The following is a 140949-nucleotide window of genomic DNA, read 5'->3' as shown; positions in this document are numbered from 1 at the left end:
TTATCAGTATATAAATTTTATAAACTGTCAGTAAATCAGTTAATACCACTTCATTAGTAAGTAAATATTAATTCTTAAAATAAGTATGCAAAAAATTAATATTTTAAAAAAAAATTACTTATTAATAAGATAATATCATCTTACTCACTAACAATATATAGAATCAATATACTCACAATATATCAAATATAAATCTAAATCAAATAAGTTAAGCTAAAGTCCAATATGTATTTATATATATAACTAATTTCATTCTTTCATTCATTTTGTTTGATAAAGGCTTTATAGAAATATGTTCATATTCTTCAAATTAAACTTGAAGTTGAGTTCCAATTTAGATATACTGATGTTTCTAATTCCAAGTGATGATGTTTAGATATAAATGAGAATTCAAAATTTAGATCAAATAATTCAAAGTTTAGTACTTATAACTCTTTTTATTATTTTAAGTTTAGTCTCCTTTGTACCAAAAATTATAAATAAATGACCTAATTTTTTCATATTAGGACTGCTTAATTCGTTAGAGCTATATTTATTTAAAAAAAAATTGAAGTAATTTTATCCTTTTCTCTCTCACAAGGACTAATTTGTTCAAAATATAATTAAACAAAAAAAAAAGCTGTTGGATAACATTTACATTTGCCAAAAGACATTTAAAGAAAAAAAAAAAACTAAAGTACATAGTGCGGGCTAAAACTTTGGGGTAGACCCTCGTAAAGTACAAACACATTTTTTTTATTAATAATTTTATTGAATCCTTTGTAATAAAAAAAAATTTACGAGCTTTATCTAAATAATTTTATTTTCTTTGCAAAGACCTAAATAATTTTATCTACCTTAAAAATAAATTAAAAACCCAATATTTAAAATATTATGTAAGGAAAAAAAGTTTTGTAATTTCCATTAACAACAAGCAAACTCTCCACTTCTCCACACGTCTCTCACTCTCTTTCTCTTTTTCTCTCTTTTTCCTATATATAAACCTCACCAATCCCTCTCAAAACCCTCTAAGCTATCTGTCTCTCATTTCCCTTTTCTTTTTCCCACTCCACCAACTTTTCTTTTTCTCCTCATAAAAAGAAGACTGCAGTAAGAGAAGAGGAAGAGAAAAAATGGTGAAGTTCTCAAAGGAGCTTGAAGCTCAACTAATACCAGAATGGAAAGACGCCTTTGTTAACTACTGGCAACTCAAGAAACATGTAAAGAAGATCAAGCTATCTAGAAATACTAGACAAGTACCACCTCCTGACCTTAACCCTGATTTTGGTCGCTCCATTTGCGACCCCATTCGTTTCATCGCCATGAAAGTACTCTCAACCAAGTTATTCCTCAACTCCAATAACAATACTGAGATCATTCAGGTAAAAACTATAACTGAAAACATCAATCCCAATTCCTTTTTTTAAAAAATTTTTTTGTATGTTTTTGTGTGTTTGGAAAAATGGGTTCCAGCCATTTTTGCATTTCTTGAATGATTTTGACATAAAGTTCTGAAATTCTTAGTTAAAAAATGGGATTGTTTTAGTTTGTGGTAGCTTTTTTTTTTTTTTTATTGAAAGTGTTGAAAGGATAATGGAGTCATTTTCAGGCAAAAAGTTTGCTTTCAGGCTTTCCAATGGCAATACTACTGTTTTTGGGGTTGGGGTTAAGCTAGATTATCTAAACTGATTCTCCGATTTTCTCTCAGCTGTTTTTCTTGAACATCGTTCCTCGTCCTTTCTGGTCTTGCTTTTGCCCGCTGACCAGACTATTATTTCCATTCCTTCACAAATTTTCAGGAGAGGTTTGTTGTGTTTTACTCCTATTGATATGAAAACGATTTCTTTGGTTTTCATTTCTCACCGTTCGATCAATGGGTCCCGTATCAAATTAAGCCCCCTTATGATCAAAAGTTGATAAACAAAAGCAAAGTTATGGTACCGGGGATGAAGCTAGGGTGAAATGGCCGGGCCCTGCCCCCCCCCCCCCCCTCCCCTCTCCTTCTCTCGCTTTGCTTTTAAAGATGATGAAAAAGGGATGAATATAAAAAATTATTAATTTAATTGTTAAAATTTATAAAAAGAGATTAATTTATATTAATGTAAAATTAAAAATTTTAATATTTTTAATTATTGATTTTAATAAATCTAAAAATTAAAGATTCAAGTGAAAAATAATAAGTTAAACTCATCTCTTAAATTTATTAAAATTAATAAACAATAAAATATAATTTTTTTAATGTAAATTAATTCTTTTCTAAAGTTTATAATTTTTTTTTTACTTTGAAAGTTAACCATTAAATAAACAAGATTTTCATCATTACAAAAAAATCTTAACCAAACAAAACCTTAAAGTTTCATTAATCATTAATTTGTCCCTCCTTAAATTAACGGTTTGCCCATCTCTTACTTGTACAGTAAATTTAACAATGGTTAATTTCTGAATTCGAATTCAAACTTTATGATATAGTGTAACTTTTTTTTTTATTCACTCAATCACGAGATTATTCCTCTTTTACTTTCGTATTTATATATACTTAATTTAACTAAAACATTCTAGTTAGCTTCTTTAATTATGCATATTTCTTCCTATCATAGCTTATTTTTATGTCAAACCAATCAAAACTAGTTGACAATTATCATTCTTTTAGTCAAAACATATTGATAAAATATAATTGAAAGCCCTTTTGCACCATATATATCTAGCTCTTTGTGTACATGATTTAATTAACTTTAAAGGTAACTTATATTAGACTATGGTTGATTGAATTGCTACATTTTTTGTCGTTTTTAGCAAACCTTTGCCACCTTTTTCATTTCTTGCAAAATATTCCTTTTTTCTTTATTGGAAACTCTTGCTTTCTACATTCTTGGATATTTTTAGTGTCATGTTGGATGTAATCAGGAATTTAGTGGGGGTTTTTTTTTTTTTGGGAGTTTCTCATTTTGTCACGAAATCAAATAAGAAACCGTTGCAAGTGCTAATATCACGAAACTATCGTGAATAAGGGGAAGAAAAACGGCAGCTTGTACCCAAAAAAATCAGTGAAAAAGAAAGCAAAGATAAGGGGAAGTTGTTGAATAAATATCAGTTTTTGATCTTACTTTTTATATATGTTATAGGTAAGAAGTAAAAGCATGGAGGATGGTAGTGATGATGAACAAGTACTCTATCAAACAGAGCTTGTTCAATTGTTTTCTGAAGAAGATGAGGTATATCTAATTAATGATCTACATACATATCCTAAAACATTAAAAAGAATTGGAATGAAATGAAACCAATTTTTTTTCTAATGATTTGTGTTTGGTTTATTTTTCAAGGTGAGGGTATTTTTTGCAAGCCTGGATGTAGAGTTGAACAAGGTGAACCAATTTTACAAGATTAAAGAGAGTGAGTTCCTTGAGAGAGGAGAGATTCTGAACAAGCAACTTCAAATCCTGCTAGACCTCAAGCAGATCCTCAGCGACCGGCGTCGGAAGCCAACTGCAGCAGGGACTCTTTCACGTTCATGGTCATCTTCTCGCCGCAACTCCGATTTCTCAGGTGTGAATTTGTAGTTTGCTTTTCTATATCTCCAAATATGAAATTGCACAAGGGTAACGCTTTAGGATAACAAGCCCTTTTCAATTGTGTCAGCTCAAGGGCAAGATAGTAATTTTGATTAGCTTATTAACACATTGGTCTGACGTGGCATGATGTGATTTCTTATTACTGAAATTCAGAGATTTGAGTTCTTTTAGGAATTTGTTGGTTCTTTCAAAATGGCAAGTCTCTTGTCTATATTACCTAGCTGGAATTCATTTTATATATGCTACGCTTGATCTTATACATAAAAAAAGTGGGGGGCCAACGAATTTTCCCAAGATGATCATCATCAGAATTCTTACCTTTATTTTTTCTTACAACAATAACCAAGATAAATTTTAAACTATAGTACGTAGTATCATTGTTTTGTCCCAATTGGGTACTTGAATTTACAATTTTGACTGTGGTCTATGTCTCTGAAGATGATGAATGGAAACTTTCAGGGTGGAAGTAGGTAACCTAACATGTCTAAACTGTGAGATATGAACAAACTGAAGCCATAAATATTTGCTTTCTGTTTCATTTATGAATGATGATGGTCATGGTCAACAAAAAATCTTTTCCTGAACTCAGTATAAATGGGAATGCCAAGAAAATTTTTTTCTCAAATAGTCTGCTTATATATATATATGTTGCGTGTCTTAGTTTTTGTCCATCTTACTTGAACTTCTTGTCTTCTTCAACATAGTCACATCAAAATATTTGAAAATAAACAACAACTATTACAACTTTTATTTGATCATGTTGCCCAGTTTCCTCTTCGAAGATTCGATCTTTTTGAAGAGCATTCTAAAAATAAAATTCTGATTATACTAGGTTAATGTAGAGAATATGTCTTTAAGATAGTTTGATATCGAAGGAATTAGACCTGAACAAAGTTTAAGAACATCCCTGATCATATTATATAAAAAAAAAAAAAGAAACAGTGATAAATAGTAATTAATCTGCAATTTTGGTTGATATAATCTTAATGTTTTACTAATTATATATAGAAATAAATGCAGAGAGCCCCGCAGAATTGAATGACAATTCCACAGAAATCTCACAAACAGATGAGGTGATCGCAGCATTAGAAAAGAATGGTGTCAATTTCATTAATTCAGCTGCAAGCAGGGGCAAGACAAAGAAAGGGAAGCCTAAGATGGCCATGAGGATCGATATCCCAGCTACCACAGCGACTCGAACCATCACAGCTGTTACATCCATGCTCTGGGAAGATCTAGTCAACAACCCCATGAAAGAAGGTCCTGGGGATTTCATCAACAGGAAGAAGATCCAATGTGCTGAAAAGATGATCAGGAGTGCATTTGTGGAACTCTTTAGGGGCCTTGGTCTGCTAAAAACTTACAGGTTAATTCATTTTTTTCACTATATATCTTGAGAATTGATGATTTAAGTAAAATGATTATGGGATTTTCCAGCTGTCATAACTGAAAAAGAAATTAAAGCTTGAGACTGGAGCTGCATGGAAATAAACATTACACACATAAGGCTTCTTTTGTTTTACAAGTACAGATTGTTCACGAGAGTGATGGCTATAATTTGGCTGTAACTGAAATTTAGTCCAAATTTTCTTTCATGGACCACAACTTGTCGACTGTCAAAAGGTCATGCATGCAAGGCGTCTAAGAAAAAACTCAACCGAGATTTCAAACCAAAGTCTAAAACTTTCTGGACCCTGACAAGGCCAGCTAAGACAGTCCAATTTATTGGTCCTTATGTTGGGATAAAAATTTCAATATTCCCCAAAAGGGAAAAAAAAATACAACAAAAGCCCTTTTGTCACTTGATTCACCAATTGGTTCTTCATCAATCATTATGTGATAAAACATGGGCATGATTATTTTGAGATTCTTTTATTGAGAGATTGCTGATAAATGTAATACCTTGCTCAAAATGTTATTACCCACAAGGGTTATTCCAATTCTCAAGGGAGGAGTCCCTTCCTTGTCATCTGGGTTCAATACTTTGTGAAAAACACTTGAAAAGTAAAATTCTGAATACATCATGTCGATGTGGAAATGTGTCCTTAAGATTGCCAAAAAGAATGATATTAGGCTCAGATAAAGCTTGAGAATACTTAGAACAAAAAAAAAACTTGCTATGAGATTAGCTCTTAGTGAATTTGGTTTTCGGCCTTTTTTTAGTTGCTAGAAAGGTATCTTTTTTCTGTGTTGATCAGATTTTAATATGTATGAACCACTTTTGGCAGCTCACTAAATATGGTGGCTTTTACAAAGATACTGAAGAAGTTTGACAAGGTAATCTATCAGCCTCATTACAAATGACAGAAATCCACATATAGAAATGGGGAAAAGGAAATGAATTCCAAAAGCAATTCATTCTTTTGATCAGCAAACATAGGTTCTTTTATATATCACGAACTTTTTTAAGAACACATGCTGCCACATTTAGTAAATAGGACTAGTTTTCTCTAAGTCACCTTTAAAAATGGTGCATTTCTGGTGTCAACAGGTGTCAAACCAACAGGCATCAGCAAGTTACTTGAAAGCAGTGAAGAGATCACATTTCATTAGCTCTGATAAGGTAAGTTACTATTTCATCTTCTATGTTTGGTAGAATTTTTTTGGATGAATAAAAAATAAACACTTGTCTTATTTTAATAGTGTGCTTAACATGAAAATGTGTAAGGTCCGCTACCTAATATCTTGAATATAAAAAAGTTTGAACTTTGGATCATGTAATCACACTCATTTTTTAGTATTGTAGATTGTTAAAATTTGAACCATGATCATTAAAATTAAAAATCTAGCATTTACCGGCAAGCCGCACAACTTTGGCAATTTACTACCATTTCTTTGTACCTTTTTGTGATTAATTATTAGAGAATGAAGGATGTATGGTTTCTAATTGTTATTTATAATTAATTTTATTTGGTTTGGTAATCAATTAGGTTGTTAGGCTAATGGATGAAGTGGAGTCCATGTTCACAAAGCACTTTGCCAACAATGACAGGAAAAAGGCAATGAAGTTCTTGAGACCACAGCAGCAGAAAGATTCTCACATGGTCACCTTCTTTGTTGGTATAACTCTTTTTTTTTCCTCCAAGAAATCAAAACAATCGGTTTACCTCTGCATTTTCCATTTTAAAAACAATACATATGCTTGGTTGATTGTTGTTGAGTGCTCTAATGCACTGAAACATTTGATTTATATATACTGTTGACTGAGAATAAAAAACAGAACTAAAAAGTACTCTATGGTAGCAAAATGTCTAATTACTTTCATTTGGCCCAATGACTGATAAATTGTAAACGGAAATTCTATGAAGAGAATCATTGCGTTTCCTCCTTAATGACAATAACATAATCACTTTATTATGTAAAATTCAACATTCATGATGTGATTGATCACTTGGCCAAGAAAACCATTACTTTAATCCTGTAAAATGAAAATAAATCGTCTTCTGTAATATGATGATCAATTATGTATATGGGTCTGGGGCCAAAAGGCAAAATGAGGCTGACAATTTTAGAAATTTTATTGTCACTATTCACTGAATTTCCTCTTTTTTCTTTTTTTTTTGCAGGATTGTTTACAGGTTGTTTTGTATCACTGTTTAGTGTATATTTAATATTGGCACACTTGTCTGGTATATTTTCACCTAGCACAGAAACAGCTTATCTGGAAACTGTCTACCCTGTTTTCAGGTGCTCATATTACATTTGCCTCTCTCCAATTTTTACCATTTTAACATTGCATGTAACTTCAGTTATCACATATATAATATAGTCAGTTAGTGACCAGGAAAGCATGTAGCTAAAATATGAATGTGTCAAATGCACTAGGTATTCTGCAACAGAACAGAACATCCAAGAGAACCCTCAGTGCAGCCAAGCCTGCTAACATGAATTTCAAGTTTGGTTGCAATTACTAATTGGAAACTTTCATTTTTTTTTTGTTGGCAGTGTATTTGCGTTGATAAGCTTGCACTTGTTTTTGTATGGGTGCAACTTGTTCATGTGGAAGAGTACAAGAATAAACTACAACTTCATTTTTGAGTTTGCACCAAGCACAGCCCTTAAATATAGAGATGCATTCCTCATTTGTACCACTTTCATGACTTCTGTTGTTGGGGCTATGGTCATTCACCTCCTATTAAGGGCTGGAGGCTTTTCTCCTACTCGTGTTGACACTATTCCTGGAATTCTCCTCCTGGTTGGTTATACAACTCCATTATTTCTATACCGTTTCTATCCATCCTCATAAAAAAAATAAAAGAAAAAAATGAAGTATGACTTTGTACTGATTTTCAATCTCAATATCAGATTTTCATTGCATTGCTGGTATGCCCATTTGACATCTTCTATCGGTCAACTCGCTTTTGCTTCCTTCGTATAATACGGAACATAATATGCTCTCCATTTTATAAGGTAATTTTTTACTTGCATACTTATTGCCATCATTGTTTTTTTTTTTTTTTGAATTGGTTTTGTTTAAGGTTTCAAATGTTGTAACTGAAGATATTCTTGGTTTGGCTTATTTTACATATATGCAGGTTTTGATGGTAGACTTTTTCATGGCTGATCAACTTACTAGTCAGGTAAATTATTCAAACACAAGCAACGTATGCTAAGACAGAATAGATTTAGCACTCATTTCCGAATCATTGTAGTATTTAATCTTCCTTCTCTGGAGGCTAATTAAATTTCTAACAGTTCATAGTTTTTTCAGTTTCATTTTCTCCTCATATCAATTACAATATTTCGTCATCAATCATTATCTCTTATTTTTATTTCAGATTCCATTGCTAAGACACTTGGAATCAACAGCCTGCTACTTTCTTGCTGGAAGTTTCAAAACCCATGAATATGCTACATGCAAAAATGGAAAGCTGTACAGACAGTTTGCTTATGTCATCTCATTTTTGCCATATTATTGGCGAGCCACGCAGGTATTAAAACACATTACCAGTACTAAAACACTTCATGGAACCCTTCGCATTTGTTATTTTCTTTTTCTTTTTCTTTTTCTTTTTATATATTTGAGGTTATCAGCATTTGAACCCTGATCACTGAAACTAAGAGGTCAGTGCTCCACCAACAGATCACACAGCTATTGGCCGCATTTGTTATGTTCCCATGGAGTTGCACAATTACCAGTACTAAAACACATTAGATGGCATAAGTTTCTTGGTTTTTATTTATTCTGTTTTTGTTAAAGTTGAAAAGCTTGTCCAACTAACACTTTCTTTTTTTCAATTTAATTTCAAGTGTGCAAGAAGATGGTTTGATGAATATGACCTGGACCACTTGGTTAACATGGGGAAGTATGTTTCTGCCATGGTGGCAGCTGGTGCCAGGCTAACATATGCCACACAGAGTAACCACCTGTGGTTTTCTGTAGTCTTGGTGACTTCAGTCGTGGCTACAGTTTACCAATTATATTGGGATTTTGTCAAGGATTGGGGACTTCTTAATCCTAATTCCAGAAACCCTTGGCTTAGAGATGATCTAATTCTAAAGAACAAGAGCATTTACTACCTGTCCATTGTAAGTCATATTCCTTACCTCAGTCAATTTTGGTACCATTTTCTTGTTATATTCCATTTAAGTTCTTAATGACACAATTCTATAATTGTAGGCCTTGAATGTAGTTCTAAGAGTAGCTTGGATAGAGAGCATCCTGAGGTTTCATGTCAATCCAGTTCAGACAAATTTGCTAGACTTCTTCTTGGCTTCCCTAGAGGTCATCCGACGAGGGCATTGGAATTTTTATAGGTATTTTCTATCCCAATTTCCAAAACAAGCCATATGAATCTTGAATGAATTCTTCTAAGAAACTGTTACTGAGCAGGTTGGAGAATGAACATCTAAACAATGTTGGCAAGTTTCGGGCAGTAAAGACTGTTCCATTGCCATTCCGTGAGACAGATTCTGACGGCTGAAAAGATTGTTAAATTCAGGGAAGTCCCTGACCCAAGCTGACGTAGAGGGCAACTAATATCCTTCTTCAGTTTTGTTACCATCTATAAAAAAAGATGCCAACAGCCCCCGGCTTCTTCGTAGATTACCGGACTCTTATCTTAATTCCAGTTATCAGAGTTCAAATCCTAGTAACCTCAGTTATCAAAATAAAAGAAGACTCCAGGTTTCCACAGTTTGGTAGAACATTGTGGAAGATCTCCCCCATCATCATTCACAAATCCAATCCAAATTGTAGAGCTCCAAGTGCAAGAAAAGTACCAGCAAAAAAATGGCAATTCTAATTCGGATTTGCTGATATCTGAATCAATCTGACTTCTTAGCCAATCCCAAATGCATTTTTTTCTCTCCCTCTATTCTTTGTTGGGTAATGAAGAATGAAGTTTAATTTTTTTTTGAAGCTTGAAATGTATAGTAGACAGTCTGTATAATGACGGGAATGATTGATATATGAAGCAACTGCTCTAAATCCAACATCAAGCACAATAAATTTTCTAATTTATCCTATTTGTACAGCTTTTCCAAATTATTGTTAATGAGAATGTTGCACTATTCGCCAATGATTGAAACAAAAATATGCAACAATCTTTGATGTAAAAATCAGGGTATTGTACAGCAATTTCTCCCTTGCTGTCAGCTCTGCTCAGCTGACGCCAAATGGGCCGATTAGAGTTGGAACCCATATGCAAAATCGGGTAAAAATGACTACTTCTGAGTTCGGACTCGCTGAAATTTAACCTTTGTGAACCCGCTTTGTTCTTCTCTGTTCATTTTCCTGCAAAAGAAATTGTTCGGAATTTTTTTTATTTTTTCTGCCCCTTAAAAACTATATAATTAAAAACTATATAATTCAAGTAAATTCTATATATTTTTTCACAAGTGAATTACATGAATTGCATTGAATTGAAAAGGTAGAAACTTTCATATGTTCAAGAATTATATGTTACGATTATTTTCAGAGATTTAGAGGATCTTGTTTAATGGAATTGTTGGTTACAATTTAACTTTTGACTTTTGGGTTCATTTGCCTTCATGGCTTTAAGTTCTTTAGCCTTATTTTTTATGCTGAATGTATTTAAAGGTCTTCAGCATCCTGAAAGCTGGAATTACCACAGCAGAAAAATGCTGAATTTGCACTTTGCACCTAAACTATAGTGAAAGTTATCGCCTGATGCAACTTGGCATTGATGTTCTATGTTCTATGCATCTGAGCTATATATTTCCTCCATCTCTAAAATGCTTTTCCTTGCCTATTTCTGGATACTATAAAAATTGGTTATAAACTTTAGATAAATAAATTGTATAATTAATGTCAACCTTTTCTGTTGTTATGCTATATATCAGCAATTTTTTTACACACTTTTCCATCATTTCTGTTTCTTATTCTTCATTACAATGCGCACATACAAATATATAAAAAGGCATCAATTTTCAGGTTGTTGATGAGGGATTAATATAATTCAGAAGGCTGTTTTTGGTTTTAAAGACTCTGCTATTCTCTTTGAGAGACAATAAGCAGTAGACTGAACAGTGATCATGGGATTTACACCAATAGCACTTGGCAGAACACTTGCATCGCAAACAAACAAGCCTTCAGCTTCCCAGCTCTCACCATTCTCATCAACTGCACCTTCCTTTTCAGTGATCCCCATCCTACAGCTGCCCATCTGGTGAGCACTAGAGTGGAGGACCCAGTTTTCTCCAGGGAACATCGGGCCTCCTACTGAAGAAACTGAGTCTAAAAACTCTTCTAACTCCTCGTTGCTTATCCCTTTACATCTGATTCTCTGTCCATCACTACGATGAGTGCCCACCTCAACTGCCCCAGCTGCTACTAAAATCCTCAACGACTGTCTCAACCCGGCTAGAATGTTTTGTCTGTCCAATGCGTCAAACTTATAGGTTACCCGTCCCCCTGTGTGAACTTTTCCAGATCCCTGATCCCTTATTATTGTTATCATATGGGCAGTTCTGGAAAATTTTAGCATCCTTCTTTTCATGTCGAGACCAGACTCCCAAGGGCATAAAGCAGCATATTGTGCTGGCCCCACTGAAGGGGTTTCAATGATGGCTTGCACTTTGTTGTCTGTTGCTACCACCTTATGTACTGATGTGATTATTCCACCCTCATGGGCTTTCCCCTTGAACTCTGAATCGGAGTCAGGAAAGTGACCCCAGGCCATTAGGACTGGGTGGAGATGAAGATTTCGACCAATATTTCGATTATTCAACCCACTAGAATGCATTATAAGGGGTGTCAAAAGTGCCCCACATGCTGATATTGTTACTTTGGCTTCAATATGCAGTTTCTTTGTGATATTTTGGTTTGAAGTTTTTGCAATTACACCCAAGCACTTCATTTTCCTTGTACTGCCTATGTTGGTTTTTTCTAATATGAATCTCTCGGCCTTGCATTCTGTTAAAATCACTGCATCATTGTTAACAGCATCAACTAGCCATGTACGGTCAGTCCCTTTCTTGTCTCCTCTTCTGCAACCAAAACCACAAGATCCACAGTAATGGCTCTCTGAGGAATTCCGTGGCACTTTCTCAACTTCAAGACCAATATTTTCGCATCCTTTACGAAGTACTTGATTCTGAAACCCCTCCTCTTTACAATCTTCTGTGACACCAATTCTCTTGCAAACAGTGTCCATGGCTGAAAGATATTCAGGGCTCCCAAAAAGAGGGATTTGGCAGTCCTCAGCCCATTCTTTTAGTATGGATTTTGGTGTTTTGATGCATGCAGACCAGTTGACAGCTGAGCCACCACCGACTGTCGATCCTGCAAGAAGCAGCATCTGCGCATCAATACTTGGAAGGATTCCCCCTGATTCATATAGTTCAGCCATCGAGGGCCCTTCGAAGGGGGAATAATCTGTCGAACTAAAATAGCGACCCTTCTCTACAACAACGACCTTAAGGCCAGAACTGGCCAGCATTGCGGCTGCAACACCACCACCACATCCAGATCCGACTATTACTGCATCGCATTTGATTTTGTAGGCTTTTTTTTTGGTATCTTCTATAACTTGGAGCCCTTTCTGTGATAGGGATTGAGGGAGAGTTAAGTCTTTTTCATGCATTGTCTCAATCATTCCTTTTTTGAGAGGCCTCTCCTTCGTTACTTGAGACAGATTCTCGACATTGTCTACATTATACCCAATAGCTTCCCAAGCCGGGTTATCACCATTTTCACCCACCTGAGGATAAAATTGTTAATATGAGAAGTACATTTAGATTTCAGTTTTTTTAGTAGAAATTGACTTTTGTAAAATATTTTCTGAAAAATGTTGGTATTTTTTAAAAAAGTAAAAATTTTTTGATGTTTAGATGAGATAATGAAAAATATTTTTTTGTTGTTTGATTATTTTTTAAAAAATTTGTTTTTTTTAAATAATATTAATTATTATTAAAATATTACAAATTATGTATTATTAAAATATATTAAAATTATTTATTATTAAAATTATTAATATTTAGGAATAATTATATTTTAATAATAATATTTAATATTAAAATATTATATCAATATAAAAATTTTTTGTAAATACTCCTTTTGTCTTATCCACTTTTAAACTAAATATTATAATAATAAGATATATATATATATATATATTTTTTTTTTTTTTGGTTTTTGGCTTTAGATTTTTTTCGTTCTGGAAACGGAAAAAAAAAAAAAAAAAAAAAAAAACCTTTCTCTCGCCACCGACTACGGGTGTCGGACTCGAATCAAGCTTATTTAATTCTGATTCATTTATGTGCTTCGATTCCGGAAGAGAGAGAACGAGAAACAAGCAGCTGATGGGAGAGAGAGAGAGAGCGAGAGGGGGGAGCGAAAACTGGGAGTGGGGGAGTGGTGGTAAATGAGATTTTAAGTCCCAAAAAGTTAATAATGATGAGGATAATGATTTTCACGATTTTTCATTTACGTCCTCTATGTGTATTTTAATTTTGATTTAGCCTCTCCTTTTTCAGGTTTTCTGTTTGACTGGCCAAACAATTAGTCGTTATGTCACATATGCCCTTAACTAAATATTTTATTGTTTCTCACTACCATAAATGCCAGCTGAGACTGACATAACAAGAGATCTTATCAGAGTATTTAGCCCATTTACTTAATATATAGTTAGAGATATGAGCGATCGAATTTAAGTTAATATAAAAGTAAATTTAAGTTTAAATTTGACTCAAAATTTAAGATTTAAAATTTGAATTTGAATTAATACAATAATAAGTTTAAATTTAAACTTGATTCAAAATTTAAGATTTAAAATTCGATTGAAATTTGATCGAATTTTATTTTTTAATTTAAATTTGAATTGAAATAGAAATTAAACTACCAAGCTCCTGCGATTAAACTTGATTATTATATTCGATAAAAATGTAATTATTTGTATTCAAGTTTCAGCTCGAATTTGATATATATTAAAATATAAAAATTCAATTAAACTCGTAAATTACTTGAATTATATATAAGAATACTCGAACTCAACTCGATTGATAAGTTAAATTTTTTGAGTTCAAGCTCGACTCGATAATAATCGAGTCGAATTCGAATTTTATTCGAATCGAACCTAAGTAACATACAAGTACTAATATGTTATTTATACCCTTATGTATGATATCATTGTTTAAATGATAAGATTAAGTATAAAAAATAATAAGATTAGAATTTTTTGAAAATAATAAAACATTAAATTTCTTAAATTTCTTTTATTTAATAAAAATTGATTTTTTAAAAAATGATTTGTGAATTTTTTATGTTTATTTAACAAAAAATTGTTTAATCACAAAAAAAAGTTTGTTGATTAATGAAAATAAGGCCAAAAACTTAAAAATAATCTTATATTAAAAAAGATAATTTAAAAAAATATTATATCATATCATATATAATATTATATTACAATACATAAAAACTTAATAAGATTTGTTTATGTTAACATTTAGGTGGACAATCTACATTATTGACATGTAAGATAATTCTAAATATTTTAATCTAATTAATTATTCAAATTTTAAAAATTTAAAAATTTACATTTATTAAAGTCTTTCAAAATATATAAATTTTATCCTAATTTAAACTTGAAAATTAATATAAATAAAAATTTAAAATTATAAAAAGATCAAATAAAAAATTTCGTACATGACATGAGTTAAACTAATTTATCAATATATTAGACTAAATTTTAAATATGATTAATTAAATTTGAATTTAATTTGATACAATCTAAAATATTATAATTAAATTTTACGATATTTGATCCATAGAGGTTCTAACCTCGCTTACTTTTCTTTTGATGTTTCAAGTTTTTTTTATACTTAAAGCATTTACTGATCTCCCATCATGATTGCACAACGAATTGGCTTCCACATTTGGTCCGACCTTTATTGTGAAATTCAAAATCTCGTTATTAATCAGGTTTTGTACCTTACATTTGAACGCTATATAATTTTCTAGATAATGGCCCTGAACCCTATAATGGTAGTCATAGTAAGTTTCAAGATCATACCACTTTGGATATAAAGGTTTTAAAGGCTCTATGAGTAGTCAGGCCACCAATTGTTTTTGGAATAACTAAAGGAACAGTTTTGTGTAACTCATAGGAATTAGATCAAATCGTTGTTGCTCTCGATTATTTCAAAGTTTCCTTCGATTAAATCTATGGTGCTTGATTGGGGAAAAAGTCGCAATAAAGGTGCTCGGGGATGAAAATTGGTTTGGAATGTAGGTATCTAGGTTTGCACTGGTTGATAATGGTATAGGATTAGAAAAATGTTGAAAATGGTTGGATGGAAAGGTTGATATGTGGGATGTAATGGTACGGAATAGACGATTTTGGTTTTTATTTTTTAGTGGTGACAGCTTGCACTTTTATTTATTTCTTCTTAGGTGATCATCTTTTCTTTGATCTAGAGACATCATCCCCTTCAATCTTTCTATTCTTAATAGCAATTTTTATTATCTCACCCGTAATTACTATATCAGCAAAGTTTTTCATGGCATGATCAATGAGCCTATCATAGTACAAGGCTCGAAGGGAATTGATAAACATAATAGTTATTTTTTTCAATGAGAAGGGGCTAAACTTAGGCAGCAACATCTCACCATCTTTGGGCATAATCTTTAAAGTTTTCATTAGCCCTTTTTTTTTCCATGTTTTGCAAAGATAATCTATTTAAGGCCATATCTGGGACATGCTTGTATTGAGTAATAAATTTTTTGGTTAGATCTTTTAATGAATGAATATGACTCCTATCTAATTAAATATACCATATAGCAACTAATCTGGTAATACTATCCTAAAAAAATAGATAAGCAGCTTGTCATTATTTGTATGCTTGGTCATTTTTTGACAAAGTATATTGATATGTGCCATGAGGCATTTGGTTTCATCATATTTTTTAAATTCTAGTATCTTAAACTTTAGTGGAATTACCAGATCTAAAACCAAATTGAATTCACTCACATCAATTGTGTCAAAAATATTCACATCTATAACAGCTCACAGTCTTTCTTCCAATAGATCTAATTTTTGCTACGCCTTTATATTCTCATATTACTCGGACGTGTGGTGCTTCAGTTTTTCCTATTCTCTTGGATCATCTAACTCTGGGACCATAATAGGATCAACATGACTTGCCCCAATGTTTAGACCAATGTGTCCTTAACTCTATGATTGAACCATGAAAAAAGGTAAATTAAATTGAGCATGTGATTGCCTTTCAAGCTGTGTTATTTATGGATGCATTTGATGAAAAGTTTAAGCATAGAGTGGAGTAAGCCATGGTGGATATAATGGATTTTCTTTGCCATTGGTGTTTTCTTGGGCTTAAGGCTCTTTTTCAACAGTCACTTCTTTAACTACCCATTTTCCTTTGGTAATTTTTCTTATCATGTCCATCATTACAGCCATTTTTTTTCAACATTAAAAAAGGAATTTAGATAGATCTAGATAAGATCCGTGCCATCCAAGAGCCATCACCTCCACGTATGCAAAAAGAAGTAAGGGAATTTCTAAAGAGGTTGAATTATATCACTCATTTCATTTCCTAACTTATAGTCAAATGTGACCCCATATTCAAGATTTTTCGAAAGCACGAGTTAGGAGAATGGGATAAAAATTGTCAAATAGCTTTTGAAAAAGTTAAAAAATATTTATCAAACCTATTAATATTAATGTCATTTGTTCCTGTAAGACATTTTATTTATATTTAATGGTGTATGAAAAATCAATAGGATGCATTTTGGGGCTATATGATGAAACAAGAAGGAAAGAACAAGACATCTACTACCTAACAAAAAAGTTCACCAACTATGAGTCCAAGTATTCAACTTTCGAAAAGAAGTATTGTGCACTAACTTGGATAGCTCGTCGACTTAGACAGTACATGTTGTATCATACCACTTGGCTCATTGCGAAACTGGATCCAATCAAATATATTTTTAAAAAGCTTTTATTAACGAAAAGAATAGCGAGATGGCAAATGCTACTTTTTGAATATGATATTGTGTACGTATCCTAAAAGGTAATCAAAGGAAGTGCTATTACTGAATTTCTTAGAGAATACGGTTAGAAAGATTATGTGCTTATGACATTCGATTTTTTGAATAAAGACATAATGTCTGTATTGCACATAAATGAAGAAGAGCCTAATGAAGAAGTATTTTGATGGCACATCAAATGCTTTAAGGCATGTTATAGGAATAATTTTGGTATCTCCAAAAAGATATTACTACTTAATCACTGTAAAATCAAGTTTTTATTATACCAATAATGTGACAAAATATGAAGTATGTGTTATGGGTCTTCAAGCTGCTCTTGAAAAGAATATCCATACATTGAAAGTTTATAAAGACCTTACCTTGCTCATATACCAGTTGTGAAGAGAATGGGAAACCAAAGATTCAAAAATAGTTCTATACCAAAAGTACATATAAGAATTGATAAAAAAAATTTAAAAATATTTGGTTTCATCCTTTACCCCAAGAAGAAAATTAGATAGTTGATGCTTTAGTCACATTAACGATAATGTTCAAGCTAAATGAAAATGGTGAAATCTAACCCATCAAGTTATGCTTGTGAGAGAAATCAACTCACTGTTCAAATGTTGAATAAGAAGTTAATTGGAAACCATAGTATTCTGACATATTACAAAATGTCAAGTTCAGTAATACCTACAACACATATAAGAGAATGATAAGAAAACTTTGAGTAGATTGACGATGGGTTTCTTTCTTGAAGGGAAAATTTTATATAAAAGAAGTTGAGATCAAATACGACTGAGATGTGTGAATACTGTTGAAGCAAAAAAGTTACTGAAAGAAATCCACGAAAGTGTTTATGAAACTCATGTAAATGGCCACATGATGACTAAGTAGATCATGAGAATAGGATACTATTGATTTACGATGGAAAAAGATTGCATCGAATATTCTAAAAAATACCACAAATGTCAAATTTATACAAACAAGATGCAAGTTCCTCTAACATTCTTGCATATTATGTTGACATCTTGGCATTTCTCTATGTGAAAAATGGAAGTGATAAGGCCCATTACACCAAAAGCTTTAAATAGACATTGATTCATTTTGGTAGTAATTGACTACTTCACAAAGTGGATAAAAGCTACTTCATCCGTTAATGTGACAAGAATGGTGGTTTGTAAGTTCATCAAAAAAGAGATCATATATTGATATGGGCTTTCAGAAAGAATTATTTCGGATAATACTCTTAATTTAAATAAAATGATGAGTGAGATTTTTGTTCAATTCAAAACCAATACTATAAATTGATACCTTATCATCCGAAAATGAATGGAGCAGTTGAAACAGCCAATGAGAATATAAAGAGAATTATTGAAAAGATGACAGATATGTATAAAGATTATCATGAAAAGTTACTATTTACATTACATGCTTATTGAACTTCGATTCGCACATCTACAAGAGCTATACCATTTTTATTGGTTTACAAGATGGAAGCAGTGTTACCCATTGAAGTTGATATTCCTTCCTTACGTATTTTCATAGAAGTCAAGTTGGAAGAAGCTCAATGGGTTCGTGCTCATTATGAATAATTGAATATCAACGAAGAAAATAGACTAGCTGCATTTTGTCATAGCCAACTGTTTCAAAGAAAAATGATGCGAGCTCATGAAAAGAAAGTTCACCCTCAACAATTTCAAGAAGAAGAATTAGTTTTGAAGTAGATTCTTCCTAACCAACAAGATCTTCGAAAAAAATAGACTCCTAAATAGAAAGGTCCATATATGGTAAAAAAAAAATGTTTTCTGGTGGTACACTGATTTTGGCATGAATGAATGGGGATAATTTGTCAAATCCACCGATGCAGTAAAGAAGTACTATACTTTTAAAAAAAAAAAGGCAACACGAATAAAAAAAGTATTTGAATTGAAAACCCAAAAAGGGTGACTTAGACAAGAAAGCATTAAATGGAGTGGGGCAATTCTCCATATTTGCCAGAAGATTTCATTGGTTTTAGGCTAGCTTGATTTGCTGCACTTTCGAAAAGTTAAAAGGCATTAATCAAGAGTTTTCAAGAAAGAATCCATAATGAATTAGTTCATGATGATCTAAATATTTGATATGCAATTACCTGTTTTCCTTATTATAACTTTTTGACTGATACATGAAATACTTCTTTCTTTTATTAAAATAAAATACATCTTTGTTTATTTTTCCTTTAAAAAAAAAATGTGCAATGTATTATAATTGTTATGAAATTCAAAATATGATGAGTGAGTGAAAATGATCATAAAATACACATTATTTTGAAAAAAATTTAAAATAATAAGTAAAACAATAAGAAACAAAGGCCAATGAGAAAAGACACCTATGAGTCATAAAAATGATAAACATTAAATATAGGAAATGTGGAAATAAATCTTTCAACTGCTAGAATGCAAGGATTCAAAAAGAAAAGGGAAATAGACAATTAGAAATTTAAGGGATTAAAAGAAAATGACATAAAATAAAAAAAAAATGGGCATTTCATTTGCATCATGATCATCATTCATCGCATGACATTACAAAAGCATGAAAATGTCATTCATGCACACATGTGGCACAATAAATATACGAGTAAGACAATCCAAGACCAATGAAAAGAAAAGTTAAAATTAGAAAAGATGTAAACCCTTTGTTTAGAGAAATCATTCAAACTTCATGACCTCTATTTAGAGGATCTTTCAAATACCATTATCTTTCAGATTTTTAATTTAAAGTTTTATTACTTCTGGTCAGAAAAGCTTTCTTTAAAGTGTCATAACCTTAGATTAGAGAAGTTCTTTTCAAAGTTTCATAACCTCTTATCAGAGGAGCTTTTAATTTTAAAAACCTCTAGTTAAATGTCTCTTTCAAAATTAGGCATAATTTGTAAGACCAAAAGGCATAATTTATAACTCATCTTAGATTTTTAATTTAAAGTTTCATAGCCTTTGGTTAGATGAGCCTTTTAAATTCTAAAGTTTCATTGCCTCTAATCAAATGAGCTATTTAAAGTTTCATAACTTCTGGTCAAATGAGCCATTTAAAGTTTCATAACCTTTAGTCAAATGAGCCTTTTAATTTTACAGTTTTATAGTCTCTAGTCAGAGGAGTTTTTAAATTTTCAAAAGTGTCAAGCATATGCTAAAAAGAGCTTTTAAATTTTCAAAAGTTGTTAAGCCTTTATTTAGAGGTGCCTTTCAAATTTTCAAAAAAAAAAATTGCCTAGCCTCTGCTTGGAGAAATAAGAAAAGCTTTGTCTTTAATGTTTCGCTTTTTGTATTTGTTTGCTCGAACAAAATTGTTGACTTTTTATCTTTGCCTTATTTCTGATTCTCAAAAAAGGTAAAGAAGGATAACTATAGATATCTATTTTTTTCGATCTCCTTTCAATCTAAATGTAATTTTATTATTATTTTGTTTTTTTCTCTATATCTAGTCATATTTAGTCATTTTTTCTCTGAATTCAAATTGCACCAAAAGTCCTAGTGAATTAAATGCACCAGCATGCGTCATTCACCAGCGAGCAATCTAGGTCTAAAATCACTGTCAATCGCCAATAATCTTGACAAACGGCCTAACTTTGGGCATGCAGATTTCAACAAAAATCTTAGATCTTTTTAGGATTTGTATCTATCAAAAGCCCTACAAATTGAGCTTGAGCGCTAACAAAAAAAAAAAAAAAACCTATAGGGAAAACCTAAGAAAAGCAAATTGTTAGAAAAAAACATGGACAAGGGGAGAAAATTTTAAAAGGGAACGATGTTCTGCATGAAAAAAAAAAAAAAAGAAACACACACAAGCACAAAGCTGTAAAAAAAAAATCACAATCTTCTATGAATAAAAGAACCAATAGAAAACAAAAAAAAAGGCAAAATTGAAAATCTTGATCTGGGCATTTATAGATTTTTTTTTTTTTGGTAAAACTAGTTTGAGAAAGTTGTTGAAGGGATCAAAAGGATTATATTAGGAATTTTTGGGATTTTTTTGAATTTTTTTTAGTTAACCAAAATTTGGAAAAAATAAATTTTTCAATAGCTGTTTGAATTTTTCGACCATAAAACCTGAGAAACAAACCAAAATTTGGGTTATGTTTGCTAGTGTCGTTTCAAGTTTTCGATGACAACATGATAGTAACCGATCGAAAACTAAAAAATAATGGCAGCCAACGAGGGAGTTTAGGTTTTTAGAAAGAGAGACTTAAGGTAAAAACAGAGAGATTAAAAGGAAAAAATTGATTTTGGCCTTTTATAGGCATTTCAAAATGATAGCATTTTAGCGAATGACTCGTTTGACCTGTGCTCGAATCGCACCAGTATCCACGTGTGGACCCTCGCCTGACCCAACCTGGTGATGAGTTTTCCTTTTTCTTTTTCATTTTATTTTTTTGATTTTATTTTCATTTTTTGTTTTATTTATTTTATGATATTATTTTTTTTGAAGAAATAAATAAATAATGGTAAAAATATAAAATTAAAATAAAGGATAGGTTTATTAAAATAAAATTGAATAAAATCTTAAAAAGTATAATTATAAAAAAAAATTAATTGAGTTTTTTCTTTTTTTACAAGCAAAATATTTCCTGAATTTAGCTAAATTGGTAGGATAAGTTAAGAAATTATTTTTTTTACATAATAAAAAATAATAATAATTGATTATTTGAATAAATACTCTAAAAATGTAATTTTCTTTAATTAATGCAAGTAAAAAAAATATTTTTAGATTTTACTAGTAAGTGAGGATAATCTAAAAATTATTTTTTACTAAAAAAATATTTATTTAAATATTAATAAAAAATAAAAATAAAAATATTTTTTTAAATAAATCCCTTAATTATTACAAATATAAATTTTTTTATTTCACCAAAAAATTGAGATAATTCAAAAATTATTTTTACTAAATAAAGATTTATTTAAATAATAAAAGAAAAATAATAAAAAAAACAAGACAAATAATCATAATAAAAATTAATTAAATATTTAATTAAATCTCCTAATTATCATCAATTAAAAATAGTTTTATTTAGGATCTGGTTAGAAAGTTAAGATGATTTTAAAATTCATTTAAAATTTTTAAGATTTTGTCAAAAAGTCGTGATAATTTTAAAATCAATTTTAATAAATAAATAAAATCTCCTATGATGAAATTTCGAAAATTTTGTGAACAGTCAATTTTTTTGAAATAGTTTCTAAATAAAGATTTTCTATAAATTACAACAAAGTGTTGAAGAATTTATAAAATAAGAAGATAATAATAATATTAACTTCACAACAACAAAAAATTTTTCAAAAATAAATTTTAGGAAATTAAATGTAAATATAAAAAAGATCATATCGTCAAAATTAAAAAATAATACATGTTTAATTAATACCATTCTTCGAACGAGCGATGTGAGAGTACTAATACCTTCCTCACTCATAATTATACTCACAAACTCTACCCTGATTTTACAGACCTAAAAGTCTTTTAATAAATCTTAATTAATTTTAAGATTTTTATTAAATGATGATATTTTTAGGTGGTTAATCACATCTTACAAAAAAAATTGATGACAACTCTGTATATTTTCATCAAATCTAGAGATCGAGTCCTTCGAACGAAAAATCATTATGACAATACTTAAAATAAAACTATTTATTATTTTTTATATTAATATTTTCAAATATTTAAAATAATATTATTATTCTTAAAATATTTTTTTATTAATATTAAAATAATAATATTTATTATTAAAATATTTCTATTTTATATTGAAAGTATCTATTATTAATTCATAACAAAAAAAATTTATTTATATTTATTATTAAATTTGTCATATAAATACCATAATGAATAAACATAAAACTATACATTTTAAACTAATAAATAACAAGAAAGTATTAAAATATCCATATTAAGAAAATAATATTATTATATTATTTAACATTAATTATTAAAATAATAAAACATTATTATATATGTTATTATTTATTATTAACATAATAATATAATATTATTTATTATTGAAATATTAAAAACATTTATGTTTAATAATATATAAAATTAAAATATCAAAAGACTTTTAATGCTAATATCTTAATTTTTTAATTAAAATTAAATAAAACATTTTTATTAATATAATAATATTTCAAGTCGAATCAAATTAATTTTGAATTTAAAATATTATATTCAAAGTCTTAATTGATTATAATTATAACAATATTTAATATTAAAATATTAAAAGACTTTTAATATTAATATTTTAATTTTTTAAATAAAATTAAATAAAAATATTATTTATTAATATAATAATATTTGGGTTAGGTTAAATTAAGTTTGAACTTAAAAAATAATGTACAAGGTTCGACTTAAATAAAATTATACCCAAATACATTGATAAATAATTAGAGCACTTATCAATTTTAAAAATAATATGATAATACGATTCGAAAATTATATGAAAAAAATATAAAAGTAACACAATTTTTCTTATACAAAAAAGATATAAAAATGACACAATTGAAAATTGATAAAAATTAAATATAAATTTGATAAATATATATATGTTTTATGTTTGACATATCAATATGAATTATGATAAAATAATTTTTACATTTTATAATTGTTTAACATAACACAGATACAACATAAATACATAAATTACTAAATTTAGCTGTAACTTTCTTTTTCTACCAAAACAATCTTAGTCCAAATAACAATAACCATTAAGTGTTAATTTAAAATCCCTTTCAAACTTTTTTTTTTCTTTAAAGTAATATGTTTGACTAGATTATATTGAAATCAAGAAGGTTTTTTTTTTTTTTTTTGTTACAACCCAGGCTTGGTTTAGCAGTTTAACTTCTTAAAAGAGAGCTAAAATTAAATAATTGAATTTCTTCTCTTCTTTAGACTTTGTCCAATGTATAAAAAAAACAAATGTTTTTTTTTTTTTTTCATAATTGTAACAGTCTGATGGAGATACAAAAGCTTATTTGTTCCATACATTTTTAAAACAAATCAAAGGAATGTACTATTAATTGCCTTTTCCCTATAATATAAGGAATTATAATTAAGGCTTCGTTAATTAGTTTATCTTACCATACAACAATTTCCAAATTGTCATTCAAGGATTATTAATTACTCGTATATTTGCTTGGAATTGCACTTGTATTTCTCTGACAAATGGGTTTGAAAATTGAAATTAAGTACATTGATGTTTCAACCATCAATTTTTTTTTTCTGTAATTTTATAATTTCTCATTTTATTTTATATTTTGATAATTGTTGACACAAAACCTTCACGACCACCAACAAAATAATTTTCTTTTTATACTTGAAACATCATGATTTGAATTAATCTTATTAAAATTAAAAGTAAAATTAATATTTTATTAACAAATCACATCTGGAATGAATATAATAAAAAATTATATAATATGTTATTAAAATTAATCTTATTAAAATTAATAAGATTTCTGGAATGAATCTTATTAATCTTATTAAACTAATGTAATGAGATACTATGTTTCTGGAATGAATATAATTTTATTAAAAAATTAATCTTATTAAAAAAATCTGGAATGAATATAATAAGATTAATAAAATTAATCTTATTAAAATTAAAAGTAAAATTAATATAAACTAAATATTAGTTTATTACTTTCTATGGGCATTATATAATATGTTACATTAATTGTAAGATATAACATAAAAGATTTCTCCTAAAAATTTATCCAATATATATCATGAAATGGAAGATATGGTCTAAAATAATTACAAAGTTTTAATTTCAATTAGACACAAGGATAAAATTGAGAGTAAATAAAAATTTCGATAAATTTTATATAATTTTTAATTATAATTGACTAATTATATTTCAATAATAGTAGGTAAAAAGGTTATAATTTATGACTAAAATATTAACTAAATCAGATGAAAGATTTCTGAAATTGACAAGGATTGAGGTAATTATAGAATTAAAGAGGTTACATTCATAGTATGACGAATTAATTACATTCACGTACTGTTTCTCAGTTATGGTTTTAAATTTTTGAAGTTCTAAGTTAAATTTTTATTTTACGTGGATTTGATTCAATTTTAGGTTAAAATTATCTTGTAATGTTAAGATTATATTATTTATAATTATTATATTATAGTTGATTAATTATAATTTAAAATGGTATAGGATCTAGTAATGAATTTTTACATATCTTTTTATTATGATTGGACAAATGTAGTATTAAAGTAAAAAGAATTGTAACCGAAATGTTTTCAGTAATGTTTTGATTTGTTGATTAATTTATTTATTTGATTATTTAGTGATTTTGTTATATATAAATTTAATATTTGATTATAATTAAAATTTATATTTATAACTAAAAAAAAAGGTTTTTCCCTTATGGAGTGCTTATGTATAGATATTTATTTAATATAATTCAAAGATAAAAAAATTATTTGATATATTAATACTGAAATTTTTTAATTTTACAAACGGGTTAACATTGTGATATATGTTTTTTTTAAATTAAAATTTTTTAAATATATTCTAAAAGATTTATATCATTATTAACCTGGCTCGTAGAATTAAAAAACTATATTATCCATATATTTAATAATTTTGCAAAATATTACTATTTACATTTAATCCATTATTTTCATCAAATTAAAATACTTTATATTTAATTAAATATTATTTAATTACAATTTTTTTAAAAAATTGTATTTAATGCACTACAAGTTACCAAATAAAAAAATTTAATTACTCCATCTATCCTTTTTTTTTTTTGTCTATATTTTCGTTTTGGGATATCTCAAAATTATATCCTTTTTTTTAACATAAAAAACTCTTAATTTTTATATATTTAAATTATTTTTATGACTTTTTACTTTTTAATATTAAAAATTATGAAACTTTAATTTTGTAAAAAAATTTAAATTTTAATATTAATATATTAAAATCATTTTTTTTATTTTGTAAAATTTAATAAATGCAAATATTTTATGAGAGAGGAAGCACATTTTTCTTTTCTTGATAAGAATCATTAGACAATTCAAAAATAATAATAATAATAATAAAAGAAGTGAAGGAGGAGACATTGATTACCCGGGAGAAGAAAACGTAAAGGCAAGCGACTTTCAAGTAGATGAATGCAATCCTGATGGGAGTAAATAGCCGATGCTTAAACCAGCTTTGCAAAACTTTTTCTCTGCTTTCCAATGTCAAGCAAGAGAAGCAGTTGACGTACGGCCATTTATCACCCAAACAAAGTGATCCACAAAGTAAAAGGGTTCCCACCCTTGTGGACAGTAAAAGTAGTACAACTCTTACCAACATCGCACACTCAATGAACGATCTTTTGAGCAGCAACTCCGCAGCCTGAAATATGTCTGACATCAGAACGCATTCCAGCTTTTTATAAATATAGTTGCAACAAAACTAATGGAATTGCTTCATCTGCCCCTTTGAGTCTGATGGTGTTACCATAATTATAATAATTATACAGATTAGAGGCTAAATATGTGAGATTATGATACTGTTAGGATACTAATAACTTGATTTTCTCAAATTATTAAGTTCTAATTTAATATTGTTGTTAAGATTGGAAAAAATTTTGAATTGAAAAAGATACATTTAAAATTTATGATTATGTAAAAAAGTACTGCAAATAATTAAAATATCTAAAAAATATATTTATAAAATAATAAAATATTAAAAATATACAAATAATATAAAATTTTTCTCTCTAAACTTATTCATTGTCGAGCTATCCATTTAAACCGAAGATCCATTTAAATTTGAGAGAATTTAAACAAAAAATTAAAGTTCGTTAAACAAGTTTAAACATAATTTTTAATTTTATTAAAATTTCAAACCAAATTTTGAACAAATTATTAAAGCACAAGCTCGGAAGGACTTGAACTCACATATATATATATATGAATTATATAAAAATTAATTTATATATATTTAAATTTAATAAAATATATATAATTTTTTATTTTAATTTTTATGTATATAATTTTTATTTTTAACTTTATATATATGAATTAAATATAATCTTATTAAATTTAATTTAATTATTTTTAATTTTTTATTATATAAATTAAATTTAATAGGTGTGTTTAAGGCTTATATTTTTAATTTGAATCAAATTTAAAAAAATTTTGAGACTTTAAATTTATAATCAGATCAAATCTAAATAAATATATAAATTATTAATATCAAATATGAGTCTTATCAAAATTCAACTTGATTCGATCATGAATATTTTTATTTCTCTCCCAAACATATTTTTTTTCATCCAAAACCATCTCTGGAAAATTTTTGAATTGGATATGAAAACTAAAATATCAGATGAAAGACTATATGTTTAACATTAAAATTGGATAAAAAACACTGTTGAATACAAAAATTACTTTCAACCACGATGTTAAACCAGACGTAAGAACATTTTAGTGTATACTTTACTCCGTTTTATAAATACTTTAATAATTCAGAGTAAAAACTTCTTTTATGAAAAAAAAAATTAAAAAATAAGAATGTTTGAATGCTGTGGTTGAGTCCAAATTATTGAATATCCCAACACTAATCATCTGCTGAGAAGACCCGACTCACAAGCAGAACAAGAACAATTAGACACATGTTTATCCAGGTGTTTACACGTGTATAAACATGCCTGTGCATGTGGCAACACTGAAAAACGAGGAAAAAAATGTTTTTGAAACTCTTTTTTACCTCGTCTGGAATTGGGGATTCAGAGGCTGAAGCTTCCAGGAAGGCTTGAACGGCCTTGCTTGGCTGGTTTTCCTTTCCTTCAAAATCAGAATTTGGTGACAAAGAAGGGAACACAGCTTCAGCTACGCTAGCCAGTGTCTTTATCTCAGCTGAAGAAAACCCATGACTGTATTTATGCTTTCCTCCCTCTCTTATTTCTCCATTTAACAAAGGTTGCTGCTGGCACTTTCCTCCCATTTCTCCTCTCTCTCTCTGAAACACTATGATTTTCTTCAGTTTCTGGAACCCTTTATATAGGCGAAAGTGGAAACAAGGTGGGTTATCTCTGGGCGTTCGATACCAGGAGAGAGTTTAATTAACTGCACCGTAATATGAAAATTACAGTTCTATAAAAAAAATAAAAAAAATAATGCAAAAAAAAAGGCCCATTTTTCTTGTCGCAAATCATTAAAACTTAGCCTACGTGCCCCATTCAAAAACCACAATAGGAGCAAAATAATTTTTAATATTTTAATATTATATCAATATTATTAAAAAAAATAAGTTTTTCAAAACAAAATTAAATAATAAAATACATAAAAGTTTGCTAACGAATGACACCATAACCACCAAATTACTTGTCATTTTAATGTTACCCTTTTCCCTTGTGGAACATTTTTGTAGCCAGCAAAGCTGCAACGCAAGGAGCTTTACTGATCAGAGGAATCTACATATATGCATATCCGATTCTTGAGATGCATGGATTCATAATGAATGAATCAATGAATCCAAAATTGATTTTATGATATTTTAAAAGGTAATATTTAATAAATTTATAATTATTTTTCTTATTTTAAGCTACAATAACAATTCAACATTTTATTGATAAATTACACTATTGTTAATTTGTTGCCGAAATATATGCCAATTATGCTTACTCAGAAAATGTGGATCCACATTGTTAGATAGTTGTGCAATTAATTCTAATTCATTGTAATGACCCCAATTTATTGTACTTGCTTGTTAGTTGTTACCTACTTCAATGGGTTTGGATAGAATTTTACCCATTTTTTCTGCAATTCTCCGGGGGATAGCCAGGGGTCCACTCGTTTTGGTCAGCAATGAGCCTTTCTTGGTCAGTTTCAACTTTAGATTTTTCAGGAAGATCAGTAATCCCATTGTTAAAGAACCAATAATGGATAGAACTCAACTTTGATTTAGCAGTTATTATCTATCTTTAATGACAATCTTACATAAATATATAAAAGCCAAAACCTCTAATAATAAAGAAATAATTTTATGTAGATAGTTTACATTTTCAACATGTGGATAATTTACAAAATTAATATGTGTTCTATAATAAATGTGTTTTAATAATTAAAAAAACTAAATTAAATAAATTTATTTTTATTTGTCTTAAATCATTATCAATTAAATTTATAAAAAAAAAAAGTAATAAAAGTTTAATTACCATCATTAATATATAGAATATTTTTGTTAAGATATTTTTCAATTATAAATATTCAACTTTGAATTATATTTTTATAAAAAATATTCATTTTCCAATATTCAATTCTACTTTTTGAGATAGGAATAGATTTTCATTGTTAATTCACCATTTTTTGCATTGACATTTCAACTAATGAATGTAATTTTGATATTTAATAAGGTAATCTATCAGCCTAAATAAATATGTAAATCATTTAATATTAAGAATTCAAATAAAAATAAAAGTTTAATTATTTTTAAGCATATTTTTTGTTATATACTATATAGATGTCATTTTTTAGGAATTATACTACAATAAATTAATTACCATATAAAAAATCTTAATTTGAAGGCATAATTTACTTCTAATTAAAGTTTTTAAAATATAAAATTAAAACTTTTCAAAATAAAAGCTAAAAACATGCTAATAATTAAATAACCTGTTATAATTGATTTGCTCAAATTACTCTAAATGTTATGAGAGTTTCCCTATTATAAATAAAAAATCATCTTATACTAATAAGATTGCTCAAAAGTTCATCAAAACGCTTCAATGCATTTGATTATTTAAAAGTTTACCAAAACCTTCCAAATGCATTTGTGTAGTTGTGATTAGGTAAATCTCTACTCAAAAAATTTCATTGAATCTTTTATACAACAACCAAAAATTTTTATTTTTAGTTATTTTTAATTTGATTTAGTTTTTCTGTTAACAATAAAAATGTATTGCTTTTACATTAAGTAATGTTTCTTTTTTCTTTACCTTTTTCAATCAATAAATGCTTTTACTTTATCATATTTGATATTACTTCTCTTTTGTTTATTTTTTATACACATTCAATTAAACTCCATTTCTTATTTATTCATTCTTAATGATCTTAAGTCATTTTATGTTTCTATTAGCTTGAATTTCATACTGACATGAATCTCTCTTTGATTTCAAGATATTGTATCTAAAATTTTTATAATACAATAAAATAAAAATCTCACATTTCATGAAACAGGGAAGAAAACATATTTTTTTTTTTTTTACTTTCGCTTTAGATTTTACCTTTCATTTGTAGTTTCTTCAAACCTCTTGTTTATTTACGTTTAATCTATATGATTTTATTCTATTTTATTTTATTTTTTTGTTTAATTTGCTTTGCATGAATCAACAGCATAACATTTTTTGACACAATAGCATAAATTTTAAATTAAGATGTTAATTGCTTTCACTTATGCTATGAAAGAATGCCTTTTGTCAATGATTTTATCATGATCAACTATTTGGTCATGGTTAATTCAATTGCTATTGAATAACAAAATTAAATAAGAAATATGTGTGTGTGCTTAATGTGCATTTTCTAATACATGCATTATTGTTTAATGATTTAAAAATTTTAAAACTAATAACTTATACAATTTGGCTATTTAATATATAACATGATACAAAACCAATAATTAAATATATTTTATTATTAATGGAAATTGTTAAAAGACAAAGGTAACTCTTTATTTTTAATTTTATGATATATAACACGATAAATTATACAAGTTTTAAGGTAAGTGATATACTTATTTTCACCAAATAATTCAAAAACATTGATACAATATAATTTTATATTCAACATTTTGTCATGCACTTTCATTTTTTTTTTTTTACAATATTTGTATTCTAATTTTTATATTTCAATTTATGCAATTGCACATACTAAAAATATATTGCCAAATAAGTGTCAAAACAATTTCTTTTTCTTATCTAGTTAATTTCTATTAAATTTGTTAAAATTTCATATTAGAATTTCTAAAAAAAGTCAATAAAAAATTTTATCTAAAAATATTTTGCAAAACTTTTCTAATTTTGAATAAAACAATGAAATCTTACAATAAATAATTGATTTTCGTTTCCAATGATTTTTTTTCTTGTAACCGTATCTTGACTTAAAACGTGTCAATGATTTTCTTAATTAAGTCAATCAAATACTAGTTTTGATTCAAAGTTCACTAATCAAATAAATATGGTATTTATTTTAATACATAACAATTGTTTTACTTTAATTTTTTTGAAAATTTATGTGTTGTATTTTTAGAGATAAAAAGTAAGATAATTCAATTATATATATTAAATTATAAATTTACGATAAAGATGAAATAAGTATAAATATTAAATTACTAATTTATAGATACCAATAAGTTAAATTCTTCTAAGTATACCTATATATATATATATATATATATATATATAGGAGAGGAATCAAGTTACATAAAAAAAAGTTTTATATCTTTTTACATTTTTTTCTGATAATTGATTTTTCAATAGGTTCAAGAGATAAGAGATATAAATAAAAAAAGGTTTAATTTTATGCTTTTATTCTATTGAAATCAATACTTAAAAAAAGTATAAAACAAAAAAATTTTATATTGATGTAAATTGATCCATTTTCATATATATACATATACATATATATATGTATATATATATATATATACACATACCACCCATATTATAAAATGAGATTTCTAACATTATATATTATTATGAAAAAACAATTTCTTATCAAAATTATAAATATATTATTTTTTAAAATAAAATTTTTATTTTTAATAAATAATCCTTTTACTTTTTAAATAGTAATATATGTATAAAAATATAATTGATTTATTTGTCGGTGCATAACACGAACATATAAGTAATTAAGCTTAATAATTAAGATTATGAGTTCATATCTCCTTTTGAATCTTCCAATACATATGTTAGGGGCATTTGATGGTTAAAAAGATATAGTGTGGTCATTTTCCCTTTTAGAAGCCTTTAGCAAACAACTAGAGGTATTTATGTCATTTGTACCAACCTGATATGTTAGGTCGGTTTGACGTGCTTAGTGTCACATCAGCTCAACATTGTTGTTATTATCCCATGACAGTCCCTTACAGCATACCTATAAATATGAAGGTCCAAACATCATTAAGGTAGGTTGATTCTACTCATTTTCTTTCTTTCCTACATTCTTTTCGACCTTAATCTTTTTGACTTGCACGTCAGAGTGTAAACGCAGAGAACACACCCCATATTTATCTTTAATTGCCCATCTCTTCTACATTTCTAAGAAAACCTCGAGGTTAAACCTCAGCACCAACATTTAGCACACTAGGTAGGCACTCTTTTCTTTCATTAGCCAAGCACAAAATAATACCGCTAAGGAAGATAACCTTAGAGGAAGGGAAGATAGCCATCCCAACTGGAATAGAAACCCATCATAGTTAGCATTCTGTCTTACTAGCCCAACCATAGGCGAGCCTGACTATGGAACAATTCTAAGCTTTTATCGAATAGATACAAGCTTTCATGTAGATGTTACAAATCATAATCCTACCCCAAGTTTCAAGAGTGCCTGACTTAATCACTCATAGTCGAGGAGCCACTATTAGACAACCAAGCTATGAAGAGGTGAAAGCTTCTTTGGCCTCCAAAGAAAAAGAGCATACAACCCTAGACCACCATTACCTAAGCCATAATTCAATGTAAGCTAGACCCAAAAATCCAAACAAACAAATCCCAAACGTTAATCGAACAGAGATTTAGAAACTCGGATGTAGGTTACAAAAAAAATGCTAAAAACGAAAACAGTAGCTTTTGAGAATAAACTCAAGTTCTTGGAGACCTCATCCTTCACCAAAGAAATAGATAAAGCCATGCCTCCCAAAGGATTTAATATACCAATCTTGAAAACCTATAATGGTACTTCTGACCCCTTCGATCATTTGAAACTTTATAAAACTAACATGATGATGTAAGGGGCAAACTAGGCTCTAATGTGCAAAGGTCTAGCTACTACACTAAAGGGTGTAGCTCAATCTTAGTACAACAACTTAGAACTGAGATCAATCATGACATTCAAAAAGCTCAAACACTTTTTTTTATCTAAGTTTGTGACTAGTCGAAGAGTGAAAAAGATGACTCTAAGTTTGATATCAATCCACCAATGATGGAATGAAGCTTTGAAGAGTTATGCCATACGTTTTAACGTGAAAGCTCTGCAGGTTAAAGTCCTGTAATAGATGACCACTATCACTACCCTGACAAGTAGACTCAACGACAAAGAATACCCCCTAAAGCTGACATTATCTCTAGAACCACCTAAAACTCTTACCAACATTTTTTTTATAACAGAGAAGTACATAAATGTTGAAGCTACAATGAAAACTAATTGAGGTGATAAAGGCTCATCCTACTTCCTCGATCATAAGAAAGACAAGAATTTCTACAATCTTCTCCCAAGAGGGAAATGAGATAAGGCTAGAAATTCCAGTGAAAAAAAAAGCTATACTACACTAAATACTTTCCGAGAAAGGATTCTACTACAAATTGAAAGAAATCCTAACATATGGTATGATTATGATTTTATGGATTTATGTGTGTTTTGTGTTAGGTTTAACGGAGACATTAAGTTTTAATAAAAGAATATTGTAACACCCCCTAATCCCATATTAAAAGAATGTTATACTATAATATGATATATATATATAAAAAAAAATCTAAATACAAAAATGTGAGACACTTTTTCTTAAACAAAATCATGAAACTTTCGAGTCAAAGCAAATAATATCTTACAAGTTGAGTACAGATCTTCACAAATAGTATTAAAACGATTACCAATCAAACGAGAATTAAGTGTTGCATGGTGGGAGCCACCTCTAGAATCCTAACTTCTAGTATAATCCTGATTCTGTGGTTTTATATGTATGGTTCTGTGCTTTTATGTGTGCATGGGGGGAGTTTCTGACTATATCGAGATTTTTTAAAAATCTATTATAATATATAAATTGAGACTTAAACCCAAAACTTGTGAAACACTTTTTGTGAGATAAAACCATAAGACCTTATGGTTAAAGACAATAATGCCTAACAGGTTGGGTATAGGTTTCCACATTAATGCGTAATTTTTTAGGTTTTGTGAATACTTTTTCTAAATTTTAAGAAATTTTTATTTTATTAAAATTTTCATTTTTAAATTTTAGATTTTTATTAATTTTTATTAAAATTTTAAGATTTTTTTAATTTTTTAATTTTTTTAATTTTATAATTTTTATTATTTCTAAAAGTATTTCATTTTTTAATTTTGTATAATTTTTTCAAATATTTTAGATTTTTTTAAAATTTTTTTGAATTTTGTTAAAATTTTTTGAATTTTTCTATTAATGATAACATGGTAATTAACAATATGGCATTGACTAGCTTTTTTTACACGTGTCAGCATCTTATTGATTATTCATGCTATGTGAGCAATTTCACTAACAACATTAATCTAAAATACCAAAATGGATGATAGAATGAAAGTTCGAGTATTAAACTGATAATTTTATTTCTTTATATATTAAATTAACAAAAAATGTATAGTATAAGAGTTATTTTTATACTTAACCATATGAAGGCTATTGGTTTAGGAGAATCTACAAATTTTCTCCTAGAATCTTACTGGTGGGTATTTGATTCCAACGTTGGCTCAAGGTAATCTAATTCTGGGAGAAAGTGATAAATTTTCAACTGTACCTAAAGCTTTGAAATAAAAAATCCACCTATCTCTATGGTATTTTAAGATTGCGAGGGAAAAAGTTATGTTATTTTCTAATTTGAACTAAATAAAAAATGTATGAAATTGCCGTTATCATTTTGAAAAGCATGTCTGAAAGTGACTGCAAGTCAATTGTAGGTTTTTATTGCTAAAATTTTTTTTATATATTATAATTAATGGTGTTTGGCATGAAAAATGCCTTAAATAAATTATTATTCAAATAAATATTAGGTTGAATAAACACCTTAAATGATCTTTTAAAAAAAATAAATAAGATTATTTAAGATATTTTTTGTCAAAAACACCTTAAATAATTGACCAAGATTAAATAATTCCTTTAAAAAATATATAACAAGATTATTTAAGATGTTTTTTAATCAAAAATACCTTAAATAATCTCCTTAAAAAATAAAATAAGATTATTTAAGATATTTTTATTGAAAAATGCCTTAAAAAATTTTCTTCAAAATTTTAAATGAATGAAAAAAAAAAACTTTTTTAAGGAGTTTTTGTTGGAAAACACCTGAAAAAGGTTTTCCAACCAAAAACCAAATGAATGCAAAAAAAAAAAAAAAAATTTAAGTTGTTTTGTTGAAAAACGCCTTAAAAAAAATTACCTTCCAAATTTTAAATATTTCACACTAAAAAAATAAGGAAGAACAAGGTAGTTGTGATTAGGATCAAATTAAATTTTAAAATTGATATATACATAAAGAAGATTATAATAATTATTCAAAAATTAAAATACATAAATTTTTCCTAATTAAACAAATAAATTTAAATATGAAATGCACTGAAAAAAAAAAAAAAAAAAACTCAAGTATCACTCTTTTCAAGAGATTATACTTTCTCTTAAAATTTAAGATTTTATGAACCAAATAACTCTTATATGATATCAACAAGGTTATCTTCGTTTCATTTCTTTTAGGGGATTTTAATGCATATTTGTTGCTATATAAAAATAAAATAATAAATGGTTGTTTTCATGAGCCCCCAATCATGTATTCGTAGCTGTACATGAATACATGGCTTGGATTTCAATAACACCAAGCCTTCGTTTGGATTGCACTGAAGCGTGCAATCGTAATGAAAAGATGTGTCCGTTTCAACTTTTGTGGCCAAATGATATTTCAGTGCAATGAAAAATTGTCGGTCACCAACAACCTAATTTTGAGTTGGTAACTGGCTTGAGAAATTTATGTTCTTTTAAAATTTATTATTATATCAAAAATATCTTTATAAATTTTTATTTTTTATTTAAAGTGTAAAATAAATTTGTTAATTTAACATAATAAATAAATTTTATTATTTAATATATTAATAAATAATTTAAATAAAATTTATTATTTGTTAATAAATTTTATATAATAAATAAAATTTTTAAATATTAAATAATTTAAATATTTTATTATATACAACTTTCAATCTAATATTTTTAATGGTTATTTTTTTTAATATAATTTATCTCACCACCGTCATAATTTTTGCATCCAATCATATATTTTATCGTTGATTTTAAAATATTTTGATAAACGATGAAATTAACTCCAATAAAATTAAAAAAAATGTTATAGATGAGATTGATTATTATAACGGTGAGATTGATTATTATAGCGATAAGTTTAAAATCAATTATAAGATATGTGTTTATATATAAAAATAACGATGACGGTGAGATAAAATATAATAAAATAAAAAATTATTATTAAAGATATTATATTAAAATTATATTAATAAATTTTATAATATATTTGATATTTATAAATTTAAAAAATAATTAAAATTAATAAAATTATTTTTTATCAAATCATAAATTTGTTAAAAATTAATTATAGTATGTGTAAAGATATATTTGTTTATTATTATAATTTTAAGAGTAAAAAAAATGGAGATAATATTCGAAAAGAGAGCTACAGTGCGCAAAAAAAAATTCACCGGAAAGAGAACTATCCGGTGAAAAAAATAAAGCTCCGATGCGATTGAAAATCACCTCAGAGCACTGCTCTGATGTGCCAAACATAATTTCAATGCAATTAAAGATTGCAACGGCACCCCACTGAAGGTACAACTCAATCCAAATGGCCCCTAAATCGTCTTTTAGTAACTTTTTTATTTTTTAAGCTAGCACATGAAAATGCTTTCTTCTGTACCAGGAAAGGAAATAAATTCGAGTCGTTGAGAAATATTATGATATTTGATAATGTTCCATATGAACAGACAATAAATGTGAATTAATCCAAAAAATTGCAAAACAAAATATTATTAAAAAGCGCATACATTCGGTGTGATAAGGACAACTTTAAATTAAAACATTAAAAAAATTCTTAAAGTATTTAATTTTATTTAAATAAATCCTTATATTTTTATTATATCGAAATAACTTCTTATCCTTTCAATTATATGCATATAATTTTTTATTCCAAATAAAACATTAATTATATTAAAAACTTATTTAATAACAAATTAAAAATTAAGAATTTATTTAAATTAAATTAAAAACTAAAGGTTTATTTGGATATAAATAAAAATTATGAAAATTTTTTATTATAATAAAAATATATGAATTTATTTAAATAAAATAATAAAATTTATGAATTTTTTATTATTTTAGCTACAACTTTAATTAGCCAATAATTTAGTAGATGGTTAAGCCAACCAAAAATTTCCATCCACTGCTTTTTAATTATGGTTGATAACGGGTCCAAGTCGGAGCGAGTTTTTACTCGTCCAAAATTTGACCTAATTTTATAATTATAAAATTTGTATTTGTATTTAATCTAAAATTTTTTTTATTTTTTATATCCGAACTCAATATTATATAAATCGTATTCGATTCAAAATTAATAAAATATTATTTTTTAAATATAAAATATTATTTTTTAAATATAAATATATAATTAAAAATTAAAAAATAATTTTTTATATAATATCGGATCGGATCGGATCAAATTTGCCTAAAACTCGAATCCGACCTAACCCTCGATTTTCTCTTAATAATACTCAACCCGATCCGACCCGAAACTTGATTTAAAGAAAATGACCTTATAGAATCGGATCGGATTGAAACCCGTCGGTTTCGAATTGAGCTGCCGACCCTATCTCTAATTGGTAGAAAAAGAAAGGAAAATAGACAAAAGAAAATTTCTTGTGAAAAATTTAATCAGATGAACCTTTATTGATTATTGACTTTCCACTTAATTATATATATATATATATATAAAAGAGATCAACTTATATTAAAGTAAATTTTTTTAATTTTATATTTTTTAATTATTAATTTTAATAAATTTAAAGAATAAAATTACATTTTTAATTTATCTTTATCATTTTTTTATTTATTCAAATAAAAAATTTAAAAATATATAAAAAATATATAAAACTTTTTTGTGTAACTTCTTCCCTTTCCTTATATAAAATGCATTATTATCCATAGTCTTCAAAAGCATTTGAATTTCATTTATTTTAGCAAACTGTCATTACAATCATACAGAAATATGTCACCTCAATGTACATCAATATGGATAAAATTAGGTCAGTGGCAAAAATGGTGCATTTATTTGAATTTTTTAACCTAAAATTTAAGCCACGCTGGCATCCATATAATTTTGAGATAATATGCGTAGTTAATTTATTTTTTTTTTTAATGTGCTTAACAAAATGAATGGATTTTGAAACATTTTTAAAAGGTCATTGACAGGGACGAAGTCAAGTTTTTTATTTTGAGGAACCAATATAAGAGTAAAATGAATTGATAAAATATCTAATAAAAAGAATTACTATTAAATAAAATAATAATGTAATTAAATAAAAAGTATAAATTTCTTTTAATGATTAAAAGAAATTTGTTGGATATTTAAAGAATAATTAAAATCTAGCTAATAATTTTTTGAAAAAATAAAGAATAAAACTAATACATAAAAAGTTGAGATTTAAAAATTAAAATTTTTTAAAAATAAAAAAATTATAATATATAATTAAATTTGTCATTTTATGTACACAACATAGGTAGTTGATTTTTTTTTAATTATATTTTTTTGTCAATATAAAAACTTTTTTTGACATAATAATTAATGTCAACATGCTAATTTAATTAATTAAAATTTTTTCATTTTAAAAAACTAAAAAATTCAATAAAATAATAATGATTACATTAAAAAGGGTAAATTTTTTATTAAAAAAATAAAATTATTTATTGCATTTACAAGTAAATTTTTCTTTTTGGGACTAGTTTACTTATTACTCCTTCTATCCTTTTTTATTTTATTCATCTTTTCTTTTTTGGATGTCACAAAATTATACTTTTTTTAACAGCTAAAATTCCTATTTTTTATATTTTAAAATTATTTTTTGTGATTTTTTTTATTTTTTAACGTTAAAAATCATGAAACTTTAATTTTATTAAAAAAATTTTAATTTTAATATTAAATATATTAAAGTCAACCTTTTTTCTTACACTCCATGAAAATCAATACAATTCAAACATTTTGAGATGAAAGGAGTACAATATATGGATTATTCTTAAATCTTGCTACAATACCTCCAAACTCTCATACAATTATGCAAGTATCGTGACAACACTTCTCCATTAAAAGATTGCATAAAAAATGGAGAAAGAGTGAATATGGTATAATATATATAGGTCATATTTGATACATAAAATTATTAATAAGATAAAATAATAATTATTTTATATCATATTTGATTTATATTTTAAAAAATGATAGAAATTGTAAAGATGATTTTTTTTTTTGTATAAAATCATTCAATCCTCTTGAAATTAAAAAGATTATTTTTAATCAATGAAATTAAATTTATATATTCAATTATATCTTTAAAAATTACATTAATAATTTAAATTGTATAAATTTTGAGTAAGAATAATTTTGATAAATAAATAAATTATATTATCTTAATCTTTATATTTATCAAATATAAAATAAGATGATATTATTTAATATAATCTTATTTATAATACTATTTTATCTTATTATATCTTATATATCAAACATGAAATGTAATTTATAATGAGTAATATCAAACTTAATTAAAGAATATAATATCACATAAAATATATATATATATATATATGTGGGAATGGGATGGGATTGTGTCATTGTGATAGTAAGAGAATATTTATTTGAGAAAGGGACCCGAACTTTTTTTTTTAAATAAAAATGAGTTTTTCTAATTATTGAACATCTTTAAAATATTTTTAAGATTAATTGTTAAATTAATTAATATTAATAATTTTACATTAAATGCAATAATCAAAAATTTTATTTATAATATTTAATGCATCATCATGATATTATTCTAAAAAATAATCTTAACAAATACGTCTTAAAAATACCTGTTACTAAACTTTATAAAATATATATATATAAAGTACTCGTATTTAATGAAAGAATATTTTAATGTTTTCAACTTTGTTAGAAATGGTTCATTGTCATCATAAAGGAAATGTGATCAGTCATTTTAAGTTCATTAATAATATTAACAACCAATTGGTCAATTAGAGCTCCTTGCTCATTAAAACTGTGGTCCGTGGTACAGTAACATTAATTATCCAAATGAATTAATAACAATGATAATAACAAAAGAATAAACAAACAAATTACCCCTACCTATAGTGTACGATTATTGGGTAATCGAATTTATTTACATTGTGTTTAATGAATTTATAAAAATTTACAATGGATGGACCATTTACATTTAGGGATTGTAAGGTCGGGGAAAATTTTTATTTACTTATGAACTCAATTTGATTTTTATATTTATAAAATTTAAATTCGATTTGATTTAAAATTTTAAATTTAAATTTAAGTTCACTGCAAAATTATTAAAAAATAATTTTTCATAAATTTATTAAAATTGATGTAAATAAATATATTTAAATTAATTAAAAAAATACTTTAAGTGCAACTCAAAAACTCTTTGTTGTTAAATAAAATGGAAATTGCTATAAATTTAATTTAAATAATCAAATTTAACTTCAAATTGACTGAAAATTAATGACACAATATGAATTTAAATAATAACAGAAACAAATGCAAAATTAAATGAAGTTTAATTTTTATTTGAATCTTATTTTTTAAATAAATGACTACGCTCAATTACTCAATCAAATAATTAAAAATTCAATGATAAAAACATATATATCTTGTTTAAAGAGTTTGATTTCGATTTCGATTTTTTTTTTTCCCTGATCAAAGAAAACCATCTCAAATTTACCCATCCAAGCCTGATCCAAGTTGTGGGAACAGGCAGAACTGGACACTACAACTGCATCAACTTTCTCATTTATGAAGCATTGATACCTGCCTCCCATTAGTGAACGCTGCAAACATTTCAGACATCAGAGACAGCTGTTCTGCCATTATAGCAATATCTACAGTTACAGGACACGTCTGGTTTAGAACTTGCTGGATTGGCAGAAGTTGTTGTTTGTATAATATAATGTAGAATCAATTTTAGTCAGTAGTAGCATTTTATGAAGTGGTGGTTGCATGTCTTAGTCCAATCAAAGGGGTGGCTTGGATGCAACCGTGTTCTTGGTAAAAGTTAGAAAAATAACCGAGTTGAGTCTAAATTAATGTAGTGAAAAATTTAATTTTAAATTTGATTTAAAATTTATTATACGAAATTTTATTTAAATTTAATTAAATTTTAATTTTTTAAAGTTTGAATTCAATATGAGATAAAAATTAAATTATTTAAAATCACTTGATTAAATTTATTTATCAAATTAAAAATGAATTTAATTATCATATTTGACTTTAAACTTAATTATTTATATTCAAATTTAAATTTGAATTTGAATTCATTTATATTCAAACTCAAATTTGTATATTTATAAAGATAAAATAATTTTTAATAAAATAATAAATACATATATTAAAATATAAAAATTTCATTAAATTAAATATTAAAAAATTTAAATTTAATTTATTAAATAAATCAAATTGATAAAACTCAAATTTAAACCTAAATTTAATTCAACAATAATTTAATCAAATTCAAATTTACAAAACCCCCTGTTGATTGTCGTCGAGAACCTTGTTCACTGCATTGTGGACACCAAATGAGTATCCACCGTGGTGTGGTCCATGACAATCAATTATTGAACCTTTTTTTTTTTAATAATTGATTGTCATTTTAGTTTTTTTTTTTTTTTTTTGCCCTTCAATTTTTATTATTATATTAAAAACACTTTTATTTTGATTTATTATTATTATATAATAAATTAACAAATAAATTTTATAATATAATAAATTAATAAATAAATAAATTTTTATTTAATTTTTATTTAGTTATTAATAAACCTATTATTTGATATAACAATAATTTAATTATTTATGAATTTTATAAATATTAAATAATTTAAATTTTTTGTTACATATAATTTTAATTCTAACTCTTAATAATTATTTTTTCTTCTCACTATCATTCATCTCACTACTATTTTTGTATATACAAATCACAATAAATCTTAAATTTTATTTCCACCCTTATTCTTAATTTTACTAAACTCTAAATCTCATCTCAAATCAAGATAGATACAACATCATCCTATGTTTTTTTTTTTTAATTTACATATATATATATATATATATATACATGTAATCAAAATTCTTCCAACATGAACGACGGTGCCAATTAATTAGTTCTATTTCAAGTTGAGCTTGGCTAATAAATATATAAAGGACAAGATCTTACTCTTTTAAAACACGTTAAATTTAGCAAAAATGAAAGAAAAAAACAAAAGGATACATACACTTCGCTAAGAAATACAATAAAACACAACATAAATACAAATGCACAATTGAATACAGCGTAAAACCTGGCAATTCAGATGTATGTACGATTGGAATAAAGAAAATCATGATTGCCATGATACATACAAAGATGCTCTGTTTTAGCGAGTAAAACAGTGTATATATGATTGGCTAATGGTTTGAAAAAGATTGAGAAAATCATGATTGCCAGGATACATACACTTTGCTGAGGAGGAAAATATATGAGCACATTGATCAAAGTTCTTCACTCTTCGAAATACACTAGAACATAAAAAGTCAGCGTGATGCTGCACTCACGAGGTTTTCTAACCAAACACGTTCGCAACCAATAAATAACACATACGCATTTATGTGTTCTACATAGCATGGTACGAGAAGCAAAACATAAACGCCTAGAATTTAGGCATGCCGATGGTTTCTTGACAAATTATAGTGACGTCATTCAACATCTATCTTACCTATGACAAGTGCCTCCATAGTGCAGGGCGATCTCTGGATATCAAGAGAACACGAGACGCCAAGTAGTCAAAAGAAGGGGAATACAAGTCATTTGGCCCAACGATCTCTCTGACATTTTGAGCATTGCCATAATCATATATGAAAGGCTGCAGCCCGTCGTCCTTCAAGGCATCGAATACGAAAAGCCCCAGCCCACAAACACCCATGACAAGGTTTGAATTTCCCCAAACCTGTGTTATGGCTGAATAATGGGAGTGAGCATTGGATTCAGGCAAAGAATAAGTACTGAACAGCCTTTGTTTGCGCATTGAGAACTGTTGAACTTGAGAACAAGGCTGCTTTTTCCCTGATGATCTCACGTTTGTGCACCCAAGAAAGATCGAATCCCCTCGGGAGAAAACTGACTGCACATTAACACCAACTTTTGCTATTTTTGCACCTATACCTGATGGGTGGCGAAAATCCAAGATATTAATAGAATCTGGAGTGCAGAATACACCATCGTTACCTTCAGCTTCTGAGGAACTTACTCTGCAATTCAGATGTTGGCAACATTAGGAACCATACAAGACTCTGTGCTTTCTTTTATTCTTGCATGATATGATAAACAGGAAATTTAAATAAGCAAGAACTATAAGCAAATAAATTTATGCGAGAGAAAACAATAGTAAAATGGTGAATCACAACTTAAAGTCACCAACATTGATAAAAGCATATATAAATCCACAAGAAACTAGAAAACGGCCAATATAGGAATGATTTGAGATAATCGACAAAAACATGGGATAAAGTTCTAACCTTTGCCTAACCCCTCCACCTATCTCAGCATCAGTGTTATTTACATGAAAAGCCAAGATTTTTCGACCAGATGAAGAGACAGATAGTAATGTCTGAGGATATAGGGAGTTCACATCCCAGACAGAAATCATTTCTGCTTCTGCTACAGCTACCTTTCCTCTGTTTCTCCACTGCAGCGGACTTGAATAATCCATTGTTGACACAGGCTTCTGCAACTCCCACCTCATAATTTCCTCACCATCACGGATGTCATATACTTTGACAACCTTCTGAGAGCTGGCAGTTGAGATGATAAGAGGGCCCAATGGTTTATACCACCACTGCTGAGTTTCTGGTGATAAACTATTGCACAGAGCATTTCTTCCATACAAAGTGTTATTCTGTAAGGGACCAAGTACCGTTCTTGAAGCTGTTTCCCCACACTCAATGTGGAAAGCTCGCACATCTTTGGTATAGAAATCCCACGAGCAGAATCCTGATTCTAAAGAATTCCCGGCAGATGCAGCAACAACATATCTCCCTGAGCAACCATCGGCACTAGGAGCACGGATAATCCAACAATCCCTCCACATATTAGGTGAGACACCTGCTGGAGGCTTGTATACAGCCTTCTCCTGAAATAGCAATGGACCATCATTTTAAGAAGTTGGAAGGCCAGTCGTCTATAGGACTCATTTTTTCAACAACGTGCTCACATTATATAAAGATGAAAAAAAATGATTTAATCTATGAGATTACAAGAGAACTTTTTGGTCAAAAATATAGCCAAATCTATTCTTCAAGCCTTCAACAAACTCAATGATAACTTATCCAGTTCCAAGGTTAAATCCATTGAATTTTTTAGAAAACAGAACGAAGCGAGCGATAGAGACATTCAAATAATCAGAAGGAACACAAATCATCAAACAGAGATGAGAAAATACAAATATACTAGGATCACGATCATAAAACAACAAAGAGGGACATCAGACAATTTGCCAGTTGATTATAGAATACAAATAAAAATCTAACTTCAAACAGGAACAATAAAGAGTACCTCACAGTTAGCAATGTCATAAAAGGAACATGACCCATCATCATGAACAAGAAGAACTGCCTCTCCTTCTGACACAAACCATCCTCCAGTTGAAGTCTTGCAGCCAATTTCATGGAGCTGATAAATGCTAGCATCTTCAATCTCCTCACCAATAACAGCAGTTGGCCTATTCTCTTGCTCATAAAAGTCCTCAAGTTTTTCATCTGATTCAAGATTGAACTCCATAACACGCTTTGCATCAAATTCTTTCAAAGGCCGTTGTGCTCCTGAAGCACCATCACCATCCGTCTCCTGAGTATCAGAATTCTCCAAAGAAACCTGCTTATTCGTTGTGGTGACTTTAGTTTGCTCCTTATCAAGGGAAGCCAAGAACTCCAAAGCTATCGGATTATCCTCAATGGGACTCAATGGCTTCTTTTCCTCCGTTAATTCGCTACTGGAGTCTATGGCATTAGAGAGTTCCTGACTTTGAGAGCTTCCTGATGATTCCTTCAATGACGTTCTATTTCTAAGCAACCTGTGATGAGGAAACAATCTAGCCTCCAATTCCTCACTATTCAATTCTTTAACTGAAATTTTAACATTACCCTCGTGCTTACTCTGACTCCTCTCAACTCCTTTCGTGCTCACATCTTCATCTCCAGAACCAGAACCTTTTGAAGCGCTCATTTTACCATTGGAATCACTCACAACATGATTCATAGCCTTCTCAATGCCCGAAATCTTGTCCTGAATATCAGAAATTATCACCTTTGAGGCAAACGGATTATTCATGTCAAGCATCTCCTTAGTCCTCTTTATATCTGACGCAATTCTCTTCACTTTCCCTTCTAAAAAAGCTAGCTTTTCATGAAGCTTGCTGGGATATTTAACACCAACCCCACTCCCTCCACTCTCCTGTACACTCAAGTCCTTTGCTTTTGAAACCTCCAAACTCTTCCCATCACTCAAAGGCTTCTCTTTTAGACACTTTGTATTACATTTCTCATCAACCCTAACAAAGGCTCCAAGTTCTGAACCAAAATCTGAAATACTCTTTTCATTAAAAGCCCTAAAAACCCCATTTTGAATATCATCCCGATTTGGTTTTCCCAAATCAGAGATAAAGTTAACATCTTTTTTACCGTGCTCGTCCAAAACCCTAACCCTGTTTGATTTCCTCTCATTTTCCTTCACTTTCGTCACCAAATGTTCCCTAAACCCACTATTTTCTTTGCAACCTTTAACTCTCAAATCCCTAGAACCCTTCTTTTCCCTATCCATTGAATTCCTATCTTTCTTCAAATCAGCAAAAACCCGAATAAATTCAGATGGGCTCTGACTCCTACCTCTTGAAGCCGATGACGTGGACCACCGCATCCGGCTTTCATTGTCAGAGCCACCAAGCACCGCCGCCTTCTCGACGCGTGGAATGGATCGGATCAAGGGCTTCTGGGCCACCACGGAAGCCCGAGAAAGACTGCTAGGCCTTGGGTTTTCTTTGCGGGAAGATGATTTTTTGAGTGTCGGATTGGAGAGTGGAGTTAGGGTTTTTGCAGGTTTCTTGTTGCCGGTGGCTAATTCTCTTCGCCGGCGTACCGACGAGTCTGACATTTTTCTTTGGGGATCAAATATATTAACAATAAATTAATACGGAAACGGCGAAAATGGGATTTGAAGATAATCTTTCTCGTTTTAAACTTTAAAGATTGTGTGGGTTTTGGGCGGGAAATGAATGCAAATTTAGTAAAGTTTGAATTTTTGGGAAGGGTGGACTTTGGAGTTTGGAGGAGGCAGAGGCTCCGAACCCTTTCTACGAAGAGTATAATTGTCATTTTATCTCTTTTTTAACTTCTATTTACATCCAAATTTTTCTATACATCTATTTTTTATTATAAAAATACTTGTAAATAAAATTATTTAATTATTTTTATTAAAATTATTTTTTTATCCTTCAAAAAAATGCACTTGTTCTTAGTTTATAATGTTTTTGAAAATATATATTCCAAAAGTTAAAATTTTTTTAAAACTATATATTCAAAGCCTTTAAAATTTAATATATATTTTAAAAGTTTAAAAATTTTTAAAAAATGCATATCCTAAAAGATTTTCAGATATGTACTTTTGAAATCTTTTAGGATATGCATTTTTTAAAGGTTTTTAAACTTTTTAAAATCTACGGATATGTATTTTGAAGAAGTTTTTAAAATTTTTAAATATACATTTTCAAAAGATTTTTGAATTTTCAAGAAATACATATTTCAAAACTTTTCAAATATATATTTTTATAAACATGTTTAAATATATTTAAATATTTTAGGTGAAACAAGAAAATGAAGATATGAGTGTAATGATCAAAAATATGTATTTACATTTTGAATTTATAGTGTAAATAGAATGTGGGTGTAGAGAGAAAAAATGAGGTGAAAAAGAAGCTTTTTTTTTTTTTTTTTTCTTGTTACTTATAGTTTCAACTTTACTTTTCTTTTTTTTTTTTGGTAAAAGAAAACTTTGCCTTTTTTTTCCTAAGAGATTAAACTTTAAATTTATAAACAAAAAATATTAGTATCAAATATTAACATTATGAATTGGGCCAAAATAACTATTAACAAAATTTATGGTAAAAAAATTTTATGTAAATTTTGAAATAAAAAAACTATAATCTAATAACTTTAAAGTTACAATTTTTTTTCTTACATTATATGCCTATTGAAGGATCTATTTTGATTAATAGTGAAATTGAAGATAGAGGTGATAATTAGATTAGTTACTATAATAATATAATTAGTTACGATAATAATAAGACTAAAATTAGTAGATGAATATGTGTTTAAATAGTAAAATAATGATGGTGAGATAAATTGTATCGAAAAAATTAATTATTAAAAATATTAGGTAAAGTTTGTATTTAATGGATAGTGAGATTGGAGTTTTATATTAAGGTTAATGTCATAGATAATTCTTAAATTATAGTGAAATATTTAATATGATATCTAAAATTTAAAAATCTCTTATGTGATACTTGAATTATAAATATTTAACTAATGTGATACTTGAAAGATTATTTGTTTGTCACGTGTTAATATTTGAAGCTAGTCATATTGAGAGTAAATACCATATTAATTAATAAGTTCATATTCATGTTCCATATTACATATTTTTAAAATTCAAATACTACATTAAATATTTTATTATACTTTAAGGGTCATCATGATATTAACCCTTTATGTTATTATTATTTTGGAGAAAACTATTTATGAAACTTAGAAAAATATATTAAATGCCCCAAAAAAGAAAAATATTTTAAGAATCCATAATATAAATTTTACTTCAGAATCTTCAACCATGGCATTTTTTCAACCCTTTTCTTTTTTTATTTTTTTTGTTATTATATTTTGTTATTTATTTTTCTCAAATTTTTAAAAATTTGTAATTAATAAGATGGGATCAACTTTATACCACCTTTTCCCTTTCTATTTTTTTTCCTTTTTTTATCATTTTTCTTTTAAAAAAAATAATAAATATTTTTAAAGACTTTAATTTTAATTTTTAATTTTTTTAATTATTTAAAAATTTAAGTGTGAGACCTATTTTGTACCAAGCGTTTTTGCTTTTTTTTCTTTTTTACCATTTTTACCTTTTAAAAAAAATTAATAAATATTTCATAAGATTTTAATTTTTTTTTAGGATCCACTTGATAACAAAGGTACACCACATGTATTTTTTTTATTAGTTTTCTTTTTTATATATTTAATAAATATGTTTTAAGATTTTCAATTTTTTGTCTCACCCACTTCATACTAAGGGATGGCAAAGTTAACACAAACTGCTAGGTTCAGACCTAATCTTATACCGTTGAATTGTTTTTAAATGGGGTTTAGGTTGATTTTATTTTTGAAAAATACAAAGGTAGGTTAGAGTCTATTTTATGTGAAATCCACATTGACCCAATCGGATATAATTACCAAAATACCCTTAATATATATTATTTTAGGATTTTTTTATTTTTCTCTCATCTATTTCTTCCACCACTTGATCATCTTTGACCTTGCTCTCTCGATCTTAGATTTGTAAAAAAAAATTTGTCATTCCCAAACCCATCTTCAACCAATAGTTCTTACTTGAAAGAAGGCCATCAATGACAATAGCACTAGATATATTTTATTTATTTATCTGATTGTTTAAGATTCAAAAGATTAAATTAGTTGTATCAAAAGCTCAAGGCCTCACATGAAGCTTTTAATGGTTTTTTTCCTCTTTGCAGATCGTTTGCCAGGAATTTTGAAATAAAAAAAAATAGTCAATTATGTAACCATGGAATGTTAAAACTTTTTATTTTCCAATTTTATGAAATGAGCCATTGAGTTGTAGTTATTAATGAGGTAGTCATTGATAGCTAAATTTTTAGATCTATCATGATAAAACACTTGTTGGGTTTAATTGAATAAAAGACTTTTAGTCAAATTTTATATTTTGGGTCGACTAGGAATCCTTTCGGTTAAATAAATTCTTTTTGTATTTTTTTTCATATTTTTTTCATATTCTCTCTACAACAAAAGTATTGTTATTGTGGAAAAAAATGTAAATATCTATTACTATATCATTACTATAATAGTTCTACAATTCCTTGACAAAATTTTATTGAACTTTATCTTTTAGGAAGTCAATCTTTAGTGCAAAAGTATATGTTTTTTGTTTGAAACTTTGTTTTGGACTAATCCATGGTAATTAAGATGAATAGATAATGAAAGAGTTGAAAAGGGGATGAGAATGGGGGTAGAAAAAGTTGAAGTCGAGAAAATGTCTTTATGTTAAGTCAGAGTTAGAGGTGTAAATGATACATTAATACTCGTAAACTACTTGAGTTTGACTCAAATAAAACTTGAATTCGGTTTGATTATTATCGAGTCGAGCTCAAGCTCGAGTAGCTCGACTTATTGAATGAGTCAAGTTCAAGCATTTTAATATCTCACTCGAGTAACTCAAGAGCCTAATCAAGCTTTTTTATTTTAGTATATTTTTATTATTTTAATTAATACTTTACCATTTTACCCTTAACATAATAACCTAAAAAAACCTAATGAATTTTTCATTTGTTCCTTGTTTCTCTATTTCACTCTAAGTCCTGACTCACACTTTAGCAAACGGTGCCTACTTTCCTCTTTCTGTTAACCCCTAAAAATCCCAAGCTAACTTCCTCTTTCTGTCGGTCGACTCCAACAGTACATGAGTAGCATCATTAGGGATTATAGGTTTGTGAACCAAGCTTGGATCTATAAGTTTCTCCTTTAGTTTTTTTTTTTTATAAAGCCATAATTTATTTTTGTCTATTGCTAGCCACTTTATGAGATGCTTTTACATTGAAAAGTAAAGATATTTAACTTTTTTTCTAGCATAGCTCTAATTTGTGTTGTGTAGTTGGTTCCAACAAAAAGTGAAACTTTTATGTTTGATAATTATTTAAAATTAAAAAAATACCTTCAAACTTGTTGTAATAACTTAGTTTCCACTGATAGATTGCTTTATTTGTTGTAAGAAGTTGTTTAATAAAGAGAAAATAAACTTAGATTGGATTGTGTTTTAAAATATGTTTGTGATTCCATTATAAATAACATTTGCATTTAACAATGAACTTAGATCATATCATAGTACCATGTTGTTGAAGTATCAGAGTTAGATCAATAAGAATGGATTTCTTTCTCATTTTTTCTTTTCTATTTTCAATATGACGATATCCAAAACTATTTTATTTGAATAATAATATTTTTTTTTATTTTAGTACAATTTGTGTAAAAAAAATCCAGAAATTAGAGGTAAAAAGACATTTTCTTGCTTATCTTCTTCTTTTGTCTTTCAATTTTATTAAGTGATTCAAGTTTTAATCAATTCAATGCTTAATATTTTAAAATGTATATATATCGTTAGAATTTTGGATAAAATTTTATTTAAGATTAAATTTTCAAAACTTTAAAATTTGATATTTTCCCATTAGCTTCCAATTAAAAATATAATAATAAAGTTGCTTAACCTCATAGCATCTAGCATTAACATGAAGGCAATTAAAGATGTTCAAACATTCCACGAGTACACCAAACCATTGTTCGACATTTTAGTCTTTCTTCCTCCTGAGCAAAAGGTCATTGTCGTGGGCCACAACCTAGGAGGCATGAATTTAGGCTTGGCCATGAATGAGTTTCCAAACAAGATTTCAATTGGTGTTTTCTTAACTTTCATGCTAGATGCCATGCACCAACCATCATATGTTTTGGATAAAGTAGTAATAATTAAATTTGATATATCTATTAACTACTTTATTGCTTTCAAATTCTTTATAACTGAAAAATCTTTAGGGAAAAAAAGCCTAACTGGCCTTTAAACCATATTTGAATGAGTATACATAATTTAATTTCCTATAAATGATTGTCAGTGCAAATTTTGATCTACGAAACTATTGTTTTTAAAAATATAGTAATAGTCTATTTTGTTAAAGCTAGCTTAGTCTTTTACTAAGCAAAATCGAGACTTCACCTGTTTCTATTTTTCAATTTCTATTCTTTTTTGCTTGGTTATATAAATATTTTTTTTTAGTTTTCTAAGTATTTTTTATTTTTATTTTTATAATAATGCAGTAGTGCGGCAATAGTAATACTAATTAAAGTTTTATAATAATGTAGTAGTATAGCAATAGTAGTAATAATCTCTTTTGTTAAAGCTAAATTAACTAGAATCATGTTCCAACATTCTATTAAATAAGGATCTTTTTATGGTATTGCATGAAATTTTCATGTTTCTAGCATCATGTTAAAACATGTGGTATTGGTAAATGGATACTATAGCAAGCACATCACTCACATATTCTGTCCATGGCCTTTTTGCCTTTTGGTCTTCTATATATCTATTAATGTACATCACTCATATGTTTCTAGCAACTTGTTTGGATTCATGATTTTTAACTTGTTTTGATTTTTTTTTTTTGTGATAGATACTATAGCTTATGCATCATTCACATGGCATTATTGTTTGATCCTTAAATTAAATTATTATTTTGATTTATTTTTTTTGTGTAATATTGAACTAAACATGTCAACCACACTAGATATCTTGCTGCACTATTGCAACCAACAACAAATTAATTTGCTAGTTGGATTGTGTTAGATGATGATAATGATTCAATGAATGAATTTTTAGATGCCACTGATGGTAACATAAATAAAACATCAGTCACCGATACCGATGATAAAGAATGTGATGATGTTGACCTTGAAGAGTGTGATGAAGGTAATGAGAAAAAGAGGCAAAAGACATATACTATTTAGTTGGAGTTTAAAAAAATTAGTCTTCCTGATGATTTCAAAAATAATAATGTGTCCATTGCAGGAAGAAGCTAGCTATAAATGCAAGTAAAAGTATAACTCAATTTAAAAGGCACTTGATAATTTGTGTTAAGCAAAATAATTTTTAGAATCAACATCAAATGATTAACTTCCAACCAATAAACACATGTGGTGATGTACAGATACTATATGCTCTCACAGATGGTAAGTTTGACATGGCAAAGATGAGAGAGGCAACTATATATTGGATATTTATGCATGAACATCTTTTTTCAATTATGGAATAAGAATGTTTTAACATGATGTAAAAACGTGAAATGCCTGAATGGGAAAAGATATCACGTAATACTATGAAGAAGGATTGCATGCAAGTTTATCAAGCAAAAAAGAAAAAATTAAGGCATTGTTAAAGATTGTCAGCGAGATTAGTTTCACGATTGATTTGTGAAAGTTAAGTAATCAAAAAATTGAATACATGGTTCTTACAACACATTTTATAAATTCTAATTGAAGATTGTAAAAGCATGTTATCAGCTTTGTTTATATACCTTCTTGTCGTTGTGGTGTTAAAATTACAGATGATATTTTTAAGTGTTTAAAAGAATGGAAAATTGAAAACAAGATGTTTATACTCTCTGTGGACAATACTTTAAGCAATGATGTGGTGTTAGAATTCTTAAAAATATATATTTTAAGAAATATGAGGTTACTTTATGGAGAAAATTTGTTTCATGTTTGGTGTTATGCGTACATCTAAAATATCATGGTTCAAAATGGTCTTTCTAAAATTAAGAATGTGATTAGTGATATTCATGAAAGTGTCAATTTTATTAATTAAAATGAAGCAAGACTTAACTCTTTTTTTAACATAGTACATCAACTGCAGTTGCCTAATAGGAAACTCATTCTTGATTGCAAAGCACATTAAAAATCAACATTTGAGATGTTGTCAACTAAAATCAAATTCAAAGAAGTGCTTCCAAGACTCAAAAAATGAGAATCTCATTATGAATGTTGTCCAAGTCATGAAGATTGGGAAAAGATGGAAAAAGTTTGTAAGGTTTTAGAAGTTTTAAATTCAGTCACTAAAATCAACTTTGAAAGTGATTATCCAACTTTAAACCTATTTCTGAATAACGTTTATCATGTGAAAGTATTGTTGGATAAAAAGATGCATGATGAAAATGAGTTTGTTCAAGTAATGGTTCGCAAGATGAAGAGTAAATTTGATAAGTATTGGAGATAATGTAATTTATTAATGACTATAGCAACTATCTTGGATCCAAGGTGAAAAATGAGGGTGGTTGAGTTTTGTTTTCTTCAAATGTATCCTAATAGAGAAGTAATAGAAAATGTTGCTAAAATTTGATATGCTTTTTATGAGATTTATGAGAAATATGTTCATGAGTATCAATTTGGCAACGAACATAGTGCTGAAACTCAAGTGCATAATAGTGATATTAGTAGTATAAATATAGAAACTTTTTTTGATTGGTTTGAATTTGTAAATTATGTAAAATCAGTTAAAACTGCTCAATCACAACAATCTAATCTAGATATCTACCTAGTTGAACGTTGGTTTATCTATAAAAGAGATTTCATTAAGTTTGATGCTTTAGAATGGTATAAAGTGAGCAATTTAAATTATCGTATTTTATCTAAAATGGCTCATAATATACTTGCTATTCTTATCACTAAAATGGCTTAAAAGGCTACATTTAGTGTGAAATGTAGAGTTATTGATACATATCGTGCCTTTTTAGCTCTTAAAAAAATGCAAGCATTACTTTGTGGTGGAGATTGGTGTTGAAATTTTCATGGAGTGAAGAAGAAAAAGAATAAAGTGAGTTTTTTTTTTTATTATTTTGTTATTTCATGGCTATCATTGCTTTAATTTAATTTTTTAACTATTATTTTCCTTAACTTTGCCTATTTAGAAAGAGAAAAAACCAATTGAGATTGCACTCAAAATTCTTTAAAGTGAGGATATCTGATTTTTTCTATACAAGTATGAATATTATTACTAAATATCTTTAATTTATCACAACATTACTAAAAAAAAATAAGTTGTATCTAATATAGCTTAAGCTTTTTGTATTACAGTTTACGAACCATAGGTTAATTAATGACAAAAATTTATGTTATGGCAATTAATAAGACATTGTCAATATTTTTATGCTTTGATTATAAGGCAATTGACAAGATACAATCCATATTTATGCTAATGTCAAAAATTAAAAGTTATTGATTATTGTAATAATATCACAATCTTTTTTTTTATATGGGTGCTTCTATTATATATAAGTAGTTTTTAATTCTATAAAAGCTACTCTTACTATCATTCTTATTGTTAATTGTAATTTGTTTTTTTTTTAATTATTTTTTTGTGTAGGTTTGTTGGAAAAAAAGGGCCAAAATATCATTTGAAGACATAATAGTGTGAAGGCACCATAATAAGTATATATATATTGTTGTTGAATTATTGTAACTTGTGTGTGGATTTATTTGCTTTGCTATTTAATTTCTTTCAGTTAGGACTTTAATTTCTAAGCTTCATTATGTCTTTTATTTGTATGTTGTATTTGAATCATTTGATGAGACTTTTATTTGTTTGGATTTAGTTGTTGTGTAAATTATTATTATTAGTGTTGCTATTATTATTGTTATTATCTTGAAAATATAATATTTTATTAGGTTTGATAAAAAATAGTTATAAAAGATCTCAAACTCGAGCTCGAGAATAAGAATTAAACTTATTTTTATATATCAATCAAGCGAGTTCGAGTAACTCAATTTTTATCTTAAGTCAAGTTTAAGCTAAAAAAAACTCAATCGAGCTTGAATTGAGTTTTGAATCTCGAATTTGAAGTCGAGCTCAAGTTTAATACTGTATTGGCTCAAACTGGATTGATTACACCTTTAATCAAAGTCGAATTTTACAATTTAAAACTTCAATCGGAGATGAGTTGAAAATCAAACAAAGGTGTTAAAAGGATGAGTTGGATGCAAGGGAAGCAAAAATCCACCATAACTAGACCCGTTATCATCTCTAGCTATAACACATGTCAAGTTATTTGCTTTTTATTTTTCTCTTTTTTCCTTTTAATTTTTTTGTATGTAATCATCTTAATACCAAAAATATATCACATGTTTGCTTTTTTTCTTTTTTTTTTCTTTTTACATATTTAACAAATATTTGTTAAGAATTTAAAAATTTTTTGTTTGATCCACTTGATAGCAATCGTATGCCATGTGTCAAGTCATTTATTCTTTGTTTTGCTTTTTCTTTTTTATCTTTTTCTATTCATTTTTCCTTTTTCCCTTATTGATATTTAATAAGTTTTTCAAATATTTTTACATTTGTAAATGTTGGACCCATTTGATAATATAGATTAAAATTTTTTTTATTTGATAATTTTTAAAGAAAAATATTACGGAAGTGTCAATGTCACATCTAGATTTTTTTTTTTGGTCTTTTATTTTTTTTAGTTTTCTTAAAATCCATAATATAAATTTTACAAAAGAAGAACTCATCATTTAAATGTATGTATTATATTAATAAAATTATTATTTAGTATCTTATTTAATAAAATTATTTTCAAATTTTTTGTTAGTTTTCATTAATTATTTTTTTAATTTATATTTTTTAAGATAGAACCCACATTATACTAATATTTATCTTTTTGCTTTTTATTTTACTTTTCCTTTTCCTTTTTTTTGAAATTTTTCATAAATACTTTCTAAAGATTTTAAACTTTTTTTCTTTGAAACCCATTTGGTAACAAGCCCATGTCTTATGTTTGTGTTTTTTTTCTAAAAAAAAAACTTTTTTGTATTATTTTTTACTTTTATTATATATTTAATAAATATTTCAAAGATTTTAAATTATTTTTTGTGTGACCCATTAGATACCAAATGTATATCAAGTGTCAAATCATTTGTTTTATTTTTTTATTATTTTTCTATTTAGTTTCTTCTTTTTTTTCTTTTTTATTAATTAATAAATTTTTATATTTTAAATTTTTTAAAATTTAGTCCCATTTACTATTATTGATTAAAAATATATTTTTTCCTTTTAGTATTTGATAATTTTTAAAAAAATGACATTACATATGCGTCGTCGTCATATCAGAATTTGATTTTTGTTTTTCTTTCATTTTTTATTTTTTAATCTATTATTAATTTAATTTTATATTTATGTAAATGTATTATATCAATAAAATTATTATTTCATAAATCAATTTAATAAATTCAAGCTTCGTTCTCATTTGACTTCCTTTTTATTTTTTTCATCAATTTTTATCTATACTTTAAATCTTACTTATATACCGTAGCTATTAATTTTATTTTGATACCATACCGATGGGTATGTTCCAGTTATATCAAAACACTAAAACATTGTACATTTAAGATAATTTTTGTACCAGATTTGATATCAAATAATATCGGTTATTTTCGTTGATTTCGGTGAATTTTGGTGGATTAGCTTGTTTTGGTTGGTACATAAATGTGAAATATGTTTTGTAATTTTTAACTTATTTTTTGTTGTTTGACTATTTTTAACCTAATAAAAATAAAATTAATTGATAAAATAACTTTTGAAAGTTGAATTTCTCTATATTTTATTATAACTTTTTTTTTACTTTATTTTTTAAAACCAAAGCTCATAAATATTTCAATATTTTTAAAAAAAGTAATGGTGCATCTTTCTAAAGTTTAACAATCATGAAGTCAAGGTTAATTTTTCATCTCTTTGTTATTATCTTAATATTTATATAAAAATATTTATTTAAATATCATTTGATTAGATTAAATGTTTAAAAATATTATAAAAAATTATGATATTATTTCTTATACTTTTAAACTTATTTATTTAATTTTTAAAGATATTGCATATTTATTTTGTAGATTATTAATAGTATTATTATAATATACAAATTTATGTATATTTATAAATATATTTTTATTAAAATGAAAAATATGAAATAATATGCCGAAATAATTGGTACCAGTATATACCATATTTTTAAAGAAAATTGAAATATTGTCCATTATGATATTAACAACTTAGGTATGTATGGAGGTTCTATTGATGCCACATAGCACTCAAATGCATTTTTTTTTCTTTTTTCTTTCTTTTTAATTTTTTAAATTTTAATATTTAATCAATATTTTTATATTTTAAAATTATTATGTGTAAGACCAATTTGATATTATTAATTAAAAATATATATTTTATTTTTTTTATTCTTTTTTATTTGTAAGTCCTATATTTAATGAGTTTCGATTCATATACATTTAATGGGTGTGTTTTTTTTAATTTGGGATCGGTTCAAGGTTTTTTTTTTCGAAAATCAAGTTAAGGTCAGATGTGAGTTTTGAGTGTTTCGACTCACCTGAGCATATATAAATATATTTTATTATTTATTTTAATTATAAATGTATTATTTTAATAAAATTATTATTTAATACATTAATTCAATAAATTCACATGGTATTCCCATTTAGCTTCTTTTTCTTTTTTTGTTGCTTTTTTTTTTTTTAGTTTTTAACTTTTTTATTAGATAAATTTTGAAACAAAAAAGGCAATGGATGTAAGTATGATAAAACAACTCATATTCTATGGATTTCGATTCGATTAATTCAATATGTGTGAATTTTTAAAAAAATTGAGATATGATCGAAGTTTTTCCTTGTTAAAATTAGAGTCAGGTTGGAAGTGGGTTTAGGATGTTTCATCCTGCCCAAGTATAAATATAAAATTATATTTTTAAATATTTATTTATTTATTATTTATATATGTATTATATTAATAAAATTATTGTTAGTCTTTTAGGTGAGATTGTGATACAGGAGAGGGGGTGAATTAGATTTCTCCAAAATCTACTCAAATAATGATTTTAAAACAATTGAATGTGAGGTTAAAAACAATATGCTCCTTAATGAAAATATGATGCTATCAACAACGATTAGTGAGTCTAGAATCAAATATAAATAACAATAAATGTAAAGAGTATAGGAATAGAAAAATCAAATACAAATATTTATAAAAGTTTGATCATTCTCCTCAAGGCATCTATGTATTCTCTTTTGGTTATCCATACTAAGGCTTCAATCCACTATTCTTGAATTAAAATTACAACTCTATCTTCTTCCTAAGTTTTATTTAGCAACCTAACAATTTCTATTTTTTAGGCTAAGTAGCAACCTCTCAATCTCTCAAATTCAATAAGATATCTCACCTTTTAATTACAAAATCACTTAATAGAAATACAAACTTAAAACACTCTCAATGGCTAAATGTTTGCCTAATGATGTACAAAAAAATATGATGAATAAACAACACAATATAGCTTGGATAAAACAAATACAAAATATATGGATTTTAAGCTCTAAGAACTCTTGATTATTTGAGAGAATGAAAATATAGTTTGTTGGTTATTACTCTCTTGATTCATCCATTTTTTTAGTGTGTTGAAATGCTTTATTTATAGAGGAATTAAAGAACTAGCTATTGGAGAAGCTTGGGAAATAAAAACACAAGATTTTCTCCTTTAAAACTAGCTATTGGAGCTTGTTTAGGATGAATGGATTGATTGGTTTTGATAGAGGATCAATTGGGTACATTTGGGGAAGGTTCTTAAATTTCACTCAATTTTTTACTGTTATAGCTAAGAGGATCGATCAGAAACCTTAGGGGATCGATCGGGTCAAGCTAGGTTTTGGATTCTAGATGAACAGTGCCATTGGTTATCTCCTATTTTGAGCTCTACTCACCAATTTGATCATATCTTAAGTTATCCAACTCCAAATCAAAAACTATTTAAAGATTTAGAAACTAGACTTAAAGGGCTTTCTAACCATATAAAATTAATCACCTAATTCATTGTTTACAAATTATAGTGAATTTTCAAATCTACCTCTTAGGCAGTTTTTAGACAACTACATATTGCCTAGTAAAAATTTAAAATCTTTTCTTAGAAAATTTTGATTTTGTTTGATTTATTAGAAAGTAGACTTAAAGAGATTTTCAACCATATAAAATTTAAATATTAAAACTTTGTGAATTAATACAAAAAAATAAAACAAGTTTAATATTGAAAAACTTTGTTATTGCAAAACAACTATTTTAAGTTAATATATTTCTCAAAACCAATATTATCAAAATTGTATAAAGTCTAAGATGAATAAGTTCACTTTAAAAGAATAATTGGACTTTTATTTAAGCTTAAATAAATCATTTGTAAAGAAAGATTTGTTTGAGAAATATGAAAACAAAGAAATGTTTGTTTGCACTTTAAAAATTTAAGAACATATACTAAATAAATTTTTTTCAAAATCTTAATTAAGCTTATTTAGTTTAATATTTTGTCATTTCAAAATAAGAATCAATTCATGCTAACAATTGTTGGTAGATTGAAGTTTAACAATGTCTATTAACTCCATTTGCTCAAATGCCATGGGCACTTATATGTATTAAATGCATTATAAGGTTAGGGTATGCACCTTTCTAATAGCAATTACTTTTGAGAGAGTTGGTAGTGCTTGAGGTTCTAAATGTGGTATCAAAATCAAAGTTACGAGTTAAAGTCCCAATGGTGTTGTTAAAGGGGAGATTGTTGACAGATTAGAGGTTGGTTGCATTCATCAACTCCATTTGCTCAAATGTTATGGGCTCTTGCGTGTACTGAATATCCTATAAGACTAGGGTATGTGATTTCCTTACAACAATTATTTTTGAGAGAGTTTGTAATGCCTAAGATCCTAAAAGATAATACCAATTATCAGAATCAAACACTTATCACTACATTAAAAGTTATAGCTGATAATGAAAACGTAACTTTGTTTTTTTATTTTTTTTATAGCACAAAGCCTCGTACTAAATTACAGGTGGGTATAAAGGTTTTTACAAAACCTTTTTGAGATACCTCACCTATTAGGCCTTAACAGGTTAGGCCGTCACACATCAAAATTTTGTCCACCACGAAATACCTCACCCAAATGGAGTGGTATACTAAATCCCTAAGGGAGATCACTGGACCACATAATCCAACAATCTCCTCCCAATGGCACCTGGGAGACTTGAACTTACAACCTTGCTTTGATACCAGTTTTCAAGATCAAGCGTTTTTACCATTACACCAAAAGCTATAACTAATAGTGAAGGTGTAACTTTATTTGCTTATTCTTTTTGGTGGTATAAAGTTTCATACTACGTAACAGATGGGATATAAGGAGTTTCGCAAGGCCTTCTTGAGATACCTCACCCATTAGGCCTTGGTAAATTGGGCTGCCACGTACTGGAATCCTGTCCACCATAGAATACCTCAGTCAGATGGATCGGCATATCAAGTCCTTAAGAAAGACCACTGGACCCCATAATCCAACAATTATTATTTAATATATTAATTTAATAAAAATGCTATATTATACATAATTAAGGTCTAGTCAATCTATTATATAAATTTTACTCATCTTGATTTTTGTTTGACCTTGATTAAAAGTGTTGACCTCACACTTTGTGTTTCTTTTCTTTTCTTTTTCTTTTTTTTTTCAACTTTTCAACTTTTTTAGGTTTCATTTTTTTATTTTAATTTAGATAAATTTGTGAAAAAAACTAATAGAGTTATCCATATGACACCTTAATTTATTTTTTTTCTTTCATTTTTTTAAATAGATAAGTTTTGCAATTAGAAAATATGATGGATAGAGATGGCAAAACAATTTGTATCCAATAGGTTTCAAATTGACTCGATTTGATTGCATGACAATTTTTTTCTTTTTTAGGTTTTTTTTACATTTATCATTTTTTTTGTTTATTTTTTTACTAGATGAATTTTGTAAGAAATAATATCAATAAAGGTGTTCATGTAGCACCCCTATTTATTTATGTTCTTTTTTTTTGTTTTTTATTATATAAATTTTATAACAAAATGAACAGATTTATTAGGTTGATAAAACATCGATATCTGATAAGTTTTAATTTGTCTTAATTCATATGGGTATTTTTGTAAAACATTGGTATTTAAGTCAAATCGAGTTTTAATTTAGAAATTAAGAATGGGTCAAAAATAGATTTAGAGTAATCTACACCAAGCCATCTCGTAGTATATATAAAATATATATGTTTTATTGTTTATTTAATTTTTATAGTTATATATATGTATTATATTAATAAAGATATGATTTTATAACTTAACTTAGATGTCCACGTAACATTCCAATGATCTCTCTTTTTTCTTTTCTCTCTTTTTCTTTGATTATTTTTCTTTTTTCGCTTTATTGTTTTCTCTTTTTACCAATTTTTTAATTAATAAAGTTATTATGTAATATCTTAATTTTGGAATTAACATTTAAACTCAATTAAAACTTTCATGCAGTACTCCAATGAGCTTCATTTTTTTTTGTTTGATATCTTTTTTAATTAAATAATTTTGTGAAAAAAAGACAAATGAAAGTGTCCACATGGCACCCCATTTGACCTTTTTTCTTTCATTTTTTATTTTTTTAATTAAATAAATTTTGAAATAAAAGATGTCTATTGATAGAGATGTTAAAATAACTCATATTTGATGAATTTTGATTTATCCTAATTCGATAGGAGACAATTTTTTAAGTCAAAATCGAATTGAAATGAATTGAGTTTTTTTAGAGAAACAAAATCAAAGCAAAAACGTATTTATAATGCTATATTTTAATCCATTTCAAGGAATATAAATATATAATTTATTATATATTTATATTAATAAAGTTATTGTTTGATATCTTAATTTATGATATTATTATTTTAAACTTAATATGATGTTCATGTAACGCCCTTTATGAGGGGTTTTTTTTGTTTTTTGTTTTTGTTTTTTTTTATTTTGTCTTTTTTTTTCTTTTTTTTTTTTTCATGAAATTAAATAAAATTTTGTGAGAAAAATAGGTAATTGAGATACTCATGTGTCACTTTTATACGATTTTATTTTTTTGTTTTTTATCCTTTTTTTTCAATTTTTTAAATTAGATAAATTTTATACCGATTAATAGAGATAGAAAAACGAAAAATTTTGACAGGTACATGCTAGTCACAATTGTTTTTAGTTAATAAGCAACCAATGCAAAAGAATTTTCCCGTTTCAGTTGTTCCCATTCCATCCTGTTTCAAAACCATTCATCTTGAGAAAATAGACGTTGGAGTGTAACGGCTACTTTTATATTTTAAAATTTCAAAAAATTAAAACCCCTTGAAACCTCCATTTTCAATTTCTTTCCTTTTCAATAGCAAGAATACTCAAAAACCTCTTTCCTGTCTCGCTCTATACTTTTCCTTTCTTCTTCATCTTCTTCTTCAACCAAAGAAAACGCCAAAAAAAACAAAAAAAACAAAAAAATGGCTCCAACCCCATCTTCTTCTTCAAAACAAAGCCAAACCCAGATACGAACACCCCAATCCAAGCACCGCCTAAACTTCTCATCAACAAGAAACAACCCACCAGGGGAACAACCTCAGGGGGAACACCCCGTAGAAGTCATTGGCAGAATAAGAAACTACCCTGGTGACCAAAAAGATAAAAACCCCATCTCATTTCTCCAGATCAATCCTGATAACAAGTCTCTCCGTGTCCGGACTGATGTCGGGTACCGGGATTTTTCCCTGGATGGGATATCTTCATCTGAGGAAGAAGATCTTGATACTTTTTATAAAAAGTTCGTTGAGTCAAGAATCAAAGGGGTGAAAATGGGAGCTAAGTGTACTATTATGATGTATGGCCCAACTGGTTCAGGGAAGAGTCATACTATGTTTGGTTGTTCAAAGCAGCCTGGGATAGTTTATAGGTCACTGAAAGACATATTGGGAGATCATGGGGAGGAAGAGAGTGGAAGCGATGGGGAAAGATTGGGATTTGGAAGTTTTGTTCAAGTTACTGTTTTGGAGATTTATAATGAGGAAATTTATGATCTTTTGTCAAGCAATGGAGGAGGTGGCTTTGGAATTGGATGGCCTAAAGGCAGTGGGTCTAAGGTAAGTCTTATGTTAAAGTCTCTTGTTCTTTGATTTCTTGATGGCTGGAGTTTTGTGTTTAATTTATTGCGATTATTGGATATTTAATTCACATTTTGCAGGGCTCGTTTAAGACTGTAAGTTGATTTTTCTGTTTGATATTTGCATTATATTTAATGTTCTTTTTTGTTTGGTTTTTATGGTCCATTGAAAAGAGGGCATATGCTTTTTCGGTTTAAAATTTTCTCAAAAATGACATTCTGTGATTCTGCTAAAGCCAGCAGTAAGATGGTTAATGTTGTCAGGCTAGTTTTCTTGCTGAGAATGTTACATGACTATTCTTGGAGAGCTGCTTTTTCTTCTTCCTACCATCACCATTTTATTAAGTTTTGCTGTGTTCTGTATTTGCAGGTGAAACTAGAAGTAATGGGAAAGAAAGCTAAGAATGCTACTTTCATATCTGGAAGTGAAGCTGGAAAGATTTCAAAAGAGATTCAGAAAGTAGAGAAGAGAAGAATTGTCAAAAGCACTCTCTGCAATGACAGAAGTTCTCGAAGTCACTGCATGGTATAATTTTTCTACATCTTTAATTTTAAAATAATTTATCTTAAATCTTGTTGCCAATGGAAAAAAAATTAACATCTGTTTCAATCTGCACAGATAATTCTTGATGTTCCAACGGTTGGAGGAAGGCTGATGCTTGTGGACATGGCTGGTTCTGAAAATATCGATCAAGCAGGTCAAGCTGGATTTGAGGCAAAAATGCAGGTAATCCATCGGGATTCTCTTGCTTCTTTGAGTATATGTTGTTCATTTTGTACTTGATTATTCCCTAACATTCTAATATCCAGGATTTCTTAGGCATTTTGTCCACTAAACATTTCTAATTTACTGTGAATGTACTGAAAATTGCAGACAGCGAAGATAAACCAGGGAAACATAGCACTGAAGAGAGTTGTTGAATCCATAGCAAATGGAGATTCCCACGTGCCCTTCAGAGATAGTAAGTTGACGATGTTGCTCCAGGTGTGTTCCATTCCCCCATTGTTGTCATTCTTTGTGGTTCATAAAGTTCTTAAGTTTTGTCTCATGGGCAGCATGCACTCATTTTTTGTTTCCCCAGGACTCTTTTGAGGATGATCAGTCAAAGATTTTAATGATCCTTTGTGCAAGTCCAGATCCCAGGGAGATACACAAGACAATTTGCACCCTTGAATATGGAGCAAAAGCAAAATGTATTGTCCGTGGTCCTCATACACCAATCAAGGACAAAAATGAAGATTCTTCATCTGCAGTTATTTTAGGATCCAGGCTAGCAGCAATGGACCAGTTTATAAATAAACTACAGATGGAGAACAAGCTCAGAGAAAAAGAGCGAAATGAGGCACATAAAGAGCTCTTGAAGAAAGAAGAAGAAGTCGCTGCACTACGAGCACTTCTGGAAGGGAAGGGTTCTGGGGCAACTGAAGATGAAATCAACTCAAAGGTAAATGAGTGCACACAGATGTTAAAACTTGAATTGGAGAAGAAGTTAAACGAATGCAGGCGAATGGCTGAGGAATTTGTTGAAATGGAAAGGAGAAGAATGGAAGAAAGAATTCTGCAACAGCAAGAAGAAGTTGAGATGCTAAGAAGGAGGCTGCAGGAAATTGAGTTTGAGCTATGCCATTCAAGGAATGGAAATGATGAGGAGAATGAGGCAAAGGAGTTGGATGGAAGCAGCTTTGCTAAAAGGCTAATTGGGATTTATGGTGATGAGGTCCCAGGGATGGTAATGTCAATGGACCTCGACATGGGTGATCCTGAACCATTTATTCGTGATGTGAAACAGATGGATCAATCTGAAATCAATCTGAACCATCCGCAGACTGAAAATCATGATGGTTTTGCACCACAGTTTGGTACAAAAATAGGCCTGAGCACTGTATATGAGGAAGAAGAAATAGAAGAAGAGGAGGAACAAAAAGAGAATGTGGAAGATGAAGTAGAGAAGGAGATAATAGAGGAAAAAAGGGTGTGCTCAAGTGGGACAGATAGGTCTACTCTTGGAGAAGATTTTAATACAGTTGTCTTGGAATCGTCTCCCCTGAAATTTGAATTGACACCTAAACGGCTGGCTTCTGATACAGACTCTTCCAGACGATTAAGAATCCAAAACATCTTTACCCTCTGTGGGAACCAAAGAGAGCTTTCTCAACAAATCAGAACTCCAACACCTGTCACACCAATACCTGAAACCATTGATCCTCATTGGTCCCCAGTAATGATTGCTTCAGATGATTCTGTTGTGAAAAGTTTGAACAAGGAAAACTCACCAGTTCAAAATTGGGGACAAAGTCCTGCAGGTTTAATGGCTGCATCCTTAAAGGAGAACCAAAACCCCTCTAATGACTGCACTGATGGCCAGATTGAAGTCTATGTGAAATGGGAAGCATCCAAGGAAAATCCTGGAAAGTTTATCACAACATTAAAGGTTGTAAAGGATGCAACACTTTCTGATCTCCGGAAGTTGATTGAAATCTATCTTGCTGCAGATAAGCAAGCTTTCACTTTTCTAGTGCTTGGGGTATGCTATTTTTAATACTCAATTCTTAATACTGTCTTTGAATGCTATTTTTAATACTCAATTCTTAATACTGTCTTTGAACTTCAAATGTACTTATACACATACTTTGGCATGTGCAGGATCCAACTGGGGCACCCGTGCAGAAAGAGAATGAAGCCACTATCAAGGCTTGCAAACTGCCAATATGCAACAATGGTTATCTGGCTTGCTTACGGCCAGCAAAGGGTCTGCAGGTAACAAATCATCTCCCCTTGAGTCCACTGCCATTGACTCCCCTGGAAAACAAGCTTCCACTCAACAAAAGCACTCGCTTCTCTCACCAAGGTGATGATTTATCATCTAAGCTATCACCTCACCTCAGTTCCAGTCCCTTTCTCACTGTTCGAAGACCCTAGGATCGGTATTTGCTTGTTTTTGTTCAGTTGAAAAAGAAAATGTTGAATGAAGTGCAGCACGAGTATATATTCATATGTACTCTTCCTGGTACCTTTCATTATGTTGATATTTGAACCTTTTGTAACACTATGTATATCATGAAGTGTTTCGTCCGGTTATCCATTACCTTTCTCCCCTCAATTTCCATTGTCTTTTTCTTTTAGCTTCCTGAATATTCATCCATTGGAATTATTGAACTTGATCTCTCTCGCTCTCTTTTTATTTGTTTATTTAGTATTGGATCTAAGGCAATATCCAATTATATATTGTTTCCCATGGTTGCTGCTTAAACAATTCAACTGGATAGTTTTTTTTTTTTTTTTAATGTTTTTGGTTTTCCTCGTTTTAATTTAACAAAGTAATAATAGAAAAATATAGTAATAAAGATTTATGCTTTTGCTGAATTATTTAAATAAATATTAAAAACAAACATACAAGTCAAACAGAAATCAAGTTTTTTAAGAATTCTACTTTACAATGTCTCCTTTGTAAATAAATATGATAATTCGTGCATTCGTGTCATTTATTTTGTACTAACACATGTAAAATATGAACATTATTATATTATAATTCATGTCGATACACTAAATATTAAACAGTTTTTCTGATTTTTTCTAACCTCATATATGATTTTTTTTTAATTTAAACATGTCTTTTTCATGATTACTAATATAGCAATTAATCAATAACTATTGAGTCAAAAGCTAACATATTAATATCATAATTATTCGATCTAAAAATTTTAAACACCAAGAATGTACATAGGCTGACATTGAATATAGACTCCTAGAAACAATGGATCAACCATATAAAGATACACTTTTGAATTTTTTTCGAAATTACAATTGAACATTCATTTCCTTTCCTTTCTCTCGTATGTTTCTCCCTTGGGTCAAATATCTCAGCAAATCAATAGGATCCAAGTGACTTCCACATAATCTTACAGGAGAAATTCTGAAAACAGAATCTTCCCTTCCTTTCTGGGATTTCTTTCTAGGATTCTGTCTGTGTTAGTGTAAACCTTGAGTTCAACATGACAGTTTCCAAACCATGTTTGCAGTCAAATACATCTGAAGAAGAGGTATTTTTCTTTCAAATTGTTTGCAAACTACATGTTTCTGCTCAGTTTGGCATGATAATCAATTTTCTTAGAGGATTTCTTGGATGGTTTTGACAAGTTTAGTTAAACGGTGGCATTGGATAATATAACCATATTTCCTACCAACCACAAGAGCCGGAACTCCTAGAATTTACATACAAAGCACTCAATTCCATAAAAAAAAAATTGTCTAAATTGCAAAATGAATATCTTTTTGTCTTTGCTGACATTTCCTATAGCAGAAGGTGATCAAAACAACATCAATAAGGTAAAGAAATTTGAAACGGTTAGTCTCACCCAACATACACCAGAAATTGACTCTCCAAATGGTTTCCACTCCTTAGGATGTGCTTTCAATGCCCCTGGAAACACCAAGCAAAGATATATTAAAACTTCAAGTTAAGTTTATGCATACTGTCCTAGATTTGAAGAAAACATTTGAGAACATGGTGTATTTCCCTGTGGAAAAATGGGATTTCACACATTCAGGAATCCGATTGGAGAATTTTAGGATCTTGGCTTTCTATGACATTAAGGAAGATGCAATCCTGAAGATGGTGCCTCCTGAATATCAGATATTTGTGAAAGACATGCCATGGAAAAACCATTACTGTTTATGTGAACCAATTTGATACCATTGCTAATGTAAAAACCAAGATTTCACAAAAGATACATATCCCCTATACTTGTATGTCTCTTAATTATTGTGGGAAACCTCTTAAGGATTGTGAGACCCTTGCTTTTTACAATATTAAAAAAAAGGGTGTATTTCACTCCAATTTTACAATTATCCAATCACAATAAAAAATTTATATAAAGGTCTATCACTTATATTAATGAGTTTCATATAAAATTTTGATAAATTCCACATAATTATAATTTTTTATTGCTAAATTATACTATAATGATGGTGATATGCTCCCTCAAAGAGAATCTACTATCTTTACAAATGGACTTTAACTTTTTAGCAGCTTGGAGCTATTTATTAAGGAGATATGTTCTTTTTTATGTAATGTTTTTCCCTTTCTGATGGACTTACTAAGTTATTATCAAGTAAACCACAATGATTTGATACAAATAATTTGCCAACAAAGTTTAGCATTTATAGTTGTGTGGTATTCTTACATCTTTATATATATATATATATATATATATATATATATATTAAGAAAGTATTCAATTTATTTTTTTGAAAATTTTGGATTAAGAGATTAATACATATCATATTTTTTTAATTAGTTTTTTTTTAATTTTTTAATATATGAGTAGTTGTCAACCTATTGATTTCGTTTGTGAAAAAAAAAATTTCACTACTAATGTATTAGATAATTTTTCACATTTTTGTAAAATATTTAATAAAGTATATAAACTTTAAACTTTACCCTATGAAGCTTCCATTTATTTAATTTATTTATAGCCTAAGACATTATGTAAAAGAAAATAGAATTAGGAATTTCTTAACAAGTTGAAAATTGAATTTTGATAGGATCCATTATCTATACGTAAATTAATAACTAATTAAATATTTCTTTTTTTTTTTTAGAGAAATTAAATATTTCTTTTATATATTAGAGGACAATTTAAAAACATAACTAATACTTTTCCTTTTTATTTTTCTTTTTTTTTAAGGATTAATGTCATATTTAATTCTTTGTTAAATTTTTAAATACTATATCTTTAGTTTAAAATGTGTAATATGATATTATATTTCATCTATCAGTGTTTAAAAAAAAAATTTATTTATAACTTTAAAAGACATAATTAAAATGTGTTAAGTCTGGATATCACATTTATAAACAAAATCATAATATAAATATCATATTATATAAATTTTTTTTCATATCATATTATACATTTTTAAAGTAAAGATTTCACATAAAAATTTTAACAAAATATAAAGACCAAATTTGACATTTTTTAATATGGGTCCAAATTCAATAAACATTGGGCATTAGCTTGTTGCTATTGAACATGGAATTTTCTAAATAAAAAATTGATCCATTTCACCTTTTTTTTTTCTAAAAAAAAATCAAGATATTTCACAAATTATTTTTAGTTTTTATCTCTTTAAAATAAATAAATAAATAAATAAAAACTCCTTAACTCTTTTCCTTAGAGCACAAGGAGACTTCCTCTATTCTTTGACTTATTATACTGGCGGCACTTTACAGGCAGTCTCTCTCTCACGAATCATCTGTCTTTCTCTTTTTAATTTTACTTAATTCTGTTAATTTTTTGTTTCTTTTTCAATCTGAATCCATAGGCTGGGTTTTGATCGGTGAATCTCATGGAACCATCACGAGCTCAAAGACCCCGCTTTGACTCCACAGAAGAGGAGGTTTTTTTTATTCCTTCTTTGAAAAGAAACATGATCTTTTTTCTTTTTCTTTTTTTATTCTTGTAGACAAGAATTGAATGGAAAACCCCAATTTAAAATTTTCATTTCTGGGTATGTTTGGTTCAATTTGAGTTAATTTCTTGAATTAATCTTGTTCTGGAAACTTTTTTCTGGGTTTTTATTTGTTTGGAATAGTCTGGTGCTGGCTGTGTGTTGTGAATTTGCTGATATGGAAATACTTGTATACTAAAGTATTGATCTTTTGAGTATTGTAGATGAGATGATGCTATCTTTGAGTGTTTTGTATGAGACGATACCATGGTTTATGCTAAGGTCCCTTTGGCTGATTGGTATTGTGATTGATTGTATTTTTGTCATTCAGTCATTCGTATTGCAGAAAGATAATGACGAATATGAAACTGGGAAGGAGAGAATGAGAGAAAAAATAGTTTTGAAAACCTGGAAAGGAATAATTAAAGGGATGTTCAAGTGTTGCTACTTGCTTTCTTTTTGGTTCCCTAGAGTATACTTTTGATATTTCTAATGGAAAAATGGTGGTTCTGGTGTTTTTTTTTTTGCCGGGGAGGGGGAGAGGGGTGGCTATTTTGTTGTTCTCCTATGATATTTCCTTGAAAAACTTGTAGATTCTTACTATTTGGTTATATAATCTTGTCTATACACTGGATGCGTGGAAGATGAAACTATATTTGTTCTTGAATGCTGTTTCCATAGAGGTATATTATTAACTGCACCTTAAGTTCCAATCTCTCCAATGATTTCATTTTCGGAAAAGGTAGCAGAAAAAAGTTTCTGCTCTGTTCACAGAAAGATACTCAACGTTTTGAGTTTATCCAGCACTATATGCTTTAGTGTTGCTTATTCTGAGTTGTTTTTGTTTGCAGATACCTGTATACTTGAAGCTCAAGAAGACAGTGGCGTGGAAAGTTAAACCTACTGAAACTGTAAAAAATTTTAAAGCATTATTGTATGAGAAGGGAATCATTTCTGAGAATATTCAGGATCTTTTCTTCGCTGGTCTACTGCTCAAGGATGATCAAAGGCTGGTTGATTGTGGCATTCAGAGGAATTCCACACTCCATCTAGTTCTCCGGAATTTTGATGGATTGAAGTTACTCATCAAAATACCATCAGAACAGAGGACCATGGTGGTGGAAGCAAGGGCTCATGATACTGTCCTCAGTATCAAGTCATTGATCGAGGTGACAGAGGGGATTGAATCAAATCGGTTCTCACTTGTCTATGAAGGAAAACTACTTGAAGAGGATAGGACTCTGAGCTCTCTCAATGTGAAGAATGAGTCAACCATTTTTCTTGTTTTCTGCCAAAAGGAAGTGCTGTCAGTTCATGTGAAAGCACTAACTGGAGAAGTTGTGAAACTGAAAGTTAAGGTTACATTTACTGTGGCTGATGTCAAAGCCATAGCTGGGAGCATGTTGGGTGTCTCAATAGGCAGTTTGTTCTATTCAGGACAGCAGCTTGAGGATTCCAAAATCCTGGCTTGTTATGACATCAAAGAGGAATCTATGCTAGAGGTGTTGCATCCGCTATTTCAGATATTTGTGAAAACTTGGAGTGGGAGAACCTTAACTCTCGACGTGCAGCAGAGTACAACTGTCCAAGTCGTGAAGGACAAGATTTTTCAGAAGCTAAAGATTCCTGTTCAACTTCAGAGTATCATATTTGCTGGCAAACGACTTGAAGAAGGACGTGATCTGGCCAGTTATGGCATCCAGAAGCACTGCACTCTTTGTATGGTTTTTGCACCCTCATCAACCATCATGCATATGAAAGTGAGCAAAATTGGTAGCTATGTACCTCCCTTCACCACTGTTCGCAGTGTGAAGGAAATGATTCGACAGAAAAAAGGATTTCCAGTGAAGGAAGTACTATTTCGAGAGACGGCCTTGCATGATGACTTTGATTTGGAACATTATGGGATAGACAAGGATGACACATTGACTGTTGTCTTTTAAACGCTGTGAATGCAAATGTGACTCTAGGTATTCAGACTGGTGTTTGAATGTGAAACTTCTAGATTCGCTTGTTTCTGCTTTTATTTCTCTGAATGGTATTTGTTTTTGGTTTTTTGATCTAGAATAAAAACAGTTAGAAAGTTTTGCTTGAATGTTATAAATATGTATTTTTTTCTGTGCACAGTTAGTGCCTAAAAATTTGAATAGCTGAAATCAACATAAAATAACCTTTTAATTGAAGCAGAAACTGATCACTTCCTGAAATCTCAGTTGTCTTTGACATGTTTAAAAGGACTTTGAAGTTTTGCATTGTCTTATCGTATGACATCTTTCTACTGAAGATTAGAATCATGTTCCAAGCTGTAATATTTCAACATTACTTTTATAAGAACTCAAAACTGTGGACAATTGAGCAAGATGGAATGCCGGAATGGCCAGAATATCCTAAATGCTGTTTGCCATGAAGTGGTTTTGAATGAGACTGACATTAAACACCATGTCATCTGGATTAAGTGGTAGATGACGTGGTTTTCGTGTAGTTGAGAAGTGCTGCTTAGAAGTCTTAAAGTTATGCAGAAAGGATCCACAATGAGAATGGCGGCATAGGCTTTTCATTGGTATGTTTCAAAGTTCATTAGTCTGTTCCTGTGTTCTCTTGGCTTTTAAAAAGAGCATGAGACATGGTCTGCAAGAGCTTATATGAGGCCACGAAAACCATTCAGCTAAAGCTACAAGGAAAAAAAAAAGATGGAGAGAACAATAATAAGAAGCTCCATGGAAATTACAATTTGGTGCAATGGTAATACCTGAAACCTATAATTCACAAATTACTCTATTCCTCTTAAGCTTCCATCTCCTCAAGATTCAAGCTCCATGATATCAGGCAAAGAACTAGAACCTTTTGATCTTGATGTTGATGAAGATTCATCTGATCCGCCATGTGATCCCTTTGATTTCTTTCGCCGAGATTTTTTTGGGATATCAGCTAACTCTTGTGAAGATGATTCAATGCCACGACTTGTATTCTGGTGCCGCCTTCCATGGCAAGATGAATCTCTACCAGGGGATTCCATCGAAAGGTTTGATGGTCGATGACGCCTAGATTGCTTCTCGGCGCCTTTTGGAGAACCTATAGGTGAGCCATTGTCTATTGATGGTTTGCGCCTCCACTTCTTTTGCTTCTCATTGCCAAGAGGTGGCAATGAGTAATGATTTCCTGCACCAAAATGAAATTTATATCTATGCAGGGAAAGCAGCTTAACAGTATTTCATATACGGGATCTAACAATAAACCCCTCTACTTTGTTGCTGATGAAATCGAATTCCTCGACTAAGCTGAAAGGTATATATGGAAAGAACAAAATCTGCTATTTCCAGAGTTCAATTATTTGTCTTTAAATTGAATGATTATTCAGAGCATGATTACTGAAAACCAGAAAAGGAACAAACCTGCGGCTGAAGCCTTCACTGGTAGATTACTATTTAGAGGAGTTGATGAGAGCTCTGGAGCAGAACTTAACTCACTCATCTGCATGGATTTGAAAAACCAGGTAATTTTCATATTTTCTCAGTTAACATATGCTTGATCATTATGCTTTCGTTTCGAGCACGAATTTAGAAAGCTTAAGAATAAGGTTGTCTCAATTCTACACCAAAATCTCAAATTCAATTGTGCGAGTGAATGTCTCAAACGAGCCATTAACATGGTAATGGAAATAAAAAGGAAAACAAAAAAATTGACATCATACCCAGCTCGGCTTATTGGCTGAAGGACCATCCATACCAATATGAGCAACATGTTTTACATCTGTAGGAAGCCCTATTTGCATTTCTGGTTCTTTTTCGTCTGCAAAATTGTCAATATGTTCGTCCTCAACATTGTTTACGTGAGAATAATATTTGAAAATTTGCAGGTAAACCAAAGTCTCATTTTGATTATGGAGAATTTTGGGTACTTACCAAACATATGGGAGATGTATTTTAAACCTCTTATAAGACTGTTCATTTTTGCTGTCAATAATGGTGGATCCTTTGGCAATGTAAATATGAAATCTTCCTCCCCAGGGTTGAAGGTGTTTGTTTTATAAGAGGTGAAGTAAAAATAAAGCAAGAATATAAACCACAATCTGTTTTGATACATTTGCAATGAAAAACAAAGGTCATGTTAGAATTAGTATAAGAAAGTTATGATAGTTGGTCACAAAGGAAGTTACATACAAGAAAAACAGCATCACATAAATGAACTTTACTTTCTCTTCAGAAATCTTGAATTTCTATCGTGCAGAACAAAATTTAAAAAAGAAGAAGGAGAAGGGGAAGGGGAGGTTGAACTGCTTCAATTCTTGATTGTTGTTACTTTTGGAATCAAGAAAAGAGAGAGGGAAGGAAAATCTCTAAGTAAGTGAAAAGGAGAACTTTTGTTTTGTGGGGTAAATGAAGAAGCAGAAGCTGACCGAATTTTCAGATGGAAAATCCAGGTTAAGCTTAAATGTTCCTCCCAACGGGGCATTCCTATATTTGGGTTTTTAATTCTTTTTATAATGGTCTTTTAATGAATGCAAGGGAAAAGCTGTTAAAGGAAATCAATGGCACTACTTTCCCTTCCCTTGTCCTCCTTTTGTTTTTAAATATTTGGAACATTGCTCTTTTGTTTAATTTTATATATATCACATATTTAATCGATACGAGTTAATAAAAATTTTCTTTCATTTAAACAAATTCAATTTTTGCAAAAGCACTTCAAAATTAAAATCCTAATAAACAATCCTCTCATATATTCGTATAGTGTTCAATTAAATGACTAATCATATATCAGATATTTTATTTTATTCAAGAAAATTCTTTTAGGACCTTTTTCAAAAAAGAATTTAGCAAGTTCAAATTTTATAAAATGAATAAAAAGGCTTATATATAATAAGAAATGTTGTAAATATTCAAGCTAGTGTTAAGTAGTAAGCAAAACCCTTCAACAGATTCTTCGATAAACAAAAATAACAAAGTACTACTTCATTGAAACAGATTGAAACAAGGATAATTGCCAGTATGAGCTAAAAGTATTAATTATTTAAATAAAATGCAGGTTTAGAAGCAGAGAGCAAGGCCAAGAAGTTCCAAGTATGAGTAAACAAAGGCCATTTCTCCACTCCTAGTCCTCAGTATACTTCTTTACTCATCATGCTTTCATATCATCCAAACCAAAACCAGCCTGCATCAACAGAATATATTTGTTTAATCAAGATTCACCAGGCAAAATTGTATTTGCAATAAAAAATATAATGTTTAAGATGTGAAAAATAACCATGCAAAAGACATCTTAACGAAAATTGAAGAAACCTTATTTCTTAGAGCCAAATCCCATCATGAACTTTCATTCTCTCATAGCCCATTCATTATGTATAGACTTCTATCCTTTCAAGGTTGTCGTCAATGTTCTTGTATTCGATTTTTTGGGCTCTTTTATTCTTTTCTTTTTATTATTGACCTTGGACATAAGTAGTTTATACTCAATGAACAGAGCACAGATTAATGCTAACCACATTGAGTAAAAACTATAAGATATGATAATTTGTCATTATGTGCTACTAAACATGAAGTTTCTCCCTTCAACCTTTCCATTGTTTCGAGTGCCCTAATCCACACTATATGATATCATTCTCAAGATTGAAGTACCGTTAATCCAAAAAACAAACATGCACAGTATGGTGGCAAAGTAAATATTCATCTCTTAGGAAGCTTCTTACCAGAAACTTGTGATTCTCCTCAAGAAATGGAGGGAAAGCTGAACAAAATTTCTCCATGTCAGCATTAACATCTCCCGAGCCAGCTATCACTTCCATGAACTTCTTCCTATCTGGAGCCAGCTTCATAGCCACCTGTAATTCAACACTTCACTAAGTTAAACAATCTTGAGAAGTAGCATAAGCATACCACCAGTTTCATTCATACAAAGAAAATAGATGTAAATTGAGTCAACTAATTTATGATATAAAATTAGTTTCTTAGAATAAAAGAGAGAACTAAAATTTCTATATTTGGTGTTTAAATTAAAAATCCTCAGTTCCATTTTTTCTAGGAAGAGTGAAATTTTCACCACACAACTCCCTCGTTATCAGCATATGGAAAAATTAGAAATAAACGTTCTCAATCTTTGGGCTTCACATTCTGGCATAAGAAATATGCATCAAGGACAACAGATTAACTGATTAATGAATGTTGGTATAAATTAAGGAAATCTTTCACATATGTTATTGTTCAAAACATCAAAGCCTAACATCTCAAATTGATGGGTTATATTATCAGGAAAGAGATACAGCAACAAAAAAAATAAAAAACTTAATCAAGTGGGAATAAAAATATTTACTGTGAAACTTGAACTAGCAATCCAGCCATGAAATTTTTTCAGAGTCTTGCCATAGGAGTCCGTACAAGCTTCTGTCATTGTCCAATCTGGATGCGCAAGTAAGTTGCGGAACAATTCTACAAGGAAATCCATTGCTCTGAAAATCATCAAAATTATAAATTACAAATTGTGAAATAGCAGCAATGAATCATATGTGTGTGTGTGTGTGTGTGAGAGAGAGAGAGAGAGAGAGAGAGAGAGAGAGAGAGAGATTTTAGTAATTGCCTATTGGCAATATTATGTACCTTGTCAACCAAAGAAGACCATTGGTACAACTAGATGATCCTTTTGCTGTTTCACATTCAACCTCTTCTTTCACCATATTGTACAAATAATTGTATTTAGTGGAATCAGATTGGTATTTTTTTTCCAACCTCTGAAAACAGAAGCAGTAGAACACAGTAATTTAAGAGTTGAAAAGTAGCATTTTTTAAAAGAATAATATTGGATGTCGTTAAACAGATGTGCATGGTGTTAAAATGCCTTCAAACTTAAGAACAGAACATGGAAAATAGCTCATGATGAGTGATGACCATCTCAAAAGTTCATACACAGTTGTTGCAGGAAATTAACTTTAAGGCATGTACTAGGACAAGGAAAAAATAAGTAAACATCATCATTAGCATACTTGAAAAATTATTCAAGAAAAAACATCTTACCGATATGTTACCACCAATATCAGTCTTTACAAGGGTCATAGCAGTTCCAAACTTATCTGCAAAAGTAACAAGAAGGAGAGTTTAGTTTTTCGCTGTAAATCAAGTATCAACATTGTATCCATCAAGAAAGAAAAGCCAGTAATGCCCTGCATAATGGCAGGCCTTCAGGCATCCAAATAATGGCTGCCTTTCACTGTCCATCACACACGCACACAGATTGATCACATCTACTTTGAAATGCAATCTTACCAAAATATTTCCGGCAAATTATCAGGCATTTGTCCGTTACCACATGGTTGTCCAAATTCAATAACAAATTAACAATAAACAAGCTCTGAATTTTATCATCAAAGAGCATTTCGATATGTAATCGAGGATAGAACCATCATAATTTCAATCCCACAATCTTTTCAATAATCTTATAAATGAACTTGCAGAAAGATTTCCATGAAGATTCCACTTAAATAGATACTAAAATTGAACTAATCTAACAAGCTTACCATTAAAAAAAAGTAACCCAAATCAGAAAATCTTTACCATGACCAAAGGTATAATAAGAACAAACCTATAACTGGCATAATCAACTTGCAGACTTCCAGGAAAGGCTTGGTAAGCATTTCCCCTTCTGGAGATTTGATATGTTGCATTCCTTCCAATGATGGAGTAAACACTGTTCCTTCCATTGCAGACAAATCTTTTGCTTCTTTTTTTTCACTGCAACAATCAAATTAAAAACCCAAGATTTAAATCATCCCCCTAAATTCAACTCATTTAAGATCCAACAAAAATAAGACACTTTTATATCTCAAATCACTAAAGTTTAACCTTTTCATTCAAAAAATCAAAAACCCAATTTGACAATCATATAAATAATACAAGTGATCGTATAAAAAATTGTGAATTTTGATCAGATCCATTAAAAAATATATAAAAAAAAGGGAGAGATCAACACATGTATCTTTATTGCTCTTAAAACTGAAAAATAAGAGAGAAAATAGGAGAATTCTAAGGAATTAAAGAAGAAATAAAAGATTTAAAATGTGGGTTTAGATTCTGATTCGATTAAGAGAAAAAAAGAGGAACCTGAAGAATTTTTTTTTCTTTTGTCGAGAATGGATTCTGTTTAGATATTAAAGACAAGAAATGATTTTAAAAGCTGAATTGGTTCCATGTCTCACGTCGAGCGCTAGCTGTACATCTGCCGGTTTCAGCGTGTGCACGTGGCTTGATCTTATTGGATATGGTATACTCATTTGGTTGGGTCGGGTCCCATGGGCCCTATGGTAAGGTTCGACTGGACTATGGATAAGTATATGGGTCGGGTCATGGCTGCAAGTAAACTGCAGTCTATGGATGTTATGGGCCAGATTTAGATGGGCTATGGTTGGGCCTCAGTCGGATCTAAGTCCAACTAGTTTGACCAAGTTCAAACTCCCAAGTTCATCCATAAAATTAAAGATTTAAATATTATTATTTTATACACCGTTAGTGGAATTTTAAAATTTTGTAATGAAGTTAAATATTAATTTTTATTTATTATATTAATTTATTAAAATTTTTAAATATATTCTAACGGGATATGCTGCAACTTTTTAATGAGCTAGTAGAACTCTTGGAATAATTAGATTTTTTAAAAACATTAAACCTTTTTTATTATGAAAATTATAAAAAAAATATTTTTATTTAAATATTTTTTAGTATATCTTAGAAAATGAAATTTAATAAAAAATATTAAGAATTAAATAGAGGAGTCATTTATTATCGGCTTCTTGTTCTCATACAGTAAACAAATTCTGGACATTGATGCCCAAATGTTACCAGGCTAAATGGCCCAGCTTGCTTTTTTTTTTTTTTTTTTTTCTTGCAAGATTTTCAAAAGTTTTAATGCTTTTTATATACTTTTTTTATAGTACAATTTACAAAAATCAAAGAAGCTCCCCTTTGCTTTATTTTGTCTTGCAGCACCCATTTATTTATTTATTTGTTAACTGAAGTTACCAATATTTTAAATTTAGTTATTAAAACTAAAAATTCAATAATTTATTAATAAATCATACGATTGACATATGTTTAATGTAGTCACGGTAACGAAAGTGTAAAACATTGGCTAGCCATTGAGAAGGAAAATGAAGTTAAAATTATACTTTTTCAAGGTGAACAGAACAAAATTTTCAGGCAAGAAAAAAGGTTGTCTCACAAGACCTTGGCTGGGTATTTGATTGCATTCTTAACAAGTTTTTTGGTAGCAGCATCACCAAGATCAATGCCACATATATCAGACAACCTAATGAGGTATAACAGCACATCAGAAAGTTCTTCTCCGAGATGCTCTTTATCGGATTCTTCCCAATTTGGCAAGCCTTTGTCCACCTCTCCTCTCCACTGGAAAATTTCTGATAGCTCTCCTACTTCTCCAACCTGCACATCCATAATTAAAGAAAAGAAAAGGTAGAAGCTTAAGACATCTGCAATTTTGTTATCATTTTCAGTATATATTTCAACATGGAAAAGGCAATAGCATCTTCATTTCAACATGTGCCTTGAGTTGTTTCTAGGTAATGGACAAGATAAAAACAACTGTCACAATTGTTCTTGTATTCCAAGTTCAGGTAATGACCTAATGCATGACTCCCTAGATTGGGAAGAGAGGAGGTGCCTTTGTTGAGGATAAATGTTGAATTTATCAATAGTATTCAGTAGCTGAACTGGTATTTATAAAAGCATAGTGGTTAAGATGACTAGAGACAAGTATGCTGCTGATACATTTTGGGCTAGGGAAATGGAACAAATATAGCAGAAAGGAAGATTTTCAGAGTAAATAAAAAACGACTTTTGTTTGTAGTTATTATCATTTAACCATGGTCCCAGGGAATTCAAAGAGTCAATCATTAAAGCTTTAAGCACAGACAGACATGGGTAAACATACATGTATGAAACAGGGTTGACTTGACATTGTTTTTAGATGGAGTCTAGTACATGAAATCGGAGTGATAATGATGATGATTACCATGGCAAGAAGTAGATTCCTGGGACTGTGGTACTTTTCCCAGTCTCTAGCCCTGGCAAATTCCTCAAGCTTCTTAGAGAGATCCTTCAGACTAATGTCGACCACCCTCTCTTCTGCATTCTCTTTCTCTTCTCTCATGCTTGGCTTCACTTCTTTTTGCTTCACATGCTTGAGTAGAGGGAGCTTTATAGCATTTAATGGGTGGTTCCGAACAATGTTTTCTTTAAGTTCTTGTGCATGTCATTTGCAATTTAAATTGAAAGGGAAAGAGCTGGAAGTGAAGGAAAATGCCTCATTCATGGTTTATACGTGAGATTCCTTGCAGCCCCACTTTACAAAATGGCCAACTTCACACCACCTGAAATTAGCAAAGAATAATATTTCCTTTTAATTATCTTCTAGAATCCAAACCAAAGGCAGATTGAGATTTGGCGACCAAACTTAACTCAAGGGTTTAACATCTATATTCTGTAAATAACCCATCAGTCCAGTCATAAAACGCAGACCTGGGCACGGTGAGAGTGCTCCCACCAAGCATCCAAATCAAACCTTAGCCTGATTGTTTCAATAGGAAGTATATCTTCATTGCATGAGGCTATTAGATGTACATTCATTGATCCAACTACAGGAGTAAAGTTGCGTGAATGATAGAAATATTTGGAAAAAATGAGCCTTATCCAAAAAGAGTGGGAACTGGTAAAGGAAAATTGTGTTGTGGGACATAAGTAACTAGGACATGTTTTATACCCAGGCCTGAAGGCAAATTTTGTCTGCCACTAAATACCTTGCCATATAAACCAGGCCTCATTCGTGCATTGGCATTCTTGTCATAATGCACTTGGCAGCAGAATGATTATCCAATAGCACTTGCAGCATTTTAATGGTGGACATTGCTGATTATCCCTGGTTCTACCGATGTCAAATGAATGAAATGTTAGGATGATATAAAACATGTTTTGCAAGCAAAGAAAAATGCTTCTTTTCTTATAGATGCTTTCCCATTGCAACTGAAAAGGGCTGCTCCATCATCCATACATGCCCCTTCACCAATTTCCTGGATGCAATCAATTGCAAAGTTTTCAAAAGTTAGAGACTTGGTGGCTCTTTTCTATATGAGATAATGCAAAATATAGTTGGGATATATTTCCCAAGGACCCTGCTTGCACATAATCCTATAACATCCAAAGGTTCCTAAGAAAATGTTTGAAAATTCTCAAGGCTTTCCTTTTTCTCACATTCTCATATGGTCATTGTGTTTAAAACATTTAAAAGAAGATAAGATCCTATTCTGATGCAACCATGAAAATGTATTACACAAACCCTTAAGAAAATGACTTCAGGTCTACCATTAGAGAACATTTACTTTTACATTGGAAGCAACTAAGCGAGTCACAAGCATGTCAAAAAACAAAAGCTCCATAAGTTGAGAAACTGGAGTTTAGTTCAGTTAATTTATGCAACAATCCATAAAAAGTGTCATCTAACAAGTTTGGGATTTGAATTACATCACTTACAATTTCTTCTCTTATCCTCAGCTCGTAACCTTCTATATACCAAAAAAAATTTCTATAAGATGAAACCGACTTATGATTATGTGGTAAAATGCCTGAATTATTTACATCAAACTAATCAATTTGTGAATCTTATGCTGAATATGATTTAATCTTCTTCCTGTCATGTTAGTTTTGAGTTTTGACATCCCCTTTGGTGATCTTGGCATCTGAAGTTGAATCCATTTATTGCAACTTGTTAATGTTTACTTGTTTCGATCAATCAGAGATTCTGACAAATTAGATGGCCTGGAATTTTACATATTCTTTGATTACCTTGTCATAATAATCAAACCATTACGTGATGAAAAGCTGTCACTCCACAGCTTAGGTTTAAAACTTTCGGCAAGATTCAAAGTTCTTCAATTAGAGTATAAAAAATAGACAGGGTCAACTGTAAGTCCATTTCTTTTTATAAGATTGTATGTTTTTCAGTTTTTCCAATCCCATAATCTAATTCCATTGGTGGTTAAAGAAAACTAAACCATACAAAATTTAAGAAGGGATCTTCTATTATTTGCAGTTATTAAATAGTCTTATCTAACAAGTAAAGTCTCTGATTTAAATTCATTAGCTCAATTGATTAATATAATCACTATAATATTTAATAAATTTAGAGTTCAAATCTCAACATCTGAATGGTTGTATCCCTTTTTCATATCTTCTGCGACTTTCTTTGTATAAAAAAATTGGAATAAAATGGGGATGGCTAACTATCTTCTGTTAGTACGGGTTCATGGAAAGGATATTCCAGTTAATGATTTTCAAAACAATTGTGCTCGTGAATATTGCACATAACCCTGATCATTCATAAATTGATTTATATATTGTGAGTGGGGAAAATATACAAAGCAAAATGAAAATAAACAAATTAAAAGAAGAAAAATACTATGAACCTTACAGCTGGTTATATTCTTATTGATAGCAATAAACAAAACCTGATTTCAAACTGAAAGCATAATCTTAAATTACAAAATTCCCTTGTGTTTGCTTAGACTTGGTAGTAGATCCTTGTCATAAAAGAAAGTTTCACTGGGAAATAAAATTTTGTAAAGATTTTGGCCAATGCTAGCTGGAGGTCAGATTGGAAAGGATGTGATTAAGATTTTGGTTATATGTACTGTTACTAGAGTACTTGCTGTTGAGAAATACCACAGCTCTGATATCATTTGTTGGGGAACATCACAGCTCTGATATCACTTGTTGGGAAACATCACAGCTCTGATACCATTTGTTGAGTTAAAAGCCTCCAATCCAATCACACCAGCGGAAGCGAAATCAAACAATAAATCAAACACATAAGAGACAATAATTTAACGTGGTTCGGTCCAACTGACCTACATCCACGGATGAGAAAAAAGATCTACTAGTTGTAGAGAATTACAAACTTACATCAAATCATCAACCGCACTCAATAATCAATACTCATAAGACACTCTCAATCTCCTCTAGTCCTATGGAGTATTCTCAACCCAAACAAATATAAACTCAAACTCTTGTGCACCCTTTCAACACAACCAAACACATACCCATATGTTCCCATATATCATATCTACGTGGACCCTCTCAGTCTCTTCTAGTCCACTCACAAACAAACACACACACCCATAAGATGTAGAGGCCCAATACTCTTACGGGGTGTCTATCCCATAAAACTCTACAACTTTCTTACATATTTTTCTCATACCTAACTCTGTAGAAACTTCACCTATTTATAACAATACAAACTTGCCCATTAAGAATCCCTTTCCTCTTAGAATTCTTCTCCTGTAAGTCAAACTTGCCTATTAAGAATCCCTTTTCTTTTAAAATTCTTCTCTTACAAGTCAAATTTACCTATTAAGAATCATCTTTCTCTTGGAATTCTTCTTTTGCAAGTCTTCTTGTCCATCAAGCAATATCTGATAAATCTCAAACAAATCTCAAACGAATCTCTTATGAGATTTGAGTCAATATTTCCAACACTTGCCCCCATTAGAGCAGCCATTTGATTGTGCGCTGCTGAAGGAAAAGCTTAAAAGAATATTAGTCCAAATTACGTGAGAACAAAAGTTGGATAACTCATTAGAGAACCATGGCTAAGTGCCATTAAATCTTCAAAGTCCATTAAGACTTTCTCATATTGATAAATTGTTTTTATCTCTTAGGTTAGAAATCAGATCATATGTAGGTTTATCTTAATGTAAAGAAGTCGAATTGAATATATCTGGTTATTACTATTCAGCATTCCAATTCCCCCCGTTCGGCACCTTATGGCGACCTGGTTGTGGAAATTTTGGTCCGGTCGTGCCGCGGACCCTCGTTCGACTAGACCTGCGTGGCACAATTGGACCTACTCTGACTACATTGGAGGGCCAATGAGGAGCTCCATCGCACCATGAGCTAAAAAGCTCCAGCCTCCGGTCAATCCATACACGGTCATTCTTTTGGCCAAAGGCAATTCAAGGATTTTAAGTTAATTGTTAGTTAATAAACATATAATTATAACTAATAACAAAATTTTGAGTGAATACTTATGTTTAACTCATTCTTCATTATAATTTATAACCAAATTTTAGTTAATTATTAATTAATAAAAAATATTTGTGCATAAGTTTTTATTAATTATTTATCGTTTTTAATGACCATAATGTTTAAATTATTAAATTTAAAAATATTATTATGATTTAAATGAATTATGAATTTAATTTTGATCTAATAATTCAAAAAATATATAAAAATTATATTAATGTAAGTGAATCTCTATTCTTATTATTTTTATTAACATTTATAAATATTGATAAGAGTGTATTATTATTCCAATATTATAGATTGATTCAATCTAAATTAATTTCACTTATTTTATTTGTATTACATATAATATTGAAGTCATTATTATAAATAAAACCAAAATTAGAAATTCATAAATTTGTTAACTAACTTCTCAATGCAATTTTTGCTAAAATTAGTAGGAAGCTAAATGATCTAATCTCAATTGTGAACATAAAAAAATTATTACTTTTTAAGTTCAATAAAATTTAACTTTTTAAAAAATAAGAAATTTTGATTTTAAAATTATAACAATATAAAATATTTCTTTTATCACTGTAATACAGAGTCTTAACCTTTAAAATTATAAATAATAAAATATTTGACGAATAATTTATAAATATATTTGATTATATTCATTTAATAAATTATTATAAACAATATTTTAAAATTTTTTAAATAAATAAATAAATCACAAATATAATAAAATTGATTGATAGTCAATTCATTTACAAACTTATTTGTTTGTCCTTTTTATCACTGCTGATGTTCGTAGAATTATGCTCTTCTTTTGCTTACTGTTTGGGAGTTGGATTTCTAAAAGCAAAAAGGAAATGGAAAGAAACAAAAGAAAAGCCCAAACTAAAACACAACAAAATTTTTTTCCATGGCAGATCCAAAACTTGACGGGACCAAATCCACTAAAGCCTCATCACCCAGAAAAACCTAGATCCAACGGTTATAAACACCCTATATAGTCACCATAAATAAAACCCTAATTCATACCCTCTCCCTCCTTTATTTCCCCTCCGCCTCTCTTTCTCTTTCAGCTGCAACTCACAGCAAAAATGGTGAGATTTTCTTCTATATCTGGTAGATGGTATATTTTTATTCTTCTCAATCTTGTATCTTGGTTTTAATTTTTTTTTTTCTGATTTTTTTAGCCGTTCAAGAGGTACGTTGAGATCGGGAGAGTGGCTCTTGTTAACTACGGCAAAGACTACGGCAAGTTGGTGGTCATCGTTGATGTTGTTGACCAGAATAGAGTATGTCGTTTTTTGTTTCCAGATTTAATGCAGTATTAATTTTATTGTATTTATAATGATGAAATAGCATTTGGGTTTAACTTTGTTAGTGAATATATAATGGGTTTTTCTTTTTTTTGTAAAGTTCTATGTGTCGGGGGAATGATGAAATTCAATGTGATACGGTTTTGAGGATTTTTAATGGATTTGGTTTCTTAGGGTATTTTAATTGGATTTAAGAGGATGTGAGGATCAATTGGTAACTTAAGGTGGAATTTTGTGGTTTTTTTTGAAGAATTTGACTAAAAGTGGGTTCTCTGTATTTTTCTTGTTGAGTGTAATCTAGGCTGTAAAATGTGATTCAGGGACGACATTGGAGCGAAAATGAATCTCTCTTTATGTGGTATTTTAGTGAGAAGCATATTAGAGTTACTATTCTAACCCTATGTTGCTTGCACTTGTGAGAGAATGTTGGATATTAGTAATTTAGTACGTGTTAGACATGTTTGCGAAGTCTTGGAGGGCCAGGACTGCATATTCACATCCACTTTGACGGAAAAAAATTGAAGAGTGGGAGAAACATCAGTCTAACCCTCTATGGATTACGCAAGCATGTTTGTTAATTTCTTTTTTCTCAGAATTTGTTAATCCGGTGTCTGTGACTGTTGTTTTGACTTGTTAATTATGGTACATGTCGTTTTACATGATGCACGGTGTTAATTTAGAGAATGGATTGAATGTTTAGTTTTCATCTCCATATTGAAAGATAGAATAATGAATCTATTTGAAGTTAGATAGGTGATATTGGCCTATAAGTGCATAAGGAGTGATGCATATATTTGCTTATATCTTGGTGTGGCAGGCACTTGTTGATGCTCCTGATATGGTCAGAGGCCAAATGAACTTCAAGAGGCTTACATTGACAGATATTACAATTGACATTCCCCGTGTTCCAAAGAAGAAGACATTGATTGAAGCTATGGAGAAGGCTGGTAAGGATGATAATTTTTACTTGCATGACTATGTTGTTTCTCAAAGTAAAACTTTCTTTTTAATTACTTTTATGTGACGGGCAGATGTTAAGAACAAGTGGGAGAATAGCTCATGGGGTAGAAAGCTAATTGTCCAAAAGAGAAGGGCTTCTCTCAATGACTTTGATAGGTTCAAGCTTATGTTAGCCAAGATCAAGGTCAGTTTGCAGTACCATTAATGTTTTACCTGTTTCATGCCCAATTGCTTTTCCCAATATCTAAATGCTTTCTTGAAACTTTGACCCAAGCTGACCTGGTGTAATATGATTTTGCAGAGGGCTGGAGTCGTCAGGCAAGAGCTTGCTAAGCTGAAAAAGGAGAATGCATCTTGAAGTGATACTGAATTATTGATTTTTGCTAGTTTTGTTATCAATATTCTGCAAGTTGTTCTTTGGAATGGTTTTTTGTTTGTTTTTCTATTAAGAAAGGATATTAAGATGAGTTTTGAGCGCACTTTCTTTGCTATATGACAGATTTTGTAGTGAGTTTATTGCCACATATTGTGGTTGGTTGCGTGCTGAAAGTCTTTTCAAACTTCAGGTATTTATCGCGGCTGCATGAGACATAGGAGTGTATAGCTTAGCTGTACATCTGTTCTACAGCTATGGCACCTTGTAGTTGTTATGAAGCCTTTAGTTTTTCTTTTTTTTTTGGTATATTACTGGAGTCTGGTCCAAGAATGAGTTGGATGATCATACTATAAGAAACTGAACTGCAATAGTTGAATTAAGAACAGGGATAACTTAAGCAGCTTGGCTTTTTTGCAAGATAATGAGCTATGTTCTTGGACCATTGCTTCAGTGTGGGATCAACAACTTAGTGGCAAACATTGGCTAATAGCAATGCTAGTTGAATATTTTAGAAATCCTCAGGGAATATTATTTATAAACATCAACCTCTTTGAATGTACTTTTTAATTATATTTTGTATGATATCATATCAGAACTTTCCAGTTGTAGAAAATCAACAGCTTTTAATGGCAAAGATAGATTCGGCAATTTTACATACTCTATGGCAACACCAAAGGATCAAGATCAACCAAACCCGGTTGCAAAGAAAGCAACAGGTTTAGAGAGAAAGAGCTGTCTTTTTTAAAGGGCAGAGAAAACTAGTAAGAGAAAAAACTGAAAATATCAGCTAATGACGAGATAAGGAGAAAAGAGGCAGTGGTCAAGAGAGCTGGGGGTTGATCAACAATGGCTATCGAAAAGCTAGTGAAGGGAAATGATAAAAATCAGAGGGTTTGAGAGGAATGATGGACGAGAGTGATACTAGAGAAAGTGGGAGATAAGGATGGAAGACTGCACTGGTTTTTATTTTTTACTTAAAGGTGAGCTTTGCTGCATGTCTTGAATTCTTTTTCTAAGTAGCGTGGGATTCATTTGGTTGGTAAGAGAAATTCTGAAATTGATAATTTAGGAATTCGTATTTATAAAATATTAATAATTTATATATTTATATTATATTTTATATGAAAATTATATATTATAATTTGTATTATATTTTAAATTGATAGATCTCTTACGAGATCCAAGAACTACAGGAATTTTCTTAAATACAATAATAAACAATGGCTAAACTCCATGGATAACAAAAAAAAAAAAAAAACCATATATATGGTCATGTGGTGATGTTGCTAGAAACCCTTTCAGCTTAAGAACATTTACCAATGAATGTGGCTGCAGAAAGAACAGATTTCTTAAATATACCTATTTTTTCACGGTGCAGTAAGGAAAAGTAAATTAAAGAAGTACGGAGAAAATCACAGCCAAATCCACATAAAAGAAGAAAAGCTTCGCCGCTTCACCTTCATCAAGAAGCTGGGAATTTCGTTTCACTAATCTTGAATGCATGTTAAATATTTTATTATAATTTAAAATTTATTCCTGAGGTTAATCAATTTTAAGTATAACCTAAAGCTCATATGTTAAGTCATAACATTTTGATCGTGAATTTTGATCCAATTTGTCGAATTTCTGACTGTCACATTTTTTTTTCTTATGTAGTTGATTTTTGCCTATAAAAAATTAAAACAAATAGAAAGTCAATAAGACTGACAATTTTTAGTATATCAGAAGACAGATTGTACATCATATTGTCAGGAAGACAAATTCAGAGGCAGAAGACGTCTTTATTCTGTTTAAGTGAAAAACAAAATTCATTAGGACAGATTGTTTCAATGATTTGGCATTGAACTGAAATCACAATGGAAGTAGATTGAGAGTAAGGTTTCAATTTGATATGGGAACTGCTATATGCTTATTTGAGCAAAAAAATAAAACCCTCAGTTGCAATATCTTTTGTAAAAATTATTTAACGACACTATGAGCATCCACTTGAGTTTACCCTTTGAAGACGGATCAAGACCATAGCATACGGATTTACATATGATCAGAGAGTCAATGTAAGTGTACTTCTAGATGTTGTGTATCCCTTTAACAGGGTTCTTCATTAATCAAAATCTGGATTAGTGATAGAAATTTCATTCCACTGGAAAATGGAAATGTGGACCGTAACGTGTAGAAAATGTTAATCACTTGTCTTTTCTGCTAAGAACAGACAAATCATTTTGAACAAATTGGCTTCTTGACCAATAACCAACCAGCAGACTGAAGACTGGTTTGTCAAAGACGCTGATGTCACCTCAACTTTTCAACCATTGCTTCTAGAAACAAATTGCTGAAGAAGAGTAGTCATTGGTTGGTTAGCCTTTTTCTGAAACCTTTGTTTGGTTCAAAGTTCACTTTGTCAAAAACTTTTTTAATTCAACTCATTCCTAATAATGTGATGAGGAAAAAAAAGGGTTTTCAATTGCTAAGTTTGACAGATTTTAGACAATTTTGGAGCTTGATATTCATTAGAATCTTGTTATTTAATCTGAAGTTTCACACTTCTGAACAAAATTTCTGGATTTTCTGGAGAACTATGCAAGAAGTCCTGATTCCAGAAGCCTTAGAAATGAAGTGTGGAATTATGAATTCCTGACAGGAAAAATAAAATGTTTTCCATCAGGTGTCTCTGATGACTTCTGAATGTGTTTAGTTGTAGACAAAACCTCAAACTAAATAATAGACCAGATTATTCAGTCAGTGTTTCTTTGCATGAAAACAATGAATTAATATGGATTCTACTGTCAACAAAACTAGAGAATAAAATTTATGGCACTGCAGAAACTGGAATGGTGCTTCAGGAATGGATGCATCAGATCATTCAATATCGATTTCGGTTTTGAAACAATGAACTAAGTTGGATTTATCTTTCCTATCAAAACAAATCAAAAAACAAAATTGCAACCTAAATTATGAATGGTTGATTTTGTCTGGCTGTTAGCTTAGTTTTCTTCTGGAATTGGTTGCACACCTACTTCTCTTGGACCTTATAACCACTGTTTATTATCAGCAGTTGAAGGGTAACTTTCTTGGCTTTTTGGCTGTAAAGGCAATCCACCAGGCATGAGCCATGACAAATATTGCATTCAAGATAGGTAAAGCTAAAAGCATGAATCAATGTGGCTAATTATTTCAAATATATTGTTCACCTAGCTCACCAGAATTCATATCAAGTCTGATATGAACTTTGTAGGCACAATTTTTTTAATTTTGGGATAACGTCACAAATGATCATTAACTTATAATAAAATATTCAATATGATATTTAAACTTTAAAATCTCTAATGTGATATTTAACTATAAATTTATTAACTAATATGATACTTCAAGAATTATTTATCCGTCATGTGTTATTGTTTGAAGCTAATCACATTAAGAATAAATATCATATTAATTAACAAATTTATAATTTTTTAAGTAATTAGAGCAATTCCCAACATTAGCCTTTTAATTTTCCTTCCAAAACCTAATCACTTATTTCTAAACCCTCAAAGAATGTGATTTGTTCGATGCTTGACAGGGTTAATTAAGTAAACAAGTGAGTATGTTCTTAATTGCTGGAAATTCAGACGTGAAGGATTTGTTCAAGTAAATGAAATGTCTTGTATCTAAAAGGAAAATATCAATGGAAATTGACACCCAAGCATTCCATTCAATAATTGTTTATGATTTAGAATTAAAACCAAGCCAAACCCAACGTATGTGTTTTGTATTGGAATTGAAACCAAATCCAAAATAACAAGAACAATTAATTTTTGTTTTTTCGATCCTTGCACGATTTCCTTGTTCAATCAAAGAGTAAGATTCGAATCCTCCCTTCTCAAATTAAAAAAAAAAAAAAAACGATGAAAAAAAAATTTGCTAGATGTCAAATTTTAGCAGGGTATAATTTGGTTTATCTACCCAACTGAGAAGGTAATTTCTTGTCTTGTTCTCCATTTTTCCACCTAGAAAGAGTCACACAGATGGACTAGTATCACCTGCCTTTCTCACAAGAGAAAAAAACGGAAGAGCATAGAAAAAGACCATCACATGAATAAATTTCCTCAACAGTTACAATCAAAGCCAATAAATGTTCCAATTTAAAGCATTAACCTGAATTTCAGACTTGATATTCTTAACAGCTTTAGACTTCCTATTGACTTCAAACACATCCTCCCTCATCAAAAGAAAAAACGTTTTGCAAACCAATGAAACAAATTTTAAAACCTGCCTCATTTCCCACTCCTCTCTGTCTCTTATTTTCTCCATTTGAAAATCTTTAGTATTTTCTTTTCTTTTTAATCATCTGCTTGCCACTAGAAAGATACATTCTCCAAGTTTCTGTGATCAAATCTCAAGGATAAACATGGGTCTAAAAGATCTTCACCTTAAGCTTAAGGTAACGCCAAGGCCAACACCTTTCTTTTTCTTTCTCTCTTCTTTATTTTTATTTTTATAATTGAGGTTGTCAGGGATGATCAAATTTATTACTGAAGAAAGAAATTCAGGGTTTTGGTTGAAGGGTATCTTTCTTCTGGTTGTATTGTAATCACCTCTTTTACAAGTTTATATAGTTTTGAAACGTATGGAAAACGAAATGAATTGTCTCTAAGATTAAAACCCAGAATTTTTTTTTTTATGTTTGATCAAGCAGTGTTCATATATATATATATAACCAGCTCTGGCTTTTCTTGATGTGTTTGGGTCGATGGAGCAGGCATTTAGGCTGAGACGATTTCGGATAGGAGATGGTGGGAGCAAGAAAAGAGAGAATGGGATTAAAAAGAAGCCATCTTGGATGATGCCAATCTCTCATGGCTATCATGTTGTGGAGCATAAATCATTGAGCGGCAGTTTGGATGAGTCAGACTTTGATTCAATTGTGGTTCAGAGAGAGCAAATTGAGGAGCTTGAGCTGTGGTTCTTTGGTGTTTTTGATCATCGGATTGGTGATGGAGTTACCAAGTACATGCAATCTCATTTCTTTGATAAGAAGCCTAAAGAGGTACTCCAGTTCATTGCCTAACATTGAAATTTTATTTTTATGGAAATAAATTACTACTATTATGAATTATAGTACTAAGAAATAGTAACCTAGAAATCATCAACATCCAATTGCTTATGATAAACTGTTGGAGACAAAATTTTAGTTTGGATTGCAATGTGCAAAATCAAGGGCATTCACTGGCCTATTACTAGACCAATTGTCTTCTGATAAGGAAAAATGTGCATATATGTATGCCTATTTGCTATGCAGACACATACATGGAATTCCATTTTCAAATTGTCTATGGAATCAAAATTATGGAGTAAATCGCACCATACATCGATTCATCTATGATCTTTGTGTAATATTTTATTTTCATTCACAACTTTTAAAATCAATTTTTTTATCTAGGATCATTACTTTTTTAAAAATATTTTAAATTCATTTATTTTGTTAAATTATCATTAAAATGTGATAAAATTTGTCACTTTAGTGTCATGTAAATGTTTATACGGATATTCATGTGACTAAAATATTAGAGTACCATTTGATTTAAAATTGTAATTTTTGTCCGTTAATATTCATATAACATTGATGTTATATATTCAGTTGAATTTTAACAATAATCGAATGAATTTGAAAACCTTATAAAAAGTGAATCTAAAATTTTAATTTTTAAAATCATGGATTAGAAAGGAATATTGCACAAAAAATTAGGGATGATGGGTGAATTTGACTCAATCTCATGAGTAAAGTATGAGGTTCCACTTCAAAACATTGTAAATGTGCAATCAAAGCTGAGATATGTATGAAATTAATTTAAGTCTAGCTTAAGATATCTCCTTTCAATCTCTGTCCTTATGTCACAATGTGTTTTCAGTCTCAAATAAATAGAAAGACCAAAGAGACAATGAAAAAAGCATATCTTGGTGCAAGAGCAAAGGTCCGAGAAGCACAAAAAGAAGATGAGACGCTGAGAGCTGGCTCAGCATCTGTGATGCTGATCAATGGAGAAAAGCTTGTGACAGCCAACCTGGGTGGCTACAGAGCTGTTATATGTAGAGATGGTGTGGCTCATCAGATGAGCAGCAAGCACCATGCTGGAGCCAGAAGACATTGGACTCGAAGACTGTTTCCAGGTATCGAACAGTTTATTATGGCATAAAGCTTGAAAGTCTCCAGCACATTATATCTAGATTTTGCTGAAATTAGATTTGCAAAAGACAATTTATTTAGAAAGTAAGTCATAACCCAAGATAAAAGAAGAAATTGCGAGTACCGGGTTTTGAGATACTAAATACGTCCTCTTAAAATGATTACATAAATCAATCAGATTAAATTTTGAGTTCAAAAATATAATGTGAATTCTAAAACATTTTACAATGAAAACAAATCTGAATTCCGGTAGTGATCTACCTTGGATCCTTTACCCAATTCTCATACACTGGTAAAAACATTGTGCTTCTGATTTTTTTTCCCCTTGTGGTGGGGGGATTATGTTTTGGATATCTTTAAACATTTTGTTGATGACATTATCTGATGCTGAGTGTCATATTTGGGCCCAAAGTGCGCATATTGGCATGCGACTCAAGTAATGCAGCAGCGTTAAGGCACCCCAAAAGCTCCGAACTTCTTGTTGGGGCTGAAAAGGTCGATGCTGAGACTGAATTCATCATCATAGCAAGCAATGGAATCTGGGAGGTAAGGTTTACAAGAAAAAGGTTAAAAGATTGACTTTCAACAATTAACAAGTAACTATAATTTACGGTCATCCAGGTGATGAAAAATCAAGAAGCTGTGAATCTGATCAGGCATTTAGAGGATCCACAAGAAGCTGCTGAGTGTCTGACAAAGGAGGCTTTATCAAGAATGAGCAAGAGCAATATATCCTGTGTCATCATCCGTTTTGATTAGTACTATGTTTTTTCTTCTGGAGTTCAGCGTCGGTTTATGTATCAATGAACCCCAAATTGCAACCAAAAGGGGTTTTGTTTTGTTTTGTTTTTTTTTAACTTTCAGAATAAAATGGAAATGGCAACAATCTAATAGGAGCAGCAGATGGATTAAATTCTATTTTTTCTCACACAGAATAGACCTCACAAATAAACAATGGCAGAAATCTATGGATACAAACAAGAAATGAAAAAAAGTATATATATAATCACGTGGAGAAGTCGCAACATACCAAAACAGTTTAAGAACATTAACCAATGAATGTGGCTGCAGAAAGAACTTTTTTTACAAAAATATTCTTAATGGGTACCTATTTTTTCACATTGCGGTAACGAAAAATAAATTTTAAAAAAATATATGTAACAATTCACAACCAAATCCATAGAAAAAACCAGCTTTGCCACTTCACCTTCATCATAAAGCAGTCAACTTCTTCTCACTATTCTTGCTTCTGAATGGGGACAACAGGGAGAATGAGCGTGAAGCTGCATGATCATATATAAAGTCCTTCATGTCAGATTATCTACCTTAATGATGTAAAGTACGGCTATTTGTGAACATCAAGGGAGGAAAGGAATCAAAGAATACATATGGTCCAATAAGCAGCAACTACTTACACTTTTGTGGGGTATTGCCGGCTGTCGGGGTCTCATCCTGAGAGATCAGATTCTTCAATGTATGAACTGACAACAACCTTAATATTAGTAAGCTTCAGGACTAAATGCAATCAGAAAATTACCAAAGCTACAATGAGAAACTCGATTACTTAAAACTCTGTATTCTAGCACTGCAATTTTGAGTTTGCAAGTAAATTGCTCACAATCCTAGAACACGTAGCTAATGACTGACTCACAACAGCCAATTTGTAAATCAAAATTGTCAGTGCTCCACCCTAATAAATCAACCTGGAGTGTTTATATTTTGATGATAACATACCTTTTTTCAGAGCTTTATGCTCAAAGCAAATAATCTCCCTTGCATAAAATAAGACATTTATCTTGTTTAAAGATTGAGGTAAGTTATTATCAGTGTGCCAAGACACCCAACCCCAGAGCTCGTTTGATGGAAATTAGCCTCTCACACCAAATCATATCCCACTTGGTGTAAAAATACTTTTCTGTAAAAGCACTGGATCAAACAACAAAACTTTAAGTGTAACCTAAAGCCGATAAGTCATAACATTTCACAGTGAAATCTGACCTAATTCTATTGCATTTTCTTCTTATGTGATTGCTTTTGACCTATCAAAAAATAAAACAAAAGGAAATTCAGTGACACTGACAAAACTTTTAACTGATCCAAGTATATCAGAAAAGAGATTTGCAAGTGGAGCTCATGACTCTCCCTGCAGCATATCAAATATTAAAGTACCAATAACTCATTTGGTCCAAATAATACTGATTTCAAATGGTGTGAATAGTGTATCAGATCCGAAGATAGTCATGCATTTGTATCTCACTATCCATCAAAGTGCACAAGATAGTCATGCATTTGTATCTCACTATCCATCAAAGTGCACAAGGAATGAGAAACAAGGCAATTACCTTCACTAGAAGAGGCAGTGTTTGCAACCAACTCATCAGCCTCAGAACCATTAACACTGACACTATCTGGATCCATACTATGTTCACTTGTAGCTGAGCTATGATTCTTTCTTCCAAACTTCAACAGCCGTCGAAACCCTTTGGATGACTCCTTTACCTGAGGCTTATCCAACACTTCGGGAATCTTTTCTAGTTTCAAGTTCTTAGTATTGGCAACAAGAGCTCTAACACTCTCTGACTCTGTTGCTGCAGCCTGCGTGCTAATTGGAGGTGCCCTGCCATACTCTGAAATTTCAGTGCATGGATCTTCCAAAGAAGAGACCCGAGCAAATGGGGCTTGATAAGGGTTTTCAGTAGCACTTGAGCTCGTAAATTTTGATGATTCCTTCTCGGTGTTACTCACATTTCCCTTTTGAACCTGGAAATTTGTACATCATATTATCAAGAAGACTCACGTTCAGAAGCAAATGAAATATTTATTCTCTGGTTAAGATGAAAAAGAAAATTCATTAAAACAGATATTTGACCAATTTGGCATTGAACTGAAATCACAATGGAAGTAATTGAGAATAACGTTTCAATTTAATATGTGAACTGCTATAGGATTATTTGAGCAAAAACTACTAAAATAAGGTTTCAATGAGCTCTCTACGAGGATGGCCAGTCTTCCACTTGTGGGGTGCTGTGGCTAAACGATAAAAGATGACCTAAAATATTTGAATTACCAATATAATTCTAAGCTCTTTAAGGAAAGAAATACACATAAGCAGCCTGCCTCTTGTCAGAAAACCAGTAATGATATAATTAGGAATAGATTTTTAGCTACTGATGATTTGCTTCCATATTCCTGTCAATATAGAACTAAAAAACTCTGGGCTACATTAATTAAAAAAAAAACACAGTTCCCCCTTCTCAATCAAGTTCTTACAAACCCTACCTCATAAGCTTGTGGTCTTTGCTGTATATGGTCTTCATTCAGTGAAGAAACTGGTGGACTAATGGCAGCATAATCTGATACCATTTCAGTTTTCCTCCCTATTTTAAAGATGCCATCATTTTCCTTCGGCTCTGCTGTAGTTCCTTCTGATGAGTTTACTGTGGGAATGGAGGGCTTTTGGCATTCAAGCATCACAACAGTTTTCTCAATTACTGTACTGTCATTCTCATCAATACGTAGTGAAACTTTGTCCTTGTTCCTATTTGGTTCAGTAACATTGGTGGCAGAAGAAATACTTCCATTCACCTTCTGAGGTATTTCATTTCCTCCTGATTTATTGTGGGTGACAGCAGGGGCTTTGGTTGTTTTAATTTTGAGCTCCGGAAGAGATGCAATCATACTTTTATCATGGTTCATAATTGCAGACATTTTTTTGCTTTCAAGCCTTCCAGGTACTTTTGTTTTGGATGATGGTTCAGACTTCCGTGACTTCACCAAGGAAACATGTGGGCTGCTACTTGTTTTCGGCTCTGATAATCTCCTAATGCTTGCCATAGATGCCTTTGCATCGGGAGTTATACTGCTGATGTCTTTCTTAGGTTCAGGCAGTGATGAAACTGAATGGCTTAATCTATTTCCACTGGAATGGGTTCCAGTGTTCAATTTACTGGGTTTGGAGGCTTTGTGAGAATCAGCTGATCCCACAGAACCAGTCCTGATGGATCTTTGCAGTGGTGATGAGGATCCAGGCTCAGCATCAGTAAACTTTGATCCCTTATGAGAGCTTGGGGAAAGTTTTGACGGCAATTGTTTCCTGCTTTGCGCAGCCACAGATGACTGAGCAGGACCAGAACTGCCTCTAGCAGCAATTCTTTTTTGTCTCTCCATCTTCAATGCTTCCAGTCGTCTAATCTCTGCCTCTTCCTGAAAAAGTGTTAACATGAATTAAAAAATAAAAACTAATAAAGAATTTATTTGATAAACCACATGAGCTAGCTGTAAAGAGAGCTGAGGTTTTACTATAAGTATTCAAAGTATTCAGTGGGCACCAAAAGCAGCATACCTTCTCTTTCTTCATTTTCTGAAGATCAGCTTTATAGGTTCTTAGCCTCTCAGCCCGGGCTTTTGCTTCATCCAAAGGACTCAGTTTTGAAGGTTTTCCTTTCCTTATTGGCCCAACAACCTTCTTTTTATCAGAAGGATCTGCAATGAGTTTTGATTTTCGGTCCTTGTCTGACTTCTTAGACCCCTGCATGCCCTCTTTATTTTTCTTATCCAGTGAAGTACCATCTTCGGCACGAACCTGCATTTCATAATCCAAAGCAGGATCATAACCAATTGATCCCATTTCTGCTCCACGCTCAGGCATCAATGTCAAATCATCTGGTTCATAGTTGATCTGGCTCCCAACCCTATTAGATATATTTTCTGCCTTTTGAAGTGACAACGAGAACTCAGAATCCATATTGATAGCATTGCGATCATCAGTTCCAACTTGAGTGACTGAACTTGACCTGAATGGAACTATGTAGGAATCATCATCTATATTATTTGATGATCCTTTTTCCAACCTATTGGATGAATGTTCAAACCCATTAACAGCCAGTGGATTTGATGGAGAATTCATAAAATCTGACTGATTCTGTTGTCTATCTATAATGAAGTCATCATTTGTGGTCCTCCTATACACCCTCCTGCCATCTATTTCTTTAGAATGTAAATCCATTTGACCACCCATGAAAATCCTACCATCAGCAGAGTGAACACCTCTTCCAGAAATCCAAGACTGATCATTTGATGCTTTAGGCATGCGAGAGCCACTTGCACTTATTTTATCCATGTCAGTTGTATTCTCTTCTTCGTATTGACTCATTCGTCCCCCAAAAACTGATGGGTCTTCACTAACTCTAGTTGGTCTTCTCTTACCTCGAACCTCCTTTTCTACTGAAAACATGCCTTGGTCAGTTCTACGTTCTTCCTCTTCAGCATCTCTAAGTAAATAATTTTGAAATGCTTGCCAGTTTCCACCATCTGTCTCCTTCACGGGAACTGTTTCTTCCCTATCAAATGAATTCAAAGCATCAACAGACTTTGTTCGACTTCCTTTCCCCTTTGAGGATCTCAGAGACTTCTTATGCTGAGTATCTCCATCTTCCTCGTCCATATCAGAGCCAGAATGCGACTGCGAATCACTACCTGAAGAGTTTTGCCTCTTTGAAGTGATATAATTGATGTTCCGAATGACCACCATTCCTGACGGCTTTTTACCTGACCTGCTGCTTTTTTTTCTTGATTTTGGACTTAGTGAAGTTTCATTCTCCAACTCCTCGTCATCTTGGGATTTTGCTCTCTCCATTTCCCAGGTATCAGATCCATTATGGCTATCTCTGCTATCCATTGAATGTCGTTTCTGTATTCTTTGACCAGCATTGAATCTTGGATCCTCCATTGATGGATAAGGTTGCTGAAAGAATGGGCCACCTCCTGGATAGTTTGGGTAGTAGGGCATGCCTTGCATAGGATATCCTTGAAAGGTTGGCATACCACCTGGTGGAGAATGGATAGGCCAGGGAGGAAACATGGTATGTGGAAACTGGGCCTGGTAATATTCTTGGCGGCCAGGGGTCCATTGATCCATGGGAGGCTTCTCATCTGGCCATATCAGAATTTTATTTATTTCAATTCATAATTAGGAGAAAGTAGCAATCATGAATAAAATGTGTCAAGCATGCATTTGAGGTGTGAAAAGCAAATGGATGAATGCCGCAAAGAAAGGATATCCCAACTCAGGTAAATTTCTTGTAACCAGCAAAGTAATGACGCAAGTGACCAACAATGGTGGGAGTTTGCAAGTCCTGGGATCAAGCCCAAGCAAATGGGTCATTTGATCTTATCAATTTAATATCTGATACATTGGGTCATTGGCTCACTTGATATTAAATTTCCCTTTTTAGGGGGAGAGTCTACCCACAGTAGCACTACAGCTCAGCCTGACGCACCCCAACAATCACCAGCACAAGGAAACCTGTATTTACATTCTATGAAAATAGCAAAACTACTAAAGTAGTCTATGACCTCTAGAAGACAACAAAAGTTAAAAAAAATAATAATAATAATAATCTCCCTTTGCTTCGAGAAGGAAATTGATGAGTTACTCAGAGAACATAGCAATGTTTCCTGTCATACAGAAAAAAGGATGAACTAACATTTTAACTAGAGGACACCTATAAAGACATACCTGTACTTGACTCAACACCAGCTTTTCCATTGTTTTCTGAAAACACAATGCCAGTTGCATTCATAGCAGAGAAATCAGATTGACTAGATATTGCTTCAGCTGCTTCAATTTCAAGCCACTGGCCAGTTTCATGCTTTCTTTTCCATAATTCAGTAAATTTTACACAAGCATCCCTGCAATGAAAAAGAGAACTTAATCAAGAGACTATTCAAAAGTGCACAAATTATTCTTCCATGGGTCTCATTGGTGGAAAACTGACATCTAAACCATGGTAATTTTGACCTAGGAAAGACACCTAATCAATAAATGCACATGTGATCACCCATAAAAATTTTTTGTTGCATAGAACTAAGTTTTCCTGTTCAAAAATCCCATATACCTCAAGCGAGAGGCTCCAAAACTTTCAGCAAATGACATCAAAGGTGCCATGTGGTCAATGTCAAAACCAGCAGCTACAGCACGTGCAAAGGCCATTCCTTGCTCTTTCTGCAGCACTGTCTTCCTTGTCTCCAGGACTTTCAAAAGTTGAAGTCTAGTAAAAAGCCAAAACAATATATTATGTACGGCTTTAAGATTATTCCAACAAATTAAACATATAATAAGAGATGATATTCAACACTATGTTCTTCATTTTTAACATGACATAATGTGCCACCTGTCTCATTCTTTTTGCCTTTTTTGAAATGTTCACTGTCCTGAGTAGTTAAATAATTAACTACAAACATTTTGACCACTTTTTGAATTCTTACCCCTTACTATAAATAATTTAGAGTATACATATAGCGAAAGAGAACAAAGTCAACAGAAAGTTATGCAAAACATTTAAGTAATTTGTGAAGAATCTAACATGCCTCTCTTCCACATCCTCCCACCAAAAGCTGTCGTGTTTTTTTGCCCTTCCCCAGAACCCCGTGTCCCCCAAGGAAGATCCTCTCAGATATGGGTGTAACCAAGAATACTCAGACTTGACTCATTCACTGTTCAGTCAAGCTTGAGCATAAGTAGCTAAAATTGTCTAGTGAGCCAAGTTCAAGTATGTACACCTTAAACAGTAGGAAGGTAAACCTAAGGAACATGAAAACGATAAGTTATTTGTTTGTCAGTCAGATCAGTATATCACAGCACTTCCCCTCCATATTTTACATGCTGCCTGTAACAGTATTTACCATTATAATGTTATTGCATTCATGAAATCCCTGATTCCCTTGCTAAAGTGAAGGCTTTCTAGGAAACTAGACAGATGGAAAAATAAATTAAACTATGCAAAATTCGAAGTGACCAAAAAACTATAGATAATATGCAATTCAATATCCTCAATTAAAGATTTATCCATGCATCCACAATACAACATACTTAGAATTTCCCTCCTTCACAGTAGACCCGTTCGCTTCAGGTGGTGGAGTGCCAGGCTGCCAAAAAAAAGAGTTAAACAAATTTATGAAAAGATTTAATACCTGCTAAGAACTATTTGGTGCATACTCACCGTGTAAAGGACAATGGCTTTCTCCTCATTGGAATCTGGTGTAACCCTGCTGCCTGTCCAAAGCCATCAGGTGTAATACAAGAAATAAAAAATTAAAACAGAAAGCAAAAATTTTTTGAAACTAATGATGAAAAAATTGCGGAATAAAAGACTTCAACAAGCATGATACTCCACTACGAACATTTATTAGCATGATGGTAACTCCGTAATGGACAAAATAACACAAAGATAAAAGGTGACTAGAAAATATAAAATGGTAGGAAATTTTAATGCACGACTGCATCCATAATTATATAAAAAATGGCACTGATCCAGATGAAGTTAGAAGTGAAGAATATAGTCAGAAAGTTATTAACAGTACCTTCTATGCTTTCCAAAGGTTTCACTGGATGTTCTTCTACCTGTCAAAAAAAAGAACAAGTATAAATGTATAAGTAATCTCTATGGTATAAATATAATATAACTACCAAAGATTCTACTTACAGCACTCAATCCTATATTGTTGTTGCTTTGAATTGCAATAGCCTCTTCAATCTGCAAAATTTCAGATTCGATGGTATACACTCGTTCCAAAATCTCTGGAGTACTAACAAATCGAACAAACCTACAAAAGCCAAAACAAAATAGTATCTCATGTCAATTTCAAGGGGAAATAAAAGCTTTATCACAGAGCCATTTTTGACAATAAGCTTCATAGATATGACAGATTCAACCATCAGAGCACAACAGTGCTCCAATGCCAATTTTGCTTTCCGGAATAACAACTACATGGCCTTTATCAAACAACAGAGAAGGCCCATCCAATCTTCATGATATAGAAAATAATCCCAGTAAGAAAGAAGCAGAAAATAAGATTACAAACTTTTCCATTGTTCCTTTTGTAAACCAAGTTGCATCAATGTTGGGGTCTGGTTTAAGAATAATTGAATAACCCCCCTTAGCCATCTGCTCTTGTGCAGTCTTCAAATGGGGGAGAAATGGATTAAGCAAACCTGAAGCCATTTTCTCTGTCTTCCCATTTGCAGATATCACCAAATCACACCTGATGAAAGTAAAGCAAAACTTAATAAATTATATCTACAAAGATTATGAGCAAACAATACCAAATTCAAAATCTTAAATATATGTTAATGCACACCAACTCGAGGGAACAAAACTCTAATGCTAACATTTCAAACTGATAAAACATAACTATATAAATATATATATATATATAAGAACCAAAATTTTATCCAAATACTGAAAAATATAAGCATGATTAATACCTCTATCAAGCTAAGAATCAGCTACTAATTAAAGAAAATTATTACCTAGTTCGAGTTGGTGTGAGTTGGAACACCACTGAGTCAAGCAGAGTTGCAGTCTTCATTGTTACCTCCTCAAAAGACAGATCTTTGATGGTGAAATGGCTTTGTTATGAAATAAAAGCTACAAATTTCATGAAAATTCGCAAAAAAGAAACAATTTTGACATTTGGGTTTTAAAGATAGCTCAGTTTAGAAACAGAAAAAAGGTTTGCAGAGAACCAGAAAGACCTCATGAAAAGGGAAAGTTTTCATAGAAATATAGAAATATAGGTGTTTTTAGAGAGAGTAAGTGAAAAAAAAAAAAAATCTCTTTTCAGAAAGAGAAAGACAGGACCCAAAGACTGTTTTGTGAAGTCTTAGGATGCTGAGGAACCAAAAAAAAAAAAACATTTACTTCTTTGCTGACACTTTGCTCGGAAAGGGACAAATAAAGAAAATGTTCAAGGTTAGGATGGCAAATTTAAGTAAAGTTGACGACAAATATGAGAAATATTTTACAGGTTGAGGATTAATTCATTTAATGAATTTACAGAAATAAACTTTTGTTTTTTGTCAACGGTAACGTTGAATAACTTACATGCCACTCTTGCCTTTTTTTTTTTTTCCCCCAAAGATAAGCTAAACTTAACGAGGTTCTTAAATTTAATGGGTTTATGCTAATTTCATGGGATTTATTAGATTAGTAGTTTTTTAACAATTTCATCAATCAATCAAAATTTTCCATGTAAGATTTTAGAAGTTTAAATTTTTAAACATATCAAAACTTCGATCATAATACATAAATTTCAATACAATTACCAAAATTTAAATTATAATGTTCATCAGATTTTAATTTAAGTGGTAAAGTTTTGATGCAAGAGATTAGGGTATATATATATATAAAAGAAATTTAAAGTTAAATTTAAATTGTAATAGTAAGTAATGTGGGTTACACGTAATGTGTATGCAAATAAGTAAATAATTTAGGTTGTTATGACAAAGGAAAGGAATCTTATCTTTTCCATATGGTGATGATGGTATTCTAAAAGTGTTAACTCCACCCATATAAATCATATTCATGTTGAAAAAATTATTGGTTTGAATTAAGAGGCTAATAAGGTATAAAAGTCCAAGATAATAGTGCCAATGCATCATAATTCTTTAAGGCTTGAGCCAATCACAATTCCCAAATTTTCCTTCGTGAGGAGGAATCTAAACCACGATGACAAAAATGGTCTTTGTCCCAATCAACCATCACATGAAGAAGAAACTGGTCATTGGAGATTTTGTCAAGGACTATTTGTACTTCCAAAAAAAAAATTTCAATACATCCCACAAAATTAATTAAATAAAAAATTAATTAAATTTCTATTAATTAATATTTTTTTATCTTTTACACTTCTTTTTAGTAAGTTATTAGGAATGAATTTTCAAAAAAATTTTCAATGTATCATAAATGTATTTTCAAAAATTTTAACTATATCAAAAATTTATTTTCGAAAAACATTACAATTATCCAAAAATGTATTTTCACAAAGTATAGCAATTATTCAAAAATACATTTTCAAAAATAATTTTTTACTTCAATTTATTTATTTGCAATTTCCGTTCAATAACATTCAAAATATTTATCAATTCTAATAAAACATGCGTTTAAAAAAAATCACTAATTATGAAGAACACTCGTGCAAGTGGCTATTGTATCATATGTGACAAGATGGTCACCTCCATCACACGTGGTGCAACAGTCAATTTGCACGAACGTTTTTTCACACTTAGAAATTTCTCTCAGATGCAAGTCTGTCAAAATTACAAAATATTGCAAATGTTATTGAATATACAATATTTAGTGGTCGAAAAATTAAACATCTCTATTGGTGGATTTATCAATCTATTAATGATATAATAAGGTCAATTTTTGTATTCTAAAAAGTTATTTAGCTTTTATTGGTGATTGAATGTTATTGTATATCGGAAATCTATTTCCAAAAATTTTTGAAGGACTCCATAAATGAATATCCAAAAACCATTGAGAAATTTCGAAAATATACTTCTAGAAATTCTTAAAGGTTTTCAAAATTAGATATCCAAAAATAGATTTTGGAAATGAATTTTCAATACATTGAAAAAATTTTCAGACATCCATTTCCAAAATCCTTTAACAATTTTCAAAAATTCATTTACGAAATTATTGAATCACCACCTTAAATCACACCCCTAAACTTCAAATCCTAAATATTTAGAAACTAAACACAAAATTAAATGAAAAAATAGAAAAAAAAAATTAACTATGGTTCTAAGTTATCTGACATCAAAATCAAGATTAGGGCTTGATTTGGGATTGAATCCCTAAAGGGTTTAGGGTTTCGGTGAAGAAGAAGAGAGATGGTGGGAGTTTTTTTTTTTCTTTTAGGAAATTAATGTTTTAGTTTGGGGTGTGAAGAGAAAAAGAAATGTGTGTTAATAGTAGGGGGTGTGAATAGAGAAAATGGGAGTGAAAATAAGTCATAGCTTAGAATAAGTAAAAGATTATAACAATAAGTATTAACATTTGAATTTTTGTTAGATGTTATTTGATTATATAAATCAATTAAATTACATAAATCAATTGGATCACAAATTTTCGTTTGATCGATAATTTCAATATATGTCTTTTGTTTTCTATTTATTTATTATTATTTATACATACAATCAATTTTTTTCCAAAAAAATAAATAATATAAATATAAATCGAACGAAACTTGAATAATGTATTTTTGATAACCCTTTAAAACAATTTTTATTAAGGTTAATGACTCCAAGTTTATATAAACCAAAATGCATCAATGATCTTGATATAATATAGTATATGATGATAGGCGGTTTAATCAATATTGTCCCTTTAAAAATGAAATCTTAAAATTATTAATTTTTAAATATCAAAAGATAAATAAATGCATTAAAAAAAGTTACATGTTGGCAACTATGCTTTAGCAATTACAACTAAAAAATAAATAAAAAGTGGTCCAATTGATAGTGAACTACTAGTTAAAACATGGATGGTCCTTTTCTTTTCTTTTCTTGTATCATTGTTTATTATCTCTATTTTTTTTTCCTTTCTATTCTTTTTTTATTCTTTTCCTTTTTGTTTTATTAGAATTTAGAAACCATCTCCTCCAAAGATGTCTCTTTACAAAATTTTAATGGGATATATTTATAAAAAAAATTATTTTATTTATTGTTAGTGAAGTTAAACTTCTTAAATAGAGTTAGCAAGGGTATATTAAAAAAATTCAAAATTTAATAAAAAATTCAAAATATATGTTAATTTTTTAATTTCGTTTATAAAATTAAAAAATAATAATTTTTTTTTCTTTTTTGATTGATCTACCAACCAATATTAAAAATATGAATCATATAATTTTTTTTAATCTATCATGTAAACAAATGGTAGTATCCATGTGCTACATTAAATGTATTATCAAGTATATGTACTTAAAAATTTTCCTTTACTCTCTTAGTACTCATGTTTTAATTAGAATTGTATGATCAGTGAATTTAAAGTACAAGTAATTTGTATTTTATAATTAAAATTAAAGAAATGGAATTCTTTAGGAAATGTTGGTGTCAAAATATGATAAAGTGTCAAAATCAAGTTTGATACAAAGATAAATTAAAATATTATTTAAAACAATACTTGCATATAAATTTAACATTCACCAATGGATTACATATCCTAGCCAATACTTTAAATTGAGCACATTCAATGTATAAAGCTATGAACTATAGAAATTTTAGTCTGCATCATTTGTGATGTTCCCCTTGCCCCAAACAAGCATCAAATTATCATTTTTTTTTTTTATTGAAGAAGTGTGACTTGAATTTTGCTTAATTTTTAATATAAAATTGTACACCAATTATTAAATTAAATGTTCAGGAGTTGAATTAACTTTTTTTGAGACAATCAAATTGATATTTTTTTAATTGCTCTTGATTGTAAAGTAATACATAATTATAAAAAAAAGTATACTAATTAAAAAAATAAAAAGAAAATAAAAGGGTATATTTTGTTGGGTACATGTTCTTTATGGTCTTGATATTATCCTCCAATCTACTTTGAATTAAGACAGTATGTTAAAGTCCAATTTATAATAAAAAATATACTAATAACCAAATTAATTTTAAAGATTAATTATATGGTAGGTCCAAATATGCTCCAACTTCTAGACAAAGAAAACGGTTCATTCTCTCCTTTCAAAATTAAACAGCAGCTCCAATTTTGTCCTTTGGTTGTGGGTAGTAGGTTTGTAGGTGGTTAAGTTGTTGACCCAAATTCTCTTTCCAAATGCTAATTTTTATTCCTTTTTAATTAATTTTTTGAACAAACCCAAGTATTCGAATGTAATTTATCATTTTAATTCCATGTCTTCAAAAATAAATATAAGATTATTTTATCGTTTATCTCTTGATTTAGTTGATATGTCAGTTGACACTTAAATATTACATATTTCAGAAAATTTAAATGTTTAATATCATTTTTAATTAGATATATAATAAAATAAAAAATTTTAAAATAAACTAAAAACTTAAAAAAAAAAAGAGATTATCTTATTTAGAAGTACACATATAACTAAAATGTAGATTTGATAATTTAAAACACGGTAACATAATACGCAAACGATATGAATAAAAGATACGAAAATAACATTACTTAAAATTTGAGAAAAATTATAAATAAATTTAATAAAATAAAAAATTATATTTTATATTTTCGTGTCGATGATACAATATGAATAAAAAATATAAAATAATAACACTTAAAATTTTAAAAAAATCATAAATAAGTTTAATAAAATTAAAATTTTTTTTTTATGTTTTCGTGTTAACACAAACTGTAATAAATAATTTTTGTATAAAACATAATACAAATAAAATATTTTATATAACACAATGATATGAATTATCAAATCTACCAAAATGGTATAATATTATCAAAGGATTCTCAATTTTTTGATTATAGGATGGGATTATCAATTTTTAAATATGTTATAGAATAATAAAAATTTCATATTTTTATCTTAGAATAGAAAAATGAATGGACTGATTTTTATTGCACGTACAAACAGAATAAAGCTCATAACTGCAATCATATTCATATTTTCCCTTGAAGAAATGTATGGGTATAATACGCTAAAAAAAAAAGAATTTATAAGAATAATATTCCAAATGTTTTTGTTGAATCCAACAAGAACATTAAAAAAAACTATTAAAATAGAAAAAAAAAATCACAAGCCATTTATGACCCACTTGGAATAAATGTTGCAAGTGAAAATAAAATATATACCAATTATATATAGTAGTTCTAAGATGTAGGTGGTGTTTTTGGATGGAAGGCAATTATTATTTTGGCTGACTTTATGAAAAAACACTTCATCTACAGATCATGACTTGCATGTCAAGATATCATTGGATGCTTAGCAAAGTGCCTCCAAAATTTATTTATAATATTGTTGAAATTATTTTTTAATTTTGTAATTAAATTCTTGCTTCTGTAGCTGTAGGTGAGTTGGAAGTAGGTGGGTTGTAGTTGTCAAACTTTCAAAGGAAATGAAGAATTGGAGAAAAAAATTTTCAGCCATTGAATTGGGAAGGTTGTTTTATGTTTACTTGTAAGTACCAAATATTCAAGTGTTGTAATGATAAGAAATAAACTTTGGTAGCCAGCACAAATATTTATAAACCACAAATAGAAAGAAACAAAAGTTAGTGCTGTAATAATTTTTACATTAATAAGACATGGATGTTTTGTTAAAGCTCCTCAGGACAACAATGTTAAATACTGTTCAACATGTAATAAAGTCGAAAAGAGAAAAAACCATTATTTACATTGGACAAGGGAAAAGGAAACCTTTTCTCCTTTCATTTCTTTGTTTTTTTTTTTTTTTTTTTCCTTCTAATGAATACTTTTTAACTATGATCAAGAGTGTCTCTTTATTTTTTTATTTGTCTAAAAATATTTAGGAGTAAAGAAGATTATTCTATCTTTAAGATCAAATCAGGTCGTAAATTTAATTGAAATTTACGGATTCATGAGATTTTTATCTGTAAAATTTTTAAATTTATAAATCGTCTATCAATAAAAAATTATAAAAAATTCAAACCTAAGTAGTAATGCAGCATTAGCTTCTTACCACTTCTGCCAACCCTTCTTTGCTAGAGTGTTTCTTATATATATACTTCATGTATGCTTTTCATAAGACATTATCATGTCCTATATCCTAGCAAAATTATTGAAAATTGGGGAAAACAATTTAAAAAGAAAGATAATTTATCAAAGTTTGCTATTTGTTTAGGGTTACATGTCTAATCCATTCATTCTGCATGCCTTGCAAACTGATTCAAGGCACTATTAGGATTTTTATTACTTACAAGTGAAATTTAAGTAAGCACATATCCTCTTTATTTTATTTTATTTTTGCATATAACTTTATCAAAATCTCAGAGAATACTGACGACCAAGCCTATTGTTTGTAACCTTTGCAACATCAGAAAAGTTCCTGAATGCCACTTTCTGACCTGTAGCAACTTTTTGAAGGACTAATACCAGCAAGTTTTGAGTAGATTCCACTGATCAAACCATCTGATTTTTCATCTCCTTCTTCCCCTTCAGATTCCAACAAGGACCCTTTTTCTTGAATTGGTGGACCATTCCAGAGGTGCACCCTGTTCAATTTTTTATCTTCTGAGGGAAATTCAACAGTCCTCTCGTCTTGGATGCCTCTTTGATCAGAATAATTTTGTACAGGTTCTTTTGTCAGCAATTTGTCTAGGTCATTTATATAATTGCATGTGAAAGATGAAAAATATGAGCCAAAAGATGAAGCTCTTGATGAATCTGAGGAAGATGCTGAGGAAGGAGAAGTTGTTGTACTACCAAATCCTTGGATTTCTTTTGTTATTTTCAGGGCTTTTAATCTTGCTAATCTCAGTGTTTCTCCTCCTTCTAGTAGCTCTAGTACCCTATCTGATCTTTTTTGCATGTTAAGACCCCAATTGAACCTATTCACAAAAAAAAGCACAAATTGAATATGTAAATACAAGGGGAACCTCAAAAAAAAAAAAAAAAAGGATTACCCTTTCTCATCTACATGTCTAAATGTTCCAAGCTCTTCAATAACATCACTATCACATATAAATTCTTCAGCAAAGGCTTCATGGCCATGAGTTAGTAAGAACTCAAGGAGTATCAATGCTTTGTAGGATTGTCTCCAATGCTTCCAATCAATGCTATCCAACCTGCAGATTAATTTCAGATTCCCAGTTAAGTAACTTCAAGAAAAGGATTGTTATTAATAAAATGATTGCGATGCGTTCATTTTTTTTTCGGGATTGTGTGGTAGAATTATGAGGAGAAAATAAATGGGTTTTCTTTTTCATTGTCAACAATGTTGGATTCATTACCTTTTGTGTAGAACATAAACAATTCTCCAATAATCATCCTTGTAAAATGATGCCTTAGATATCTTGGTCATTGTTCTAGCATCAGGCCCCCATGGATCATTACTTGTTGCTTCTTCAGCCAATCTTCATTAGATCAGGATCATAAATCATGCTCAATGTTCATAAGTTTTCCAGAAATCTCTTTCCATATTTCAAACAGAAAATTAAAATGATGATTCATTATTTATTGGATAAAGCTTAAAAAAAAAAGAGATGAAAACAAAAATTTTGGACTTACAATTCTGCAGCAGTAACATCACTAAAGACCATTCTTGCATTTTTGTACGTTTCTTGAAGAAAACAAGAAGCCTGTTTCTTAATCTGGTTTAGCAGAAAGGTCCCCATGAATAGAAACTTAAAAAGTTTTTTTTCTTAAAAAGCAGATGAACCTAAGAATTAAAAGAAGAGAAAATCAGATGTCGATCTCTTCATCAGAAACTTAATAAAAGGTTGTCATGAAGAATTTTACCAATTTTTATAAGAAGAAATTGGTCAGACCAACATTATTTGTTTGGATAGCAATGATTTTAGTTCAGATATTTCAGGGAAATTGCTAAACCCAAATCTACTTGACTGATGAATTTCAGCGAAAAGGGGAAATGTTTGATTGAACAGAAAATTAGGATCCTCAAACAGTGAAGCCTATGGATGAATTTTTTTTAAAAAATTTCTATTACTTAAGGTTTTGCACTTTAATGGGAATACACTCAATAATTATGCTTCTCTCTTTTAATATTTACCATGTGTAAATAAGGAAAAAGATGGCATATTTAAATCACTGATTAAAAAAAATCTACTATAAGCTCTTGTTACCCAACAAATAATTGATTCTTCATAAGAAATTATTAAAAGCTCAAACAATCAAGGAAGAAAAGTAGGATTGCTCATGAGCAGGTGTAAACTACATCAGGCTAGGCTTTAAAGTTTTGTTTGGTAAAAAGAATGAAAAGGAGAAACATTAAAAAAAAAATTAATACAATAATTAGGTTTTCCTAATCAATTTTTTTCTTTTTATATATCTAAACCATTAAATTAATCATTTTTCATCTTTATAATTTCTTTTATTTTTCCTACCAAATCAAACCTAAGAGGGATTTGTTTTGATAGCTAGGTTATGAATTCCAAAAATGATCAACCAAATGTAAAAGATTCATATATTATCTACTTATGAGGCTTCTTTTTTCCTTTTTTTTTTTTTCTGCCCAAATGATCAATTAGTACTTTTAATATAAATGAGTGCTTAAACTTTTACTTGAAGGGTTCAAAAATTGAAAACAAGCAAAGAACATATATATATATATATATCTAGATATATAAGCCTTGTTATCGTATCTTCATGAACCATATATATGTCATCATTTGCTTTTATAACATTTAAGGGCCAACGAAGAAATTATTCCTACATATATATATAGCTGGCTTCCTACACGTCTTCTCTCGAAAGAGAATGAGTAACCTCCCATGTTTTTTTTTTTTTTTTTGCATCTAAATTAATTAGAGGATATATATATATATATATATATATATATATATACTTGGATAGAAATTGAATATTGTGGTATAATTTAGGTTTCTACCATATATACTCCTTCAAACCTTGGCATCTTTTCTTTTCAAAAAAAAGCCTTGACATCTCTGAAATTGAATGAGATGGGATATAGTCTATATATATGATTGAATTGTTTTTTTTTTTTTTAAGAAAAGAATACTGTATTTTTGCAACAAATTTCTGATCCTTTTTTTTTTTTTTTTGGGTTTTTGGATTACGATTTAGATTTAAAGTCAAAACCCTCAGTTCTGAAATCTATGTTTATTCTTATAAAAAAATATTATTCTCTCTCTCTGATGTTATTTTTATAGGCTGGCATCAAAATTTAAATATATATATTCTGTTTTTTCAAAAAATGATAATGTGATAATGTAACTAATAATGTCAACTACTTAATTAACTAAAAAATTAGTTAGATATAATAAGTAATTTATTTTTATGACATAATACTAATATGATTTTAGATTTATATATTAAAAAATGCCGATGATGGCATTTAAAATTTTTGCGCATAAAATTCATGAATGAATAATAATATTGTGAATAGTAAAGTGAGATATGATACAAGATAAATTCCCTTTTCAATTTCATAAATAGCTAAAGAAAACCCTAGTACAACATCGAAAGATTAACACCCTAAATATTAAACTTTGGGGTGACCACAGTAAATAATGGAGCAAACATCTAAAGAAAAACAGGTATTATCATAGTCTAGATACCAAAGAGAAATTAAAGGAATATATCCCTAGTTCTCTTCCCTTCCATGCTTCAATGTCAAATCCAACACTTGTTGGTCTCCTAATTTACCAGCTGCTATTTCCCTGTCCATGAACGATGCCATTCCATCCACAAGTAAGGTTGCCTCCAACTGGTCCAGAAAGGGCCTGGTGACATAATCTACGTGAGGCTGTGGCACAAAGGTTATTTGTGGTGCAGCAGAGAGTGTTGGGTGTGTTCGGGGTAGCATGTTGTTGTTCTTAAACCGAAACGGAATAGGCGATGTGGCAGTTGACTGCAGATCGAGTTTGCGAGCATTGGTTCCAATGGATAAAGGGTTTCTTTCTCTTGGCAGCGTAGACGAAGCATAACCATTGTGCAACGTCGACAACTTTGGTTCCTGATGCAGGACTTGTTGTCGGGTTGATAGCAGCTGAGGAGAATTTTGGTTGAAACGGTGGGCAAAGAGGCTTGTTTGGGTGGATTGCAAGTGGCTAAGTAAAAGCTGCTTTCTTGTAGCAGATTCATCAAGTAAAAGGTGAAGCTCCATGTGATCGAATAGTGCTTTTCTGCTCATGAAAATATGATCACAAATTCGACAAGCAATTAGGCCTGAATCAGGCTCTTGCCTTGCATGGTCAAGCTGAACCAGAACAGGCATACTGTTTGCATGCCTCGAGTTCAAACCAAAACCAGCAGCCATGGTTTTTGTTGAGAAAATGAACTAATGAACCTTCCAAAATGGGAAAGATGAAGTATTAGAGATCAAGAATGAGATGAGTAGTGAATGGCATGGCATTTTGGTTTCTGTCCAGGCAAATTATATATAGGTAAACAAAAATTGGTTACCATTTTTAAGGTTTCCTTCAAAGTTAATGCAATTTACAAGTCTATTGATTTAATACTAATTGATATATGAGATCATAAAATCACAAGCGACAAAAAGCAAAAAAGGAAAGAAATTAATATGAATTGATGCATATATATTTAGAATGTGGAACGGTGCCTTTATTAAAGAATCTAATTTGCAAGGCAAAAGATTTATTGTCATCAAGGGTAAAAATTACCTGTTTTTCTCAAACAAAAGGGTTTCAGACATTGTTGACAACGAGTCGGGTTAAATCGATTTTTTGCTCGACTCAAATTTAACCCGATTTTATATTCATAAAATTCGAAACCGAATTGACTTGAAATTTTTTTAAAATTTTTTATATTCAAATTTGATCTAATTCGACTTGAAATTAATAAAATATTATTTTTTAAAATATAACTATATAATTATATAAATATATATAAATAAATAATTAATTAATTAAAAATAATTTTTATATAATATCGGGTCGGATCAGATTTACCTAAAACCCTAACCCAACCCAACTCGAAATCCGATTTAAAAAAAAAAAAATCCTATGAGTTCGAGTTAGATCGAACCCATCAAAGACGAGTTAGACTGTTAATCTTATTTTTTATTTGTATTTAATTTCTAAAAAGTTTTATTAATTTTTCCCAAATTAACATTTCCTTTTCCTTAGTCATGTCATTAACATTCTTATGTATACTTCCTAGATATGTTTCTAATATTTATGAAAATTGAAAACATAAGTATGAGATATTGTTTAAATTATTATAACATATTCGTGATTAATTCGAACAATTTAAAGAAATGTTATTCATACAATAATTAATAAAAATTTTGTGGGTTTTTAACTGTCATTGCCAATGTTAATCAGAACATCCAGTAAATTAAATATGTAAAATATTATCAAATAATCGTATAATTTATTGATAAAATATTAAATTTGTTTTAAGAATTAAAATTCAATCCTTTACCGTCTCTAACATAAGAATGTAAAACATTAATGAGACAATGAGTTAATTCAGGGTAGCACCGACTAGATAATGATAATAAAACAAGCTGAGTCTTTAATGTCCATCCAAATTCGAATACCCAAGTACCAACCCAATTTATGGATAACAACTTGACTTCTATTTACTCTTTACTAATTACTACCATACCATATTCCAGATATTTTATGATACAATAGTAATAACTCTTGTCCTAAATTGTTTTAAGTTTTCAATTTGGGGAATGTAGCAGTGAGAAAAAAAAAATTAAGAAAACCAAAAATTAATTTAAAATTATAATGTTCGGTTTGATTTGGATTAATTTTTTTTATTCAGTTCGATTTAAATTTGAACATTAAATATATTAGGTTTGGATTGGAAAGTGAAAATAATATAATCGAATTATATATTTTTATTTGTTTTTATATTTTTAAAATTTTTATAAAATAAAATAATTATTTTATATATAAATCTATTTAAACATATTAAAAATTTTAAATCATATAAAAAAATTTCAAAATTGATGAATCGAATCAAATTGATAAAATTTTATTCAGATTAAATCAATTTAAAAAAAAATTAATTTGAATTCTGATCAAATTTTAAAAATTTATAATATTATACATTATTCAAAAATTCGAATCGAATCTAATCCGATGCAAATCGTTATGGAAACATTATCACCTTAAGTGAATATATGTTGACCTACTATTTCACCAAGCCTTGTTAAGTATTACTTAGTTTTTAAACTTGTCCAGCGCTATACTCAAGTTGTGCCCTAAACAAAATTTTTGAGTTCAAACTCAGAGATATTATTTTATTAATAAACATATTATTTATTTAGTTTAATTTTAAAATATATTTAAATATATTAATATAAAATTTTTTATTATTTTTAATAATATTTTTAATATAATCAAGTCTAATAACGGATATACACAATTTGAATCCGAACTTGACATTTAAATATTTCAATTAAGTTCAGACCAGCCTAAATGTTTCTATAATTAGTAATACGATCAGGTTAATCGGATACACATACACACAGATTAAAGATTATATTTTTTATATTAGAAAAAAATTTGCATGTAATGCATTGTTTTTACCAAATAGCTAGGTTGTAATTTTTACATTGACATTTCTTAATTTCTAGACTTAACTTTCTTAAAAGTTGTTATAGTCACAGGAAAATTATATAAAATAAATTCATATTTTGATTAAAAATCAATAAATGGTAAGAATTTTATATCAGTTCAAACATAATTCTTGGCTTCTTGCATGTTAAATTAAATCAAAAAAAAAAAAAAAATCAGACTTACAAGCAAAAAGCAAAAAGCAAAAAGCAAAATCAGACTTGGACCTGGTTAAGCTCTTTCTCTCGGGCTTAATACATCAGCCCAACTACTATCTCTTCTTCCTCCTTTCTCTTATCGTTTAAACGTCCATTTGCTCTGGGTTTAATGCAATTTAAGCGGCGCCGTTTAAGGCTAGAATAAACTTCTGCTTCTTGCAGTTCTCAAAATGGAAAAATGAGGGTAAATCCGCTTAACCCAAACCCTAATTCTTTTAATTAAATCTTTCATTAAACCCTAAAGTTTAATCCATGGGAATCTATGCCTCTTACATTGGGCACTATCCGATATTGGCTTATTTTTGCTGTGGCTGAAAATGAATCCATTGGTAATTGTGGGATTTTTATGAGCTAAATAAATACTTTACGGTCTTGCTTGATTCTTGTTATCTTTTATGGGGTTTGTGGCTTTGAATGGAATATGGGTTTCTTTTAGTTGCTGCCCCTTTTATTTTTCTTGGGATTTTGATAACAATTGTTGGGGTTTTGAATTGTTTAGCCTTTGTGTTGTATTGAAAAAAATCAATAAGTTGTCACTTGAAAGGGAATTATTTGGTTTCAATATGCAAGTGGAATGAGGATAGAAGTATCATCCAAGGAATATGTGGAGAAAGAACATAGATCAATGAGTATGAAAGTTTGCCTAATGGGAAAGCGAAATGGTATGATTTTGATTCATTGTGCTGACAAGTATTTGTTGGGAACCTGGGATAGTCTTTTGTTTGTGCTGAAGTTAGTTCTGTCCATTTTGTGGTGCCTGTGGGCTGTAGAGAAGATTGCATATCTTTGCAAGTGGATGCCACATTGCTTCTTCACTAGTACCCCTTACAAAGTTACGTTGTGCTCCACGTCCGAGATGGGACTCTGACATTTGTTGTTGGACTTGCTAGTGGCTGTTCTAAGTGGTGTACCCATGTATGCATTCATTAAGTATGCTGAGAAACCAGTCCTTTCTGGGGTAATGATCTTGAACTGCAATCCCATATTAATTTTGGAAAACAAGTGTAATGGTACATATCTTGTTTGATAATGAACTAAAACTAGATTCAATCTGGGGTTGTGACTATCTTATCCTTTTATAAGCACTTGTTTTATTCCTTTTGTTCAGTTAGTATGATACAGCACATGGCCAGAATTGTTCGCTGTAAAATCCTCATGAACTCCTCTCTCCTTGAATTATTTATGATCTTTACATGCAGAAAATGCTTGTGCCTTGTGGTCTGCCCCCTGAAAGAGAAGAGGATTGAGAACTGCTGGTTAGGTCATGACATGAAATGAAATGAAATGTTAGGAAGTGCATGCTCGGCCCTGGGAGTCTCTGCTAATTAGACTAAGATTATTAGGATTATTTTTTGTGTGAAAAAATTGTCTACTGCCTTTTGATGAGGATTAACTTTGGAAGCCTTGCTACTTGATTACTTTTATCTTTTCAATGAATCTTTATGTTCTATTTAATGCAACTTTTAGGTTGTATTCCCATTGACACTTTTCATTTTGGTGCTTAAAGAGCTAATTTTGGTGTACCCAAACCACCTTAAAATGAGCTAACTTCCAAGTACCAAGCCACTTTGTTTTTGGAAACACAATCTTTTTATCCCTAACTATTAGAAGGCAATAGTTATTATATAATTCCCAAGTGTATACATTCCTGTATGTCTTTACCACTTGAAATTTCCCTGTCAGGAAACTTTTGGTGGTTTGGAACTTGCAGCTTCAATAGAAAATGACAAGCAAATCATAAACTAGACCATGTGAAAAGTGAAGAATCAAAGGAGAATTTCCAAGAGGGTATGGTCAGCAAAATTGGTTAAGACATGTGATTTAGCTGAGAGTATTGAGAAGAGTAGCCATTTGGAGGGTATTATTATTGCATCAGAGTCAATAATCAAATGGCTATGGCCGGCCTTATATCAAAATCAGACATCAGCTAATCCACCTAATCAATTACTTATCACTGTTGTCCAAGTTTTCCAACTTTCATTATGATAAAAGTATCCAATGACATAAGAAACTTCAGTGGCTATGAGGTAGTGAAAGTATATCTTTATTGGCAATCACACTTTTTTCTTTAGAAAAGTGGTTTCAGCTTGGGATCTTTTATCCTTTAACTTTTGAAAACCATAGCAACCATTCAATGGCTTGATACCAATAGATACAATAATGCAAGAAGGCTAACCTTTGTCAACCTATAGATTCTTTCTAGTATAATTGGCTTTCGTAGATGACCAGTTAATTCGATGATATTGGAATTGGTTCCAAAAGTGTGGTGATGACTTGTTAATTCAGCGGTATTGGAATCGATTTTAAGATTGTGGTCAATTAAAAAACTAGAAGTCTCGAATTCAAACTCCAATTATAGCCAAAAAAAAAAAATTTATCTTAATCTTCAAGCAAACAAACCATTCAATCTTAATTCTTTCAATTTAGAAATAGTATCATGCTCAAATTGCTGGGAAGAGGGGCTGGAGTTAAAGTTGCTACACCCTCAAATCTAATCAAACTGCCTTGCATTAATTTTGTACTCTAACCCAATTGACAGGCACATTATTTCTTTAAAAATATATGGCCCTTTGATAAGATTGTGGCCCAAACTCAATCTGGAATTAATTGTTCAAGATGCAACCAAGAGGGGGTAAAGAGATTGGTCTAATTTGGACCACACAACTTTTAACAAAATAAAAAATTTGATACCTAACAAGTAATTAATTTACTTGATAAAAATTAATTTTATTTAAATTTTAAATTAAAATTTTATTAATGATCGATTGTTAAATTATCTACTTTCAATTATTTATCTTGAACTATTAGGGCACATTTTGTTATGATATAATAGATTAAACCATCTATCTATATCATAGATTGTATAAGAAAAAAAGAAAAACAAAAGATTAGGTCAATTCAGCTACCAACCATATTTCATTTTGTGAATGAATGAAAGCTACATTGCATATTTTTTGACATGCAAATGTGCACCCCACTGACAAAAGCTGCCTTGGATTTTTAAGGCTAAAAATCAGTCCAAAATTCTACCTGTATGACCCTGTTTTGGCTTGTAGGCATTATTTTACTGACAGTCTCATCATCATTTTCACTCACACCACTCAAAAAAAAAAAAGAAAAAAGAAAAGAATATTTAAAGTTGTCTGCTCTTACAAAGGTTGGGGAGAGACGTGAAGATTGACAAGTTATCTCCCTTCCACCAGTATCCCTCTGCCAGGCTGCCTTGCCTGCTTTGCCATTGCTTTGCTTTGTCATTTGATATATTTCCTTCTTTGTTCAATACATTTCTTTTGAGGAAATTTCCAATAGCAAACAATTAGTGATGATATAATGACAATAAAGCCTTGATGTAATCCTGGCAAACCCTAATAAACTGTTTTCCAATTTCAAAATTAAAAAAAATATTTAATATATAAAAATTTAATTTAATTGAATCTAACATTTAATTCAATTGATTTTTATAAAATATTTATTATTTTTGAAATTATAAGAAAGTATAAAATAAATTAATTTTATATTAATATAATTTAATCTCTTCTTTTATATATAATATATAATTTAAATATTAAATCTCAATTCTCTTTAAAAAAAAATAAAAATCCTTCAATAGTAAAAAAAACTAAAAAAAAAAAAAAATTCAATTTGGTTAATTTTAAGGGTAACTTGTTAACTTTCTTTGCTTTGAAATCAAATGATAAGGACAAAATACATCTCAATATGTTTTGGAAGCAACATCTGAAATTTATTTGTGAAGAAATCAATAATGCTATCTTTTGTCTTAAAGGCCTTAACCATTTGTGAAAATGAGCTTTAAAGTTTAAACTATACATAATGCTACAAAATTATCATCAAAGCATTACACGACACTTATAAAATCAAAATCAATAGGATTAATTTTTTTAATAATAATATTTTTTTATTAATTTGAAAATTTTAAATGTAATAAAAAATAAAAAATTGCATCATTTAAAATTTTGATCAAAATTATATATTTTATATTTATTTATAAATTATGATATAATAATTTAATATTATATATATTTAATACAAAATAGAACATGTATGCATCAACTATAAAATTAATTAATAAAGCAAATAAGGTCATGAGATAGTAAAAGATGGCAAAAAAATTAAAATAAAAACAAAAAAAATCCACCTAATATCATCATCCAAGTTTCTCTTCCTCAATCATCCGTTTTTCTTTCTCTCTCTCATCCAAAATACCAAAGCCAAAGGAATTTTCCCGAGAAAATTAACTCCTGTCCTTAACCCAGATCCATAGATCATAACCCCAAATCCTTGCCGATAAATTCTTTCCTTTTAGATTCTTTTTCTCTTCGCTTTTTCTGGGGCAATCAAAATAGACCTTTTTTCTTAAATACTCGTAAGTTTTCATCTCTTAAAGAAAAAAAACCCCAACTTTTTCTCTGAATTTTCCTCACCTTGATAATGCAGCTTGATGATACTAAAACTCTTGTTTTGATTCACTGATTAATGGGTATTCCGTCGATTTTCAATCAAGTTTCTCCCTTTTTTTATCCCTTTAGTCACTAAAAGGGTTAACGGTTTTTTTTTTTCGGATTTTTGGAGGGTTTTATAAGGATTTTAGAGTCTGGGTTTTGATTTTGGAGCTGATGGATAAGAATTTTGATGGATCTAAGAGTTAGTTTAAAGAAAAGGGTTTTGAGTCCGTTTCTGTTTTGAAAGTCAATTTTTCGAAATTAATAAAGTGAAATACGAGGGGAGTTTTTTTTTTTTTTTTAAATTGTGATAAAGTTTAGTGTAAAAGTTGAGTAAGATTAGATCATGGAGCATATTATTGGTGGTAAATTCAAGCTTGGTCGAAAGATCGGGAGTGGATCGTTTGGTGAACTTTATTTAGGTATTATGATAATTAGTTTTTTTATTTTTTTCCTTTTTCTTATTTTTTTCTTTGCCACTGTTTTGTTGATATGGTGCTTTTGTTTTGCAGGCGTTAATGTACAAAGTGGAGAGGAAGTGGCTGTTAAGCTGGTAATTTTTGGCGTTTTACTGTTTTTTCCCCAACTTCAATTGGAGGCGGGGTGTATGCGTATGTGTACATGTGTTATTTTTGTTATTTTTATGTTCTTTTAGACTGTATTGGTTGATCACTATATATGTAAAAAAAATGATCCATTTAGCTGAGGATAATTGCAACTGTGTTTGATGTTATGCTGTGATGCATTTCTTTGTGTTTCATTGGATGCCTAGTACTTCAGATCATGCGTTTGCTTTTTTAGGGGGGTGGGGGGTGTAAATCAGTTCATTAGTTGATGTCTATATAAGTGCTACTATGGAGATGCTATATTTAATGTTTGTGGAGCTACCTCGTAAAAGGAGATGTGGTCGCACCTGGGATTTTTTAAACCCAAGTAGTTCCTTTATGCCATTGAAATGGAAGAAAATCGACTAGTGAGTTTGATAATAATAAGTTGCTATAAAGGCATTGCTGGAGAGTTTCTTTTTATGTTTACCTTTGTAACGAGGAAAAGGAATTAGGATAAGAATTTGTTTGACCGTGATTCATTTTGAGTATTCTTAGAGTTGGACCGTGTGATATTTGCTGCTAAAATGGGGATGGATCCTTCAATTATTCAAACTGATAGTTTTGGATGATCTGCTTAAGTGCTTGAAAATTTTCTCTAGAAGTTGAGTTGTGAGATTCTAGTTATACTTCTGTTGTTTCTTTTTCCATTCGATATTTTAATTGAATTTTGTAATCTTCCTGATGTTTAAGTTTTGAATCTGTTACTAATATGTACTCCCTTGTTTGCCCAGGAATCTGTCAAGACCAAGCATCCCCAACTTCACTATGAGTCAAAGCTGTACGTGTTTCTTCAAGGAGGGAGTAAGTTTTGTTTCTCTTGCTCTCACCCTCTCCTATGTGTCTTTTTATTTATTATGGCAAGTTGGAGTCTGTGAGTAGTTTTTCTTACTTTCTTTTATCTGTGCAGCTGGAATTCCTCATTTAAAATGGTTTGGAGTTGAGGGTGAATACAATGTCATGGTTATTGATCTTCTTGGGCCAAGCCTAGAAGATTTGTTCAACTATTGCAATCGGAAGTTTTCTTTAAAAACAGTTTTGATGCTTGCAGATCAGTTAGTAAGTATGCTACCGTTTTCAGGGAACTTTAATCTGGTGAGTTGGCTGCCTTACTAATACTTGTTCTTTTGTTGTTGGTTCAGATTAATAGAGTTGAGTATATGCACTCTCGTGGTTTTCTTCACCGTGACATAAAGCCCGACAACTTTTTGATGGGTTTAGGGCGTAAAGCAAATCAGGCATGTTCTTCTGTTTATTCCCTGCATGTATTTACCCATGCTTTTTGTGGATTTTTTAAATAGATGATAAGGCATGAGATCATGTTGATAAGATTTTCACACAATTTTATATTCCATTCAAAATATCATTATCTCTAGCAATAGTTCTCTTTTTCTCTTAACTGAAATTTAGCTTTACATAACTGTATCTTTCAACTCACTTCTTCAACAAGATATCCTAGTATGTGTTGTGTAATTCCATTGTTTCCCCCTTTTCACTGCAGGTATACATAATTGATTATGGCCTTGCAAAAAAGTATAGGGATCTTCAAACACATAAGCACATACCATACAGGTAACACTTTTTTTGTTTTTATTTGAAGAACTTGATATTTCCTCTTGCAGATTGTTCATCAATTGGCCCTGACTTAAATAACTCTAAGCTTGAAATAATTTTTCTGGTAATAGATTTAATGATCACGAGTTCTAATAGAAAGGCTATTTAGCTTAGCAGAAGAGGCAAATGGTTAAAATTTTCATTTGTTATGTTTGTAACTCATCAGCGTAAGGCATCCATTTTCGTTCCTCGACTTATAGTGCCCGATAAATAATTTGGTTTTGTGATTAACTATTTTGAGAAAATCACTTGACTCTGTGTTCAGCTTTAGTCATCAACTGCCAATTCTTCCAATAACGATAGCTCTTATGTTGCATGTATATTTCTCTAGTGAAATCATTTAATATGTGCCACACTGACCTCATATTGTACTGTATTTTCTTCTTTGTAAACCTTTTTCACTAGCCATGGGCACTTATTAAGTTATCCATTTTACCTATAGGGAAAACAAAAATCTTACAGGAACAGCTCGATATGCTAGTGTTAATACTCACCTTGGAGTTGGTGAGTTAACTTAGTGCATCTAATATTCATATGGGTTTTTCTTTCTGCGAACGCTACTGCATCTAATATTCATATGGGTTTTACAGAGCAAAGCAGGAGGGATGATCTAGAATCTCTTGGTTATGTGCTTATGTACTTCCTGAGGGGAAGGTTTGTTGAATACATAACCAGTTGCGTACTTCACAAACCTTTTAAAGGTTGAGTCACATTGTTAACTTAGTTTAATGTTCTCTGTCTCAGCCTTCCATGGCAGGGCTTGAAAGCTGGGACCAAAAAGCAGAAGTATGACAAGATTAGCGAAAAGAAGATGCTTACTCCCATAGAGGTATCGTTACATTTTTTTTTTGTTAATACCAAGGAATTCTCGTATGCAAATATTTGAGATTAGACAAGAATAAGTTGGTTAATCAGAAGTTGAATTGTTAAAGGTTTCCTGCTAGTTCTCTTCATGTTCAAGAAATTGAAGACTGAATGCATGTATGACAAGTAATATGCCATTTTCAGGTCCTTTGCAAGTCATATCCTTCTGAGTTCACATCGTACTTCCATTATTGTCGAGCATTGCGGTTTGAAGACAAACCAGATTATTCATACCTGAAAAGGCTGTTTCGGGACCTTTTTATTCGAGAAGGTTAACTTGTTATTCTATGTCTCATTGTTCAAATATTGCTAACCTTTTTAATTTGCCTAATTTTGAAAATTGAGTCAGTCTTCTCTTCAGTTCATTGTCATAAATTTGCCTGAGATTTTTTATCATGAAATCTGCTTGATTGAACTCCCAAAGTTATTGATTTTGACAACTAAATGATGCAGGTTATCAGTTTGACTATGTATTTGATTGGACTATGCTGAGATATCCACAGGTTGGCTATAGCTCAAGAGCACGGGTCAGTGATCTTTAACTTGCTGGCCTTGATGTTAATGGAAATACTAATTTTGTTTCTTCATTAAGGATTCTTATACCATGTTTCTGTCATTCCTCAACAGCCAAGCCCAAAACCAGGTGTAAATCCCCCAGGAGTATCTACTGAAAGAACAGAAAGGCCTTCAGGTCTGTTCCTTTTCACAGCATGGTTTGAGAATATATTCTGATAATTTAACTGGTGATAACTTTTTTATATAAATATTGTATTGGAGACACCTAACTTGCCCATGTTCTGACCATGATTTCCTTGAATTAGCTAACTTGCAATTCTTAGCACATATCTTTATTTTTTGTAGTTGGCCAAGAGATTCGAGAAAGGTTCTCTGGTGCTGTTGAGGCATTTGCAAGACGGAATGGCTCTGGGCATGGTTTGCCTGGTGATCAGTCTAGATACAGATCTTCAGATGATGTGCCATCATCGAAGGATGTGGTGAGCAACCTTACTTCTACATTTTTTTTGTACATTTCATCTATTGTTTTCCATTGAATTTCACTTTCTAGGAAATTGAAATTCAAATGCCTGGGCTACTTGCCACAGAAGTTATGATTTTCTTTTAAACTTTTCTCTACTTCAGCAACTTGATTCTGAAAGGGCTCACTCCTCCTCGAGAAATGGTAGTGCTTCAAAGAGGCCTGTCGTATCAGGCAGCCGACCTAGCTCCTCTGGTGAGCCTAGTGAGAACCGGTCTAGCAGATTGGTCTCAAGCGGTGGTCGCCTGTCAACAACTCAGAGAGTCCAACCTGGGTTTGAATCCAAATCATCATCTTTTACTCGTACATCAGCCACAAGGGGTGGTCGTGATGATACCTTTCGGAGCTTTGAGCTCTTGACAATAGGGGGTGGGAAAAGGAAATAAATGTCATATGCATCTGGTAGTAAGGATTTGCTTGCGTTGAGGGCACATAATCTCCGTATTCTAGTTTCTAAGGGAGAAGATCTCGGCACTATTAAGGTATTTACAAACAGTCACTCTTTTACATCTGTGTCCATTACTTGGTGTTCCATCCACAACAATTCCCGGAAGAAGTTTATCCTCAGGAAAACTTTTCGACTCAATTCCACTTGTCAGGTATTCTTGCCACTATGATGCCTCTAAACTCGTTAAAAGAAAGAGATAAATGATCTCACTTTAGGGAATTGTTCATATATTTCCAATATTCTAGCTGTAACAAACACTTGATGTTTCTTTCTTTCATCAGAAGCAAAAAAGAACTATGTCTAAAAAGTCTATTGTAGCAAAGACATTCTGGCTTTATGTCATCTGCTTACACATTGTGTTGCCATTATCTGTAACAATGAGATGGGTGCTGCACTGATTATAACATGGGCTACGGTAATCGCTGCTTTTGTCCAAAAGTGACAGAAGGTTTTGGTTTAGTACAGTTTATCATCATTTTGGTCACCATTAATGACTAAGCAGCCTAGCTTATAATCCCAAAGTAAAGGCGAATAGGGGATTGTTGTTGGTGATTGAAACCTCTTTTAATGGCATCAATAATCATAACTTTGGTGTTTTCCTTGGTGCCACATTAAAATTGTGGGGCACGACTGGCGGAGATTACGGCACCCCTTAAACAATTATGTATTATTTATCAAATTTTTTTAGATTAATTAATGAAAAGTGTTTAAATTATAATAAAATATGTAATGTGATATTTGAATTTTAAAAATTTTTAATATGATATTTAACTTATAAATTTGTTAATTAATTAGATATTCATTAGCAATATATGTAATTTCATATGATAAATTAATTATTTTTTAAAATATCATATTAATTAATAAATTCATAAATTATCACATTAAAAATTTTTAAAATTTAAATATTATATTATAATTTAAGGATTAAATTTAAAAAAAATAAATTGATGTTTAGTCGGAATGCTTTTGCAAGGTTGAGATTTACAATCTTAATCTTTGTAAATTTTTATTTTTAATTTCTTTAGGTCTTGATTTTCTTTGTATAAAAAATTTTGAAAAAATTCATTAAAAATTTTTCATCAAATAAAGGACAGCCATAAGATCAATCCATCAAATTTGGCGCCTAGTTTCCCCCTCATCTTAAATCTAAATCATTAAAACCTAAATATATGATCCAAAAAATTTGTTCTACTTTATTGATCTTACCAAAGCGTTGAACTTTAAAAATGCTTCATTAACTTTGAGGCACGTGTCAGATTTGACGTGGCTATGCCGCGTAAAAAGAAATAAAAGAAAGACAAGCTGCCGTTGCAAAAACCTCTTCTATCCCTTTTTCTTCCCTGTTTTCTCCGCTGAATTAAAAAAAAAAAAAAAACTCTTAAAAATTTTTCTATTTCAATTCCCAAAAATAGATTTAAAATTTTTTTTTTCTTTTCTATGGATTAAACTGGCTCAATTCAAACACGTCAAAATAAGAAAAACTTTTATCTTTTGTTCTCTTGATTGAAAGTGATGATCTAGGGTTTTCACGTTTCAGTTTTTATTATTATTCGAAAACCGAAATTTTGCTGTTTGGGAAGGGATTGAATTTGGGATAAAATTTCGAAACAGAATCATGGAAATGGAGGTGTTAGGTGACGTGGCATCTCTCGACCCTGATTTACTTCAGCTCCCTGAGCTCTCTCCCTTAGCTCTCAAATCCAATCCCTTTCTCGCTGAAGAGCTCTTCTCCATTTGGCTTTCCCTCCCTGAAACTGGTCGCCTGGTAAGGTTTTTACAATTAGTTATCAAATAATCTTCCTTTTGGCTATTTATGACCTTTTACTTTGTTATTGTTTAATTTAATTGAATTAGGTTAAGAATTTGCTTACTGATGCGAAAACGGGGACCTCTTCGATGAATGCCACGGGTAATTCAGGCGGTATCAATGTTTCTACAACCAATTTATTGCCGTCCATGTTTCCTTCTACGAGTACTCCTCCGCTATCGCCTCGTAGTACTTCGGGTTCCCCTCGTATTGTCAAACAGCGGTCTGGCCCTTCTTCTCTAGGTTCGCCTCTCAAAATAGTCAGTGAACCAGTCCGAGAAGTCATACCACAGGTATAAAGTAAACATAGCTGATAAATTTTGGAACTTTTTTAGTTGAATTAATAGTTTCTGATGACTGAACCCTAAAAAAATGTTGGTTTTTGCAGTTTTATTTTAAAAATGGTCGTCCACCTCCAAATGAATTGAAAGAGCAGTGCTTATTTGCGATTGATCAGCATTTTTATGGGCATTTGGGATTGCAAATTCCTGGTGAGGAAACATTTATGGTTTTTAGTGGGAATTGTTCTTTTTTTTTTTCGTGGGTTTTTGCTGGTGTTGTTAAATTTCTGTTTCTTGTGTGGCAGAATTTAAGGGGGTAACGAGAGACATTTGCAAGCTACCTTCATTTTTCTTCACCACATTGTTTAGAAAAATTGATGTCAACAGCAGTGGTATTGTGACAAGGTATTTCTCAGTGCACCTTTGAGTTTATAGTTTCATTATATGTGTAGTGGTATAATTTTGAAGATATCTGTGTAGGACTAGAGCCACTGATTCGTGGCTGGTAATAGATGAAGCATCTGCTACAAATAATGCTGTTAGCCAAAAGGTTTCTGTGGTGGTTGCCTCTGCAATCCCCATTTTTGTTAGGGATCCCTTGCTCCAGAATTAGAAATAGCCTGAAGTAGTGCTATATGATCCTTGATTATGTAGGCATCTATGTGGTTTGTATCTCTTTTTGGGTTAAGTAATTGGCTGTACATAAAAAAAGGCTGAGACTGTTATTTTATGGAAGGGTTGGATGGCAGTATTGGCCTAATTACTGGAAGTTCCCTGGATGGATTTATTGACTTTGTGCAGAAGCTTTGATAATGCGATGTCTGAAGAGAGGTGTAGAAATTGAGTATTTCATTGTACTCTTGGTTAGGGTTTAGGAGGGGTTACTTGTGGTGCTTACTTGTCTATGCTAAAAGAGCTTGAGTAGTTTTTGATGTTAAGGAACTATCTGATCCACTTGCAAACTCGCAAATCATATTATATTTATTCTTTAGGCCCTTGTTTTGCTATCTGAGATTTGATATTTGTCTACGAAACATAATCTGTTATGATTGAATTATGAAATGTAAGGTTACATTCTTTGATGGTTTAACATCTGTTTCTAAATTAAACAAATTATAATTAGGTCTGGACTTATGTACGCTGGAATGAATTTTAGGGATCAATTTGTCAATTATTGGATTGGAGGCAACATGTTAACAATGGATTTAGCAACCCAAATCTATACAATTCTTAAGCAACCTGATTGCAGATACCTTACTCAGGTATATTCAGCTTTCCTCAATGCATATTACTTGAACAACTCTAAGAGACAGGAAGGAAGGAAAGGATTATGCTTTTAAATAATGTGCATTCATGTGCCTTGTTAATACTAGTTGTTGAAGGGGAAAAATTGTGGTTGCAAAGTTAATAAGTTATATGCCTTGTTTTAGTAATTCGCACTGAATGCAGGATGATTTCAGACCCATTTTACGCGAACTTTTGGCATCTCATCCAGGACTGGAGTTTTTACAAAGCACCCCAGAATTTCAGGAAAGATATGGTATGACAGCAGCCATTTGAACTAATATCTTTGTCAATTCATTTCAAATTAGAATATTTGTTACTGTTGTCAAGAATCCACACTTCACACGTGTCAAACAGGCCGCAAACTCATCTGATAATTGGCTTACTGCATTTATTAGTTTGTATGTTAACATTTAGTAGTGACTAAATGTAATGGATTATTGCAAACATTTAATAGTGACTAAATGTCATTATTGCAATATTATTGTAGCAATTACCATAGCAATGGCCGTATTGCAATATTATTTAGCATACTGTAACCTGCTTCAAAAATAAATTATTAACTTTTAAATTTTTCTTGTGCTGTCAATGTTAAGTTCTGATTCTTGTGAGCTAGTAACTTGATATAGTACTGCTCTTATGTATTTTAACTTCTTTTGTTTGTAACAGCTGAAACTGTCATATATAGAATATTTTACTATATAAATAGATCAGGAACTGGTCGTCTTACCCTCCGGGAATTGAAGCGTGGGAACCTAATTGCTGCAATGCAGCATGTGGATGAAGAAGAAGACATTAACAAAGTTTTAAGGTAAATCAGTCTGTTGAATGCATGCAATTTTGGTGAAGTTTTATAATGATATTAATAGTGGTTTTTGATAACCTTTATTTCTTATTGAGCATTTTGGTTTTTGTTCTCTATAATTTGATGAATTAACATTTTATTTTAATCTTTTCTTCTTGCAGATACTTCTCTTATGAACACTTCTATGTAATATACTGCAAGTTTTGGGAGCTCGACAACGACCATGATTTTTTGATCGACAAAGAGAACCTTATCAGATATGGTAACCATGCTCTTACCTACCGGATTGTTGATAGAATTTTTTCTCAGGTTTGCATTTGTGTCATGCTATTTTCTATTATCTACATAAATCATTTCAGCTTTAAGTGGGAAGTTTTTCTTCTATATCAAAGAACAAAGAGAAAGAGAAAATCCTTTTGGTCTTTCAGGTTCCGAGAAAATTTAGAAGTAAGGTTGAGGGGAAAATGGGTTATGAAGATTTTGTGTACTTCATACTGTCGGAGGAGGATAAATCTTCAGAACCTGGTCTGGAGTACTGGTATATATCCTCATTTTCTTTAGTTGAAGCACATAAATACTTTCTTTGCTGATGATCTCTTAGTGGTTTAAATGTTAATACAATGATGCAAGTCCCCCAAGAAACTTTGGGATTATGTGTGGTTAACCTCTCTTATATCTGACGGGGCAATCATTAGAGTCAGAATCACTGAGTATTTTTGTTCTTCATAGTTCTGTAGAAGTGTTAATTTGTTGATTGCCTGGTCTTTTACTGTGATCCAAATTGTTGATAGTTTGTTTATGGATCCTTTTCAACCACTAAGATTTGATAGATCAATCAATGATAGATCTAGATGATACTAAGACTACCTTATATTCACTGATTTTTCCTGTGAATCACCCTCAGGAGAAACAAATTGAAAATCATTCTAAATCATTCTTCGCTTGACTGCTAGGTTGAGAAATTGTTTTTGATCTGATTCTGTGCTTGAAGAACTTAAAAGTTTGCAATGTTTTTATTTATCAGCATGAGGTTGTTTGATAAAATTTTGCCGCATTTTGTTACTAGCCCCATTTTGGGTATTATCAATAATGACTTTCACCTGACCAGCCGGTTTGTTTGATTCAGGTTTAAATGCATTGATTTGGATGGAAATGGGGCCCTCACACCAAATGAAATGCAATTTTTTTATGAGGAGCAGTTACATCGAATGGAGTGCATGGCCCAAGAACCAGTGATTTTTGAGGATGTATTATGCCAGATTGTTGACATGATTGGACCGGAGGTCACTCCTGGATTCTCTACTGATGACTCATCTGTCTTTTGACTGCATGTAGACATACATATATGCATACATGTGTATTTTTGCATGACCATTGCTAATTCATGATTGGTTGATTACAGCATGAAGGCTACATCACTCTACGTGACTTGAAAGGCTGCAAACTTTCTGGACATGTTTTCAACATTCTTTTCAATCTCAATAAGTTTATCGCTTTTGAAAGTCGTGATCCTTTTCTTATTCGTCAGGTAAATGCATGTTTAATTTGAAGTTTGACATCATTATGAGTAACTTTTTTTTCTTGAGGTGTTGATCATGAGATATATTTGTATTAGGAGCATGAAAATCCAACATCGACAGAGTGGGATCGCTTTGCACATAGAGAATATATTAGGCTTTCTATGGAAGAAGATGTTGAGGATGCTTCAAATGGAAGTGGAGATATTTGGGATGAATCATTCGAGGCTCCCTTTTGAAATTAGTTAGGTAAGTTCCTCATAGGTGCTGTTGTTGTAAACACATGCAATTGAAGTTGTTTTCTTTTGCGGTCCTTTATTATTATTATTATAAGTTTTATTTTGTGAAAAAGGATTCAGACGATGCATGGCAGTCTTGTTACTAAAATAATCTTTACGAATGATTATATATTTGAAGAAATTAGAGTGTCCTAAGCTTTGACAGTTTATGAGTCTATAACTGCTATCCCTTTAGCTTAATCTGTTGACGAAATTAGTTCTGGTTTTTGTGCTTTTTCAGAGGTCTACAAGAAATGGAGGTGTTTCCGTTAAAATCGAACTGGTTTTTGCTCACACCAGTGTTATTTTAACTCTGGTGGCACAATTGTATGCATATACACCTGCTGGCCATATTCAGACGGTAATTTTGAGTAGATGGGAATGTCAAGAGCTTTCTACTTGGAGCCTTTAGCTTAGAATACCAGATGCCTTGATTGTGTAGGGGACAGTTGCAGAATAGGGAAATTTTTACTGTCCATATAATCATAGTTCAGAATAATATGAAATGAAATCAAAATTTTGTTTGTAAAAAGTCGGTCCTGGTGTCCTCTTGTTGGTAAATCTCTATAAGTGTTTTACCCTTGTTTTCTTTTTGTTTGTATTGATACCAATATGTTCACGGTGATTCAATTTATGATGAAAAGAAACTGTTATTATTTGTAATAATTTGTTATTGAGATGCCTCCCTCTCAAGTCCTCTCGTCTTTCCATTCATCCCAACCATTATCTTGACATCCTTTGCTGTTTAGGTATCTAGCATTTGCCGGTAGCATCACACTCCTATTCAGAGAAGATTTGATACCCATTTTACTCCGGCTGGCACATTTAGTAAAGATGTATATACGAACTATATTGTCACTTGTCAGCTAGTTATCAGCTGCAGTATGTTGACATAATCATGTGCCTGATGATGCTTTGTGCAATGGCTTAATTGCATGTGGAACTCCAATCGGGTTTTTTATGCTTAAATGTCTATGGAACAAAATAATCCGACCAATTTTATGACTTACAGCTGAATGCATGAACCTCAGAACTTTTAAGCTCGAATAATTTATTTATAAAATAGCATTTGCATTTTGCATGAATAAGAGAAATGGGGATTTCATGATACAATCGAAGTACAGGGTTAGCTATTTTAATGTAATGCAAAATGGTACAACTCTTGTAAACCCAAGAACAAGTTAATAATAAATAATTACATGAAAAAACAACAATGGGTTATTGTACAAGAACTTCCTTCTGCTCCACATAATTTTGGGGTGGGGGGGGGGGGGGGGGGGGGGGAATACATAACAAATATGAAAGAATATTTACTTTCAGATATTATTTTACAAAAGAACAATCTCCTGAAGCTGACACAAGACTCAGAGCCAATTCCATACTCAAAACCATTTTGTTTTGGGGCCTTTGCCCCTAAAACTTTTCACTGAAAATTTGAAATGTAAGACGCAGCAAAACAAAAGCTATTCTCCGGGGAACGGTAAGATTTTAGCTTTGGATATCTCAGGCCATCTCTCGTCCCATAGCACGAGGATATTGAGGCAGGTCATTTTCTTGAACGATTCTCAGGGGCCTCTATTTGCGGAGGCAAGAGGTTTAAGAAGCTCCCTTGAACAGGTTGACTGGCAGCTGCTACCGACTCATCCTCTGCTAAATATAGACCCAGATTAACAACAGCAACCATCTCAAATAGTACTTGATATATGCCTTATTGACACTATATCAAAACTTGCTATGTGCCTAAATTAACGACTATTATATGCAGCAAAGCTGCTGAACAACACCTTATAGTAAATAAATATGCTAAACTGTAACCCAACGACTGGAGCACACCCACCAAAAGCATAACAATAGTGATAATATCTTACCAAAAAGGGATTTGATGGAGGGTCTCTTGGGTTTTGAGCTCTTCTTCCTCAATTCAGCTGCACAATGGAATAAATAAACCGGTCAAATACAATGATATTTGCTAGGTTGGAAATTTGCAGTGGATAAGTTCAAACTAACAAGAAGTGGAAGGAGAAGAGAGATCAATAAAGAAAAACATGTATCAATGATCTTCACAAAGATACATAAAGTATTTGAAAAGTACTGAGATAAACTACAGGCATGGAAAACAAAAGGGACAAAGGCACAAAAATATAAATCGAAGGAGGAAGCAAAATACCAATGCCAGGTAACTGATTATCATTTACAATTTCAAAGTTCTTGTACGTGTAACCCACAAAGTTTATATCCTTGGATGAAAGCATCTGCATCAAAGGAAAAAAATTAAGTAGAATCATCATTTATCAGCAATTACCCTTTATTATTAACCATTTGAAATAGGTTAGTTTCAATATTATTGTATATTCAAGACTAGAGATTATTATATCTGTTTCTTAGAAATTTTTTTATTGCACTTCCCTTTCAAGGTTGATTTCAATAATTTCTGAAACATACTGAAACACACTGAAATATAACATATATATTAAAGACAACAGACCGGTATGCTCCCCAGGATAAATTTTCACATTAAACTAGCTCTGGTATTTAAGGAAAAGGCAGATTTCCCAATTTGATGAAACATTAATATAGGTGCGATAAAAGAACCAACAGAAATCCCCAGATGAAAATTCCCCAAAATAAAAATGGTGCCGTTTAATTTCAAAAAGTTCAATAGAAATTTCTAGTAAACTTGGCTAGGAAACAGGCCAGTCCTTATGAATGGCAGCAGCAGGAATTTACAGTATATAAAATATTTTGTGAGGTAATAACTAGTCAAGTTCTTTAAGTTCAAAACATTTTAATTGAAAATATATGTATTTTTACTAACCTTTCTCCATGGACCTGATTTTGCTGCAGACGGAATTTGGTTGTCGGCCTAGTGCACGAAAGAAAGGAGAACAATGAGAATATTTCTAAACAGGTTATTGCATATTTAGATACAGTAACACTATTCTACCTCTTCAAACTTCTCAAAATTTTGTGTATCCAGCTCATCATTGACTTCAGGAATAAAAGCGGCTTTCGTTTGATATAACTTATCCCATTCAATACCTTTAAACCATGGGTGAGCCTGAAGATAACAGATACAGCCAGTTAATTTAAAAATTTGCATTCTATTTTAAAACAGAATCAAAGAATCTAAAACAGAACACACCACATAACACAACACCTTAATTTCATTAGCGCCTTTTGTTCCAAGCCTCCGCTCAACATTACATAAAAGTTTACTGATGAGATCTTTTGCTTCCGGGGATAGTTTTGCTTCTTCTGGAAACTTTAAATGTGTTCTCCAATTTACTATCTGGAAAATGTAGGAAAAAGGACAATACTTAATCGTTGCTAACAAAGAAGACAAGTACAAGTTGTGATATAGAAGCTAATAACAAACAGTGTTCAGATGTAAAGACAGACAAAAATATAGATAATAGCACAAATCATGACAGCATAATAACATAATGGTAAAAAATTACCTTCCGACAGGTTGACATCGGCTCATCCGAATAAAAGGGTGGATATCCAACAAGCATTTCATACATGATAGCACCAAGAGACCACCTTAAAAAGCATCCAAAAACTAACATTATAAGATATCTCAAAAAATACAAATTACAAATAAAAAAAACCATGTTTAGTAATACAAACCAATCACATTCCATTCCATATCCTTTCTTCAGCAAAACCTCTGGAGCAATATAGTCAGGTGTACCAACCGTAGAATATGCCTGAAATATTACAATATTTCAATGTTTGAGTAACATTAATTTGCAATTTCAGTAAAAAACAGAAGAAAGATTTCCAAAATAAACTTAGCAGGAAAAAGAGATGAGCTTGTGGTCTTTCTAGAATATCTAGGGCAACTGACAGATGTAGAATATAAGCCTTGTAAACTCTGAAAAAATAAACCAATGCCAGAACTATGGAAAATGAAGGAGAAAGAAGTCAAGAACTTTCTTGTTTCGTAAACCCAATAGTATGACAATAATAACAATAACTAATCACTAATGTTGCATATTACATTGTAGAGTACTTACAAGCATCCTTCTGTTCCTCTGCCAGTGCTGCAACTGCTCTTGTTGTGTGCGTTTTGGTGCTGCAGGTCGTCCATCACTTTGAAGAGCCCCACTGAGATTGTTTGCCATAGAAAAATCCTTTTCCTGAAGATTACTGCAATCTAATGGTTTACATAAACCAAAATCTGATAACTTCATATGACCATTTCTATCAAGTAGCAGGTTGTCAGGCTTGATGTCTCTGCAACATGTGATATAGAATGGGTTCACCCCTTAGCACAAACTCAGGAAGGCCATAATATAAAAGTGTACAAAGGTTTAATGTGACATCAACTCACCTATGAATATAGTTATGTTTGTGAATAGATTCAATCGCCAGGACAGTTTCTCCAACATAAAACCTGGCCTCATCCTCAGTTAGTGTATCCTTCCGCATCAATAAAGTCATCATATCTCCCCCAGGTAAATATTCCATAATGAGATATAGATACTCTTCATCTTGAAAAGAGCAATATAATTTGACAATACAATTACTATCAACCTCTGCAAGTAGATTTCTCTCAGCTTTCACATGTTCAACCTGACCAATAAAAATGCAAACTAACAAATTAGCATCATGGCTAAAAACACATTAAGGAAAATATATAGCAGGCTTAAAATTACGTACCTGGCCTCTGCGAAGCATCTCTGACTTCTTAAGCTTCTTCATAGCATAAACATGACCAGTTGCTTTCTCCCTGCAGACTCTAACCTGTGATGAGAAAAATGGAAGTTGAAAGTAATTATGGCAAAGTTCCTTCTTTAAGGGGGGGAGGGGGGGGGGGGGGAGTGAAAGACAGTCAATAAAAAAGAGATCAAGATTTTCAGGAGGTGAAAAATAAACCCAAGTACAAATGTGAATCACAGGAGAGAGGTAAAACTACAGCCAAAATTTTCAGAAACATTAGCAACTAACAAATCAGGCAGCTAAAGCAGTATAAATGTAGAAGCCTGTCCATATATAAGTTTCCTAGATGCATCGTCTCAGGAAAACAAAGTTCTGATGGCAGACACAATAATTTTTATAAGAGATTTTAGCACCATGAATCTAGTGGTATTCATAGCTCCTAATTTTTTTAATTTTTATTTTGGCAAGTAGATTAAAGGAAGGCCAGAAACAGAAGTAAAAGAAGAGCATAAGTTATGATGTACAATATGATGAAGACATAATTACCTCTCCAAATGCACCCTTGCCTATCATGGTCAATGGCTCAAAATCATCAGCACCCATCTTATGCCTCTGAAGACGCATGTATTCTGTCTCCTTCTTCTCCAAATACTTTAGTAAGTTGTTTTGTTCTTCTTCAGATACTTCAGCATCAGCCAACTTCTTTTCTAGAATATCACGTCTGCATAAAATCATAATTACACAAAAACCATCATCCCTATTCTTCAAAACAAAACTACCATAACTTTCCCAGCGTGCCTCCGATCATAAAGACATTTTATCATGTTATATTCTTGCAGACGATACAGGATGCAATGACAGAATCACGTTTTTTGAATAAAGTTTTGAACCAAAACCTGCTAGTAAGCATCTCGATATGAGACAATTCTGCCACATTGTCAGTCCATAATATAGAGCAAAGTTACGTTGCTTGCAACATTATAGTTATGTGACATAACAGTAACTATTACACAGGGAAATTTCCATTAGAGGAATAGTTTTTAAATCATACCGCTCCTTTCTTTCCTGCAGGCTTTTCATCTGCTTCTTGTAATGGTTTTCAATATACTGCTTTGCAGCTGCTACCCGCTGTTTGGTGACATTTGATGGTGCCTCTTCACTTGTTGCTGGTTTAGACACCTCCTTTGCATTACCTGCCCCTTCTTTCTTCTTTGAAGGCCTTAGCTTATCTTTTAATTTCAACATATTGAACCAACACCTTGCAGTTTCCATTGTTTTATTGGATAAATACAACCCTTCTGAACCCACGCTCCTAAATGTACATTTTAGCTCAGAATTAGTGAGGAATACATTAGTTATTGACTATCTTATTCTCATCAGACAAAAATCTTGCTGACTTTAGCACATCACTGTTTACCAAAACATCCAACAAATACATTCTGCAATGAACAAGAGCGAAATAAGAGTACATTAGCTTAAAATGAGGGTAATATTTCAGAAACAGACAAAAGGAAAACCAAGTAACTTTTAAAACACAATTTTAGGTTGATATCAGCTGTCAAAGGATATGACAAACAAACACAAATCAGATAATCAGAAACTCATAATTCAACGGAGGTGAGCAATGTATCACCAAAAAAAAATTCAATTAATATGTTCGCTTAATTAGTTGCAACACGCTAGCATTAGCCAAATAAGGTATACACAATTAGACGCACTTTTGCACAAGTCTCACCAACCAACATGGTTTTTCCTACATTTCCGGCAACCAAACAAGAAACTAGACCTCAACTCAGAACCCAAATCCCAACTAAGAACAATGCAAAGGAAAACAAGTGGTTCCACCAAAAGCAGTGTTCCATTCATTCAAAGTGACCAATCCAAAACACCTATAGAATAAAAAATATATATTAATATCCCAACACTTTATCATCAATTCAAAAGAAAAAATTAAATGAAGCTGTGATCCTTACCTAACAAAACAAACTTTAACAAAAAAAAAAAAAAAAACTAATTGCAAACAATTTAAAGTCAGCATTAAGTAAGTCAATAAAATTCAAAGCAATTCAACTCAGATATTTTCGGAAAAGAGCTAAGAATGCATAACATTAAAAAAAACTCCAGCTTTCTGCTACATTTTCTCACCAGCCAAACAGAACACTAAAAATCTGATACTAAAGGAAATCTAAGAACCGAAAATCACATAGCAAAGAATCAAACGCTATAATTCAAAAGGCAAAAAGATCTAAAACACTGAACTTCCCAACAGTAAAAAAAAAATCATTTTCAATCGTCCAACGTTTTCGCACCAACCAAACAGAAAGAGTCAAATCCAAATCTCAACTCAATCTCAGAGCTAAAACTAATAACTCCCAAAAAAAAAAAAAAAAACCAAAATCCCTCAAAATTGAAAAAAAAAAAAAAGCAATTATAGTAATTAAACTGAACGAACCATTAGAAACTATACGGATGGATTTCTGGAGAGTTCGATTGTGAACAAAAGAGAGAACGGCAGCGTACGAATTGTAAAGAGAAGAGTGAGGAAATCCCTAAAGGGAAAGAGGAAGCGAAGAGAAGAGAAGATTGAGGCGAAGATGAAGAAATTGCAGTCCCATTGGTTTGGATTTTAGGCTTTTGGAAAGTTGGAAGCTTTGCCTTATGCGCTTGCCTTTGCCTTTGCCTTTGCTTTCCATATTTATATTTCCGCGTCTTAAAATTAGAAGTCTTCTAAGACTACCTCAGTTTTGTTCTGTTCTTTCTGTAATTCTTTCTCAGTTTTTTTTTTTTTTTTTAGTTTTATCTGTTTGAATTATTTATGTATATATTATGGTTAATAAATTTAATTAATCTTTAAATGAAATTGATTAAGTTTGCTCTCAGACCATGTGGGACCCTATACTTTATTGATTGCAAAGTATTGACAATGGACAATTAATGAGAGAGATTGAGATACAAGGTGTATTTAACATTAAAATTTACCATTATATGGTCTTTTTTTTTTAATTTACTGAAAATTTTATTATACTTTCAATATTATTTATCCAACAAAACATTTTAAAGTATTGATTCTTAATTTCAATAATAAAAAAAAAAATTTCTTTTAAAATATTTTATAATTTGATCCAAAATATCTTTAATTTTTGTTTCAATTTAATTTTTTTAGACTATTTTAAAAATGTATTATTTAACATAGGCCTAATATTTTCAAAATGCTTTTTGAAAATATTAAATCTCGATTGACAAAAACAAAACTCCTCTCTTTTATATTTCTAAAATATTTATATTTATGAAATTTATTAAAGAACTAAGGAATTTTAGGGATGTGGGGTTGACAAATTGGTAGTGATTAAAATTCAAAGAAAGTTAAAGTAAAATAGGTAATTTGATAAAACAATAATAATAATAATAATAATAATAATAATAATAATAATAATAATAATAAAAGATCATGGGAACATATGGAGATATGAGCTGGACCACTCGGAAATAATTAGTTTAGAGAACTGTCAATAATAATTGCCTAAATAATAATTTTCTTTTTTTTTTTTTGGGTTGAAAAGCACAGTCAAAGCCCGGATGTCCGCCGTAAACACTGCGGCCATGCTTGAGACGAGTTCCACGCCCTATGTCCTAACCAGTTGTCGGAGGCACCGGATCCCACCTCAGCACCCTCTTTTTCCATTAGAGGGAACTTCATATTAACGGCACATGGCAGTTACAAATTGGTATAACAATCCGCTGAAATCACAACACGTGTTGCTAACATTTTAAAGATAACGCAGTATCCCTCATTCTTATGCTTTACCATGATTTTGACAAATACTATTCTTTAATAATAATAAAAAAATCTCTTAATTTTGGATATTGATGGTACAAAAAATTTTTAGATATAATTTTTTTGTATTTGAAGTGAGATTGAATGAAATTAAAATTTTAAAATTTTATTAATTTATTATTTATTTATTTATTTTGATAAAAAAATTTTATCAGAGGAATTGAAATTTTTTATGTATGCATCTTAATTTGAAAGCTAAAATATCTTATTTATTTTGAAAATAAATTAAAGACATTAAATTTACTCTTTCTTTATAAAAATTTTTTTAATCTAAAATTTTTTGATATCTGATAATTATTTTAAATTTTAATTATTTTAAAATCAAACGAATTCAAATCTCATAAAAAAAAAAAAAAAAACTCTTTTAACACTTATTTTTTCCATCCAATATCGTCATGGAAAAAGAATGAACACGCGTAGGGAGATAGCTACTATTCACGCGTTATCTCTTTCTTTTTTTCTTTATCTTTATTGTTTTAATCATTTTATCATCGCTTTGACTTACATACATAACATTAAAAAAAAATTACTTATGCATTTCGCTTTTTTAACATTAATAATGAAATTTGTTTTAATTTTTAGAGTAACATTAAGATTCTATCACAGGTTAATTTTTTATTTTTAACATATTTTTAAAAAAATATGTGTCATTTTAATTGTAAAGTCTAAAATCTTTATTTAAAATGTAAAAAATAATTTTTTATTATTAAAAATATTATTTTATATATTATAACATTTTTTTTAAAATTTTACTAATAACAGTGTGATTTATTAATAAAATATTAAATTTTTAGTTTTAATTTAATTTCTGTCAATATGAAAAGTTTTTAAATTTTGAATTAAAATATTATTACATATTTATTTAGTTATTATCATATTAATTTATTAAATTTTTAAACATACTAAATAAAGCTCATCCAATTATAATTATAACGGTGGTGTTTGCTGGAGCACATCCAATTATATAATGAAAAGACCCTATAAAAAAGTACAGATTAGATGATGCTTACACTCAACTAAATAATGACGTAACCTATCACTTTCAAGCCAAATTTAATTTATTTTCCATTCTTTTATTATTAAAAAAAAAAAAGCCTTTTGAAAGAACTAAGTGAAAACTATTTATGAATACACATTAATAAAAATTTGTTTTATTTAGAAGTTTATATTTAATTAGCTGTTAGTATATAAATTTTATATATTATCAATAAATTAAATAAAATTATTTTATAAAATAAATATATAAAAAATAATATATTTTTAAAAAATATTTATTAATTAAATAATATCATATGATATATTTTATTAATAAAATAATTTAATTTAATTTAATAACAGTATATAAAATTTATAAACTGATAACATATTAAATATAAATTATTTATTTATTTAGAGTTCGTTTTTAATATATAAATTGTAAAATTTTTTAATTTTACAAATGAGCTTAAAAGATTATCATAATTTTTATTTTTAATATGTTTTAAAAGATATATGTGATTTTATTAATTTGATCTGCAAACTCAATTGACAATGTCAATAAATGATATAATTTTTTATTTATTTAATTGTTATAAAAATAAAATTTTTTTTTTTTTTAATTATTCAAGAAGAACAAAACCCTACATAAGGAGAAAAAAAAAAGTTGAAGTTTGAACTCCAACATTGATATCTTTTTTAAAATTATCTTAATTATTAAACCAAACAGCTTAAGATAAATAAAAAAGTATTAGTAATAATACTTTAGTGATTATATTTAGTAATCAAATACAGAAGAATGTTTGCTTTTGATAACTTTTACTAGCTGTTTTGATTTTTTTTTCAAGAAAGTCAAAGTTATTTTTAACTTTATGAAAAACAACTTTGACTTTTTTGTTATTTATTGCCTTTAAAGTTTTAATTAATATCATATTATTGTATGCAAAGCTAAGTCATTTAGGATGGGAAATTTGCAAGCAATCCCAAATGGTAGCCATCCAAGAAAAGCTCTAGAATTCATTTACATTTTCTCTCTTTCCTTTCATGTCCAAAATGTCCTAAAAACTAAGGCATTATCATAGGAATTATTCCAATGAGTCCATGGTATAGAAAGAAAGAGATTTTCATTTTTTTTTTTTTTTTGGGTTGTAATTTCACTAGAGTAGATGGGGTTTAAACTAGGCTTACATCAAATTTTGATTAAAGCCAATGGCCCCATATGGTTTAATTTAACAGTAAAGGGATTGATTTTGGCATGAACCATAGGCATATAGATTATAAATAATGAATTCCATTTTTCTTTTATAAATATTTGAATTCAAGCAATGTTTATATCTTTGGAAAATATTCATGGTTGGTTTGCCATCGATTTAAATGACATATGGCTATTTTTTTCTTTTATAAAAGAAATTATATATAATTTGAGAAGAAAAAAAAAGATTGTGGGTTTTAAGATTTTAAATTCCAAATTTACAAATGATTATATGAATTATTTAAATTAAAATTTGAAATCGACTCGATAGTTAATATGATAAAATTGGGTTTATTTATTCATCTTTTCTTAAAGAAAAGCACACAAATTGATGAATTATCTTTGCTAGAATTTCTTTGCTTTCCTCGAAATGAATCAATAAACTCTTCTAAAAGCAATGGGGCAATGGCAACTTGATCAGCAATGAGACTAATGTGGATTCCCTTGGAAGTAGGGCATCGTATTGGGGGACCATATGATTTTAAGCA

General features: G+C 30.1%; 15 protein-coding genes and 1 long non-coding RNA gene across 34 annotated transcripts; 8 read left to right on the top strand and 8 right to left on the bottom strand.

The window, feature by feature from the left end:
• Window positions 1-1009: 1009 nt before the first annotated feature.
• On the top strand, window positions 1010-10016 carry LOC111306735 (phosphate transporter PHO1-like). Of its 3 annotated transcripts, XR_016332128.1 has the most exons (16): window positions 1010-1361; window positions 3102-3191; window positions 3300-3522; window positions 4569-4914; window positions 5777-5825; window positions 6040-6111; window positions 6479-6608; window positions 7115-7235; window positions 7494-7743; window positions 7854-7958; window positions 8084-8128; window positions 8327-8479; window positions 8632-8686; window positions 8799-9077; window positions 9169-9305; window positions 9382-10016. XR_016332128.1 is itself a non-coding variant. In XM_022904578.2 (15 exons), the coding sequence occupies exons 1-15, from the start codon at window positions 1113-1115 to the stop codon at window positions 9470-9472; spliced, it is 2340 nt and encodes a 779-aa protein (XP_022760313.2). In that variant the 5' UTR covers window positions 1010-1112; the 3' UTR covers window positions 9473-10016. The 3 variants fall into 3 exon arrangements, 2 of the variants coding, with proteins under 2 accessions (XP_022760313.2, XP_089608077.1); XM_022904578.2 differs by lacking the exon at window positions 8632-8686; XM_089751951.1 differs by lacking the exons at window positions 3102-3191; window positions 8632-8686.
• A 767-nt stretch (window positions 10017-10783) lies between these two features.
• Window positions 10784-28068, bottom strand: LOC111307144 (long-chain-alcohol oxidase FAO1-like). The gene is made up of 3 exons (XM_022905164.2): window positions 27734-28068; window positions 26102-26374; window positions 10784-12712 (listed from the first exon to the last, which is right to left on the bottom strand). Exons 1-3 carry the CDS (start codon window positions 27968-27970, stop codon window positions 10970-10972), a joined length of 2253 nt encoding a protein of 750 aa, XP_022760899.2. The 5' UTR covers window positions 27971-28068; the 3' UTR covers window positions 10784-10969.
• Window positions 28069-42808: 14740 nt separating this feature from the next.
• Window positions 42809-46653, bottom strand: LOC111306734 (KIN14B-interacting protein At4g14310-like). Its single transcript, XM_022904577.2, has 3 exons — window positions 44845-46653; window positions 43809-44422; window positions 42809-43541 (listed from the first exon to the last, which is right to left on the bottom strand). Exons 1-3 carry the CDS (start codon window positions 46435-46437, stop codon window positions 43010-43012), a joined length of 2739 nt encoding a protein of 912 aa, XP_022760312.2. The 5' UTR covers window positions 46438-46653; the 3' UTR covers window positions 42809-43009.
• Window positions 46654-62405: 15752 nt separating this feature from the next.
• Window positions 62406-66460, top strand: LOC111307409 (kinesin-like protein KIN-10A). The gene is made up of 6 exons (XM_022905419.2): window positions 62406-63162; window positions 63553-63708; window positions 63802-63909; window positions 64057-64167; window positions 64265-65707; window positions 65827-66460. Exons 1-6 carry the CDS (start codon window positions 62530-62532, stop codon window positions 66100-66102), a joined length of 2727 nt encoding a protein of 908 aa, XP_022761154.2. The 5' UTR covers window positions 62406-62529; the 3' UTR covers window positions 66103-66460.
• Window positions 66461-67443: 983 nt separating this feature from the next.
• LOC111306732 (CRIB domain-containing protein RIC5-like) lies at window positions 67444-73866 on the bottom strand. 3 transcript variants are annotated; one of them, XR_002692108.2, is made up of 5 exons: window positions 73533-73866; window positions 73322-73419; window positions 73023-73101; window positions 72380-72789; window positions 67444-67603 (listed from the first exon to the last, which is right to left on the bottom strand). XR_002692108.2 is itself a non-coding variant. In XM_022904574.2 (4 exons), exons 1-4 carry the CDS (start codon window positions 73711-73713, stop codon window positions 72431-72433), a joined length of 717 nt encoding a protein of 238 aa, XP_022760309.1. In that variant the 5' UTR covers window positions 73714-73866; the 3' UTR covers window positions 72169-72430. The 3 variants fall into 3 exon arrangements, 1 of the variants encoding a protein (XP_022760309.1); XR_016331881.1 differs by lacking the exon at window positions 67444-67603 and adding an exon at window positions 72169-72301; XM_022904574.2 differs by lacking the exon at window positions 67444-67603 and having other exon boundaries at window positions 72169-72789.
• LOC111306731 (polyubiquitin-like) lies at window positions 69333-71754 on the top strand. Of its 2 annotated transcripts, XM_022904573.2 has the most exons (3): window positions 69348-69412; window positions 69505-69579; window positions 70482-71754. In XM_022904573.2, exons 2-3 carry the CDS (start codon window positions 69529-69531, stop codon window positions 71571-71573), a joined length of 1143 nt encoding a protein of 380 aa, XP_022760308.1. In that variant the 5' UTR covers window positions 69348-69412; window positions 69505-69528; the 3' UTR covers window positions 71574-71754. The 2 variants fall into 2 exon arrangements, with proteins under 2 accessions (XP_022760307.1, XP_022760308.1); XM_022904572.2 differs by having other exon boundaries at window positions 69333-69579.
• On the top strand, window positions 72802-74651 carry LOC149512661 (uncharacterized). Its single transcript, XR_016331882.1, has 3 exons — window positions 72802-72915; window positions 73010-73123; window positions 73858-74651. It is a non-coding gene; the product is annotated as an uncharacterized LOC149512661 (long non-coding RNA).
• Window positions 74455-77800, bottom strand: LOC111306733 (glycolipid transfer protein 1-like). Of its 2 annotated transcripts, none has more exons than XM_022904575.2 (7): window positions 77715-77800; window positions 77197-77345; window positions 76632-76687; window positions 76218-76348; window positions 75934-76069; window positions 75314-75445; window positions 74455-74778 (listed from the first exon to the last, which is right to left on the bottom strand). In XM_022904575.2, exons 2-7 carry the CDS (start codon window positions 77312-77314, stop codon window positions 74746-74748), a joined length of 606 nt encoding a protein of 201 aa, XP_022760310.1. In that variant the 5' UTR covers window positions 77315-77345; window positions 77715-77800; the 3' UTR covers window positions 74455-74745. The 2 variants fall into 2 exon arrangements, with proteins under 2 accessions (XP_022760310.1, XP_022760311.1); XM_022904576.2 differs by lacking the exon at window positions 77715-77800 and adding an exon at window positions 77584-77701.
• An 890-nt stretch (window positions 77801-78690) lies between these two features.
• On the bottom strand, window positions 78691-80141 carry LOC111307408 (uncharacterized). Its single transcript, XM_022905418.2, has 2 exons — window positions 79639-80141; window positions 78691-79049 (listed from the first exon to the last, which is right to left on the bottom strand). The coding sequence occupies exons 1-2, from the start codon at window positions 79774-79776 to the stop codon at window positions 78825-78827; spliced, it is 363 nt and encodes a 120-aa protein (XP_022761153.2). The 5' UTR covers window positions 79777-80141; the 3' UTR covers window positions 78691-78824.
• Window positions 80142-84645: 4504 nt separating this feature from the next.
• LOC111306730 (large ribosomal subunit protein eL14z-like) lies at window positions 84646-86488 on the top strand. The gene is made up of 5 exons (XM_022904570.2): window positions 84646-84787; window positions 84881-84982; window positions 85824-85953; window positions 86038-86150; window positions 86268-86488. Exons 1-5 carry the CDS (start codon window positions 84785-84787, stop codon window positions 86322-86324), a joined length of 405 nt encoding a protein of 134 aa, XP_022760305.1. The 5' UTR covers window positions 84646-84784; the 3' UTR covers window positions 86325-86488.
• A 3665-nt stretch (window positions 86489-90153) lies between these two features.
• LOC111306729 (putative protein phosphatase 2C-like protein 44) lies at window positions 90154-93423 on the top strand. 2 transcript variants are annotated; one of them, XM_022904567.2, is made up of 6 exons: window positions 90668-90762; window positions 90836-90900; window positions 91081-91368; window positions 92231-92489; window positions 92918-93051; window positions 93127-93423. In XM_022904567.2, the coding sequence occupies exons 2-6, from the start codon at window positions 90838-90840 to the stop codon at window positions 93262-93264; spliced, it is 882 nt and encodes a 293-aa protein (XP_022760302.1). In that variant the 5' UTR covers window positions 90668-90762; window positions 90836-90837; the 3' UTR covers window positions 93265-93423. The 2 variants fall into 2 exon arrangements, with proteins under 2 accessions (XP_022760303.1, XP_022760302.1); XM_022904568.2 differs by lacking the exon at window positions 90836-90900 and having other exon boundaries at window positions 90154-90762.
• LOC111306728 (COP1-interacting protein 7-like) lies at window positions 92908-102141 on the bottom strand. Of its 5 annotated transcripts, XM_089751290.1 has the most exons (14): window positions 101816-102141; window positions 101368-101547; window positions 100989-101109; window positions 100867-100906; window positions 100506-100558; window positions 100376-100431; window positions 99402-99554; window positions 99023-99195; window positions 96848-98436; window positions 95785-96708; window positions 94848-95265; window positions 93921-93986; window positions 93713-93788; window positions 92908-93044 (listed from the first exon to the last, which is right to left on the bottom strand). In XM_089751290.1, the coding sequence occupies exons 1-13, from the start codon at window positions 101872-101874 to the stop codon at window positions 93718-93720; spliced, it is 3903 nt and encodes a 1300-aa protein (XP_089607416.1). In that variant the 5' UTR covers window positions 101875-102141; the 3' UTR covers window positions 92908-93044; window positions 93713-93717. The 5 variants fall into 5 exon arrangements, with proteins under 5 accessions (XP_089607416.1, XP_022760301.1, XP_089607418.1 ...); XM_022904566.2 differs by lacking the exon at window positions 92908-93044 and having other exon boundaries at window positions 93491-93788; XM_089751292.1 differs by lacking the exons at window positions 92908-93044; window positions 93713-93788; window positions 93921-93986 and adding exons at window positions 94316-94420; window positions 94504-94544.
• A 5887-nt stretch (window positions 102142-108028) lies between these two features.
• On the bottom strand, window positions 108029-109615 carry LOC111307407 (uncharacterized). Its single transcript, XM_089751887.1, is given in 5 exon segments — window positions 108029-108354; window positions 108356-108829; window positions 108905-109066; window positions 109232-109354; window positions 109509-109615. Coding segments are annotated over 5 exon segments (960 nt in total). The 3' UTR covers window positions 108029-108260.
• Window positions 109616-118899: 9284 nt separating this feature from the next.
• Window positions 118900-124165, top strand: LOC111306727 (casein kinase 1-like protein 10). Of its 2 annotated transcripts, XM_022904565.2 has the most exons (14): window positions 118900-119614; window positions 119705-119745; window positions 120532-120601; window positions 120708-120856; window positions 120940-121035; window positions 121299-121369; window positions 121854-121915; window positions 122002-122065; window positions 122156-122240; window positions 122420-122546; window positions 122729-122802; window positions 122903-122966; window positions 123137-123270; window positions 123416-124165. In XM_022904565.2, exons 1-14 carry the CDS (start codon window positions 119539-119541, stop codon window positions 123695-123697), a joined length of 1395 nt encoding a protein of 464 aa, XP_022760300.1. In that variant the 5' UTR covers window positions 118900-119538; the 3' UTR covers window positions 123698-124165. The 2 variants fall into 2 exon arrangements, with proteins under 2 accessions (XP_022760300.1, XP_089607570.1); XM_089751444.1 differs by having other exon boundaries at window positions 119399-119745.
• A 922-nt stretch (window positions 124166-125087) lies between these two features.
• Window positions 125088-130400, top strand: LOC111306726 (serine/threonine protein phosphatase 2A regulatory subunit B''beta-like). Of its 2 annotated transcripts, none has more exons than XM_022904563.2 (13): window positions 125088-125527; window positions 125617-125862; window positions 125958-126060; window positions 126156-126255; window positions 127007-127112; window positions 127300-127390; window positions 127804-127945; window positions 128101-128248; window positions 128368-128477; window positions 129066-129222; window positions 129342-129467; window positions 129555-129705; window positions 129976-130400. In XM_022904563.2, exons 1-12 carry the CDS (start codon window positions 125378-125380, stop codon window positions 129693-129695), a joined length of 1620 nt encoding a protein of 539 aa, XP_022760298.1. In that variant the 5' UTR covers window positions 125088-125377; the 3' UTR covers window positions 129696-129705; window positions 129976-130400. The 2 variants fall into 2 exon arrangements, with proteins under 2 accessions (XP_022760298.1, XP_022760296.1); XM_022904561.2 differs by having other exon boundaries at window positions 125105-125527; window positions 126974-127112.
• A 491-nt stretch (window positions 130401-130891) lies between these two features.
• LOC111306725 (uncharacterized) lies at window positions 130892-137065 on the bottom strand. Of its 6 annotated transcripts, XM_089751443.1 has the most exons (15): window positions 136852-137065; window positions 136118-136288; window positions 135451-135711; window positions 134946-135120; window positions 134400-134483; window positions 134071-134312; window positions 133754-133973; window positions 133365-133444; window positions 133193-133277; window positions 132892-133023; window positions 132679-132792; window positions 132550-132597; window positions 131902-131986; window positions 131603-131659; window positions 130892-131381 (listed from the first exon to the last, which is right to left on the bottom strand). In XM_089751443.1, exons 3-15 carry the CDS (start codon window positions 135669-135671, stop codon window positions 131281-131283), a joined length of 1644 nt encoding a protein of 547 aa, XP_089607569.1. In that variant the 5' UTR covers window positions 135672-135711; window positions 136118-136288; window positions 136852-137065; the 3' UTR covers window positions 130892-131280. The 6 variants fall into 6 exon arrangements, with proteins under 6 accessions (XP_089607569.1, XP_022760294.1, XP_022760295.1 ...); XM_022904559.2 differs by lacking the exon at window positions 136118-136288 and having other exon boundaries at window positions 130892-131384; window positions 135451-135838; XM_022904560.2 differs by lacking the exon at window positions 136118-136288 and having other exon boundaries at window positions 135451-135838.
• Between the last annotated feature and the right edge of the window lie 3884 nt (window positions 137066-140949).

Source organism: Durio zibethinus, chromosome 22 (assembly GCF_047325235.1).
Source record: "Durio zibethinus cultivar Kanyao isolate XHJ-2024 chromosome 22, ASM4732523v1, whole genome shotgun sequence".
Lineage (NCBI taxonomy): Eukaryota > Viridiplantae > Streptophyta > Magnoliopsida > Malvales > Malvaceae > Durio > Durio zibethinus.
The sequence above is the reverse complement of the archived record's forward strand: the minus strand, read 5'-3'. Positions and strand labels throughout refer to the sequence as shown.

Bases quoted from the DNA above. Each gene is read 5' to 3' on its own strand.
- LOC111306735 (XM_022904578.2), top strand. From the start codon at position 1,113: ATGGTGAAGTTCTCAAAGGAGCTTGAAGCTCAACTAATACCAGAATGG. The intron at 1,362-3,101 runs GTAAAAACTATA...TATATGTTATAG, and splicing joins ACAATACTGAGATCATTCAG to GTAAGAAGTAAAAGCATGGA. The intron at 6,112-6,478 runs GTAAGTTACTAT...GTAATCAATTAG, and splicing joins ATTTCATTAGCTCTGATAAG to GTTGTTAGGCTAATGGATGA.
- LOC111307144 (XM_022905164.2), bottom strand. From the start codon at position 27,970: ATGGGAGGAAAGTGCCAGCAGCAACCTTTGTTAAATGGAGAAATAAGA. The intron at 26,375-27,733 runs GTAAAAAAGAGT...GACATATTTCAG, and splicing joins AATCCCCAATTCCAGACGAG to GCTGCGGAGTTGCTGCTCAA. The intron at 12,713-26,101 runs GTAATCAATGTC...TTTTATCCTCAG, and splicing joins TTTACGTTTTCTTCTCCCGG to GTGGGTGAAAATGGTGATAA.
- LOC111306734 (XM_022904577.2), bottom strand. From the start codon at position 46,437: ATGTCAGACTCGTCGGTACGCCGGCGAAGAGAATTAGCCACCGGCAAC. The intron at 44,423-44,844 runs GTACTCTTTATT...TTGCTATTTCAG, and splicing joins ATGACATTGCTAACTGTGAG to GAGAAGGCTGTATACAAGCC. The intron at 43,542-43,808 runs GTTAGAACTTTA...TCTGAATTGCAG, and splicing joins GGTGGAGGGGTTAGGCAAAG to AGTAAGTTCCTCAGAAGCTG.
- LOC111307409 (XM_022905419.2), top strand. From the start codon at position 62,530: ATGGCTCCAACCCCATCTTCTTCTTCAAAACAAAGCCAAACCCAGATA. The intron at 63,163-63,552 runs GTAAGTCTTATG...CTGTATTTGCAG, and splicing joins CTAAAGGCAGTGGGTCTAAG to GTGAAACTAGAAGTAATGGG. The intron at 65,708-65,826 runs GTATGCTATTTT...TGGCATGTGCAG, and splicing joins TCACTTTTCTAGTGCTTGGG to GATCCAACTGGGGCACCCGT.
- LOC111306731 (XM_022904572.2), top strand. From the start codon at position 69,529: ATGGAACCATCACGAGCTCAAAGACCCCGCTTTGACTCCACAGAAGAG. The intron at 69,580-70,481 runs GTTTTTTTTATT...TTTTGTTTGCAG, and splicing joins TTGACTCCACAGAAGAGGAG to ATACCTGTATACTTGAAGCT.
- LOC111306732 (XM_022904574.2), bottom strand. From the start codon at position 73,713: ATGTATCAAAACAGATTGTGGTTTATATTCTTGCTTTATTTTTACTTC. The intron at 73,102-73,321 runs GTATGATGTCAA...AAATCCATGCAG, and splicing joins CAGCCAATAAGCCGAGCTGG to ATGAGTGAGTTAAGTTCTGC. The intron at 72,790-73,022 runs GTTTGTTCCTTT...ATTTTGGTGCAG, and splicing joins AGTGAAGGCTTCAGCCGCAG to GAAATCATTACTCATTGCCA.
- LOC111306733 (XM_022904575.2), bottom strand. From the start codon at position 77,314: ATGGAAGGAACAGTGTTTACTCCATCATTGGAAGGAATGCAACATATC. The intron at 76,070-76,217 runs GTACATAATATT...GATGATTTTCAG, and splicing joins GGTCTTCTTTGGTTGACAAG to AGCAATGGATTTCCTTGTAG. The intron at 75,446-75,933 runs GTAAATATTTTT...GTTGAATTACAG, and splicing joins TTGCTAGTTCAAGTTTCACA to GTGGCTATGAAGCTGGCTCC.
- LOC111307408 (XM_022905418.2), bottom strand. From the start codon at position 79,776: ATGAGAGAAGAGAAAGAGAATGCAGAAGAGAGGGTGGTCGACATTAGT. The intron at 79,050-79,638 runs GTAATCATCATC...ATGGATGTGCAG, and splicing joins GGAATCTACTTCTTGCCATG to GTTGGAGAAGTAGGAGAGCT.
- LOC111306730 (XM_022904570.2), top strand. The intron at 85,954-86,037 runs GTAAGGATGATA...TGTGACGGGCAG, and splicing joins TGAAGCTATGGAGAAGGCTG to ATGTTAAGAACAAGTGGGAG. The intron at 86,151-86,267 runs GTCAGTTTGCAG...ATGATTTTGCAG, and splicing joins TTATGTTAGCCAAGATCAAG to AGGGCTGGAGTCGTCAGGCA.
- LOC111306729 (XM_022904567.2), top strand. From the start codon at position 90,838: ATGATCAAATTTATTACTGAAGAAAGAAATTCAGGGTTTTGGTTGAAG. The intron at 90,901-91,080 runs GTTGTATTGTAA...TCGATGGAGCAG, and splicing joins TGAAGGGTATCTTTCTTCTG to GCATTTAGGCTGAGACGATT. The intron at 91,369-92,230 runs GTACTCCAGTTC...ATGTGTTTTCAG, and splicing joins TTGATAAGAAGCCTAAAGAG to TCTCAAATAAATAGAAAGAC.
- LOC111306728 (XM_089751290.1), bottom strand. From the start codon at position 101,874: ATGAAGACTGCAACTCTGCTTGACTCAGTGGTGTTCCAACTCACACCA. The intron at 101,548-101,815 runs GTAATAATTTTC...TACTTTCATCAG, and splicing joins CTCACACCAACTCGAACTAG to GTGTGATTTGGTGATATCTG. The intron at 93,789-93,920 runs GTAAGTAGTTGC...ATGATCATGCAG, and splicing joins CGGCAATACCCCACAAAAGT to CTTCACGCTCATTCTCCCTG.
- LOC111306727 (XM_089751444.1), top strand. From the start codon at position 119,539: ATGGAGCATATTATTGGTGGTAAATTCAAGCTTGGTCGAAAGATCGGG. The intron at 121,916-122,001 runs GTGAGTTAACTT...TGGGTTTTACAG, and splicing joins TAATACTCACCTTGGAGTTG to AGCAAAGCAGGAGGGATGAT. The intron at 123,271-123,415 runs GTGAGCAACCTT...TCTCTACTTCAG, and splicing joins TGCCATCATCGAAGGATGTG to CAACTTGATTCTGAAAGGGC.
- LOC111306726 (XM_022904561.2), top strand. From the start codon at position 125,378: ATGGAAATGGAGGTGTTAGGTGACGTGGCATCTCTCGACCCTGATTTA. The intron at 126,256-126,973 runs GTATTTCTCAGT...AATTATAATTAG, and splicing joins AGCAGTGGTATTGTGACAAG to GTCTGGACTTATGTACGCTG. The intron at 127,946-128,100 runs GTAAATCAGTCT...TTCTTCTTGCAG, and splicing joins GACATTAACAAAGTTTTAAG to ATACTTCTCTTATGAACACT.
- LOC111306725 (XM_022904559.2), bottom strand. From the start codon at position 135,671: ATGGAAACTGCAAGGTGTTGGTTCAATATGTTGAAATTAAAAGATAAG. The intron at 134,313-134,399 runs GTACGTAATTTT...TTTATTGGTCAG, and splicing joins AGATGCTTCGCAGAGGCCAG to GTTGAACATGTGAAAGCTGA. The intron at 133,024-133,192 runs GTAATTTTTTAC...TACATTTTCCAG, and splicing joins CGATGTCAACCTGTCGGAAG to ATAGTAAATTGGAGAACACA.